At 46.0% G+C, this 144,179-nt stretch overlaps 3 protein-coding genes across 5 annotated transcripts; 2 read left to right on the top strand and 1 right to left on the bottom strand.

Moving 5' to 3' along the window:
- The first annotated feature begins 48,834 nt into the window (after positions 1 to 48,834).
- Positions 48,835 to 98,685, top strand: LOC126536572 (uncharacterized). Of its 2 annotated transcripts, none has more exons than XM_050183589.3 (12): positions 48,835 to 49,124; positions 57,697 to 58,140; positions 58,985 to 59,091; positions 59,869 to 60,192; positions 64,900 to 65,079; positions 68,242 to 68,571; positions 70,150 to 70,533; positions 72,261 to 72,739; positions 76,219 to 76,377; positions 87,599 to 87,991; positions 91,858 to 92,013; positions 92,661 to 98,685. In XM_050183589.3, the coding sequence occupies exons 2-12, from the start codon at positions 57,767 to 57,769 to the stop codon at positions 92,781 to 92,783; spliced, it is 3,009 nt and encodes a 1,002-aa protein (XP_050039546.2). In that variant the 5' UTR covers positions 48,835 to 49,124; positions 57,697 to 57,766; the 3' UTR covers positions 92,784 to 98,685. The 2 variants fall into 2 exon arrangements, with proteins under 2 accessions (XP_050039546.2, XP_050039547.2); XM_050183590.3 differs by having other exon boundaries at positions 48,836 to 49,124; positions 59,872 to 60,192.
- Positions 98,686 to 98,845: 160 nt separating this feature from the next.
- Positions 98,846 to 111,061, bottom strand: LOC126536575 (pyrroline-5-carboxylate reductase 3-like). Its single transcript, XM_050183597.3, has 6 exons — positions 110,789 to 111,061; positions 110,644 to 110,705; positions 109,003 to 109,182; positions 105,526 to 105,738; positions 104,434 to 104,526; positions 98,846 to 101,463 (listed from the first exon to the last, which is right to left on the bottom strand). The coding sequence occupies exons 1-6, from the start codon at positions 110,886 to 110,888 to the stop codon at positions 101,254 to 101,256; spliced, it is 858 nt and encodes a 285-aa protein (XP_050039554.1). The 5' UTR covers positions 110,889 to 111,061; the 3' UTR covers positions 98,846 to 101,253.
- Positions 111,062 to 111,196: 135 nt separating this feature from the next.
- LOC126536573 (proteasomal ubiquitin receptor ADRM1-like) lies at positions 111,197 to 142,407 on the top strand. 2 transcript variants are annotated; one of them, XM_050183593.3, is made up of 9 exons: positions 111,197 to 111,494; positions 114,887 to 115,003; positions 118,164 to 118,374; positions 120,452 to 120,524; positions 121,456 to 121,694; positions 127,033 to 127,086; positions 128,863 to 128,981; positions 137,671 to 137,773; positions 142,125 to 142,407. In XM_050183593.3, exons 1-9 carry the CDS (start codon positions 111,291 to 111,293, stop codon positions 142,226 to 142,228), a joined length of 1,224 nt encoding a protein of 407 aa, XP_050039550.1. In that variant the 5' UTR covers positions 111,197 to 111,290; the 3' UTR covers positions 142,229 to 142,407. The 2 variants fall into 2 exon arrangements, with proteins under 2 accessions (XP_050039550.1, XP_050039549.1); XM_050183592.3 differs by having other exon boundaries at positions 128,863 to 129,029.
- The last annotated feature ends 1,772 nt before the right edge of the window (positions 142,408 to 144,179 follow it).

The raw sequence follows: 144,179 nt of genomic DNA, 5'->3' as shown, positions 1-144,179 counted from the left end.
TGGAAAAAAAAACGAGATTCCGGAATGGAGTTGGAAGGGAATGGACACAAAGTCCTCGAGCGATAAATGTTGACATTAAGCCGGGCTACAAAGCCGGCATGTTTGCCATTAGGACTAACCTATATAGACGTGGCGATTTTGCTACATTTGTCAATTTTTATTCGATTCATGCATCTGCCAATTATTGGCGGATTCCTCCGCCGCGGTATATTATAAACAACGCGGTACCTCCGGACTTCCGAAGACCTGGAAACATTTCTGCTTCACAAGGTTGGAGAGCATTCAGACACACCTACTTTGAGTTGTTGAAGAGATTCACTTTATAGCAAGCGCATACTTGCTATAATAGAGGAGGCCAGAAACAGCTTTCGCTAACAGTTGTACCTTACGCGAGTACGCAGGGATTTTAAACGCACGCCGTTGTTTGTTGTTGTTTGCGCGCACTGCCTAGTATTTCTAAGAGGAGCGATAAATGGTGGTTGAGGAGGCCTGCTGGAAGAAACGGCGCCCGTTATTATTATGCCAGTAAGTGTGAAACAAAACAAAACAAAAGAGATCGTCCTGCAAAACATACATGAATGCGTTGCGTTTTATGTGAGTTACCAAAGTGACAGAATGAGCTGTACGCTGGATGCACGGTGTAAGGTTATTTAGTAGTTTGCTTTGCTCGAGTGAAAATAATTTCAAAGGAATTACGTTTCTTTTTTTAAAAAAATATGATGGTTCTTATTTATAAGGAAAGCCTTGCCTGTATCGCAGCGTGCGATGCGTAATCGTAAACTGCCTAACATTTGGGCAGGTAAAGTGATGCTAAATAACTTCAGCAGTCACAAGCGGGCAACTAAAGGCTAGTAGTAGTAGTAGTATAGTAGTAGTAGTACAGTAGCAGTAGTAGTAGTAGTAGTAGTAGTAGTAGTAGTAGTAGTAGTAGTAGTAGTAGTAGTAGTAGTTATTTCGGCCATATTGTACAATATGCCCCCGAGGAGAGGCTAAAGGAGGCAGATAAATCATGCCTCCTGACAAGGCCTTCTACCCGGTATTTGCATAATTCATAGCGCATGGTGGAAATAAGCGTCGTGTCTCACTGTGGAAAAAAATACTGATGATGATGACGATGCTGATGCTGATGATGATGATGCTACAGCCGGGGTTAGCCTGGCAGACTTGACGGGCAATTGCTGAGCGCTTAATCCTAAATTGAGAAAACGCATGTAAACATGACGATGCGAAATTTCGCCTAGGAAAGCCTCAATCATCACAGACCATTTCTTGTTTTAAATTATGGTTTTCAATGTGCTGTAGAGAATGAGCCTTTGCTTTGCCTCTTCGATTTTTTTCTATTTGTAGGAAATAGGGAGGGAGACAAGAACGACGGGCTGACAGCCTGTCATGAGGTCCCCTCTTCCGAAATTGACATGTTTTGGAGATATACTTGTATTTTGATCTCAAGAACATGATACTTTGCAATCACGTCATACAATTCGTAACTTCCAACCCACGCAGCTAACATAATGTCATTAATAATGATTAGGAAAAAGGAGTGGTCCTAATACTGATCCTTGAGGGACGCCGCTAGCTGCCATGTAAGAAGAAGACGTATGATCATTGACGTTAACATAATATGATCTATCAAGAAGATGATTGCGCAAGAGATTGACAATCGACGAGTCAACACCAAAAAGTGGGTAAGCTTGATCAGGAGCAGTGAGAGGCTGACTACATCAAAAGCTTTGCAGAGGTCACAGTAAATGGTGTCACTTTACCCCCTTTGAAGCACCGGCGTGGAGGCGTGTGTCATGAAACTTGCGAGATCTATGATGGTGGAGCGGCCGGTGAGAAATCCATGCGGATTCGGAATCAGTGCGTTCTCCACAGTATAACATAATATGCTGCGAAGAGCAAGCTCAAAGATCTTAGACGTGGCACAGAGAAGAGAAATCAGACGATAATTAGAGACACCGGTTTTGCAGCCACACTTAATTAAATACCGGAGAACCACGAGCAGTTTTCCACGTGTGAGGGAAAGTGGAAATATTCAATGAGTAATTAAATTATTGAAACGGTTGTGTGCCGCTGACTGACTCCAGCGTTGAGGCCTGCAGCTTTATATAGTGATGAGAAATGGGCAGCAAAACAATCCGCGACTGCTTGTACTTCTACTCGCCTAGAGTTGAGCAGGCGTAAACACTCTCCACGTATATTATAGAGCGCTTGCGGATGCACTTCCAAAACTCCACCGGCCGGTCGGAGGCGCTCTTTTCCAAGAATGCAATACAAGAGTCGGGATCCCGCTTATAGAGGCGCTTGCAGAGAGCTTGTAAAGTGATTATTATTATTATTATTATTATTATTATTATTATTATTATTATTATTATTATTATTATTATTATTATTATTATTATTATTATTATATCCCTCAAAATAAGTCACTTGACAAAATCAGAAAACTGTAGCACTCCTGACAGCCATAACAATCGTAAACTTAGACAGATTCACGGGTGAGACAGCATCTTGTTCTCCAAGTGCGAAATCTGCATAGCCGTGCTTTCCAAGCGCGCCTGTATCTACGGGCTACCCGCCGTGGCTGCTTAGAGGCTCTTTGGCGTTGCGCTGCCTAGCACGAGGTCGCGGGATCAAATTCGCGCCGCAACCTCATTTCGATTGGGGCCAAAATGCAGAAAACGCCCGTTTACCCAACCGTTCGATCATTGGGTGCGCGTTCAAGAATATCCCAGGCGGTCAAAATTAATCCGGAGACCCCCACTACGGCGCGGTTCATAATCAGATAGTGGTTTAGCAGGTGAAAACTCGGAATTCAATTAATTTTTTTTTTATCTTCGGGTTGTCGGCGAAGGACAGGGCGAATCGTCCGGGCTCCTTCACTGAGAGAGAGAGAGAGAGAGAGAGAGAGAGAGAGAGGGAGAGAGGGGGGGAGGGGCTTTAATTATTGAAAACTGGAGGGGTTTCCCTGGCGGAACGCCCAGCATGCTTCTCCAGGAGCATGCGATGATAAACAAAATGATACACGCAGACCTTGCCACACACTCAAAAAACGCATAACAAGCACGTGCAAGATTAAAGTACCTCGCTGAGGCCAGTGTCACTCTGCAGAAAAGCGCCTTCGTAGCGCGGACGAACAGGCCCCACTGTAGTCTATGGTTCAAGTACGTGTCGTAGCTCAAGGTGTGTGAACCCCGAGGTACATTTAGTGCAGTCGCATCCGGCTGAACGTCGCCTATATGCAAAATACGCTCTGCGTAGTGGGTAGGGTCGCCACCGCACCATGCGCATACGATGTACAAGACATGGCACACTTGCACTAGTTTCCCACGGCGCGCTCTGACAATGATCGAGCCCGATCCGGATCGAATTTTTTGGGAGGGAGCCAATCGCGATTAATCTGTGACTGTAGCCTTTTAGCAATTTGAAGGACCGTCCTGATGATTGCATGGGTTTCGTCACTGTTCCATGAATGCGATAAGTGGGCTTGGAATTCAATAAACTGAAGTAGTACCCCAGTATTCAAGAATTTAATTCGAGCCTGGTCATCGGGCTTCTCCCAGCAACGTGTTGGCTTGGGCTGGGCTGTTGGCTAAGTTCCAGCAGGTTCGGCTTGTTAGTTGTTTAGATTACGCTACCAAAATTACCTGGATTCAAGATCATTCTCGATGACGAAAGTGCTTGGACGGTGACCGCATGCCTCACATGAAAGCTTTCCGTGCATTAGTGCAGTTCCTGAAGTCGGCATACTTCGTTGAGCGAATGTATACTATAGCTTCGATGTGCACCACCACACGAAGTGACCACCTTCAATGTTTTCTTTCTTTCTTTCTTTCTTTCTTTCTTTCTTTCTTTCTTTCTTTCTTTCTTTCTTTCTTTCCTTCTTTCTTTCTTTCTTTCTTTCTTTTTTTCTTTCTTTCTTTCCATCCCCTAACACGCTTACCCCAGTGTAAGGTAGCAAATCGGACATGCGTCTGGTTGACCCCTCTGCCTTTCCATTTCTCGCTTTCTCTCTTGGTTAGTCCTATCGAAACAGCTCAGAATGACATCGACGATTGAGCAGACGACCTAGCGCTTATGTCTTCTGCTGACTAGTCCGTGTCTTCTGACAACCCGGCTGCCGGTGAGTACATATTTGACCTGCACGCCATTTCACCATGGCCCGCTGTACCTTTGTGCCTACAGACGTGCCTCCACAACGAGGCTCATATATCTAGTGGTCTCGTTTCGAGCCAGAAACACAGTGGCCATCATTTCAAGTGAGCGCACACGGGACACATGTGGCCGATCGATGACCCCATCGACCACCCTGCAGCCTCGAAAGTGTACATGCTCGGAACAGCGCACTCTCCCCCTCACTCCTTCCCCCGCTTGAATGTTTCTCTTTTTTTTTCTTTTTTTTTTATGTGTACGCACATTCCGACGAGCACCCGCCTGGTCACGCTCGAAATGCCCCGACACTTTGCCGGCGGTTGTTGCCGCTGCCGCCGCGTCAATGGAGCGTTTGAGAGCGGTGTTTACAAGGTGCGGCCCGAAGGGTGCGTAATCCTGATGTCGGTCATATCCTCGCGAGACACCTTGAACACAATAATTCGCATTGTCGTAAGTTGTTTTAAAAGATTTTAACTCCAATGCGATTACGTGAGATGTTAATATTGGATATAAGGTCGGATGCCTGGGGAACTCCACAAGAATGGTTTAAAAGAACCCTAAACAGAAAATACTAAATCAGCTTATACCAATGAAGGATTACTCAAAAACTCTACTTTCGTTAAGTTCGCTGTAAAAATCGAAGGCGAAAGCTTTCTATTTTCTCTCTCTCTCTCTCTCCTTCTCTCTCTCTCTCTCTCTTTGAATTTCGCGTCGAAACTCCAGAGTCAGTGCATCAGTCTGACGTCATCATATACAAATTGTTCTCTCGTGTTTGCGCCGCTGTGGCCCAATAAAGGTTCTCGAAGATTGCCAAATTCAGTCTTTGGCTATTTCAGAATACATTGCAGTCCATCTTTACCAATAAAAAGTAGACCAGACCCGAGTAGCAGCCTTCAAAAATCCATGACGTCATGGTACGTAAGCCAGTGCGGGAACTTCAAGGCGGCGTCGACACACGTTTTCAGTTCTTGCGCCTTTTCTGGCCTTGCAAGGATCATCTCACGCTAGAAGTGATTTTCTTTTCTATGTGCTGTGGAACATGTTAATGTAACAAGACAGTTCAATTTATTTTTCTCTTTAATGTCCTTTTATTCATTATTCTGCCATATAAGCCTTCGCGAAAATTAACACTAACTTGGCTTGAGCCTAGCGTCGTCACACGGACGTCGAGAAGCACCCCGCGAATGTCGCGTTCGAATGCCGTGAGTTGACATCAAAATCCAGGATACAGAACCAAAGTTCCAAGCTAACACACGATTTTAAACCTTCTCGATCGCTGTGCTTACGCCAAAAATAGCGGTCGGGAAACGAACCCTCGACGTCTAGCCCCGCAGCAATACGCCACAACCACTGAGTCACCACCACAGCAGCCTAAATAAAGGACGTTCAATCAATCAATCAGCTTCAACAGACAGACAGACAGACAGACAGACAGACAGACAGACAGACAGACAGACAGACAGACAGACAGACGGACAGACGGACAGACGGACGGACGGACGGACGGACGGACGGACGGACGGACGGACGGACGGACGGACGGACGGACGGACGGACGGACGGACAGACAGACAGACAGACAGACAGACAGACAGACAGACAGACAGACAGACAGACAGACAGACAGACAGACGGACGGACGGACGGACGGACGGACGGACGGACGGACGGACAGACAGACAGACAGACGGACAGACAGACAGACAGACAGACAGACAGACAGACGGACGGACAGACAGACAGACAGACAGACAGACAGACAGACAGACAGACAGACAGACAGACAGACAGACAGACAGACAGACAGACAGACAGACAGACAGACAGACAGACAGACAGACAGACAGACAGACAGACAGACAGACAGACAGACAGACAGACAGACAGACAGACAGACAGACAGACAGACAGACAGACAGACAGACAGACAGACAGACAGACAGACAGACAGACAGACAGACAGACAGACAGACAGACAGACAGACAGACAGACAGACAGACAGACAGACAGACAGACAGACAGACAGACAGACAGACAGACAGACAGACAGACAGACAGACAGACAGACAGACAGACAGACAGACAGACAGACAGACAGACAGACAGACAGACAGACAGACAGACAGACAGACAGACAGACAGACAGACAGACAGACAGACAGACAGACAGACAGACAGACAGACAGACAGACAGACAGACAGACAGACAGACAGACAGACAGACAGACAGACAGACAGACAGACAGACAGACAGACAGACAGACAGACAGACAGACAGACAGACAGACAGACAGACAGACAGACAGACAGACAGACAGACAGACAGACAGACAGACAGACAGACAGACAGACAGACAGACAGACAGACAGACAGACAGACAGACAGACAGACAGACAGACAGACAGACAGACAGACAGACAGACAGACAGACAGACAGACAGACAGACAGACAGACAGACAGACAGACAGACAGACAGACAGACAGACAGATGAACGAACGAACGAACGAACGAACGAAACAAACAAACAAACGAACAAGGAGCTGAACCCTCCTCGATTCTGATTTGCATTTGACTGATGATTAGATTGCCTGGCGTAGAATCAGCCTTGCGCATATACAAGCAAGACATCGTTTGCACATATATACCCAAGAAATAAGAAAGCTTTCGAGTAACTCTTGGCGTTGGAAATTTTCCGATGCCGTAAGTGTATTAGCTGCCTTGCGCCGTCGTGGCATGCCTCAAAGTCTCCTGCCAACGCAGAGGCGCGGGAGACCTCGCCTGGCGTGCATTTTTTAGAGTTCCTGCCCGAGCTATATAGACAGCTTTAGCTCGGGCATCCGGTGTATTTAATTAGGCTGGTAGGGCCGAGACGCTGTCCTTCTGCTATTCCGGGGATGGCAGAGTGTTGTCATCGGGAGTTTCGAAATGTTAGGTCGTATTGGTTTCTCGCTTCAGTGAGGAGTTACTTCTTCAATGAAAAGCTGGAGACATTAACCAGGCGGTCGTCTGTGCATGGTGAAAAATAAAATCACATCTACTCACTGGCGGATCTCCGGAGGGTGGAGGGGGGGGAGGGGAGAGAGAATGTTGCGCACGAACTGCTCCGTGAATCCCTGTTTAGCATTGAAAAGATAAAAAATGGAAACAGAAAAACTTCTTTATTACTCTCAGACTCGGAGGGACACCAAAGAAAATTATGTTACATCGGCATATGAAACTTTCGAAATTGCGAACAGACGAACTTTATCATGAGTTTCGGCTTGGTATTGCAGAAATGGGGTAAGGAGGCGGCCACGTAGCATTTATACTACCGTAGTAACCTTCCGTGACGTCATAGAACGCGAAGAGCGTGTTTAACCTCGGTTAAATTGAAATTGATCCGTGCTGTTACCGACCGATGAGGGTATCAGTCGGAATGCGTTCCGACTGATACGGCGACAGCCTGGTTATATAGCACTGTATGGAATGAACTCATCGACGCTGGAAGACTCCGTGTGGTTGCCTACTAATAGCGCACCAGATTCTTTCTTTGAGAAACAGCCGCGTCAATGAGCAACATACATACATACATACATACATACATACATACATACATACATACATACATACATACATACATACATACATACATACATACATACATACATACATACATACATACATACATGCATGCATGCATGCATGCATGCATGCATGCATGCATGCATGCATACATACATACATACATACATACATACATACATACATACATACATACATACATACATACATACATACATACATACATACATACATACATACATACATACATACATACATACATAGACAGGTAAAGGGATGCCTCTGTATCGTAGTGGCGACCGACGGGTGTCATCTTACAGAGTAGGTGACACCCGTCGCGCATGTGGGCGACTGTGAACACACCGGCAGATATCCCTGCGTTTGATTAGAGAGCTTTCTCAGGACGTCAGGAAGCTAAGTTGGTAGGACTGGGTTCATGGTATACGGAAATGCAGGCGTGCTACAAAGCACGGACGCATGATGTGTTGAGCTGTCCTTCTCGTACTTTTGCGTCCTCCTTTAGTACGCTTGCCTTTTCATATTATTTCGGTCCCACTAACGACCCTTGACTGATCCGAGGGCGAATTCACAAAGGTTTTCGTTTCTAAGCGGTATTTGCCTTTAATCGGTCGCATTTGCTAATTAGGTTATATGTCAAGCATTAGGATTGACAAAATTTTTCTCTTATGAACAATTTTAGCTGAAGACCTTTTTTTTGTAATACGCGCCCTGTTTACTAAGCACACGTACTGCCATGTGCCCTGGCGCTTTCTTACACGAGCTCTCACACCAGTCTAAGACCGTTGTGGTGATGAGCAGAGTGCACTCGTCGGAGAATTCTGTTCCCGAAAAATACAAGCACTATCGTGACAGAGCAACAGCATTTTGTAGTTCCTCTTTAACGTATTATAATTTCATGTTAGTTTCTGCGGGCATTATTTTTCTCGTCTTTGTTTGCGGTGCGGCTAATAATATGCACGTGTGTGTGCAATAAAAGCAAAGTTGATAGCGACTGCGTATGTATGTATGAATGTATGTATGTATGTATGTATGTATGTATGTATGTATGTATGTATGTATGTATGTATGTATGTATGTATGTATGTATGTATGTATGTATGTATGTATGTATGTATGTATGTATGTGTGCGTGCGTGGCGAATTTCATTCATGGATGTTTGTTTGTACGTGCGTTTTCTACCAAGTAGGTAGGCTTAATGCGGACGTTTCGTGCCCTGCTAATTATCCCGGCTGTCCGTTACGGGCAAGTGATGGGCGAGAGCTGTGCCTTTAAACACTCGAAGAAGCGCCGTTGCTGGACATCATAGCATGACTACCGCAGCTTTATGCCGCGCTGAAGGCCTTACTCATGCTATTAAGGTTACTGCGGTCTAAGAGGCTTCACGATAGACTTTAAGAACACCGCCCCCTACCGCTCTGTAGTGTTACGTGGTTTGTTCGTGCTCGTCCCTCTTTCTCTCTATCTCCCCCTTCCACTCTCTGTCTCTTTTTATCCCCCTTAATCCTTCCCCCCGTGGAGGGTAGCCAACCGGAAGTGCCTCTGGTTAAGCTCCCTGCCTTTCTATGCATCCTTTTCTCTCTCTCTTTTATGCCTGGCCCTCGGCATAAGGATAGCAAAGTGGATTTTTTCTTCTGGTTACCCTCCGTACCTTCTATCGTTTCTTTCGTCTCTCTCTCTCTCTCTCTCTCTCTCTCTCTCTCTCTCTCTCTCTCTCTCTCTCTCTCTCTCTCTCTCTCTCTCTCTCTCTCTCTCTCTCTCTCTCTCTCTCTCTCTCTCTCTCTCTCTCTCTCTCTCTCTCTCTCTCTCCCTTCTCTCTCTCTCTCTCTCTCTTTTTCTCTCTCTCTCTTTCTTTCTCTCTCTTTCTTTCTTTCTTTCTTTCTCTCTCTCTCGATACAAACATAACGTGTGTTCGTGTCAGTCGGCTGGGCGCTCTTGTCCGCGTGTTCTTGTGCTCAACTTATCCAGGATATGCAAGAGACACACAATGGATTTATTGCGCCGCCTCGTTGATGCGTGCGGACACTTGTGTACAACTTTCATATGTTTTCGGAGAAGCGTTTGTACCAGTTTGCTGTCGTGCCAACGGGATATGCACGTTTGTGCGTTTGCAAGGGGTTCGTTAAGCGACTAGGCCATCAATTGCAAGCGTGCGCCTAATCTCGTCATGATGGTTCAGAGTGCGATGAATCTTTATATCGATCGAAAAGAAAGCCCCCTCTGCTATACGCGCGAGAGGCACACAACCCTAACTCGCCAATATTGCGAGATATGTGCGAACGTTACAAATAAAATAAACGACGCTGCGCTGAAGCCTACAGCTGCATGCAAAGCGCTTTTCACTCTGCGTCTATTCAATACTATTACATTCGCTCTGCGTCTATATGAAAAGCTACCGGAAGTAATCAAATGGGGTTATAACGGGCTGAAAACGTTCCGTATGTACTTTCAACAATTCCACGCACTTTCCGTACTATTCATATGGACATTCCTATGGAAATCCATGTAGAGTCCGTAGGAATTGTACGGAAGGCCTACAGAATTTTTGGAAAGGCATACTGAACGTTTCGCTAGGGAACTGGTGAGCTTAGAGCTCTTATACAGCCTCTGACAGTGAAGATCGTTCAGCTTAGGATCCTAATTTAAGGTCTCGACGTGTATATATTGAGAGACTTGTTTCGCGGTCTTCCAGTGCAATAAGGACCGCTTCGTAAGATGACGCACGTTTCTGAAAGGGAGATTTCTCGGAACTTCTCAAAGGAGCCGTCTTTCACGATGTTGGTCAACGGCATGCTCAAGCGGAGTTAGACTTCACAGAAAGTCTTGATAATCTTTTCCATTTCTATTAGTGCAATTTTTTAGCGCAGAGGCGAACTATGTTTTCAATAGTGGCCTCCCTCGGTAACTATGTTTGGGACCCCGGAGGCACACGAGGCAGCTGCCCAGTGCAGTCTGGTTAACCTCCCAGCCTTTCCCCCCCCCCTCTCTCTCTCTCTCTCTCTCTCTCTCTCTCTCTCTCTCTCTCTCTGTTGGCGCACGAAGCTGCACTTCGTGCGCCAAGCATGTACATAAATTACATTTGAGCTGGGATATCAGTTGGAAAGGTTTGAAGCACGCGCTTTCTCCCACTCCATTTAATTTACATATGGGCTAAGGCGCTGAGTGATGAAGATCACTCGAAAAAAAAAACGAAAAAAAAAACCGTTAGCGCAAAAAATGAAGAAGGATCAAGTGATGGATCACGCGATGCCACACTTAAGCGCGAGTTTGAAAAAAAAAAAAAAAAGGAACTTCAGATGCATGCGCATTATCCTAGTTTGAAGCAAGGTTGCACAAAAAAAGAGAAAAAAAGGAGATAAAAGGAGCAAAAAGGAGAAGAAAAGGAAATAATGCGACACTTGAAATGCCCGGAAAAGATTACAACAGTCACATTATAGTCCCTAAATAAAGCGCAGGACCCCCTATTTTTCTAAACTTGAGACACAGTTCTCGCCTCTGCTGGTTATGAAGCGCAAAAGTTAATTGCACATGTGATATGTCCTCGTCTGGTCCATCGCAAGTCCACAACAATGATTCAGCGTGCCCCATTTTATGTATACGAGGCCACGACTTCGACGGAATCTTTGGGTTGTCACCGAGTATATAACTTTCTGGTAATCTATTTATTATCATTAAATTATTTCTGGGCATATACTGGCGCTGGCTGCACTATTTCTGCTTCGAGTGAAGGAAAACGTGTTTGGCAAATCAGTTTTGCGGAATCCCGCAAGGCGGAGGAAGGTTCATCAAAAAGGAAGAATTGACAACCACCCAAATGTAGCATCAGGCTATAGACGAAGGTAACCCATGCGGGTTTCTTCGAAAGAAAGCTTTGAATTTGAGAAAAAAAATCACAGAACAAGAAGGATATTTCCTCAACTGCGAGGTTTTCTTTTTGAGAAACCCACATGTGCTTCCTTTGTAGTCTCATGCTAAATTTGGGCGTATAACAATTTCTCCTCTTCTTTGTTTTGTTTCATGATAGGTGTGTGCCGGAACACCGTATAATTAAAACTTCAGTCGCCCTGATTTTTCTTGTTTGCTTTCAAAGCTAATATACGCTGTCATCGTACGCTTTCGATCTGTATTCTGAGGCCATCTTTGTTCTCTCCGTTAGTGTTCAGAAAGAAGCATTTGATGATCGACGACAACTTCGTTCTTGCATCGATCAAAACGTGTACGGCTTCCTTCTGTCATATTATTTTGACTCGGAAGTTAGCAGACGTATTTATATTTCTCGTTACTTAATTATTTTCCATCAGAACAAAACTTAGCTGTCAGCAGGGAAATATCAGCCTGCTCGAAGGATCAGCTTGCATATAGCAGGGCTGACATCTTCAGTTTTTTTCTAATCTCTCTCTCTCTCTCTATATATATATATATATATATATATATATATATATATATCGCAATGAAGAAGATAAAGAGGTTATACGTCGGCGCTTAGCCTTGCTGAATTATGGCACCGCACAGCGCATGAGAACGCAGTATTAGGCGACAAGCTATACATTCGATAGAAGTTCCGTCCACCAAACCGAGCCGCGGGGCGTAGGGGGGGGGGGGGGGGGGGGGACGAAATTACAGGTTCCGTCTTATTCGGGCATAGTGCTATACTTTTGCAGTGTATTTATTGTCATGCCCGTCCTCTCTACCATGGACGCTGCTTTGGATGCTAAGGCACGGAAGGCAACGTACTCCAATACCAAATTTACAGGCGCTATAGTGTAGTATACTATACAGCGTATTTAAGCGAGCAATTTCAAAACTTTTTTTTTAAACATTGCCTGTGGCAAATAGCCCAATTCTAGTCCATGATCTGGTCTATACTCGAAGAGGCGGACATTGCTTGCGCAAGAAAGCTGAAATGCATAATCGACTAATTAACAAGAAATGAACTACTCAAATGTTTAAATAATTACCTTATGGCTCATATTGCAACTTACCAATTCTAGCGGGTGAGTCTGGAATGCATATCCACTTGAAAAGAATTTTGTGGATGACACCAAATTTGCGGTAAAAGAGATGCACTGTCGTTCCACTTAGTTCCTCAACAAAACATCGCTTTATGCATTGATGTACAAAATTAACTGGAACGCCGGTGCATTTCTCCGCAAAGTTCGGGAATTAATATCTCGAAACTGGTGTAATCCTGAGAACTCTTTGAAAGTGGCAAATAGATTAAATTATGGGGTATTACGTGCCAAAACCACGACCTGATCATGAGGCACGCCGTAGTGGGGGACTCCGAAAATCTGGACCCCATGGGGTTCTTTAACGTGCACCTAAATCAAGTACACGAGTGTTTTCGCATTTCACCCTCATGGACCGAAATGCGGCCGCCGTGACTGGGATTCGATCCCGCGACCTCGTGCTTAGCAGCCCTACACCATATAGCCACTAAGCAACCGCGGCGGGTGTTCCAAGTGGATCCGCCTTGCGAACTCCGCGGCTAGAATTTGTGAATTGCAATATGTGCCACAAGGTGATTAGCTTGAAAATTGATTAGTGGTTGTTTGTTAATTAGTCAATTATGCATTTAAGTTTTCTTGTTTAAGTAATGTCTGCATCTTCAAGTACAGATCAGCCTATGTATATGTATTAGAATTGTGCTATCTGCCATATAAAATTTTAAAATATACATAAAAAAAATTAAACACCCGGTATGTACACGACCGGCTATGATAAAGGAAAAATTCGTGATTACAATGGTCAAGTTTAGAAGATTGAAAGCATCGAAACGTGGGTGTTCAAATGGACGTCTGGAACGACAAGGAAAATCATAGTTGGAGGGAACGGAATCGGGAGGCTGCCAGTATCGAGTTTTTATGAAACATTGTTATAAAAAATACAAAGATAGTGGTAGCCACTGTAACGATAGAATAACGCCCAAATTGGAAGGAAAACCGAAACAGGCACGATGTAATGAATCCATTTCAATACTTTTCCTTTTCGCCCATCGGCATTGATTCAGGCGATGCTCCGTCCGCATGCTTCAGTTCATGATTATTCATTCAAGATGCAGTTCGTTAGACACAGCTGACATACATACACACACACTTAAAGTCAGGGAGTGTAACGAGAACCAATAAAGAGCACAAAAAAGAAAGAAAAGAGAGCAGTTAACTGTAACAAATAGGATAAGTACTAATAACCAAACAGCATACTATAATATTAGGCCAACTCCAGAAATAATTACTTAAGCCAAAATACAACGTTGTGGATAACGTACAATAGCCAAGAATACATACACAGAAAGTAAGAAACAGGACGTTTTGGAATGTGAGAAGTTAGTTAGAGAGGAAAAATCTACGAGGTGAGATTCAAATGAATAAAAAGGGTGAGAATGATATAAAAGCACGGGGGATGCTGTTCCACAGTCATTGCGCACCAAGAGTGGATGTCATTGTTTCGAATTGCTATGGGATGCAAACTTGATGTTATCGGGATTGGTAAGCACATTAAAGCCTACGAATTCGGAAGAAATTTGCTCGGTATTCACCAGACACTGGCGGTAGTCAGCGGTGGACGGATAAGAAAGGGTTACAATGAAACAAAAAAATGAACGCACATCATACCAGCGCAACCATATTTCTTTTATCGACAGACAGAAGGCACCGCGTGACACTATTTCTGCAATCTACTTACCTCGCGAGTATGCGACTGCGTCTATCTCTATTTTTTTCCCTGTTTGTAATAAATACCGTGGCGGAGTTCGATCGCTCTTCATACGGGGCCGATGTTGCGAAACGTTTTACCGTTTCTCAATTTAACTGCCGACAGACATGCTCATAGCGACGCACGGCGCCTTCGTATTCAGCCTCCATAGTTGCTGCGCATTACGCAAGCGCACGACAAACGGCCCGGCAAGCAGGTGCACGAAAAAGGGAGTCTGCTTCTGACGTCACCGTCGCAAGGGGGCGAGTGGGAGGGGGAGGTGCTGGTGGCGAGGGGAGAGGGTGCGCTGATGAGTGACGGTTACGTGGCTTGACGTATAGGATTAGCAGTTTCAAACCCTAACCGCCTTAATGAGATCAGTTGCTTTCTCCAACGGATGCATGTTGTTGCAGATATTAAACGCGAGGTGGCAGCAAAACGCCGCTTCAAATGGTAATGATGACGACGATGATATGATGACGGCGACTTCAGGATTGTATTCATTTTGGCCCCCGATAAGCGGATAACTCTGTGTTATGGGTACGCAGCTAGCGCAAACACTCAAGAGCAAGAGCTTTGGTTGCGGCATTTCATTGTTTTGTTTCTGTTCCTTTCTGCTTGTATAGGAGAAGCTACGTACTGCACCTGTGTAAAACGTGTTGACAACGCAGCCACAGGTGGATCCAGAGATCCAAAGATTTGAATCACTGGATGCCGCCTCCCCACCCACTGTCTGGGCTTCCCCGTGGACAGCATTGAATGTGATGTACCGGAAAGATGCAAAATGTGTTGCGATAAGTGTGTATCAATTTTGTTTGCGTTAAAAAAAAAGGGGGGGCGGGGGGCGGAGGGAGATTGGAGAGGGGTGGAGGGGATATTAGGTTAGCGTTGACTGGTAGATTGCACCCTTGGAGTATCAAATAATGGAGTGGCTTGGCAAGCTATAGGTTGAGACAGAAAAAAAAAAAGAAAGAAAGCCGAGTGGTGTCGCCATTTGAAAGTGACGATGACGTTATTAGCTTTGACAGTTTCTATTCGGAGCTAATTAATCGTTTATAACTAAGGAATTATTTCATCGAGTTCGAAGAAAGCCAGGACCAAGCTTGAAGTCTTTTGGAAGCGTTTCCGACGCGAACACTTTAACGGTGTTCGTTTTGCTTTTGGAGAGCCGTTATCACATAGACTTAATTTGACACAGCGTAGCTTAGCATATTCCCCTTTAGTTGCTCCTTTTGGATGCGAGCCGGTGAATTTTAAACTTAAAAATAGCGGTGCGAATTTGCGCTTATGTGGCCTAATGCTGGAAGAAGCTTGCCTATATATAGTAAATCTGGATTCGGACTCGCAAATCCATTCCCACACTCACTTGGCTCGGAATACAGCAGCGACTACCGCGCCCGATCGTCAGTGACGACGAATGCACCCACCCACTCGATGGGACAGACTGTCTGTCACAGACACTCATCATAAACGAAAGGAACCGACCATTTCGGCGAATCTAACACTGCAGCGCGTTGCGTGCGATCTGTCTTGGCGAGACTCCATTTTCGCATGCATGAATGCTTAAAACGACTCTCGAGATAACATTTTATTACGCCGACGTGCTCCGCAACGTCTCCACTTGTCGACTTAAAGAAAAAGTAAGAAAGAAAGGTGTGAGATAAATGAAAAAAAAAAGTAATTACAGCCAAATTTCGTCCGAGCATACGCAAACGGTCTGTCCTGAGTTTTCTTTATCGTGCCTGCTGACGCATAGGCGGGTATGTAATGGACGAACGTCTACCTTCATGTCCACTTCGTGCTTGCTTGCTTGTTTTCGCTTTTCTACACGGTTTACGAAACCTCACAAAGGAAAAGAAGAAAAATTAGCGTATTTAGTTATCGCCGTCCTTGATTAGACGTGCAGGTTTCCGTGTTTACAGCTGTCGTTACACTCCATTAGAGCAGTAGAGTGCTGTCAACTGCATTACTTGATTCGATTTTCGAGAGTTACCTCACTCTCCAAAGGAGTATACGTTCACTCTGTCTGTGCCCAATCATATTTCCTCGTGCGTACGTCTCCTACATTGTGATGTACGCTGCAGTGGCGTCATCGGGATTTTTTTTTTTTTTTACGGTTACGGTTTATATGAGCGTATACGGGCATCGCACTTCAATGCATGCGGGGACTCTATTCTGCCAGCCACGATCGTCTATCGCTCGCGAAAGGAACGTTAGCAGGTGAAAGCGAAATGTATGCAAACAAACACAACATTTCAGCTGAGTCTCTCACGGACCGACAAGCTATGGCTTCTTTCGACTACGCGCCGCACTAGCTCAGTGGCTGCAGCGTTTGTACTGTTGAACTCGAAGTCGCGGGTTCGAACCCGGTAGCGGCTGCTGCTTTTCGATGGAGGTGTAATGCAAGAGCACTCTGGTACACTTGTAAATCCAGAATTTACAGAAGTACTGTGTTGCGGATGAATAGTTGGTTTATATGTGTATTTAACAAGTAACACAGCGTGCAAAATAAAGAAGAATTGGAAGAAATGCGCTAGTGCTGTATCTTTCCTTCCACCATTCTTCTGTTTTGCACAGAACGAGAGAGAGAGAGAGAGAGAGAGAGAGAGAGAGAGAGATGGGGGGGGGGGGGGGCGAGCAGGAGCAAATCCATAATGAGTGCGTCGCAATGTGTCTAGCGCGTGGCTGACACCAAAACATCGGTCAGCAGTGTTAGACTTAATTTTCGACGTTGTTGATTTGAACCACTACGTTGATTTGGTTTATTTCGGAACAACGACGTTGCTCTTTTGTGAATGCCCTGCGTTTATATCAGACGGTATAGGTCCCAAATCCCGTGTCGTGGCATGACTTGCATCCCTTGCGGTAGATAAACATAAATTGGATTGACTGTTATCTCAGATACCGATCTGCCCAGCAGCAGCCACGCCGATACCCGGGAATGTAGGGAAAGAGAACGCTTCAGTTTAAAGAGATTGATCGTTTCAGCTCATTCACAGGAAGAACACAGATATCAGGACGCCAGACCAGCGATGTAACGATAAGACTTGTCTTGCACCTCCCGTTTACTTAGTGATGGTCGTCATGTCGCTCTGCTCATATACGTCATTTACGTGGAAGTGGGGGCGGGTCATTTCGACCCCCCCCCCCCCCCGGGTCGCGACCCTTAGGCAGCTCCAATTATCGGCTGCATTTTGTTCTGGACACGTAGTAGGCTATACTGTTGTAATTTTATCACATATAGTACGATTCACGGCGGTTCCCCCGGGTATGTCACTATTACTTAACCTACATACATTCATAGTCTTTGGAAGCTTTGCAAGAGCCTCTTTAAGAAGCTTCAGTGCTCTTTTACATTCTTTTTTACCTGTTAGCTCTCTTCTTTCATGGTTGTGTGTTGCTACCGAACGTTACGAGGATATTCTTTTCTGTACAAATGAATGAACAACGCGTAAATAAACTTTCAAATTTTGATAACAAGAATGACTGATTTATTTTGTGTGCATCCCTCCATGCACAGTTAGTTAGACTTCCACAAGAAAAAAGGACACGTTCTGTCGCTACGGCTGTTTGATTCGCTGGATGAATGGGCACGACTTCCCTCAGTTCTTACACTTTATATCGGCTACTGTCCGCAGAAATTTATCTTTAACAACACGTTCAGAAATGTATGCACCACAATAGACAAAAAAGAAACCTTAGCAAGTTTTGCTGTCTACAGTATGGTCTACAGACGGTATACAGCCAATGATGATGATGATGATGATGATGTGTGTGGTGTTTTATGGCGCAAGGGCCAAGGTATACAGTCAAAAAAATAAAGTCGGGAAGGAGGGAAAGTGGTCCAAACAAGTTCATGGACCCTATGCATTTATCTCTGCATAGGCTAAACATTGCAAACGACGCCTCGTTTTGTGTAAACTAATCGGTCTGAAACACCGACTCTTCTGCCTTTCTCTTTTCATTTTAGTTAAACACACCACCGGTGAGTCGTTATATATATATATATATATATATATATATATATATATATATATATCCTTATCTCGTTTATTCATTGCGAGGGTCTCGAATCTTGCAACCTTGATGCCATTAGGTAGCATGCGAGGGTATATTAGCCACGGTATATTAGCTCTCCTAAGTTCAAGTGTTACATGACGCCATCGGGCAAAAGAAGGATGTGCCACATCCGCCCACCTTGGCTCTGAGTGGCGCTGGCTAACACTCCTAGCGCTTGATCTAGCAAACATAAATACGTAACGTACTGGACGGTTTGACGGTAGTGCAACGCACGCGTATGCGGAGGTTGTGGGTTCGGCTCCCGCCGGCGACACGTTAGCTTTTCGTCCGCTTTCGTTTCCCTTCCCCCTCTTTATTATTTTCTAGATTTCAATTTCAACTACAGCTAATTTGCCCGTTGCTTTCCTTGGCTTCAGTGTGTGTGTGGGTGGGGGGGGGGGGGGAGGCGTGCGTGCGTGTGTGTGTGTGTTTCAACGGATATGCGGATATGGGACTCGTGGGAGCAACATCACCGTTTACTTCGCCTGTCCCATTCTTGCGAGGATTACATAAAGAAAACGCGTTACAGAAAGAAAACGATCCCCGCACTGTGTACCCGTGGCTGCGTTCCTATACATTACGTATAGCTATACGGCTGATCGGGCTCGTTGCTCTCACGGGGAGACGTATTTGTCCTCTGTGTGCTCGAGCGCGGCCTTGACGCTCGCTTTAGTACACATGTACGTGCGCGCAGTGCATAAACGTTGATCATTACTCTGTCCTTGACTTCCGACGTTCGCGAGAGACCCGATTAAACTCAACGAGTTGCTTGTTTATTCCTAAGTTTACGATACGGTTTGCAACGATGTGGCATCGGCCTTCGGCACATAGTTGGGCACGAACTCTTAATAGGCGGATTTCACACCACGACTGCCGCAGATAATGTCGGTATAGTATTAGTCTTTGGTGAAAGGAAAGGCAATTATACGGTTCAACGCAACTGACTTTTGTTTTTATGTCCCCCCCCCAGCTTCTTTTTGACTGTTTGGACATAAAAATTCGACAATTAGGCAGGAAAGTGAGTATAAAGATCCTAAAGTGCGGACTATAGGGGTCGAGGGGACGACGCTTCAAAAGAATATTCAACATGATTATCGACCAAGTAGCCCGATTCGCCATATTGTTGCAAGAAAAAAGCGATATTTCGCGTTTCTCCCGCATTCTTAATTCGCTCTGTTGTTGTTCTCTTTAGTGCGAAATGTATTGCAAAACGTGAATCAACTATATAGTTCGGCAGTGCGCGTTGTTATATGTTTGGTTCGACAGAGGATTGGGGACTTTCTATCGAGAGAGAGAGAGAAAAAAAAAAAGGATGTTACCAGTTTGGTCGTTACTGCCAACTGCTCCTTCAGATATTGCGCTCACATGCAATTTAAAGCACGGGAGCATTCTCGCGGCAAGTTAGACTGTGCGGACTTAGTTGTCTAACCGCTGGTCAGCGCAATCGCGCATTAGAACTTGTCTATAATTTCGCAGGTTCTGCTGTGCGGACTGATCATGCGGCAAACGTTACGAGGGAAAAAAAAGCGTGAGCTCGAAACGCTGTCGTGGAGATGGGAGCCTTGCGCGTGTTTGCATAAGCACAAGGCGCCATGACGTCGCAACAGCACGCAGCTGCATGGGCAGAGCAAAGCCACCTGCCGCTGTTGCTGACAAATTCACTTCAATCGGTGGTCGCAGTACTCCGCGGCTTACAGGCAATTTCTTTCCGTTTCTTCTGCCTTTTCTTTCTTTCTTTCTTTATTTTCCTGTACCAATCAGTGGCGTAGACAAGAATGCTTTTTTTTGGGGGGGGGGGGGGGGGTGGAGGCGAAGGGAGCACGTGCATCGCCCCTGTCACTCTCGCCCCCCCCCCCCCCACCTCCGGGCCACGCCCCTGCCTATATATACCCAAAAAATTAAAAGAAAAATGATGGGGTTAGAGGGACACTAAAGAGAAAAAGACAATCAACTTTATTAGTGAATTGCGTTCTACAAGACCAAGAATAGCTACTGTTATCGCGAGAGGATCGAGTCTTCGTCAACCAGAAAAAAGTCGCAAGAACGAGAGGTGGGCGGCGACGCACCCTTGATGTTTTCGAGTCATGGGTTTTGAAGTGACGTCATGGATTTTGAGGGCATTTGCTCGGGCGGAATTAATTCCTCATCGGTAAAGATGGAACTATATACGACATATCCTTAAAGAAGCAATGACAGAACTTACAAAGTTTTCAAGGACATTTACTAAACCCGCGTGGGCCCACATACGATAAAATGCGCTGTGGTTAACGGCGCAGAATGAAAACAAGAAAGATTGAACGTTTACCTTTCGTTTTCTCTTTCTATATTCAACCGAGTACTACAAGAACGAATGAAAATAGAGGCTTCAAAGAATATTTTATGAGGCTGTAAACTGATTTATTGCTTCTCATTAAGTGTCCCCATAATGTTCCTAAACTGCACAGCGGACATCAACTGGGACGCTGCATACATTTACTGCAGCTCACTTTGACTTACGTGAGATCTGACTCACTGGGACTCACTCCATTCAGGCCCACACTTACGAGGACTCACCTCGACTCCATGGGGCTTCAGGATCGTGAACGCTTGGTCTCAGTGGAGCTCACGCGGACTCAGACTCACGGTTGGCCGCGAGTCTGCCTCAGTCAACTCACGGGTGAGCTCACCGGCGTAAGTGCCGACTCTCCACTCGTTTATTTACTATGTGTGGCTGTGAGCTTACTCAGTCTGCCTTCTTTATTTTCCTACTCCAGAGCAGGGTAGCCAACCGTGTTCAACACGGTTAACCTCCCCGCATTCCTCTCTATCTATCTATCTATCTATCTATCTATCTATCTATCTATCTATCTATCTATCTATCTATCTATCTATCTATCTATCTATCTATCTATCTATCTATCTATCTATCTATCTATCTATCTATATATCTATCTATCTATCTATCTATCTCTCTCTCTCTCTCTCTCTCTCTCTCTCTCTCTCTCTCTCAGCAGGAAAGTTTAGAACTTTGCCACGCCTCTTAGCTTTGTCTTCTGGCAAATGTCACGCCTGTATAGGCCTGCCCGAATAGCGCCGATTACTCGTCGACCAATCTCATTAGCTCGCGTCTCTGCACAGTATACGGGGGCAGCCATGCCCCGATCGCCAACATCGACGTCACCTCATCTTCCAGTAGCCGCATCGCCCAGCAACCATGCATCTAACGGGCCGTACCGATTGTGGGGCATGAAGAAAAAAAAATTACTTGCTGTCGTGATTAAGAACTCTACTGATATCTGTTTTGTCGAAAGGGAAGCTGAACAGTATACATTGAGAATGTTTATGGAATTTTTCTTACAGATGATATCATTCAGAACTTGCGGCAATGGCGAGGACGTGGGTAACCAATGCGCGCTTCGGCCCGTTTTGCCTACGGCCTAACTGCGCACCATGCCATGTTGAGCATGATGTCAATGATAAGTGCCAAAGCTTAATGATAAGAGGAAGAGCAAAAAGAGAAGGAAAGGGAGGGAGTTCGACCAGACGCACGCCCGGTTTGCTACCCTTCGCAGAAGGAAGGGGGTTTAAGTAAAAGAAAGAAAGAAAGAAAGAAAGAAAGAAAGAAAGGGGAGAAAACATTAAGTGTGCCGCTTCTTTCTGATGTGCGCGTCGAGTTCGGCGCTGCACAACCGCCCACTGAGGTCCGCCGACTTCAGGAACTGCACGCCGTATCGGACGGGTCGCTTTTCTGGGCTTGCGAGCCGCGTGACCGCATACAGTCCAAGCACTTCAACTGCTTCGAACGTCAAGAGAAAGGTCGGTACATAGGTGCGGCAGGCGCACGAGCCAGGCCCTGCATTCGACGCGTCCTATGGTACTCGGGGTCTCGGCAATGGGCATGCATTACTCTGGGCGCCTCATACGCGGTGAAAAGGATTAAAAAAAAAAAAAAAAAACAGCCTCCGACGCCTGCGGCGTGAGGCGCAGGTCCAGAGATATATATCGTCGCCGCTCCGCATGTGACACTGCCGCCACTCAAAGCATATCCATCCGTTGAGAACTTTCTGTCCGTTCCAGCTCTCAACCGTCGAATACTCACCAGCTGGCCAGCGCATTCGGAACGTGTACGGCGCCGCCCACTCCTTGGGCGATCCGATTTGCGCCGGCATGTGACCGCCACACCGCGGCGTCTAAGAAAAAAAAAAAGAAAGAGAAATAGTCGGTGGCGTGGCTGTATAGTGGTCGAACATTGTCTCGCTTCCCGCGCCCACAGGCGCGCTCTGCCACTGCGCGCATCGCTCTTGTCTTGGGTCTTTTGATTCTCTTGTCTCTGGAGCCCCCGCGCCCTGCCCTTTCCTGGTTCATTCATCGCCACGCATACACGTGGGCATCGGATAAACGAGCCCGCCCGTGCGACGAGGTGCGCTGCGCAGTGGCCGTTGTCTATCCGCTTCTCACGTGAACGCAGGTTTATTGCTTGACGCGATTAGCATTCCTAGCCTACTTCCCCTTGTACAGGTTGTAAACGAAGGTGTCTTCGGCAACAGGGTGCGTCTATAGATTGCCTGAATGCTAATCGCATTAACGTGGACATTCATCGCGGCATGGGTGCATGTCGCAGGAATACTTATTTATGTATTCATTAATTTATTTGTCAGAAACCGCGATCTTGTACAAGTTCAAAGCGGGGTGGGCACGTAAAGGGAATTTGGAAGAGAAAAAAGAAAATGAAGCAGGAACAAAATTTTACGTCAATGCGCGAAACACAAAATAAGAGACCAAGTGAGAAGGCTTTCCAACGACGACAATGTATATTGCGCTAGAAGATTATTAGTAAGTTATTCAAATCAATAATAATTCTAGGAAAAAATGAGTGCCTATAACAATTGATTCAGGAGGTTAATTGTGTTATCGTTTTACCGCGTCGTTTATGAGTGGAATAATCTGAGGAATACGCAAGAATGTCAGAGTGATCGTTATTAAGAGGGCCACGATGGAGGTGACGATGTGCAGTGGCAACGGTGCGATGAAAAATACAAACCTAGCCTACGTGAACTGATCAGGTTTTACATCTGATTAAGTCTAGCATTTTGCCTATCTGTACTTTATATTATGTCTGTTCATTAAAACATACTGATCTATGTTGTACAGTTGCCTATGTCTATAATGTCACCGACTTCATCTCTCCCCTGCCTTTCCTTCATTTTTTTTTTTTTTTTTTTTTGCCCCCGGTACTCTAAACGTCTCTTGCTTATCTCGACCGCTCACCAGTTAACGCTCCCATCAGCTTTGAACTCCAGTGCTTCTGGAAAGCGAACGTTCCCTACGGTCCTGGCTGAGTGAATATTTTCACAGTTCGAGCTTCTAATAGCAAGGCACTGCCATTTGTGTTATCGCACATATTATCCTTCCCCGCTTCTTGCTTGCCATCTTCGTAAATCTACGATGGTGTGCGTTTTTGTTTCCGTCATTTTGCGTCCAATTTACAGTGTCTTGTTTCTCTCACTTTTCTTTCTTTTTTCCGTGTGTGTTACTCCGGGTTGTCCACTTGCACTTCCACAATTATCCCCGCCAACTTTCACGATGTCTTCCTCCATTACGTGTAACACGCTTTTGAGCTACAATTACCTGCGCACTTCGGCCGCCCATTGCCGCGCGTCAGTATACGCGCCTTGTTTCATTCGGGCCGGGGCTGCGGACTCGAATTCGGAGGTGGACAGAAAAGGGGCGCCGTGCTTCCAGAACGAGGACTTTCTTTCGCGCACATTTCATTTCGGGAAAAAAAAAAAAAAAAGCGGTGCTGACTGCTTACTCGACCGCGAGATGCTCGGAGCTCCCACACCTCTGCACACGACCGACCCTTTCTCACCCTCCTCGCCGATCCTCCCCCACCTCCGTTCCCGCTCTCTTTACTCGCCTTCGCGATGTACAACAAACACCGCATCGACGACGAACGACTCGCGTCCGCGCCGTCTCGGTCGCCGCCAAGGGGTTGGCGACGAGCGGTCCATTTGTAACCGCGACCGTGCGAGTATAGTGCGATCGTGTTTGGGTAAGGCGAAGGGAGGGAAGGACGCGGCTGTCCGGGGTGTTGGATTCGAGAAGACGGAAAGGAGGAGGAGGAGGAGGGGAAGGGAGGGCGAGAGGCGTTGTTGTAGCACGCGGGGCAACCGCAGAAACGAACAAGCGCTGCGTGCGCGGCTCAAACGCCACCCCGCCAAAAGAGAGTTGTGTGACAAGTCCCGGAGCAGCAGGCGAGGAGCCGCAAGTGTATGCATTCCCCACGCTTCGCAGCCGTCTCGCTTCCCCCGCCTTTCGCGCATTCACTTGGGAATATAGGGGAGAAAGAAGGACGTGTTGGTGTTGTATCGCACCCTCTCTCCCTCCTGGCTCTGTTTAATTTTTCTTCTGAGAACATCTTTTGTGCTTCCCCGCCTTCGAAACGCGAAGCGAGCGTGGTTTGCCAGAGACGGTCAGACCACCACCTCAAACTCCTTATTACGTATTGCCTTCTGTTATGTGTCTTATATCTCGTTTGTTTTTTTGCTTGCTATTTCATGCCTGAGGAGGAAAGGTTTAGGGTAGGGAACGAGGAGGCTAGCGGTGAACAACAAGGAAGCGTGCGTTTTCTGTAAAGGGAGCCGCGTACCTTTAAACAGCATTCGTGAGGCGAGAAGGATATTCCCCCCGCTGCCCGAACACACCCGCGCCGCTTCCCGCTTCCAGCTCGCTTTGCGCCGTATCGCGTTGTTCCTTGTTCGTTATGCGGCGCATTCTCGATGGCGTTTGCGTTCTTTCACCGGTAACCTTCACTTCTATTATTCATTTCTTTCGGCTTCCCCTGGCAGCCCGAGAAGGCGAGTCCCACCAGAACCACTTCTCCAAATGAAAGTCGATTGATTCGAACACTCGCCGCACGACTTTTGAATACGACGGCCCGGTGTACTGAGCGAGCGCGATGCAGAATTTCTCCTTCCTTTCGTTCCTTCAAAATTAAGCAAATGTTAAGCAACGAAGCGCAGAGACGTCGGTCTCTGTGCCTCGCAACGAAGCACAGAGACCGAGCGAGGCACCTCGATGTGCTTGTGATTTTTGCTGTTGTCGTCGTTCCTTATTTTTAATTCCACAACGGCTAGGCGTATACTATGTGTTCAATCATGCTGCGAGGGTTGTACAAACAACAACAACGACGACGACGACGACAACAACAACTATATGTTGTGCATGAATTAGTATGCGGTCTGTTTATAGTGCAGTCAGCGATGGTGTGTGGACTGACTGACTGAAAAACTTTATTGGCCGAAGTATTTACAGAGAGGGTGTGGAGCGGTCCTTAAGGGGCCGCTCCTTATGAACACTAGGTGGGCTCCTCATTACAGGAGCCCATTGGCTGTAGCCGTCCGCGGCTCGGGCACGGCCGATCAGGACTTCCTGGCTCTCCAGGTTGGAGCAGCCGAGCAGGGCCAGTCCTCCCAGGTAGGGTTGGGTACAGGGGGTAGGAAGAGGAATTGATTGGTATGCCCACACCATATGGAAAATGTCCGAAGGCTTTTCCTTGCAGTGTGGGCATTTCCCTGTGCACGCAGGGTCGAAATGTTTTAGGACCGACTGCCGGGCACGGCAGTGTTTTCGTTTAGAGGCGAAGGAGTAAACGCTCCTCCACCTTCGTGAGGCCCTTACAGGGCTTAGGAAAGATTGCATGGCCGAATTGGTAATGGATGATTTCCTTAAAGGTGAAAGCCGTATTGGGGTCGGAGTCCGCATCGAGGGGAGGCGAGGGTGATGCCCTGGAGAGAGAGCGCGCGGGCAGCGGCGTCGGCCATTTCGTTGCCCTCGAGACCCGTGTGCGCGAGAGTCCATATTATCGTGCGGGACGCGGGGGCCCCGAGATAATTGCTGCCTTGGAGTACGCGGTACGTAAAATAGGGAATGAAGCCCCTTTCGATGTTCCTCCAGGCCCCTCGCGAGTCGGTAATAAAGACCCGCGAGTCCTGATCTGCGGCGGCCAGCGCGATGGACACCTCTTCCGCATGTGTTATGTGTTATGCTTTGAACCATAGGCCAATTTCGAAAAATTTGAACCAATTTTTCCGAGGGGGAGGGGGGGGAGCGGCTGGGGCCTAACCAGATTTCGGAACCCCATATATATATATATATATATATATATATATATACTTCAGAGATGCTACAAGGTAAACAGAACAAGTATTAATTTCAACAGTTTTGACTGGTGGACCAATATTGATGATCGGCCCACTGGCCGAAACTCTTGAAATTAAATACTTGTTCTGGTTACCTTGTAGCGTCGCTCAAGTTCTTTACGTTTGAAAAGTAGCCTGAAGAATTTCTCTGCACACACACACACACACACACACACACACACACACACACACACACACACACACACACACACACATATATATATATATATATATATATATATATATATATATATATATATATATATATATATATATATATATATATATATAGAGAGAGAGAGAGAGAGAGAGAGAGAGATTGAACGAGAAGAAAGGGGGTTATACCGAAGGGCCCGATTTTTATTAATCATATCATAAGAAGCCAACAAACAAAAACGCCAAGGACAACACAGGGGAGATTACCTGTACTTACTAATTGAAAATAAAGAAATTATAAGTTGATAGAATTGAAAGTGGATGAAAAAACAACTTGCCGCAGGTGGGGAACGATCCAACGTCTTCGCACTGCGCGTGCGATGCTCTACCTATAGATGGTAGAGCACCCTTAATAAATGTTGTAAATTACTAGAAGTGTTTTTTAAATGAGCCAACTTTGCTAACTGGAAAGAGAAGCGGTACTGAGACACATATCATTCACGTGCATTTCACACGCCTTGATAAAAGACTGGAGAAGGGGTCACTAAAGTCTACATTATTTTTTTTCAGTCAGAAAAGCATGCAAAGCATTTTGAAGCGAGTTGAACATACGGCGACATATTCATTCTGTAGGCATAAGCTGTCCATACCCTTGCAAACAATTGTTAATTGGCTACCTCCTTATCATTAAAAATATAATAAACCTTGTGCTGCGTATATATTTAAATATATTGTGTATGTTCATGGTGTTTGCAGTGGAAAATTTTTAAAAAATGTTGAAGTGAGAAAATACGGATGAGGCAGCCGCCGCTGGCACTTCTAATGCGCTTGTTCTCCTATTGTCAGGATTTGCAGACACAGAGCAAACTATTAATTAAAATCCGTGCGCACACACACACGCGCGCCAACAATGATTCAGTAAGCTATTAGCCACAATAAAATTTTATGTGAAAAGGTAAAGGCCAGTCAAAAGAAACCTCAAATGATGTGGGCGACAAAACTCTGGCTATGACACGTTAGGTGAGGGGAAGGGGGGGGGGGGGGACATATGCTCCGGCATCGCGGGGAGGGGGGCTCAGCCCCCCCCCCCCCCCCCCGCCCCGGAAAACTCTGGAGGGGGCTCGAGCCCCGGAGCCCCCCCGTTGTCGGCGCCTATGCTATGAACGTAAGGCCGTTCGCCGCGGTGTTTTGGTGGACGAGTGCGGCCGTATACGAACCCCCACGGTGTGGGCCGGAGGCGTCCACGTAGAGTGTTTGTTCTCATAGTGGCGTGCCAAGGCTCCCGCCCGTACTAGGCACCGGCCACTATGGTTTTTCTCGTGTCGTGTTAGTCAGAAGAGGGCGCACGTGCAGAACGTATATCCAGGTTTCGGGGATGCGCACGCGCTCTACCTTCAGTGTTGGTTGGTGGATGTGTAGTCGGGCAAGAAAGCGGCGACCCGACGGCGTCTTAATTTGAGAGTCTTGCGTAGTGGTTGGCATGTGGAAGTACCCCTGCAGCGAAGGCTGGCTTTCAGGAGACGGGAGCTTTCCGGTTGCAATGCTGGCCCAATCAAAGGGTACAAAAGGGACATTTTCTCTCTGACGTAGGCAGCAGGGACGCGTGTTGGCCTCCTGTTCAGGATTTTGGCCTCCTGGATTTCCCCCCATGTACTAAATGTATTACACGGCAGAGGGAGGTGGGGGCGCTCTTGCAAGGCCACAGCGCGTGGGCTTCACAAGGGGGTGTTTTGGGCAGCCACAAAAAATCGTAAAAAACACACACAAACATACATACATACATACATACATACACACCCAGCGAGAGATGTTTCCCTCCTTGAAGAACAATTGCATGTGTAGTAATTTCACTGCCATGCAAAAGTTACCAATGCGGTACCGATCCGTTCGCATGCATGCAATTAAATGCATACGCGGTGGTGGGGTATGGCAATGCGGAATAGGTAGTTCGGGGGTGTGGCATGATGTGGGATATCCAAACAGCCTTTAAACAGTGCACCGTACTAGATGCCTTGCGTGTAGCGCACCCCGCCCAGGACAAAACAAACACTTACAAGAGTGACATAAACAAATACGTACACGGCGTGTATGTGTGTGTCTGCACGTGTGTGTTGCACGTGTTTCATGTGTCAGGGTGTGCTACACCAAGGCCCTCTATAATATGACACAGCAACAAACCCAACGTGCGAACCTACAGTGCACCGTGCGGTTCAAGAATCGCGTAGCAAAACAGGGCAGTTTCAGACCTGAAAAAATACCATTGGATTCGACTACTGTTCCTCCGTGCTAAGCAAGTGTCCTAACTTCCAACAACGGCACATATGCATAAGTACGCAAGAACTGCCCGGCTTCGACAAAGAGGCTATTGCAGGTATTTATATCGTAGCAGACACTGGCTGCCGAACGGAGCAGCGCCCCCAACCACGAGCTCTAGATATGATCGGGAACAGCCGCACTATAGCTGGTTCTGGTACACGTAACATCGGTACGGGTTGCGGACACGGTGTGGTAGCCAGACGGCGCGGAGAGGCATAACGTGACCGCGTTACCTGGCGAAACGGTGACGAACGAGCGTAGGAACATGACCGAAAGCACCGGTATCAAAACAGGACACGTATATCTCATCAGTAATCACTCGATTTCCCGTTGTGTGCCGGGATACATACCGAGTTCACGTGCAGAAAATGCGGATGCGCGGACAACGGTCGATCCCTCAGTCGTCCGCTGTGCGTACAGCGTTTTACTACTCGGGTGCGTGATGACTTATTCATCAAGCTGTTGCATAATTCAATGCACGAATTACGCGCATAACTGCCACGGGCCAGCTTATTTGGCCCCTATATACCAGCTGCTGCAAATCGCTGCATCGACTCGACACTCAGTGGTGCAGTGAATAATAAATCCCAAAACCCGATGGCCTATATACGCTCTTTGTGCTGGCGCTGCTGGCACACTTCTTATTCAATTAAATATAAAAAGTGTCCTGTACAGACTGGATCTAACGCTTGATGTGGCAGTCCCCCCTCCCCTTTTTATTTTTTTTTACTTGACCCGCCATCGTTTCTCTGGCATTCTGGTGCTGAGTACCAGGCTGCGGGTTCGGCTCCCAGGCGCGGCAACCGCATTGCGAGAAAAAGAAAACGCCCGTCCGTAGAGCTTCGGATGCACCACGGGACTGAAGTCTCGTCTGTAACGGTGCTACTATGCATGTGACTGTGATGTATTGTTTTTTCCTACCTCTTTCTTCATCTTCCTTCGTCTCCTTCTCTTACACTTTTTTCCTCTCTGCAAGTGGGTGGTCGTTGCATTTCGTTTAAGAAACACACACACACACACACACACACACACACACACACACACACACACACACACACACACAAACACACACACACACGCACACACGCACACACACACACACGCACACACACACGAGCTAAATTTCTGAATGCAAACATGATTCCACGTAAGCATTCCACTCTGCAGTAGCTCGAGATGACTAAATTTTGAAGAACATGGATGCTCAAATTGGAGATAATGCGACATTCTATCTCGGGCTACGGTTCCTCATTTCGAAGGAGCAAATAACGAGCACGCGTTAGCAATTTCTTTATCTGCCCAGATTAGAGATTATATGTAAGCCTATGAAGCGGCATGCTGCGGTTTGTCAAGGCTAATGTTTAGATGCGCCGGCAGTCAGGTTACTGAGGCAACCTTTCACAATTATAGTATAGCCTTGGCCTACTCGCGTATCACGTACGACCTTCCCGCACGAATCTCCCTTAACCTCGCCACTACACTCAACACAGTCTCGTCACCTATAGTCATAGGCATGCGCAGCGTTTTCCATAAGGAAGGGAGGGGGAGAGCAAATTACCTTGCAGCGCCCCCCCTACCATTAGCTTTTCTTTGTTTAACAGACGTCCTTTGGCCTTTCATTACTATAACGAGCTTTTATTTTTCATTTTCGTTCTCAACTTCATCCTTTCGAAATCGTTCAGCAAGCGAGAGTTTTCATCAACCTTTCCCTGAAAGGCCGTCTCCGGCGGGGACGCCTCAGGTGTTAGTGACACGAAATGTCCTTTATTTTTTTTTTTTAGCCATGTCAGCCGCGACTCAGATTACGGTCTACCCAAGTCAGCTGTCAGTCAGGCAAGACGTGACCTTGCTTTAAAGAAAAAAAGTTTCGGGGCAGAGAAGCTGCTCATCTAGACCTTACCGAAATACCTGGCTACGCCTCTTCTCTTAGCGCAGGATTCCAACAATGCAAATGTTTTCAGGCGACAATTATTTCATAAATCAACTCGACAGAAGTAGAAATTAGAGTAACGACAGTGACCAAATGCGAGTCAGTGAACCAACTAGGCTTAAGAGATTAATTGAGCTCGCAGCGGGCTTTTCGTCGCAGCGAGAACGGCGACAAATGTAGCGATGAACACTATATGCCCCCCGATATTGAGAATAATCACGTGGGACGATATCGAAGGCGCTATACTTCATTGTTCCATCATCAATGAGAGAGAGAGTGAGAGAGAGGTTACATAAAAATAGCGCCTTTTTCCTCTACTCGATCTCTCTCAGATCTCTCTCATTGATGACGGAACAATGAAGAGCGCTTGGAAAGCCGGAGGGAAATAAATAAAGGAGAGATTAAGATGTTAACAGCGTTAGCTCCCCTACACTGCAAGAGGGGAACGGGCGAAAAAGATGAGGGAATGAGAGGAAAGGCGTAACATGGCAGGAACACTTTGTTGGGAAGGAAAAAGACGTCACGCAATAAAAAAAAAAAAAAGGAAGAAGAAAGAAACGCCAGAACTGGCTAATGCTGATCTGAGAAGAGCCTTGTGAGCAGAATAACCGAGAACTGGCGGCGCTTCACTTCCTTTCATTTTTTTTTTTTTTTAATACAGTGGCCAGTCGTTTAATTGTCCTAGCACGACGAGGAGCTCGACGATCGCTTCAGCACGTTGAATCGAGGAGGCACGAAACGTGATCGATGGTCTGGTCGCAACCGCAGACAACATATATGGCTGCCGTATTAATATGGAACGTCTACGAAACAGCCGGACTTCACATACGTTGTATAGATATCCTGCCGACGTAAAACGAGGACCGATCCCGAAGGCAACGTAGTCTGACACAGCGTCTCAAAGCGTTATAGCTGTTTCAATGAAACAATAATGGAAGCTGTCACGTGATGCAAGTGTCAGACGTTTAATTTTAAAGAGCGACTTTGGAACAAGAGAAGCATGCGTGCGATCGTGACGTATAATGGTCAGAGAACAGGGGTGCCGTGCTGGAAGACAGGTTCCAACTTCACCCGCTTTGGGAGGCATCTAACAGAAAACTTAAGCTGTGCTGAGCGTTCGTGATCTCGTGCACAGTGTTTGAGAAATCGCTAAAGAGATACGAGGCGCACAAGCGTCACTCTGCAGAAGCATGGGTGACGGCGACTAAACGGACAGCACATGAATGTTCCAAGCTGTACGTTTCGTGGCAGTCCATAGAGGAAGCGAGTGACTAGCGATAATACGTCTTTGCTACAAGCTATTTCAAAGTACAGAAGGTCTACGTTCAGTGTTTTATGCGCGGCAACAACAAATCTATTGAAACTAAGCACACCCGCGAGCGACTAGGCAGAAAATAAACAATCGGATAGTGACCGCACCGAGGAACTTTACTGAATCAGCAACATGACGAGCCGTTGCTGCAAAGTGTCCGCAAATAAAGAACGAATAGCAAAATAAACTGATCCTGATTTAATTAATAAGCGGAGAGCTAAGTGGACAGCTTGGAATACATTTATAGCGCCGCTTTTAGTACAAGCACACTAATACGCTGCTCGCGCCGTTTGGAACCAGGCGTAACGAGATCAGGAAAGCACTTACATGCACTCTGAAGTTGTGGCCAAAGTTTTGTGTCGTCCACCCAGTCATGCACCACCAACGATATCCACCGAAACAGGTTTCCTGCGCCCCATCGGCGTCATGCATATCCATTGTAAACACGGAGGCAGCTGAGGCAAGCATGGACGCATCACGTGATCAAACATGGCGGCGCCCACAGGATCTCCACGAAAAGGGTCTGTAGCTTGGGCCACTAGGTATTTGCTGCCTGCTGTCTGGCCGAGCAGACAGCATGGATCACTGGGTCACGTTTAAGTTGGAGGATTGTATCTTCCGGCAGCGGATGCGGTCATCGAACTTGATGAGCACAGCGGTGAGTGATCGTCTCCGTAAACCATACTGAATACACTGATTCTATAGACACAGTAAAAATGACCACAAGTACATATCGACCAGACGAACGCTGCTCGCGTGTGTTCCACGTTGTTTCTTACGTCGTTATTCGTTCAATTGCTCTTGTTTCTCTGTTCGCGCGTCGCTTTTAACGTTCCTTTGATTAGAGTGAGCCTCAACACAGGTGTTAAGTCAATACCCGCATTCAAATAACACAGCGAACCGCTTCACGTGCGGAAGTCGTTCATACGCCTGGCATTATTACGTGGCCTTCGAGCGCACTGACGATACAACCGCGTTCGTCGAAGCACACCGCACGCCTCTTGAACCCTGGACGCGACCGCCGGAAATGGTGAACCGACCGATCATTCCTAATCCGGGGTTCTGAAGAGAGGTGCGAACTTCGAAGAAAAAGAAGAAAAAAAAAACAAAAGAAAGGAGAAAAAGACCCAACGAAAACGACACCTGCGCGAGTTTAGGAGCTTCTTTCTTTCTTTCTTTCTTTCCTTCAAGCTCTACAGCCGCTGCTTTTTTGATCTCAAAGACGCAGGGGAGTGGCGGTTAAGCCGCATAGTCGCATCGTACGTCCTAAAGAGCCCATTCTTGACGTTTTCCGCCGACCAGTTCGGAAGACCGTCGGTCAAGGGGCTTTTGTGCGGCTGCGTGCTCGCGCCTGTCACGTGCCTGCGTGAAAGACGACGGCGCCACATTCGCATACGCCTCCTGCTACTTCACAAGTAGTGAAGACGTGTCACAGCAAACCACCAAACAAGGAAAAAGAATTAACGAACTTGAATAACATGTCATAGCGAGCGCATCTGTTACGGGGAAAAAAAAAATGGCGGCGCATACATCCTGTGGAGATGATTGACGACGTCGGTGCGATTATTGCAATCCTCCAACATAAACGTGACTCAACACCACGTCAGAAGACTGCGAAAAACATTGCTGAGCTCTCTACGATCCACCGCTCTCAGTGAACGCATATAGTAGTTACGAAGTTAGTAATTTGATAAGCCCCATCTCGAGCTAACCCCTCTCCGGTCGCATTAATGCGATTCGCCTTACATAGCGCATTGCCGCCGTGTACGCGGATCCGACGTGCAACTTGTCGCATTCATGTAAACGCCGCTTACAAATCGGTGTATACTTACTCTATTGTCATCACTTTCTTCTACCTCCCCAGCCACAGCGAAGGCAGACCGGATACCAAGATTCTCCAGCCAACCTCACCACCTCGCTCTCGTTAAAGTTTCCTTGCTCCCTCAAAGTCCCGACACTGAGGGGCCTATTCGCCTGTCTCAACAGCTGAGCCCATCGCGCTCGTATTTTTAAGGGGACACTCGGGACTAGCGAACTGCGCGACCGATTACGCGCCGCAACACAATGGGCGAAGGAAAATAAACAGCTGACGTCGTGAGCAGGAAAAAAAAAAGGATCTCTCGTTCGGCTTCCTGCAAACTCTTCTCACTGGGAGGCTTAATGTTTTCTTTTATTTCTCTCCCACCCTCGCTCTGCAAGGAGGATTATTTCGGTTTTGCAAGCGCGCTCTACCGCGCATGGCTTCGCTGAACAGTGTCTCTCTACAGGCAGGGCGTTCTTGTCTTCTTCGCTCCACCTTTTCTTTTCTTTTTTACTTTTTTTGCCTACGGTTTCATTCGTTTATGCGGGAAAAAAGGTTAACGCGCCAGAAGTCGTGTTTGAACACAAACACACACGCACACACACGCACACTTCAATTCTAATCAATAAGATGATAGGTAGCTCAATCAATACGTAGCTTGGCATCACGCCTTTCGTATTGATTAGAGAAAGCAAATCCGCCTAACTTTCTTGTCACTCTTTTTTATTCAATGCTGCAATTCGTTCGTTGAAATTCACGTAACCTTTCTCTGTTCGTGCAACAATTTATTCATTTTCCACCGCTTGGAAGAATGAGAATACGGATTAAGAAGCACAGACATCACGCCACTTCTAACTAAAGACTTAGAGTGATTCCAGGGAGAGCAATGTCTAAAAAAAAAAAGAATATATTTATTGTTTGCTACGCTTTGTTGCTCTTCTTTCCTTGCTTCATCTGTTGTACCTTTCAGTAAATTTTCAGGGAGAGACAGCGAAGTTCCAAGGCCGTATTCTCGATCGACCAATTTCAGGGTTATCTCTCTCCGCGTTGGTTGATATATGCTAAGCCAGGGACGAAGGTATACACCGGCACGGGTCCCATCAGCGTAATTTTCACGTCGCATTGTTCCAGGCTGCGTTGAAAGGACACGCGCTGCTCCATCGAGGCGTCGCGCCGTGCTACTTCCAGGCAAAGGTGAAAGCGACCTCGAATGTAATCGACAGAGAATGCAGCCTTAGTTTAGTGTCGCACATGTTTTTGTTTGCGTTCAAGGTTGTTCCTGCGCTTTGTGAAATAAGCGTATCATTTGTGCTTGTGTTGGTGGCGACTGAACTAATTAGTTGCTAACATTGCCAGTCGCCGCCGCCGCCGCCAAATCAATCAATCAATCAATCAATCAATCAATCAATCAATCAATCAATCAATCAATCAATCAATCAATCAATCAATCAATCAATCAATCAGTCATAAGTACATGATTTATAGAATTATTCGTGTGGCCAACAGCGCTTTTCTTGGCCTGTAGCTCGTACATAACTTGCGTTAAGCATGTAACGCGAAAAAACAAGAAAGAAATAAAGGAAGAAAGAAATGAAACGAAAGAATATGCATCCTTCTTTTATTTTGTTTTTTACCGCCCTGGATTCTAATTCATTGTAGGTATCAGCTGGGATCGTTGCAGATAACACGTGATAAGACGAATCCCGAAAAAGAAATAAAGCTGTTAACAGTACAACTTGTATTTGGGACTGCTTATTTTCGTGCCTCTGTATCAAAAAAAAAAAAAAGATATTCAGCAGCGATAGCCACGTGACAAATACCTCTACAGAGACGATGCTGAACCCGGCTTCTGGGAATATGGCTGCGTTTTCATGAACCCGACACCAGCGGGTCGAGTCAGAGGTCGGGATCGGTCAGCCCGACCTCCGACTCGATCCGCTTAGTCGTTACTCGCTTCGGACGAGACTGGATAACGACGGCGCGCAGCGTCGAGGCGAGGCATCAGCGCGTTCGAACTGGGCTTCCGGTTCTCCCTGCCGTCTGTACCGGCTCCATTTCATGGGTCTTATCGCTACGATGAGGTTGCACTGCACAGTTCTTGTCTTGTCCTGATACCATTCCCGTGCAAATCACGGCGCTGGCGGGCTCGACGCATCTGCGTTTGCATGCACGCTGCAAACGGGTTCGGGCTGGGGTCAACCTATATGCCCCCATGCAGTCGGGCTGACTCAGACCGACTCGAAGTTCGTTCAGCCCGACCGGCCAGTGCTTGCGTGAACTCGACAGCCACATTCCAGCCCGACAAGCCGACTCGACCCGCTTCTGTCGGGTTCTTGTAAACGCCCGGTATGTTCAGCCAACGGCACCCTCCGCAGCGAAATGGCCCGTGGATCCCGATTCCGCGGGGCTTCATCAGTATGTGGGCGGTGCTTTGATCACGCCAGAACTATAAGTTCTGATTCTGACTCATCGTCAGTAATAACCAGCCTTCGAGGTTTTCGTGCAGAGAATAGATAGATAGATAGATAGATAGATAGATAGATAGATAGATAGATAGATAGATAGATAGATAGATAGATAGATAGATAGACAGACAGACAGACAGACAGACAGACAGACAGACAGACAGACAGACAGACAGACAGACAGACAGACAGACAGACAGATAGATAGATAGATAGATAGATAGATAGATAGATAGATAGATAGATAGATAGATAGATAGATAGATAGATAGATAGATAGATAGATAGATAGATGAGGAACACCGAGTCTACTTACTTGGCAGTTGAGATGTCTGCCTTGAGCGAAACAAAAAAGACAAAAAAATGAAATTCCGCGACAGGGGACTCCCGCCGGCCTTAGAAACCACTGAAGCTGTGGAACGCCCCCGTCCCTGAATATCTCATTACAATGCGGAAGCCACACAAACGACTAACAACGTCGCGGAGTGTTCTCGAAATTTCCGTAGAGCCTGCGCAAATGCACAGACGTCCCGGCTAACACGGATTGAGCCCCGTTTAAAGGGATAAAAATTTAAAAAAAAGAAGAAGAATTCGATCTGTGTTTAGAAATTGCGCTTCCGCCACAAACAAACAAACAAACAAATAAATAAATACACCATTACCGTGAGAAGATGGCTTGCCACTCCAGAAAAAGACCCAAATACGAAATGCGGTTGGCGACGCCGCGTCGGCAGTTCGCCGTGACGTCATGGATTCTGACGACGTACGGTTGAGCCTGGGTAATTTTTTAACCGCTAAAGATGAACTGTCACTGAATTACAAATGAGCCAGCGACTACCATTTCGGAAGTATTGAAAACTTTTCCTGCGCTATAACGACCCGTATATGAGAGAAAAATACGTTGAAATTTGCGACGTCACAGTGACGTATACCGGCGTTGGGGTTTCGCAGCGAAATTCAAATAATCTAAATTCGGCCTTTATTTTCTACTCTATTAACCAAACGCTTTCCGCCAAATTAAGGAAAATAGAGTTTTAAAGGAATGTTTTGCCAATTTAAACTGTTTTATGCCAATTTAAACTGTTTTACTGTTTCCCTGTAATGCCAAAGCAAAGTCTGCTGGGCGGATTTATGAAACTAACTGTGCGTTGTACTAGCAACCTCCTGAAGAAGCCTCCAATATTTATCTGTTCTTATTGACTAAGTAATAAACAGATATAATTAACCAGCTTATCAGTTTTAACTTCCTCACCACAATGTCGATACAAGGTTTGCAGAACACATTTGAAAATATCGCTTTCAGTTGCTATCGGCACGCGGCCTCTTGCGTAACTCTTTTTCCCCGGCATTTAAAAGAAAGCCGCTTTGGCGCTCCAGCTGTGGGCCGGGGTTATTGTTTAAGTATTTTGCGGGCTCTCTCTTAGGAACACAAACAAAAAAAAAAGCTACTCATCCTGTGTCACATAGTACGAACAGCAGCCACGGTTAACTGAAAAAATAATAATAATAATAATAATAATAATAATAATAATAATAATAATAATAATAATAATAATAATAATAATAGGAAGAAGAAGAAGAAACATCGGACGCTTCACAGCCTTTTTGAAAACGTTTTCTTCGAGACCATTCATTTACGATGTATATATGCAAAAGTTCGCGCACTTAAAGCGCCAACTATTCATCGCTTAGCGTGACGCTGTAATTGCTCTATACGTGCATCCACGGTCACTTTTCGGTATCCTCATTGGTGTACACTTTCCCGAAATGTTTCTCAAGAACGTTCGCGTACACACACCGCAAGGAACAAACTCATCTAGGCCCATATTAAGGCGCGTACCGCTGCTGTGCACTTCGAAACACGTACACACCGGGCGTGAAGCAATCCGCATATAGCGTCAAACACAAAAAAAGGCTGCAAATATGCCAAATATGGCTGTTGTTACACACCGTTCCGCACCACAGCTTTGGTACACAACTCGCCGATCGAAGCTCGCGCGCGTACATCCCGAAAACTGCAGCCCACGTACCTCCGGCAGCGTCACCGTCACCGTATTTCTCGCCCTAATGCACGCAGGAGGCTTACGTACACGCGACTTTCCACGCGTTTGTCACCGTTGTGCGCTGACACACCTTAAAACTTATCAAGTGCAGATGAGCTCTCAGAGAGGGACAGTAAACATCTCTGTATACCACTTATTCCGTTGCCTTATAGCTCCAGGGCGGCCCTGATATGTGATACCAGGGTTTCCTGGAAGATTACAGAGTGGGCAAGACAGAGAGTCGGACATATCTGTAAGAAAGTGAGGCGGAGGCGGCAAGGTGTTCTATAACGTGAAGCTTTCTTAGCCTCTTCCTGCTGTTTGGAGGTGCCTATCTAACCGCTATCAACTGCGTAGGCTCGCAGTGACGTCACAATGCCGCGCTCCCACAAGTCGGGGAAATCATGCCACGGGACATGCTATATATAAACAAATTATATTTACAATGGTTGCCTTCGGACCGGTTCCCCCCAGTACTGTAGCCCGATGCTCTAACCATTTGACCACGGACGCCATGCCTGAAACGGAGGAATAAAAATTCGGCACAGACACTTAAGACTGCTTACGTAGTCGCTTTGGTGAATTTTTTTTTTCACGCGCTCCTTGTCCGCGCAAGCTCTCGCCAGCGTTCTAACTGCGTCTTGGTAATGCCAAATCAAAGCGCGCCAAGGAACTGAACGCGATCGCTTGCCCGCGAGTTCATATAACTCGAAGGACCCGCTCAGCGGAGTTAAAATGGACAGCAATGCTTTTTATTTGATACAATCATTTTATACGCTCATGACGTGGCACCACCTCCTCCCCATTGGCTGTGCTGTCACGTGCCCAACGACGCACGCACTATAGACATCTTTAGTCAGACGGAACTGGGGAGACGCCGTGACGTCACTCTGGTTCTGGACGCCGTGCGGTACGGACGCAGAATGGAGGGCTGCTCGAGAGCTGCGAAAGCGGCCGATGTTGGCCGTGGTGCCATGTGCTCTGCGTTACCCAAGCAATATCGTGTCATCTTGCCTCCGTTTCCAAAAGATGGACTAAGGCTCGCAGTTGTATTTACACTGCGACGTCACTGGACGCCCGTATAGAATCGACGATTTCCGGAAGCGCCTGAAGGATGCTGGAGTAATTCAGCAGGTAGGTGGAATTGACGCATACCAAATGTCGCACGTGTGGCTGCTGAACATGAAGACAGATGAGGCAACGGAGATGCTGCTATAGACGTCGGACCGCTATTGGTGAAGAACTGGCCATGCCCCGTCATTGATCCGGCGCGGCAAGAGCTCAGGATTAAGCTACACTGGGTCGCGTTCGACGTCACTTCTGAGACCGTACGACGTGCCATCTGAGTGTAAGGCGAGGTAAAGGAAGTCGTCAGTGGTCGGTGGAAGGCCGAGGACGTTGAGGGCGCCGAGTCAACGACTCGTCTTGTACGTCTCTTGCTGCGCGAGGGTGTCAGTGCACATCGCATTCCGCATCAGATGCGTCTTGGTAGCGGCACGGCGTTCGCGGTTGTGCCTGGAGGTGCCCCGTTATGCCTTCGTTGCCACAATACTGGACATATCCGACGTGAATGCCGAGTGTCCAGGTGCGCAGGTTGCCGAACGTTCGGGCACGAGGAGACTAGTTGTACTCGCTCGTACGCCAGAGCCGCAAGCGCAGGCGGAGAAGTGAACCGGCGCGAGGTGCTCATAGACGAAGAGGAAGCGGAGAGCGTGGCTGGCATGCTGGCGTCCATCAGCGACGCTGCCGCAGTGGCGGCGTCTACCAGCGATGCAGGCTGGCAAGAGAACAGGGCAGCAGACGCTCGGGCAGGAGACGCCACTGTGGCAGACGCTTCGACGAGAAAGCACGAAGAGAGAGAAGGTTCGGCAGGGCGCCCTCCTGAAGCACACTTTTTAGGAAGGCAGCTGCCAACAAGCATTTCCGGCACTGGTGAGAAAACAGTAGAACTCAAGACCGCAATAAGCGAGGTCGTCGCGACGCTCGAAGACAGTGATTCGACGGACGAGACTGCAATGAACGCCGAGGCAACACCTGCGAAGCGCCGACTCAACAAAGCAGGCATGGCGTCTCAAGACACGCGGTTACGAGCAACGGAGAGGCGTGGGAACGTGCCCGGAACCAAAAAGCCTCGTGTGATGATGATAGTGATCTAAAGAAAGGAAGGACGCTTGATTCTGCAACCTGTGAGGGAGCACGGCGAAGCGTCGTGTGGCCAGCGGTCGGCATCGCCTAGACGCGGCGGCGGCAAGTCGACTGGACTGTGGGATGCTGCAAGGCAAGGTCTGTGAGGGAAGCGCCGTAGGCTCGGTCTGGTGTCACTTGCCAATATGGAGTCCTCAGAGAGGTCGATAAATATTCCAACACTCAACGACCGGGGGCTTAGTGCTAAGACGCGGCAAAACCAACTTTACCGCCTCGTAACGGACCACGACTTGGATACTGCAGCCATTCAGGAGACCAAAGGAGAGAGAAAGGACCAGACAGAGCTTATGGTGCGTCCTTTCGTGAGACGCCATGACGTGTGTGATGCCCATGCGGTGGGGGTGTCTTCGGGGTGCATTTTGTTAGTTCGGCAGAGCCTTGGCGCTGCAGTGCAGTCGGTGACTACCTGTGAGTCAGGCCGTTTCATTGTATCTGATTTTTCCTTGTTATCAGAAAATTGGCGAGTAATTTGTCTTTATGCACCAACTAAGATTCAAGAGCGAAGGGAATCTTGTGAAGAAATTGATACGTACTTGAAATGCGGGCGTAGGCTAATCTTGGCGGGAGATTTCAATTGTGTCTGTGCGGAACGTGACAAAACCAGTGGGAAACAACACAACGATGCGAGTACTGGTGTTCTGCAAGATATTATTGCAGAATTTAATCTAGAAGACATGGGCGAATGTCTTTGCGGCGGAAAAGCGGTCATCTTCACCCACATTCGGGGTACGAGCCATGCCAGATTAGAGAGTGTGTACGTGTCGGCTGACCTAATTCATTCGTGTCGAGATTATAGAGTCACACCTGTTGCGTTTAGTGATCATTGTTTGCTTTCTTTCTGTGTTGGAAAAAAAAAGAAGGAATAACAAAGAATTTTCTTGGGATCTCTGGAAATTTAATGCAAACTTGCTGAAAGATGACGAGTTTTATAAGCAGTCTCTCAAGGCTATAGTTAAAACAACCACTCAAAACTTAGATAGCTGGGGAGATAAATGGGAAGTTTGTAAGCGAACAATTAAATTGAAAGCACTTGAAAGGGCCAGTGTTTTAAGTCACGCGAAAAAAGAACTCGAGTCCTGTCTTAGATGGAATCTGAAGCAATTATTGGAAACGGAAAGTACACCAACCCAGTTACTTCCTAGAAGAAATAAAAAGCATAAAACAAAAACTTGAGTTGATACACCAAGAGCGATACAAGGGAGCATTGGTTCGAGCTAGAGTTTAGAAATTGTGCACATGAGAAATGCCAACAAAACGTGCCTTGGGAGTCGAAAATAAGTATGCTTCCTAAAATGCAAAACAGAAACAACGTAATGGGTCACTGTCTACCAACAAAGAAACAATAGCAAGTTCTTCTTTTGAATATTACAAAGTATTGTTTTTTCGTAGCGAAGTTGACAGCTATAGATTTAAAAATGACTTCATTTCATTGATGCCAACATTAGATGATGGAACCAAGGAAATATTAGAAGTACCCATAGCAGTGGAGGAAGTTAAGAAGGTGATTGATCATTTAAATAATGACAAGTCACCAGGGCCGGATGGCTTAAGCGCTGCAGTGTACAAAGCGTTTAAACTTGTTGCGCCTGTTTGACTGAAGTAAACAACGAGGCTTACAGAACAAACCTCTACCGCTGTCCTTTTTGTCAGCACACACGGTCTTAATACCAAAAACTGAAGACCCAATCAAATTACGTAATGTTACATCGTACAGACGAATTAGTCTGACAAACATATACTATAAATTATTAATGAAAGTATTGGCTAACAGGTTACAGACAGTAATGAGATATTTAGACGGTCCACATCAAACGTGCGGAGTAAAAGGAAGGACAATTATGACAAATATACTCGTAGCACGATCAGTCCTTGAGTGTTGTGACGCAATGCAACCCAGTGTAGCCATGCTGCAAGTTGACCATGAGAATACATTCGACCGCGTGCCGCACAATTTGCATCTATCTATGCTCGAATATGTGAATGTCGGCAATGTGATCAGCGAAGGTGTGCGGATGGCTTACGCCGGATGTGCGACGAGGCTGATAATAAACAAATCACTATCGGTCACGGCGGAGAAATGCAAAAACACCCCTGTACTTAGATTTAGGTGCACGTTAAAGAAGCCCAGGTGGTCAAAATTTCCGGGCTCCCCCACTATACGGCGTGCCTCATAATGAGATCGTGGTTTTGATATGTAAAACCCAATGTAATAATAATAATAATAATAATAATAATAATAATAATAATAATAATAATATAATTCCTACTGCTGCTACTACTACTACTACTACTATAAGCGACTTGCCATTAGAAGGGTCTCTTGCTTATACCGTGGAAATATTTTTCTTGCTCTGCGTTTGTGTTTGCTAACGAGCGATAACTCCCGACTTGCTGACTAAGATCAGGGGATTTTTAGGCTTCCGCAGCCCACCTTTCTCTACTGGAAACGTTTAGACAAACAACAACGACGACGACGACGACAAGTGACAGAAAACGAAACAAAACAACAAACAATAACAACATGTTGAACCTCTGTGATGCTTGACGATGTCCGGTGCATTCAGCATGACGTAAATCCAGTTTTCTCGCTGATACCAGCGCCCAGTAAACATCAGACGCCGTTAGTACGTACGCCACAAGTTCGGTGCGACGTAAATAACAGCATGTCCGCACTCAATAGACCCTCTTCATGCTTACCAACAGACATCTCAGAAAATCTTCCGGCTAAACCCTCTGGAACGACACGTTACAATAGCCTATAAATTTATAGAACCCTCAAACTAGCACCAATATAGAGTTGGAGTGTTCGACTAGTGAATTTTATATTTAGAGAGAGAGAGAAATAAACTTTATTTTTAGACCAGGCTTCTTGAGCCCAAAGGTGGGTGGCCTCCTCAGTCCAGGTAACCATGGCTCGCTGCCGCCTGCCGAGTCCTGTTCACCAACCATAGCTGGCTGTCAGGGTCTTGCGTCACCAGCAGAGACTCCCACTGGTCTTCCAATTCTTCCTCTGAATCCGCTTCTTTCTGTATGTTATCGCCCGGTGGTTATGATGACGGTGGTACTTCTCGGTTATTCCTGCACCCCAGCACCATATGGCGCAAGGTGATGGGCGTGTCCGGCGGGCAGAACTTGCAGTCTCACCCGTAGGTGCCCGGATAGATGGCGTGCCACAGTGTTCCATGCGGGTAGGTTCCAGCCTGGAGTCTTCTCCAGGTTACCGCTTGTTCCCTGCTCATCGTCTTATGCGCGGGCGGGTAACAACGCCTCTGCTTCCTGCAGTGCGCCAAGATGTCCGAGTGCTTCTTGGATATCCGATCATCATCCTCGTTACAGTCGTTGGTCGGTGTTCTCGGCGTGTCGGAGATGGTTCGGCGTGCATGATCTCGAGCCGCGGCGTGCGCCACCTGGTTCCCCGCGAGAGACTCGTGTCCCGGCGTCCAGAGGATTTGTGCTACTTCTATCTCGGTGTTGTTCAAGACCTGAAGTGCTGCCTTTCCGATCCTTCCGTTCATATACCTTCTGCATGCTTCTTGCGAGTCCGTCACTACGGTAACCAGGGTCTTCTTGCACGTTGCGATGACCAGGGATATGCCCAGCTCTTCCGCTGTGCTCGCGTCCTTGGAACGTATGGATGTGGCTGTAAGTTGTTCGCCCTTCTCGTCGACCACGCTGATTGCAAATCGGACGTTTGTTCTGTACGCAGCTGCGTCCGTGTATCTCACATTTTCTTCGTTGCTGTTGGTGCGTTCGAGTATGTGCTTGAGCGCCTGTATTCTCGCCTGTCTCATTTCCTTGTCGTACTAGGGATGCATGTTTCTGGGAATGGTACTTATGTGTAGCTTGTCTCTGATCTCGTGTGGGATACGCTGAGGTAGGTGCCTCTCTTGCTCGACTTGGTAGCCCAGATCTTGGAGCAGGGCTCTTCCCGTCTTTGTCAGCTTTAGTCACTCCAGTTGGTTGACGTCGTGCACTTCCACGAGCTCTTCTTACGTGTTGTGGACTACAATATTGAGTAGTCTCGCTGTTTACGTAAGTGCAAAAATAAAAAAAGAAGCTCATACACGAGCTTGACGCATGGCGTACGTTCTTTATATACGAACACATCAAGAAGACGTGCCTATACAGTATACTATAAGCGACAAAATATACTTCATTTTTCTTGGCCAACTTGAGTGTCAGAAATGCATGACCAAAATTTTTCTGGGTTCATGAATGCACTGCTGCCACAGCCTGAGCAAAAGGGGTCTATAATAGTCGGTGCAAAAACATATTTTTGCCGATTGGAAATATTTTGTCGTTGGCGAAGAACCTTGGGCTTCTCGTGGTCTCTAAAGAAATATTTGTTGAAAGAGCTTTGCGCAGCGACGAAGGTATAGACAGCCTTTAGTTAACTGGCTGCTATTCAGCCGTATTCTCCTAGGACCTCCTGCAATAGGAAATTTGGCGTGGTTGAACGCGGTTAAGCCGAGTTTGTCGAGCGATAGCACGGTTTTGCTTGCTTCGAGAAAGGGCACAGACGCTGCCCAGCGCGGCAGCAGCAGCGAGCGAATCTACCTTCATGCTACGTCTCCCGCTCCAACACGAACTAAGCGTGGAAAGCACAGCGCATACGAAGCTACCAACACGCGGCGCGCTTCGTACACATCGCAGATCGCTTTCAAGATATGGGCGCCCACGCGGTGTACGCAGCAGCTGCCGGTAGTGGCAGGCTAAGTCCCAGTTTGACCTTGGCTGAGACTGAAGGCCAGATTTACTTACGGAACCAGGCGTTTTTTGGGTTTGCACCTGGAGTAGTAGAGCTATCGCTCAAGTGTATTGCACATTGCCTTCAGTATTTTTCAAAATGAAATTGGAAGCTATTCAGTTTCAGTTTCATTGCTCAAAATATTCATCCTGGATATAAAGTCCGGTGCATGGGGAACTGTACGGAAAGGGTTTGTTCATATTTTTGTCATCCGCTTGCGATAGTTTTAAAACTACATCGATCTGGATCTTTGCGTTGTCACCTATGGCGGAAAGCAACCTTGAAATGTGTTTCCACCTGTCGCGGTTGCTTAGTGGCTATGGTGTTGGGCTGCTAAGCACAAGGTCGCGGGATCGAATCCCGGCCACGGCCGCCGCATTTTCGATGTGGGGAGAAAATGCGGGAACACCCGTGTGCTTAGATTTAGGTGCACGTTAAAGAACCCCAGGTGATCCAAATTTCCGGAGTCCCCCACTACGGTGTACCTCATAATCGGATAGTGGTTTTTGGCACGTAAAATCTCATGACTTAAGTGTGTTTTCAATTTCTCGAGATTGCGTGAAAATGGAGGATGCAGCAGCATGGCGATGTATTGCACATAGTTCAATCTTCCTCTCTGTGTTGAGGCAAGTAAATGCATATTTTGTCATAACAAGCACGACGAGATGGTCGCTTCTTCGACGTACACGGGGATGCAGATTTCGTCATCTAACTATGGTATCTAAATTTAAAAAACTCAGTGTCCTTTTACGCTGTGAAGAAGGATGACCAGCGATGCTGTCTATGTGGGCCCCTTAATGGCGAACTGCACCTCCGCCGTGTGGTGGAATGTGCCACCACATTCTAGCATGTACTGCTTATGTTTGTATGCAACTTTTACCGTTGTTAGATACGTTTCAATCCTTCTCCTTGACGTTTAAACAATTAAATCTATGGTTACATCATTATGAGACTACACGTTAGTTTTTATTTGACATCACTATCGACGACATCGAAGAAGATATAAACATCTCCTGAAATAATGTTTAGCAATAAAGAAACAACTAATAAACGCTGTTCACGTTTCTGCTTCTCAGGGCCCAGTCTGCTACCGTCTTCGGTCCTTTCGCCTGAGCTTCACTCGAGTTTGAAAAAAAGTTTGAAAGCTGAGCCGGTCAACTTGAAATATTAATGTTTCAATTTACCCGGCTTGCCGAGCCGTTGTTGGAACGGGCTGTTGTCAGAGTCATTAACGTAAAAACAACGTTAAAGAAAAGAAAAAAAAGAGGAGAAAAGACGACCACTAGATTCTAAGTTTGACGTCAACCAACCAGGGAGAAGCTCACGAAAACAAACTTGAAGCAGATTGACGTTACAATATCCACAGCTGCAGCGTCGTCGTAGCACGTGATCTTAGTTTTTGTTTGCTATGTGTGAATCGGAAGGTTGACTGATCGATGGACGTTAACCTACCTCCCAAGGCAACACCTGGGTTATTACAATATAGGCTGAAGTGGAAGGCTCCCAATTAATTTAGACCACATGGGATGCTTGTAAGTACACTCAAATCTGCAAGTGCATGGGCTATTCTATAGATTCCACCCCCGTCCGATTAACCATGAATGTAAGCGAGCTAGCATCCAATTTACGATCAACCACGACTGCACCCCAGCTGCATGAGGAGCTGCGTTGTGTCAGTACTAATGTTGGTAGTACTGTCGAAATTGAGCTGTCATACTACGACACTTGGTAACAGCATTTCGTAACCAAATGTAAGTACATGACGGTATCTGAGAGGAGAAATGGTTACAACACAGGTTGCAATTTTTTACCCCCGTGTGTTCTCCTAGGTGTTAGTAAAAATAAGGGAAGTAAGCGTTCAATCTTTAATTACGTGCTAAGTATAGGAGATGCGGTTTTGGAGACCGCAGATTTAAATTCAGTAGATAGACTCATTTTGCTAGGTCATAGCATTGACCGTGAGGCGGCCGTCCCAATGTGGCACAGAACCTGCAAAATCAACTTAGTAAGGGAACGTAACCACCATAATAACTTTATATGAGTGAGATCAAGCTCCAGCCAATCATCCGGAGAAGCAGAACGACTTGCTTCCTTAACAACAACAAAAAGATAACTTTTTATAGGGTTGCACTTTTCAGCTGTGGGGAACTTGCATTCACTTCACAGACAATTCACTCGCTGCGTTGACACATGGCGACGAAAAAAAGAAAAAGAAGGTGCTCCCGAACAATGTAAATCTGCGCTTGCATTAGGTCAAGCTTACATGGCCAAAAGGCTACTTAATTCATTTTTTCAGAGCTGACGAAGGAAGGTTCGCGCTGCGTTCCGAAAATATATTGTCCACGGACGCGTGGCAGGAGATGCCGTGCGTTACAGCTTCGAAACATCATAGCCACGACGACCCCAAATCATAAAATACAACGACATAAACAAGACCGACTGCATAGCGCGCTCCCCTGAAGGCAGCATACAAGCTTCCTCCCCTCCCGCGCGCTTAAAATAGTAGCGACCGCCGGAAACTTGGCTGCGCTGACACGTAGGCGTCGGTATCGGATTTCGTCCCTTTGCTGGCTAGTAACCGGGTGTGGAATTACATTTACAATAATTGGAATTCCGCAGACGGCGTGGGCGAGCTAAGTTGCGTCTGATTCGTGTTTCCGCACTGCTTCAATACGCAACGTAAATACAGTACGCCGAGCAAACGCGATGCTTGAGCCAGCGATTTAACGACCGCACCTCCATGGCAGACCAGACGCGTACAGTGACGCGTAATGGCGGTTGGCAAAGAGCGCACCCGCCCGCACGCCGCACGCTACGGTTGAGGCAACAGCGCCGCGAAGGACAGAGGCGCTATCGCAAACTGGCTCCGGCCGGCGCAGAGGTCGTCGGCGCCGCGTTTCCCAGTCGCTCGGGCTTCGCAACGCAGCTGGCAGACCCTATTGCAAGGCGGCAGCCCCCCCACGCCCTACAAAGGAAGCAAATCAAGCAAACACGTAGAGAGAAACACGCAGGACACGCCGCGTCAGTTGCTCACGTGATTAGCCACGTGACACCGTTTGCCGCCTTGCGCCCTCTACTAAGGGACCCCGACACTACGTCGTCGCAGCGCTTCAATGAGAAAAAAATTAAACATTGTTTCAAACCTTTAAAATAAAATTTATTGGACACTTAAGATCTTGGATAGTAAATTGGTAATCTTGGAAAATGTGCAGAATCTACATGAAGCTCGCTATTGGCGGTAAACGCGACTGGGACTACTTTCTTGTGCGGATGTGCCCTGGTGCGCGCCGTCTGTTTTGAAACGGCAGAATCGGCGGGAAAACACCAGGACGCCATTTTGGATGTGAAAAAGTACGCGGCCCGATTTTCTCAGCGGTGCCGAGGACCGCTTTCCGGATGAATCCGTCGCCCAAATCCGGCTTACCGGACCACCTCTGATCGCCGGAGTGACCAGGGACCATCGTGGTACGCGAATAATCGAGGTGAGCGCGCCGTGGCGCCTCCAATTCGCTTCATTTCTCGGGGTCCAGTCGCCCGAGCGGCCAAGCCGCCGCGCTCCTCATGACATCTAGGGTGAAACGGAAGCACTACGGCGATAGCGCCTGTTCCCGCTGGGCAATATTGGGTACCGACGGCGCACATTAGAAAAAAAAATGGTCGCCGATCGCTCCCGGGCCTGTAGATTTTAAGCTCGCGTTTTTAGGATTCCTCATGGCTTTCTCCGTTGCATTCGTCGCAGTTCAGCAGTAGTACCGGCGACTTAACAGCGTCGCCGACGCGGTCGAAAACGCGGCCCCGAGCATCGCCCGGCGACTTGCAATGGCGGATTTATCGCTCTCCGGGCGCTCTCTCGTATCGCGCTGGCGTGGCTAGCCCCTCTTGGGCGATGCGTGTGGCCGTTCGCTACCGACAAGTGCAATCGCACGTCTGTCTCCATTTAATAATTGTCTCCACTGTGCGACCGGCGCTAAGCGCCGACCACCTTGCGTGCAGCCAAGGCTGGCGTAGTTCCCTCGGGGGCGGGCGCTGTTTTCTTTAAGTGTATTTTTTTTTACATCGCGCTGGCACTTCCGTATGACAGGAGGCCGCGGCATCGCAGCCGTTCGCTGCACGAAATATCTCGTATTACTAGCGCATTGTTGCGTTATTAGCGAGCGGTGGGGCACTGTCAACGTCGCGAGTACTGCTAATCGCAGTCACCTGTCCAGAAGGCGGGAAATTGCGCGCCCGTTTCGGGTAGTGCCCGCCAGATGTTTAGACCTGGCGATGGAAAGTTTTGGGATTTGCGAAATGCTCGTACACGTTTTGTAATACGTTGCCGAAACAGCACTGTGTAGCCTCTAATTTCGTACGAATTGCAAGTAGAAGAAAAAGAAATCCGCCTCGGCGATACGCGCGCTATCGTTTTTTTCCTGTCGTAGTTGGTAGTGAAAAGCGGAACAATTAAGCACCTCGCTTCCAATAAACGTGTTTTTAATCATCCAACCCTTAAATCATTAGTACATGTTGCGTGTCTCTTTCAAGCGCACCTTTGCAGCTCCTCGTTCCACATCGAAGGCGCTTGATGTACGATACATTTCGGCGTGTTTTCATCTTTCTGCATGAAACTGTTCCCACCGATAATCGCCGGCGACAAGATTGCACGCTGCGGTTGCATATAAAGGGACGATTATTTGCAGACGTGTGTGGGAATTCTGGAACAAACTATCGATACCTTCATCGCTTTCGAGCTGGAAGCCCGTAAGTGGCCGGGTCGTACGCGCTTGGTTGCTTGTATACATTAGACACGAATAAAAGCTCTAGGCAGCAACCGAGTAATACAGCAGTTTGTTCACCCGGCGTGGACTATTGCGTTCCCGGTAGTCGAGCGTGTTCACATTTCTCGCAGCACAGTACCCGGAACCGTCACGCAGTGACGGGTAGCAGGGTATCGCACCATTACGGGACAGCTAGTGCACTCTTTGGTGTACAAAAGTAAGGCAAATCGCAATATCTTACTTAACAGATCGCAGACGCGTTATTTATTAGGCTAGCTTTACCACTGCTCAGAGGAGTCTGTAGCCGGACTGCCTGATATGTGTGCACCTTGGCCTTCTTTTGTGGTCATCGTGGATACTTAATTGTCTGGCTGTCATATTAAAATTAGTACACACTTGTTGAATCCTTCAACTCCAGCATTCCTGCAATGCATGTGTCCGCGGGAATTCAGATAAGGCCAAATGAAGGCTATGGCACAAGTTGCAGCAGCATAACTTTTAAATTCTGGTTTGTAAAACACAACACACCAGTGTCGTGCCTACTGTTCATTGCACGTTTTTTTTCCCTACATATCGAATAAAAAATGTATTTTCTTGCAGCCTTTGAGAGCAGGCTAAAATATTGTATGCATACACATGGCACCTGTGCCAAATTAATGCTCCACTGATGTGCAAGTAACACGTCAAGTGGCTAATCTTTTAAACACATTTTCAGGCTAGCTTTCACACACAAACAACACTGTCTGGCAGTTTGATATGGAGAAAGCTTAGGACACTACATGGAGGTTTGGGATTCTCCGCGACCTTGCAGACTTGTGCATCCGTGGCGGGATGCAGAAATGCCTCAAAGACTTCCTCTTCGACCGTTCATTTAAAGTACACCTTGGTTCAACCTTTTTGGAGAGCTTCACTCGGGAGAATGGAGTGCCGCATGGTTGTATTTTAAGTTCTACACTCTTCGTAGTATAAGTCAACACAATTGCAAAAATAATCCCAAAATTTATTAGGCATTCAGTCTATGCTGATGACCTCCGAATTGCATGAATGTCCTCCAGCTTGCCAACATGTGAGAGAGATACAACTCACACTGAACAAACTCGCGATCTGGGCAAACAGAAATGGATTTAAGTTATCCCCACAAAAAATAGTTGCTGTTCTCTTCTCACTAAACAGGCCTACAGGTTTATCCTTCCCTGCACTTAAATGAAACAATACTCCCAGTAAACCAAGAACACAAATTTTTAGGCATTACATTTAATAAAACGCTCACATTCCTACCACACATACAGTTTGAAAGTCAAAGCTTCCAGAGCTCTGAACATCCTTAAAGTACTCTCAAAGAAGTGCTGGGGGTCTGATAGAACATGCCTTCCACACATTTATCGTTCTCTGGTACATTCTTGTCTAGATTACAGGAGCATAGTCTATGGTTCAGAAAGACCCTCATATTTAAAATGATTAGATCAGTTCATAATCTAGGTCTGCACCTTTCGTGCGCAGCAAACAGAACGTCACCTGTAGTAAGTCTGTGTAGAAGCAAATGAGCCCTCTCTAGACAATAGAAGAATAGCAGTCACATGCGCATATGTTCTTAGAATCAGAGCACGAACGCAACATCTGTGTTGTCCGATTATCACAACTTGTCCTTTTCGAATGTTGTTCAACAATAGACCACAAGCAACAAAGCCATTGCTGCTAAGCTTTGAAGAGATATGCAGCAAGCTGCATTTATTGGGTACATTACCTGACACTGCACAAAACTACATCGCACTGCCCCCATGGTAGTCTTCTGTTGGATCTGACTCTTACACAGTTGAACAAAAGACAAACCCCAAGAGAACACATCGTACAAGAATATCTCGGGCTTAAAGAAAGACGCACGAAAACTTTCGCAGATGGTTCCAAAGATGCAGATTACGTCGGAAGTGCAGTAGTGGAGGGGAACTAGAGAAAAATGGCAAAACTTCCTCAGTGTGCGTCAATATTAACTCCTGAGTGTTATGCTCTGTTGCTAGCTGTAAAGACAATATGTGAGAACAGCCTCATCAACACTGATTCCCTCAGTGTAATCGGAGCACTACACTCCAGAAATGTGGCCATGCTGTTACTTGGAGAAGTAATACCTAATATAGCGAGGACATTACATAAAACTCTGTTGGGTTCCAAGTCACGTAGGAATTGCTGGCAATGAGAGAGCAGATGAATGCGCTGCACAAACTCGCAGCAGTGGTATAGAAAAAGTAAGCATGCCCCCTAAAGATTGTATGAAGTTAGTACACGGCAAACTGAGGGACAAATGGCAACCTACATGGAGTAATCGACTAAAAAACAAGCTGCAAATGCTAAAACCCATCTTAAGAATGGAAGTCATGTACACATCAGGAATGGTTTTTTGAAGTTTTATTATGTCATTTGTGCATTGGACATACCTACCTCACACACAACTTAATTCTGGCAAAAGAAAACAAGCCTGGTTGTGAAAAATGTGGACATGAACTGACAATAAATCACATCTTATTTTCGTGCGCAGAACTCGAAACACTGACGGAAAAAACATTTTACCCCATTTTACAACAGACACATTCATTTCCATCCAGCGTTGATTTTAGGAGAAAACGCATTTGTTGATATGACAAATGTTTTAAGCTTTCTAAAGGAAGCCGGGGTTCTTGAAAAACTCTAAATGCTGACTGTACGCTTCATTACATACTACGGAAAACCTTCTCCACCTTCGCATGTCTGAGATGAGGGCTTAGGCCTTTAACTTCTTGGGTTCTTCAGTGCCCTTAACCAGAGAAGGACTTGCTGAGGGGAACCAACCCCTTTAAAGAAACTACACCTTGTGTCTGGCACGTGATAGCCTCAGTTGCTTATGCGCCAGTGAACCCAACACAACACAACATTTTCTGGCTAGGCAGGCTGGAAAGTGCCTTTGGGTAATATAGTGCTAGTACAGACCATGAGAAGGGTACCCAGGTACTGTAGCTGACCTCTTTATAAATGCTGATGTGGCCCAGTCAGGCATGCCAAATGTCAGTTTTGCAGTTTCTCTTAGACTTTTCTGTATCTTGTTTCATACTTTCCCATTAAAATTTGTAGTAAGCAGAGAAATTTATAAAATGGACAGCTTGGCCTTATGTCAATACTGCAATCCTTGCCGTGTGGGAGCCTGCCTGATAGGCACTTCCTGTCTATCTCGCTGACCAGTAGTATTTGATCGAAGGTGGTTAATGGTTAGTAGAAAACTTAGGCCATAGTTCAAATAATAAGGTGCTTATATGTATCCAGCACATGTTATAACATGCTTGGATAAGCCCACTTAAAACTGTGGTTAGGAAAGGTTGAAGGGACACTAAAAAGAAAACCTATTTCGAGTGCATTAGTATGTTTTTTACAATGCTGGAAAACCACTCTTATAGTTATAGAAGGTCTTGTAACTCATAAAACAGATGTAAAAAAATGAATAATGGGTGGCACTGCCAACTTGAAGTTACTGCACCAGCTCTCTTTGACATCAAGGATTTTGATGATTGTCTTCGCGAGCCCATTCGATTGTTTGTTGGTAAGTATTAACTGCATTCTATTCTAAAGAAGCTGGAGAGTGAACTTAGCAAGTATCAAGAAAGTTTACAACGGCACAACTGTTTGAACGCGAAGAAAATACTTCGAAATCCGTGACTTTGCACAGATGTACCGGCATGAGGTTTCAGGACAAAATTGAACTTTTTTCTTCATTTTTGCTTCATATGGTCAACCTATTGCAACATAATTTACGAAAATGGAGTTTTGAAAGAAGGTTTTATCAGCCTAAACTTGATTATTGTTTCTCTTTAGTGCCACTTAAAAAGAAGACAGTAGACTTCAGCTATTCCGTTGCCTCTGAACTTGTTTGCTGCGACAGCAGCATTCCCCTACAGTGGCAAGACTGCCATCTTCTTTGCTTTTGTTTTGGGTGGCTACTTCTTCCTCAAGTAATTGAGGCCGGCAGTGCTGTTACACAATGTAACAGCATCATGCCTACCACCACCATCTTATTAATGGCCACTGGAGGTTCTGCAGCTGCAAGGCATCTCTCAACGATCTCCAATTATCCCGTCTTGTGCTAGCTGACCCCATTTTATACCTAGGAACTTTCCGACTTCATCGCACCGTGTAATTTTTTGCTGTCCTCGACTGTGCTTACCTTCCCTTGGCAGCCATTCCCTAACTAATAGACCGCCGGTTGTCTGTCCTACACATTACATGGCCTGCCCAACTTCATTTCTTCCTCCTAATGTGAAAATCAAGTTTTGTCAAGTCAATGGGAAGTTTTGCTGTTTATTGCGAGTGCTAATGTTCCCATTTTGTTTCTTCCCTTTCCCTTGTTTTTAGTTCCATTGCTATTGTTGAAATATCTATAACACCTTTAACAATGTCAATGATGTCGGCTTATACCAGGTGCATTTCTTTAACTGTACAAAATTTAAAAAAAGATTGCTTGTAGCAGATAGCACAAATGTAATCCCTGAACTGGATTGCTGAAGAGGTGGACATTACTTGCACAATTAAAATGCATAATTGACAGATTAGCAAAACTTCACTGATTAAGTTTATAACTAATTACTCTACAGCACATATTTCAGTTTACAAATTGTAGCTGGGAAGATTACAAAGCACTTGGAACAAATTCTGAAGGCGGTTCGGATTTTGAAATATGTGCCATCAAACTTGCGGTAAAAATGCACTGTTGATCCACTAACTTTTTTAACGAGACACTGTTTTATGCATTGATGCAGAAAAATAATCGAAACATCAGTGTATTTCGTCGTACATTTTGGAAAGGCATTTTTCAAAACTGGCGTCAGAATTAGTTCCCAGTGCGTATGTCTTATGATCTCACTGGCAACATTCATAATTGCAATGTGTAATTAGTTGTCAACCTAATTTATGAAATTTTACTGATCAGTATGCATTTCTGATTCTCCCGCAATTAATGTGTACCTCTTGAAGTAATTGGGCTCAATACCTTGTATTAAGCTGTCACAGGTGAAAAAAAATTTTTTAAGTGAGTGTAAAAAGAAAGAACAGTATGTAATTGTATAAGGCCGGCTCAGGAAAGCAACACAACTTTAAGCTCTAACACATGTTTGATGACATTATTCTGCCACCCACTATAGGATGTTTATGTTGAAATATTGTAGGTAATAGTCTTGCCTTTCAGAGCAGATTTATTGCTCATTCCAGGTGTGCTACTTACGGCTCGTGCAACACTATCCTCTGTTTCACCTGCAATAATATATGAGCAGAGGCGGAACATGTTACATCTTGCCCCCAGTTGTAAGGACAAAGCATCTAGCAAGGTGCACCTCAGTTTTTGTCCTGTATTAGAGTTGGGCAGCATGGTCAAGGTGCGGGATAATACCAGTTGCTGTAAATGTCCAAGTGGGCCATGTTACTTTTGTACAGCGGCGCGTGTCAAATGTAGCCGCATGGCAATTAGAATCTTCAGTGCCTAGGTATTATTAGAAGGCTCATTTTGAACCAGCACTTGGATTGCTGTCTCAGTTTCGTGCACTAGCTCTCAAGCTGACAACTTGCAAGGTACCACGCTTTCAGGGTTTTATGGCTTTGTATGCCTGCCTCTATAGCTTATCTAAATCAGGATCTCGTACTACCTTGAAGTACCTCAAAGGCAAATTTTCGCCTTCAGCGGCTGCAGGTAGCTTACAGCAAAAAAGTAAGAACAGAAACCTTGTAGCGGATGTTGTAATGCATGTCTTCCAAGCATGTATGCTAAGTCTTTTTCTTCGCATGCTGTATATCATGAAGTGTTCCATTTACCATATGCAGTAAAGCATTGTTGCGAAGGATAAGGCTCAGCAAGCACATAGTTGATGTGAGAGCGCTGCAGCAGCCTTTGATAACTGACCAGCGCTAATGTTGGTATTTATAGCGAAAGAAATTCCAAATCTACTTAATTTCAGTACTTTCATTTGCATGCTCTTAATTTATTGGCAATGAGCATGTGTTCTCTGGCATTATTCATTGAAGGAAGAAAAAAGTGGCACAGTTAGTCTGTAAGCGGATGCCCTTCTTTGTCACAATACTGGTAGCGAATAAAGAGGCAGGCATATGCTTCACAAGCACTATATGTGGAGTGCGACAACTGCGAAAAGTCTATGGACAGTGTTGTCCGAGAAAACATTTAATTCCTGCCCAGTTTGTTAGCATAGTAAGTAAAACCGTACAACACTATGTCGTTTGCACGCACATGCTTGTACAGGCTAGAATATGGAATACCAGGGTGTGATCTGAGGTTGTGGAGAGCTCTGCTTTTGTCTCGGATAATCCGGTGTGTAAACTTTCAAGGTTGTCTGTATGAAAAAAAAAAGGGGCAGTGGCTAGGTGTTGTATGCAAGGGGAGAAGTTTTCCTTCTTATGCAAAAAAAAAAGTGGTGGAGGACTACTTACACGCTTAAGCAAAATTATGCCCTTTGGGTCGCATCTTGCCACACAATAGTCGTCATCTGTCTTGTCCGCATTTCCTTTCTTTAGCGCTGTGAGCTCGGTACTTCCAAGTCACGAATGGCATGCGTGTCATCAGCATGACAGAGAATTCTCGACAGGAAAGTAGCGAGCACACTGTTTTCAAGAAAAGAAACGCAAGGAAGGCAGATGACGATTATTGTTGTGTGGCAAATATATACCCCAAAGGGTATACATTTGTTCAAGAGTGTATAGGTAATGTCCGAGGCCAAACTTGCCCTTTTCAGTTTCCCATACATGTCACAGCGGTGATGACACCATATTGAGACACTGGACTTCATGGTCTTTTTTGTTGGGTGGGTCTATTTGGCCTAGCATGGGTCTGTGACATCCCTTACGTTATAAATTGCAGCTCATGTGCAAGGGCAGTAGTAGTTACCTTTCTTCTGAAGTTATTTGCTTCAATTGGTGACTGCAAAGTCTATAACCTTGGCAGTTTTCTTATTGCATTGGGATGCTGTGTACTAGGGCTGCTGCTGTCAGAAGCTTAGGAGTGGAGAGGAGGCTGAAAAAATAGGCGTGTTGAAGTATTTTAATAAGGAGGGACACCTGTGGCTGTTTCTCGCTTAGCTTTGCTGTTGAAACAATTTGCCATTGCCATATTTTCTGTACCGCTTGTAGATTCCTTGACTACATGTTATACAAGATTGTTGTAGCCAGGGTAATTTGGGCTTACATTCAAGAAGTTATTTCTACTTGTGATGTGAGGTTGGAGCAGCTTATGTCTGTGCACTTGTTGACAGGGCTGTCTGTCTGGAATGTGATCTCGCAGGAGTGGACGTCGTGAGTGGAGGGCAAGTGTCGGGGGGCAGCGTTCCCCCTGACGGGGAGAGGCCGCAGCAATGTTCTACGCACACTTTGTGCTGGCCAAGAAGGGCCCGCTGGCACGCATCTGGCTGGCGGCCCACTGGGACAAGAAGCTGACGAAGGCGCACGTCTTTGAGACCAATATTGAGAGCAGCGTCGAGGGCATCCTGCAGCCCAAGGTGAAGATGGCACTGCGCACCTCCGGCCATTTGCTGCTGGGCATCGTGCGCATCTACTCACGCAAGGCCAAGTACCTGCTCGCCGACTGCAATGAAGCATTCATCAAGATCAAGATGGCCTTCCGGCCGGGAGCAGTCGACCTGCCTGAGGAGGGCAGGCAGGCTGCTCTCAGCACCATCACGTTGCCTGAGGTGTTCCACGACTTTGAGGCCACCATGCCCGACCTCAGGTGAGGAAGGGGTTGGGATGGGCACAAGGGGGTAGGGCTGGGGGTTGTCAACTTCATCATTATAGGATGTTGCTCTCACAGCCTGGCTACATATAGCTACCGTCACTTTAACTCGAAAGCCATAAGGAGCAGACACAAAAGTCTTTAGAAGGAAAGCACATTTAGCTAGCAATTTCAAGGAAACCAAAGCAGAAGTCTTCAGCACCATACTCGGGAGAAATGAAAAGGCACCTAATGCGTGTTAACTGTGATGGAGGCTGGGCTGAGCAGCTGTGCCCGGAACATTTCCATAACATGTAGTCTTGCTTCTGCGACATAAACCTCATGTGAGCTACTGGGCTTTCAGCTTTATGACCTGTAGCACAGAGAAACAGGTTACAGTGCATTCTATAGCTCATTCTTTCCTTTTTTGTAAGACCAGAGGTGCGGGCTCATCATTACCAACTTTTTGTCAGCCAGATTGGGCCCAGAATACTGCTGAAAGAAGTACAGGCCTTTTGAATCTCTCAAATAAATGAAAGCCATCCCAGACCCAGTTTTTCAGTCAAAGCAGTACTGAAGCTGTGTATCTTAATCGTTTCAGTTCTCTAGTAACTCTAGCTCTCAAGCAACTTAACTAGAGAATCTGCTTAATGTAAGACGTAGTGTGTGGGCAGGCATGTGAAATACTACTGTTGCCATTGAAAAGGCACCCTTGTCACATATGAAAATGAGTTTGATTTTTGTTGAGATTGCAGTACAGAACTTTTGCAATAGCTTAGCGGTAACAGGAACAGTGCTCTTGCACCTGGAACCGTGAAGCATTTCGAACTGAATTCTTCATGACCATATTATGCATCTGCAGCAACATTGACATGGAAGCGGCAGTTACGCTGAACCAAAGCCGTGCGGAAGACATCACACTCAAGGAGGACTATGGCTCGCTCAGCCTCATCAATGATGACAATTTTGGTGAGTAAATTTTTCATTGTATGTGCATGTACGTGGGTGAGCAAGTAGCTTCTGCGTCCTCAGATGTGCAGAACTAAGCTGTTGTACCTGTAAATAAACAGAGCCTTGTGTGCTAATGTTTTCCCTGAACAAGGTTCTCCTGCATTAAAGTAGGAGCAATTACACAGTGTGTGACATCTGCAGTGTTATAGCTGTTTGTTGGCTTAGTGCTGGTGCGGTTGCTGTAGCTTCTTTTTATCAGTTGTGCATAAGCTTTTAGCTTGTGAGGGAACAGTTGTGAAGATGGCAGGGGAATTGTATACATTATACTTGAAACACACACTGCATTGAAATTTAATTCCACCTAACAGGGCAAGAAGCACAGAGGAGGACAAACCTGACATTGATGTCATTGAGAGAAAAGCAAATATTGTCACATAAAAAAAAAAAATTCATAGGTAGGTACAGCAAAAGAAATGGCCAGAAATGCAAGCATGCACTCTTGTCGTAGCAACCTTGGTTGTGGACAGCAAGTGGTCTGTCATATCACAATTTTGGCACAAAATTACCACAGTGTGATAACCATCGACTCACTTGGAGCATTTGTGACACTGTGTGGAAGTGTGTGGGCAGACTTGTCTTAAGAAGTGCTTCTTGCTGCGAATTTTCAGTGCACAACCGTGCGAAATAGTGTATTCATTCGACTGTGCGCTGCAACGCAAAGGTACAACTGCTAGGACCAGCGGCTGTTCCCAACAATGTCAGCAGTGACTCAGGAGTATCCCCCCTTGCTTACAGGAGACATGGGTTTTGACGACCCCGAGATGGCTCGTGAGGCTACCAACATAGATGAGGCATTTGACCAGGCCAGCCTTCTGCTGGGAGGGTCCATGCTTGGGCGCCCCTCCGAGGTCCCCCGAGGTCCCTCTGCCTCCGCCGACATTGAGGTTGGCGCGTCGTCTACTGCTGCCGAGAACTCGGCTCTGGGGGCAATGCCGGTGCCCGGCGAGTCCATCGAGGCCGGAAGGAATGCTCGGGAAGGAGAAGCCGACCCTTTTGGAGCAGCGGCTGCTTCAACCGAGACTGAAGTGGCCGAGGATGCCAGGGAAGGGACGCTACTCGGTAAATGCAAAATCATTCTTCTTGCCACTTCCTTTTTCTAACTGTTCCGTTGACCAATCTTGACTGGCTGTTTTCAGTAACAGGTTATAATGGCTGCTTGCTTTGGAGCTTGTTAGTGAATAATCGTCGCAACACAGTGTAGCATCACTTCAGAATTTTCAGAGCTGTGTGCTTTGTTAAAGGTGCTCCAGGCTGGGCCAGTGTGGGCACTTGACTTTGGAGGGCTGCAAGCCATTCCGCGTTTTCATTTTATTATGCATGTAATTATAACGCTCTTACAATTTTTATGTTTAGGAAACGGGATAGTATGACTCCTTTAAAACTCCAGAATGCTCAAACGCTATTCCAAATGAATGAAAATTAAAACATTGTGGCGATAGAGTAAATTCATACTAAAAAGGTATATTGGTAGTATATTGGTAAAAATGAAAAATGGTATTCGAGTTAAAAATGAATTAACTTGTAGTTGAGCGTGCTTATAATGACCCTAGTTATCACGAATGTTCGGTTACTGTATAGACTCATGTAAGGGTCGCTCTTTTTTTTTTGGTACTAATGTTGATGAAGTGTGGCCTTCACACAGCACCGAACCTTTTGGTCAAACTGGTCGAGTGCTGTAGATGTCGGTTGGGATTACTTTGTTAATGCGGCCGATAAAGCCAATATCGCAGAGTCAGGCCCTGATGAGTTCGTAGTCCGTGAGGGGAAAGGCTCTGTCAGCAATCAGTTGGGCTAAGAAAGGAAACTGTGGAACCAATACCACCAACCCGTAAGTGCATCAACCATCAACCAAGTTCATCCTGTCACTGAAACAGCTATACAACAGCAAAGGTCTAGGTTATCACTAGTCTGCTTTGAACATTCTGGAAACCATAATTGTTGGGCCAGCATTGAATATGCGAAGGTGTATGAGTTACTTCAGGAAGCAATATTTTTGCCATTTGATTGGCTTGTTTTACATGTCTACTTATGAACATCAGCTATAACAAATGCATCCCACATGACTGTAATGTTTGTTCTCATTGGGCTCATTTGTAACAATTGTGTTCGTGAGCTATCCACAGCTGAACTTCACTTTAGAATGTCAAAAGCACTACTGTGGCTTTTCTATCAAGTTCCCAATGCTTACCGTATTTACTCGTGTAAGGCCCAGCCTCATGTAAGGTCTGCAACGCCACTTTGGAGTGCAAGAATGTACAAAAAAACGTTTCAGTACGTGTCTTGTGCATGCCACTGTGCTGGTTAATTTTCGCAAGCTGCTACCACATGACACTAGTTACGCCAATGATGACATTGTCATAGTTATTATCATCATATTTCACACTTAGTGCCAAACCAACTATGGACACCAACTTCAATGAGGTGATGCTGGTTAAGCCTAGCTAATGGGTGCTGACGGCGACACGATGTTGTGGGAAGTTTGGCCTTAAGATGTAGGTACGTACTACAGTAAAAGCTCATTAATTCGAACCGCAAGGGGAAGCCTCTTCAGTTCGAATTAACGAAAGTTAGTACTAACGAAAGTGAAGAAGAACAACAGTAGACTGATTTGGAAGCAGTAGGGCATGTCAGAAAGTGATGGCGTGTGCCGCGGGCACACGCCATCTTCAAATCGAAGCTCTGGGTCCGACTGTGCCACACCACCGATGTCCACTGAAAGGAACGTTAGCCGAGGCTTAACACCATCACAAAGATCCGCGACGGCCGATACCTCCTAAGCTGAAAACAGACGTGCACAAACGATGAAGATTGCCGAGACAAAGACGCTGAACATGTGAAGGTGGCGAAGGCCCCGATTCGTCGGTTCTTGCTTGCAAGCGCAGCTGCGACACACTCGATTCACTGTGTTTTGGTGCTTGCCGCGCCATCTGCCGCACAACATTAGCAGCTGCACAAGATTTCTAAAGCCTCCAAGATTCGCAACAGGCAAGAAGTCTCGGAGGTTACGTCGAACGAAGAGGTGGCAGCCGCCGCTGCCTTCTGGCTGACTCCGCGCCGGTTAGATTTTTCCCGATTTCGCCTTCTCTCGCCGTTCTCTCCGTTCCGGAGGCGACGCAGCCTTGTGAGTAGGCAGTAGGCGCGTTTCTCTGGCCGTGTGCCAGGCGGTGCGTAGTTCGAATTATCCATGGTGGAACCTTCTCGCGTTCGAAATAATGGGCTTTTTATATATAGACTTCTGTGGAGCTTGGCTGGACCTAATCGTACAGTTCGAATTATCCATAAATTTGAATTATTGAAGTTCGAATTAACAAGCTTTCACTGTAGTAGACCACGTTGGCAATCAGTGTGGGATCACGTGCATGAGCTGGACTGATGGCCACATGCTTAAAGTGGAGTTTGTATCTGTGGGCAATAAGCTGACTGCTGCATTTGCCTACCAAGTTTATTTGTGTGCTTACTGATCGGAACAGCGTAAGCTCGTGTGTGGGCATAAAAGTAATAAAACTTCAAAACAGTGTTGCGGAATCAAGGTTGCGTGCACGGTACTTGCATTTGTGAAAATCGGCGACGCATATCGAGCTGCGTGACGGGTGAATGTTAAACGTGCCCTCGGCCTCTGCTTTATAAGTGTTTAAGTAAACTGTATTTCAGTTGAGCGCAACACTGAGAAAACTCTGTAAATGAATTTCCCTCTGTGCTGGCACTCTAAAAGATAGTGAAATCAATTTTGTTGTTGCAGTTTTCATTTTTTTAGACTGCCAAATTATTTGTAAATTGTTTGTCCGTGTCCGAAAAACTGGTCTGTGGCTGTAAATGTGTTCGTGGTTAACTACCAGCATTTGCTGTTTTTCATCGCAGTTTGAGTTCACTTTGAGGCTTCGGTGAGTAGCAACAAGGCTGCCTCGTGTAATGCCCGCACCCAGTAAGGTAACAGAAAGAGGAAAATGTGCAGGAGTTACACACGAGTCAATAAGGGTGTGCTTATACTTGAATATCACCAAACTGAATAGCGAACATTTGAATAAATCAATTCACAAATCAAATATCTAATATTAGATTTCTCAACTATTAGATTTATTCGTTGTCGAGACCCACGTGGTGCTGCATGGCATCTGCGCTGTGGAACCCCTCGTGCTTGATGCCGCACAAGCGAGCTCCTCACTTTGTTTTCAGCGCAGAAGTAGCATTGAGCATGCTGCGGACAGGCTGCCTCCGCTGACACTGTCGGTACAAGGTCTGTCCAGGCCAACAGGACCAATTGAAACAATAATGCGATGTTGAACAGGCGGAGTGGCAAGAAAAGGAGCATGTATTTTGGAGAGTGTGAATCAGGCCGATTAGATGCCAAAAGGCATGCGGGGACCGTGTCGTACACGCGGTGACGAAATAAATGCTGCTTCAACAGCTGCCCAGCTAACTTGTATGTGTGATTTTCAGACCAATCAATGATGAGCCATCCGTACGAACATATTAGCAGCAAGCATTCCGGGATGGCTTACGACCCGTTACCACATCGGCCAGCCGCGAATTTTCATCACTGCCCCTACTGCAGGCATAATTGGCGCTGCTTCGTCGGGTGTTGGCAACTAAAATTAAGGTTTGGTGCCGAACCAACTTGGATCTATTCTCAGCAGCGCACGATGCTTGGAAAGCCGACAAACCGCCACACAAACAAAAGTGGGCTTAAGGAACGGCAACAAAGTAGGCCATGGAATGCCACCATCTTTTCTACACACCATACGGTGGCCTCTTGTTCCTGGCGGGGTTGCATGCGCATGTTGGTCTCTTTCTGTAGCTTCGACCAACTCGTCACAAGACTCGTTTTGGATTTACATGGCAGGCGTGAAATTGTCATGTGACTACTGTGCTGACCATACACCTGTGTACATTTGCATGGACAGTGGATGGATGAAGAGGGTGAGGGGGGAGGGAGTGTCGTGCGAACTTGCTGCAACCCTCCCGATTTAGAAATATTTGACAGGTGGTAAATCATGCCGAACCTGACAATGAAAAGGCACCTGCTCTCTACCGTCAGCGCCAACTGCACTTGACCTACACAGCACCAACGATGGCTGCGTGCGGAACAGTGATGGACTCGTGTGATGCACAGTCCGTGTGTTTGTCAGTCCCACAGATTGGCCTTACGAAAACGCACCTGCCGTAAACATGGCAAAGCCGTTCTGTATCTTGGAGGAAATTTGGAAAGCAGAACTTTCTATGGAATATAAAACATTGCTGTAAAACACAGGTTCACTATTAAACTGAGAACCTCCTTGATGTTCGGTACAACATAGCATTACTAATTCTTTAGCTTCGGAGGGAAAAAGAGAACTTGATTCTATTCAACAAACAATCTATTGATGAAAATATATTTTCCAGACCGTATGCTAGAACTGAGCTGTAATCAAGGCTGGCATGCAAATTCGAAATTCCGTTTTGTAAGAGTAGGCTGAACTGTACATCATTATTTCTGTGTGCCTAAGTTCCTCCTAACTTGCTACATTTTTGCTATGCAATGCCAGGAGACTCCCAAGCATGGGCAGCACCGTGTTTTTTTGTCCAAGGTATTAAGCTTTGTGATAAATTTTCTGATATTCATTCAGCACAAAGTCTGCTACTCGCTAATTGTACACCCATAGTAACTGTGGTAAATCAGCATTTTGAGGTATCAAGCTCAGCGTGTCAAATATGATAAATTGGGTGCTGTTGCGTAGAACTGTGTGAATGTTGGCTTGTCTCGAATGTTGTGTGTGTGTGTATGTGCAGAGGGTGAACCGAGTGGCTTGTTTGAGCCAGCGGGCCTCTTCGACGATGCGCCACTGGGCCACGTGCCCTTAGACACCAGTGGGTCAGACCGGGATGGGCCCTTGGGTGCTCCGGGACCCGCACCAGCAGTCCCCGACGCCCGGCCCGTTGACGAGAGTGACGATGATGACGACATGTATGGTAAGTGTATTTGCTCTGTTAGGGCAACCTGGCGAAGTAGTGCAGTGGGTCATGAACAACCTCAGATTTGGTGCCTTGAAAGAAAAAGGAGGTTTTCCAAATTTTTTGTCTTTGTACAACTGTGCAAGAGGATGCTCGAAATGGTCCGTGTGGTGAACGCGCACCAGAAGGAGAACAAGAAGACCTAGGCATTGAGGAATGAACGGGAAAGGAAGTGTGCCGCCACTTCTTTGAAGGAACTTGAGCTCAAAAAGAATGTTTTGGCTGACGCCGAAGTGTGGGAGCCCCTCACCTAAACCAAAATAAACTCTTTAAAGCGGTGGCGCGCAACACTGAGGCGTCGTGCGCGGGCTGAGACTGTGTCAAGACAGTCGAGGTTGATGTAACAGCTGTTGAGAAAGAATCTTTCACTTGTGACGAAGTTCGGCCCTCATACCAATGAGCTTGCTATCTGTTGATAGAAATAGCTCATATTCGAAAATATTTGCTTCTGTATGCATCTCCTTTTCGGTCGTATTTGAGTATGTTCGACTCTATTCACAATGGGCTTTATAATTTTTTTCGAATGAGTTTTCTGTGCATTGCACTAACACCTCCCTTCTGTTTTCTTTTTGAATAAAATAAACACTACTCCTTACTATAAAAACTAGATTAAGTCGGTTTTTATTTTTTTTACATGCTTACTAGAGAGTGACAGCATCGGGCGACATGGTGTCAGCCTGTCTTGACAAGACAAAGTTCTGTCACTTAGGGAATTTTGCAAAGCTACTCAGGAAAAGGACCTTAGCGTTGAAGCAATGAACGACAATCTTATGGGCATCATTAAGGAGTGTGCAATAGAAGTCTGTGGTAACTTCGTTAGACAGGATACCAGTAAGCTATCGCAAGTGACGAAAGATCTGATAAAGAAACGCCAATGTATGAACGCCTCTAACCCTGAAGCTAGAATAGAACTGGCAGAACTTTCCAAGTTAATCAACAAGCGTAAGACAGATGACATAAGGAAGTATAATATGGATAGAATTGAACATGCTCTCAGGAATGGAGGAAGCCTAAAAGCAGTGAAGGAACTAGGAATAGGCAAGAATCAGATGTGTGTGTTAAGAGACAAAGCCGGCAATGTCATTACTAATATGGATAAGATAGTTCAAGTGGCAGAGGAGTTCTATAGAGATTTATACAGTACCAGTGGCACCCACGACAATAATGGAAGAGGGAATAATCCAGAGGAATTTGACATCCCACAAGTAACGCCGGAAGAAGTAAAGAACGCCTTGGGAGCTATGCAAAGGGGGAAGGCAGCTGGGGAGGATCAGGTAACAGCAGATTTGTTGAAGGATGGTGGGCAGATTGTTCTAGAAAAATTGGCCCCCCTGTATGCGCAATGCCTCATGACCTCGAGTGTACCGGAATCTTGAAAGAACGCCAACATAATCTTAATCCACAAGAAAGGGGATGCCAAGGACTTACTGTCTGTTGCCTACAAAGTATTTAGTAAGGTAATCACAAATAGAATCAGGAACACCTCAGACTTCTGTCAACCAAAGGACCAGGCGGGATTTCGTAAAGGCTACTCAACAACAGACCATATTCACACTATCAAACAGGTGATAGAAAAATGTGCGGAATATAACCAACCCTTATATATAGCTTTCATTGATTACGAGAAAGTGTTTGATTCAGTCGAAACCTCAGCAGTCATGCAGGCATTACGGAATCAGGGTGTAGACGAGCCGTATGTAAATATACTGACAGATATCTATAGTGGCTCCAAAACCACCATAGTCCTCCATAAAGAAAGCAACAAAATCCCAATAAAGAAGGGCGTCAGGCAGGGAGGTACTATTTCTCCAATGCTATTCACAGCATGTTTACAGGAGGTATTCAGAGTCCTGGATTGGGAAGAATTGGGGATGAGAGTTAAGGGAGAATACCTTAGTAACTTGCGATTCGCTGATGATATTGCCTTGCTTAGTAACTCAGGGGACCAATTCCAATGCATGCTTACTGACCTGGAGAGGCAAAGCAGAAGGGTGTGTCTAAAAATTAAACTGCAGAAAACTAAAGTAATGTTTAACCGTCTCGGAAGAGAACAGCAGTTTACGATAGGTAGCGAGGCACTGGGAGTGACCGCGGATCCGGATCATGAGACTGAAATAATCAGAAGAATAAGAATTAGCTGGGGTGCATTTGGCAGGCATTCTCAGATTATGAGCAGCAGGTTACCATTATATCCCTCAAGAGAAAAGTGTATAACAGCTGTGTCTTACCAGTACTCACGTACGGGGCAGAAACCTGGAGGTTTACAAAAAGGTTCAACTTAAATTGAGGACGACGCAACAAGTTATGGAAAGAAGAATCGGTGTAACGTTAAGGGATAAGAAGAGAGCAGATTGGGTGAGGGAACAAACCCTAGTTAATGACATCTTAGTTGAAATCATGTAAAAGAAATGGGCATGGGCAGGGCATGTAATGAGGAGGGAAGATAACCGATGGTCATTAAGGGTTACGGACTGGATTCGAAGGGAAGGGAAGCATAGCAGGGGGCGGCAGAAAGTTAGGTGGACGGATGAGATTAAGAAGTTTGCAGGAACAACATGGCCACAATTAGCACATGACCGGGGTAGTTGGAGAAGTATGGGAGAGGCCTTTGCCCTGCAGTGGGCGTAGCCAGGCTGATGATGATGATGATGACTCAGGGAAAACCTTGAAAACTCAGGGAATTTGGGAATGTCAACTTGGTAGACAACCTGTGTCTACTTCTTCAAGAGCAACATCATCTTACTTAGCCTTATTACTACATGACATCAGCAATTTTTGTTCTGTGTCATGATGTTATGGTAATGGCATTGATGCCAACTACAGCATTTAACGATGACTTTAGCATCAAATTAAAATATAAGTGCTTCTAAACCTTCATATGAACTGGATAAGTGCGATCCTTTTATGTGCAAGAAGAATGTTGTAAAATATAATACAATAATATAACGTTTCGATGGGGGTGAAATGCAAAAACGCTCTTGTACTTGATTTGGGTGCACAGTAAAAAACCACAGGTGGTTAAAATTAATTTGGAATCCCCCACTACAGCGTGCCTCATAATCAGGTTGTGGTTCTGGCACTTGAAATTCCAGAATTAAAATAATGAACACTGTCCTGCAGATATGGGCCCTCCGTCAATGGGTGCTCCGTCAGGGCCGTCCAGTCCTGGGAGCTCTGTCGGTGATGCCAGGGACCTCGATGGGGGTGCGACGACGTCGGCGGCTGCCGGAGCAGCCGGTCCGTCCTCCTCTTCGGCGATGCCTGGTGTGGACGAAGGCCTGCTCGATCAGCAACAGCAGGACGAAGCTGCAATGCCCCCACCTCCACAGCCGCCCTCTGTGGATTCGGCTCAGATGGGTGGCGTGGATGCTGGACCTGGAGAGCAGACGACGCTTCTCAACAACGAGGATGAGAGCTTTGCCCTGGCGCCGTTAGACACCATTGTCCAAGGTAGGGAGAGCTGTCACACATAGAAGTTTGTTTCTGGGAGAAAAGTGAGAATTACTGAAAAGAGAAAAGGTAAGCCAGACTGACAAAACACTGTTGAAAAAGAGCAAGTAACAAGTAATACAGTGAAACCTCGTTACTACGAACACTACATTGACAAACTTTTCAGAAATCGACTGCTGAGTTGTGGTTTTGTGTAAAAATATTTCAGTACTACGAACTTCAAAATACCAAACTTTTCAGCATAACGATTGTTATTCAGTTTCCCTGTGATGTTAACGTCCCAGTACTATGAACTAATATTACGAAATCTGGGGATTCTTAGATTTCGGTGTATCCTTTATGGCAGCAGAAACAGTAGGCTAGCAGAAGACAAGACGCATAGAGTGGACGTCACGGCACATGGGTTCCGCATGGGTTTGCAAAACCTGAGACAGTGCCTGAGAAAAAAATAAAGCGAGCGAGCGGAGGCAACGTCACATCAGGTTTTGCAAATGCATGCTCTGCCCAGAAAAGTGTTGCCTAGCAACGGAGGCACGTCTTTTCCTTCTTTCACCCTTCTTTTTGCGCACGTCTCTTTCTTTTGTGCTTCTTTCTGCGACCGTACTAGCTGCGACTGCGGTGAAACGTAACCTCCAAACTCGCAGGCATGCCACACAGTCGCACTTTGCATTTTGCAGACGGTGTCGTCTAGGCGCGCTTGCGCTTCGACGTAGTTCAGGCGTCCGCTTCGAGCAAGACAGTTGCGGTGTCCATGGCAAGAAATGTGAAAACAAACAAAAAACAAGGAACATTACGCTTTGGAGGCGATATGGAGCTACCTTTTTGTCGGCAGTTTTCTCGGTGTCAGTGTCTGTATTGTGCGTGTCACTCACATTATATGGTGCTTCGATGGTGCATGGTGGCGGAATCTATGGAAAACAACAATAGCACGTGCTGAGAGCTAACAGAGGTGTTTTCGTGGATAGCTCATATGGCGACAGCTTATGAACTGATAGGTTGGTGAACGGAATGGTTCATTTTGGGGCTTTCACTATAACGATCGTTCAGAATAACGAACAATATTACGCAGTCCCCTGAAGTTAGTTATATCGAGATTTCACTGTAGCAAGTAGACACAACTTCCACACTGAATTGGTCCCTTTAATTTCCTGGGAAGCTCTGCAATGCACAGACGGCAACATTCCATATTCTGTGCTTTAATGCTGCTCTTGGTGATAATATAGCACAGTCTTAGAGAAGCACTCTGGAATGGGACCTCTTGTTGTGCTGTAGAAATAGCAAATGTACATGTTGACAGTCCCTCACAAGACTTCACTATGTGCACCATACTTCAGAAGTGTATTGTTGTGCCTTCAGATACTATAGCTGTATGTCTTGTTTGTACATTCTATCTACATTGCGATCTAATGGCTTGATGTGCAGAACTTTTCAGGTTATTGGTGTCAGTTTTGTATTCATGTATGCACGCACATTGTTCTTCCCCCGTGCATTGCTTTCAAATGTTTTAACTCCCCAATTAGATTTGATTTCTCGAACCCCTGCCACCCTGTGAGCTCGAATGTGTCCATCCCGCTGCAGGTGTGGAGAAAGCCCGCGCCAAGCGGAAGCGCAAGCTGATCGTCGACGAGGTGAAGAACATCTCGGGAGAGGAGATGAAGTCCCAGCTGTCGGACACGAGTGACATTGTGACCACGCTGGACCTGGCGCCGCCCACGAAGCGCCTCATGCACTGGAAGGAGACCGGAGGCGTCGAGAAGCTGTTCGCGCTGCCTGGCCGGCCGATCTTGTCCAAGGCCCTCTCCCGCCTCTACCAGCGGCACCTGACGACGCGCTCCGTCGAAAACGAGCTGGCCGCTGGGGAGGAGCATTTGCTGCAGCAGCTTGAAGATGAGCAGGACACCATTGTCGAGCAGCCGCAGCAGATGCCGCAGCACGAGGACCACATGCAGGAGAACAGCCTGGGTGAGGATGCTTGTCTCTTGCCGCAGCCGAGCTCAGTCATTTCTCGGGCCGTTTACCATCAGAGAAAGGATGGAGTTTTCAAGGCACTTGCCAGTATATGTAAAATTTAGGGGAAAACAAAAAGGTGAATTTTCACTTCGGTTGCCTTGTAGTAGGGACGTTGGTACTGTCACGTTCAGTATGAGCTGCAATGCACGAGTAGTCTCCAAACTGACGCTCTCAAGAAAAGAGTGGAGAGAGTTTTGCCCTTCCAGCAATGCTCATACCCCCGTGCCCTTGGAGCAGTATGCTTCAACATGGCACAAAGCCAAATTGTGTGACACCTTCACCCTGTGTGAACAGGCATTCCTGAAGTTACCCGTGTTCATCTTGCCTGTACTCTCGAGGAACATGGCAGTTATGCAATATTCAAGTGGTAATGAAAAGTGTGCCTGCCAACAAGCATTTGCATCGTCGGCCTCTACTGGCTTAGCCAGCTGTCGTGCACTGAAACTTGATTAACTGAAGGCATGCAACAGTGTAAGCTCGGGCCATTTAATCAATAGTTTGCAGCCCTTGTGGAGTAGAGTAGTTTTTCAGCTTTCCAGCCTTATTGTCAGCTGTTGTGCACAATAGACTCCCTGAGATGGAAGCACTGTTGAAATGGATTATACGATAAGCCGGAAGATACGAGCATATTTGTTTGGGTACCCATAGATTCAGTGAGTTTGTGCTAGGCTGAGTTAGTGGCGAGACGAATTTACAAGGGCCTTTCACTTTCCTTGTAAATGGAGCCCACACAGCCTACTGCACTGGTTTGTCGTGGGGGTGAGGAGAAGGTGAGCTGCAGTGAATTGCAACACTGGAGTCTTGCATTCGTTTGCGGTAATGTAGGGGAGTAGTGTTGTTTGGCGCGTGTCTCCTGTTCTAGCGTGGCCATGGCTAAGCGCATATGCAGCCTGCATGTACTGTTTTAGAAGTAACCTGCCGCACGTGCCAAGAGTAGGCGTGCAGAGATGTCGTGGCATTGTGTGTGTGTGCGGTTCTCCCGCATGTTTAGTACTGGAGGTTGCATATTGTCGAGTCTCGGAGACTCGTATAAGTGAGAGGCAGACAAAGCATTCGCTCCCCACTGCTGGCACATTTCACGATAGCGTCGTCCCACTGTGGGCGACACCATCAGCTGCGGGGGCGGAGTGGACGCGAAAGCGGGGCTGGCTTCGCTTCGTGCAGCCGATATGAAGATATCGTCAACACAGCATGAAACCAGGCCTTTTGTAGCCAATTCTAAGATTCCACAAAGGGAATTGTTTTTTTTTTTTTCAAATGTGCTTTTTCCTATTGCCAATCATAAGAAAATTTTGCGGTCTCTCCATGTCAGAAAAATCCATTGGCAACCGTACTTGGATAAAAGGTGGAATTCTAATAACAAAATTTCAACATAACGACCCAAATTGCCGATTTTATCAACTTCATTATATTGAGGCTTAACCATGTAAGTACACAAACATTCTTGTATTCTACTGCCTTCAAAATGCAAATTGAATCCACAACCTTGAGCTCAGCGCAGTGCAATGCCATAGCCACAAGCTACCGTGGTGGGCGAGACATGCCTGGTGCCACGCCATGTGACATAGTACCTCCAAAAGAGAATCGCATTCACAGTCAGTCACTGATTGACCGTGAATAACATCTCCGGCCTTCTTCAGAATGGGCTTGTGATGCTGCTCCTTTCTCCTGGCATTCAGGGCACCACACGAAGCGACGACGCTTGGAAGATGACCTTGTGGGTCCGCATGCGGCGGGCAACGAGCAGCCGGCCCACCACTACGATCTCGGCGCACCCGACTTTCCCCACGGTGGCCCTCCCAGCCACTTAGGCCCGCCTTCCGTCGACCCCTATGCCTCCGTTGCCGTGGCAAGCATGGTCCCACCACACCAGCAGGAGTACCAGCAGCCACAGCCGCAGACACCCCTGCAGGACGGCTGGCCCACACCTGCCGACTACACCTATGCCCAGCCGCCTCCTCCACCGCACACGCCGGTGCCTGACTATGCAGCGGCATACCAGATGCAGCAGCAGCAGCAGCAGGTGGCCATGATGGGTCACCATCCGATGACACCCCTGCACCACCCTCACCTCCAGCAGCAGCTCACGCCTGCCCCCCACCTGGAGGAAGAACACCACCAGCACCACCCGGGACACCACCAGGCAGCAGCGGCACTCGTAAGTCAAGCAGTGCTAGTGTTTGTCTCATGCGTTTTGAGTTGTGCGTTAGGAGTCCAGCAATGGAGTATTACCACCAACTAGCCCAATCTTAAACTGTCTTTAGCAGCAGCTCGTGCTCTGAAATGCAAGCTTGAGTGGCTATATACTATAAAAGCTGGCCTGTTTTGTTGCAGACAGCACAGAATGGATGTAATAAGAGCTAAGGTGCCACAGTGACACACTAGAACTCTCCCTTGGCAGAGTTGGTTTAAAAGGACACTAAAGGCAAGTACTAAGCCGACGTGGACTGTTTAAATACCATTCCAGAAACCTCGCAACGCCCTTTTCGTGCCAAGGGAGGACTTAATTTACGAAAAATTGCATCTGAAGGGTTCAAATACCTTTTTCGAAATTCAAATCTCCCCCCACCCAACCGGGGGTGTGGTGACGTTGCATACGCCATCACCACCTTTTGCTGCCTTCGGTTAGTAAAACAGCCAAGACAGAGTGGTGGATTCGCCGCTGCAGCTGCTTTTTGGTCAAGTGGCGTAGACCGTTCGGGCATCCCGCGACATAACATGGAAGTTGAGTTCTCTGCTACTTGCAGTTTGAGCTAGTTTTGCGAGCCGGCAAAACTATCGCAGCAGTACGCGATAACAAAACTACTCAAACGTGAAAGCATGAGCGGCGCAGAGTGGAACGAAAACGAATCCTTTTGACCGTCCGCGCCATTGTCAAGGGTAATTTCAATTAGTTCCTCTTTCTAAAAACGAAATAGAACTGTACAAGTGGCATTTTATTTCGTCTTATAATACAATACAATGATGTTTTTTGCAATGAGTGGTAGTGTACTAGTAATAGAATTTAACAGGAGTGCTTTCGTCATCGGGCAAGTACTTGAATGTCCCGGGGGAATCTCTAATCTTGTCCTCCATTTATCTCAGTTTCTTGATTATTAAGGCTCTGTTCTCATCAATATTGACGACTCAGAGATTCTCAAGCACTAATCTATCACTTTAGCTTGACTTAATATTAACCTTTAGTGTCCCTTTAATGTACTGTTGTGAGGAAAGTCTGCGCACCAGGAGAGTGCCAAGTGAGGTGCTCGTGTTGGATTGCTCCTCGTTGTTTGACCTGTTCACCATGTGGCGTTTCCTTGCCCCAGTACAATTGGTGCTCGTTACAGTGGACTGTAATAATTCAGCGAGAAATGTCTATTACATCCGAAGGTCGTTCTGTCCAAAATTAGAGCCGAGGTATGTTGTGAAAGGCTGGAAGTTTGCCTATTTGCCACTGTCTAAACGGAAGCCAATTGCAAAAACAGTGAGAACATTGGAATTAAAAGAAATGATAGATAAATGAGTTTATGCAGTAATCGTTAGCGCTGTGGCAATACCAAATAGATTTCTATTTGAATATTGAATATCAAAAAATGTTTCACAAAATTTAATGATTACTAATTTTGGGCAAGAAAGCACAGTGCTGCACATGCTTAGGAGTCTCTTAACATTACAAAACAAGAATGTAGCAAGCTATCAGTAACTTAAGCACATAGGAATCAAGATGCACAGTAGGGTCTACTCTTATTAAAGGGGCCCCCAAACACTTTCCAAGCCGCCATTTTTCACTCACAGGTTGGACAGATAAATGGTTGGAGAGATGGATCCAACAAGAATGGCGGTGATAGGTGTATGCAGTCCGAAGTCATTTGGCCGAGAAATTTCAATATAGTGCATGAAAAAAGTGTACATGCCCTTGGCTCAACTTTAGCGCAGTCTTCTGTCTCCATTTCTCTCACCCGTTGATGTGACCCCTCGCTGCCAGTGGCAAGAGTCTAATGTGCCTATGTAGCAAGAGGTCACGCTCCATGCTTGCCATCCTACATGTTCTGTGTTCATGGACTCCAGTTACTCCGATATGCCGATGACACTGCTACCACTGTAAAAAATTACCTATGTGCATTCTATCAAATTTAATGTTTGCACTACTTGTCGAGCAACCTGAGACTGCATCTTTTCTTCAGTTCAGGTATGATAGTCCAGCTATAGTTCATTGCAGTGCCACGAACAACAAAAAGGGGGTGGCAACAATGATGCTCATAAGCAAAAAGAGAAGCTTTTGTGCTCAGAGGCAACAGGTATGCTGCCATAGCAAAGGTGAAAGACCAGCCAGCACCCCTACCGTGTATTGTGGTTGTAGTGTTTCTTTTCTTTTTTTTATGACTGTGTCTGTTTGCGTTAATATAAACAGCCCAACAAACAAAAATAAGATGATAAATTATCATGTTTTTGCTGCAGTTTGCTCATGTTTATCATGTTTTGCTGCAGCTTTATTCTTAACCAATCGCGAAAGAGCGAATGGTGGCATCGCTGACGCTACTAGTGAGCAGGACTGGGTGATCATGCGATCTGCAGCATTGTAGTGATTTGTTTGCGTGATTAAACTATTAAATATCTTCATATTGGTGCTTTGACCTACACTAAAAGCATCTCTAACCGATAGTCTACGCAACCTGCAAACTGCGGTGGCTTCAAAAGGTGTTCGAGAGCCCCTTTAAAGGGAACATCAAATTACTATGCCAGCACTGATTACAGCACAGTTCCAGTGTATGAAGGTCTGGAAAACATATACGTATTCTTTGCGATAGCCATTATACGGACTCTCCAGGTGCACTTTTTCCATCGGCTTCGCCGTGGTGTTCCGTACAAAGTCCAAGGGCGATAACACCTTCGCTACACACCGTATGCTGTACGAGCTAGTGAAAGCGCTCAAGGGAAGCCGACAACCGCGGCTCAATGTGGCACACGCAAGGGCGGAACGCTGAGAGGAAATGCGCCGTCTTCCACTGCACAAAAGGTCATTGGGGCATGGATGGGAGGGATGGGGGGGGTGGAGCTGTTCTCCGACAGCAACCGCGTATTTTGTGGAACACTCACCATGGGACATGAAGCAGCTCTCTGAAGGCTGTCACGTCAGTTGCTAAGCTGCGTGTTGCAGAAGCCAAAGAGTCTTTTGTTTTATTCAAGTTTCATCGCATGCATGGCCGTTTAGCACTTTCATGAGCCGTAAAGCCATCTTCTTATTTCCATGTTAACAATTGTGCACCTCATTAGGCGTATACTGCCGTAAATGGCAGTAAAGTATGTAATGAAGTAATGGATAGAAAAGAGTAATTTCAGCTCTCCTTTCAACTTCGTTTTATAAAGAGAGGTTCAAGTATATATATGCTATATCCACAGATATATCCGCCGAGACATCGACTGACCCAGCAGCAGCCAGGCAGCCACGCGAAACCGAGGAAAGCAGGCAAAGAAAGCTTCGCTTTAACACAGTGTTGCAAAGATACAGCAAAATTATGTGGGCTCTAAATTGGGTAACTGAAAGCCTCTTTGAACACAAGATGAACATAAAAGGTTATGGTTCGTTATTTGTTGCTGTTTCCCTATTCATAGTCACTTGCACATTCCGTGAGAAATGGGTGGTGTTATTCGGTGCAGTTTCCAACGCTCCAGCCAGACCAACTGCAGTCTGAATACCCAGTTCATCCAGCCACACCTGTGCCAACACCTCAGTCACCTCCGGCAGCCATGATGCCTCCCACAGCCCAGATGGGACCACCTCCGACACCACAGATGATGCACCCACCCACGCCGCAGGTGTGTTACGTCATTGTATGTTAATTGTGCTGAAATTGTGACTAACACCTACTGTGTGTGAATACCCCTTATTATGTCATTGTGGTGACTGAAATAGGTTATGCAGTCACTTATAACCACATTCAAGTGCCACGAAAATTCCATTGTTATAACCGAGTTGCATGAAAAAAAGCAATATAGGGGAATGGCAGAGCTGTTGTGAGAAAACTATAATGGCCGGGAGATCAGTGCCTCTCCCCACCACTTTCCTCAGTCCGGCTGCTGATTGGGTTGATTCGTGTAACTTCGTTTCCTGTGTGCTCCGATTGCGAGTAACAAGCCAAGGCTGCCTGTGCTCAAGAATGGCACTGCTATAACTGCAAGAGGGGTCATGGGTGGCAGGTGACATGCGAGCTTCGCCGGGGAATCACTTTCGTGGCTCTAAAAGGAGCCTTTTAAGAAATCCGAGAAGGTTGCCGCGGCAGCCTTTGAGCTTGAGAAATCGAGAAGAAACACTGGGGCGAGATCACCGCAAGCATGTCCCCACATACTTCTCACTGGCTTGCACGAGAAAACCCCACGTCTGTCAGCCTTGCTTGCTTTACACGAAGCTTGCCAACATCTGCGCCAAGGCATCCATGTGCTCCACGTAGTGCAGCGGAAGGCCTCTTGCGAAAGGAAAGTTCAGGCATCATTTCGGCGGTGGGAGATTCGCAGGATTCATATAAGTCACTGCTGCCTCGGAGAAAGCATGCTTTCCTAAAGCAGTTTTGCGCTATACAAGCACTTACTTCGGACCACGCACCAAAGGTAAGCTGCACGGCCATCAGTAGATTGGTCTTCAGGTCTGGTTGCTCCCTGCTTGTCCGTGTGGCCATGTCCACCAAGACAACTAGCTTGTTCAGGATGTGCCGATGATACATGACCTTAAAATTGGCGATCACGGTGGCATCCATTGGCGGCAAGCCTGCCGTCGTGTTGGGTGGCAGGAAAAAAACTACTTCCACGCTTGAGAGCTTAGGCAGGGATTGGTGGGTATTACAATTATCTAGGATGAGCGCCACCTTCCTCTTAATTTGCTCGGTACGTTGATCACGAAAAAGTTCTTGCGTCATCCATGCCTTGCGGATGTGACAATCTTACTGGTATCCTGGCAGCATTGTGGAAGCAGCAGGGACATTTTGATTTCCCAATGACAAATGAGGGGCACTCTCTCTCCCATCCATGTTGGCGCACAATAACACAGTGACGCACAGCTGGCTGTTTTTGCCGCCCTTACGCGTCTCCTCTTTGAGTGCATGCGTCTTGGACGGCAACATCTCGAAGAAGAGTCCTGTTTTGTCGCCATTATATACGTCGGTGTAAACATAGTTGTTGAGGATGCGGGGCAGCGTTTCGTCCACCCACTTCTGCTTCGCCTCCACGTCACATGAAGCTCCCTCGCCAGTGATGGCTTTGTAAACAATGCCATGCGTCTCTTTGAAGCACTGTACCCAGCTGCCACCTGGCTTGAAGTCCACATTGTTGATGAGTAGGGCAAACTGGTTTACCTTTGTGGCCAGAATTGACCCACTGAAAGGCAAGTTCATGGCATGGGCACTGAGCAACCACTCGTAGAGGGACTCTTCCACCTCCTTGTAGGTGCTTTGTCGAACTTTTCTGCTGAGCGGTTGATTGTCTACACTGTTGGTTGCGATAGTCCGTACTTCTTCACGAAATCATACACTTCCTAACCGTCTTTGTAGTCCTTCATGATACTGCACTTTGTTTTCAAATCTGTAGCAGTGTGCTTTCTTCTCACCGACAACGTCGCGCATTGTCGATGATCAGCGGGTGGATCAGCCATCTTACATTTCGGCGGTGAGTCAAACGATATGCAGGAACCACTTGGCCAGGAATGACTTCGATGCAACCAACAAAGACGAGCACGAGCTACCTAATTCGTTGGCAGAACTGCACACAGGGAGAGGCCATCGAGCAGTCTGGGAGCAGCACTGTCAGAACAGTTGGCGCGGTCCATTCGTGTTTCAGAGTGTGGCACTGCTTAAAGGGACCCTGGAACGGTTTTGACGATTTTCTACAAACGTACTGAGTCGTTAGAGTAGGTCCTTCTGATCATTAATTGACGCATATAAGTGCTCCGCGTATAGAATGTAATTTATTATAAGGTTTTAAAAATGCACATCGCTGCTGATCGCAGCACACTGCTCGGCGGAATTTTCAGCCGCCCCTACCCATATGACGGAAATCACCCATATGACGTCAGTGGGGCGAGCTATCCGATTGGCTGACCAGGGCGCGTGATGGATAATTTTTCCAACTTTACAGTAAACAAATGATGTTCGTAATAGTTGGAATGTTAGTTAACTTGTTTCTGTAAAAAGAAAGTAACATAAAGAGAATGCACAAGAACAATTTTTCAGTACACTTAAGCACTTCCGGCACACAGCAAGTGTCGTCTGCTTGCGTTACAACGTGCTCCGTCTTCGACGAGAGCTCTGCCATCAGTGAAGGTCTGTCTTTTCGCGAGTGCTTTGATTCAACTTTGTTGCGTTGTGGACTGCAAACGCAGCAACTGGCAATATATCAAGCTGCGACATCGTGTCCCTCTGCAAGCCAGTAGACGAGCGGACTGGCTGCAGCGCACTGGACAGCCGCTATTCGATGGGCGCCGCAATTTGCGCGATTGCGACCGTCACTTTACACCGGAAGATTACTAACGCAATAGCGTTTCGCGAGTCCGGCATTAGGGTAAACGCAAGCGCAAAGGGACAGGGCCTGGCCGTGTACCCTTGGGTGTCGTTTCATGGGATGAAAAGAAGCACAAATGTGAATGGTCTGCACGGTGCAGCCACCTGGTGGCATAGAGCTCAACCAGACACAGTAGCAGTAACAAAATGTATTCTTCTTTGCTGCTGGTGTAAATTTTTCGCAGGAATGTAGTCGTTAAAACGTTGTTTTTGTAAGTGTTTTACACTTGGTTAGAGCAATATTAGCTCTTTCTTTCGCTGGTTAAGCTCTGCGCCAACGGGTGGCTGGACCGTGGAGACCGATCAGGCAGCTCACGTACGTCTACGCTAAAGTTCCTTCATCAGCTTGAGTTTATGCCTCCACCGTTCCATCGAAATGCCCAGTTCTCCTGTGGTTACCGGAATACCAGACACATCTGGCGCTGCAACAACATGCTCGCAGCGCACGCTGCTTCGATAGCTCTCGCTTGGGGTCGACGGTCAAGTGGCTAGCGGAGCGGTTTCGTGCGGGCGGGCTCCAAAACAACCGGAAATGGACGATGTGACGTCGCATCGTGACGCAGAACCAGTGAAGGCGGAGCTTAGCCGCGATCGCTCAGCAAACGAGTTGAGGAGGAAAAGCATGGCTAGGGAGGAGGGTAACTTGTAATCGCTTGTAGCTCCATTAATATGTGAAGCTTCATTTAAATTGTGGTGCGAATGTTCTACTTGAGCTGTACCCTACGCGTCTACAAAATTTGTCCGAACCGTCTCAGGGGCCCTTTAAAGAGAAGCTGAAGAGTCTGTCGAATTCAATAAGACGCTCATATACGGATGTGGGAACCTTATAAACCATGCAGGTAAAATTTTAGGGGGGATTTTACACTTCGGAGTGACGCAATCGTCTGTTAAAATTGCACTGTAGCTCCGCCCCCCGTCGAGTGCCGCGCGCTGCTGCTAACGCTGGCGATGCGAGTGGAGACCGGAAACCGCGGCGTAGTGACGTCAGCACTGGTGTTCTGTTCCTTCGCAGTCTCCGCGACCGTGCCTGACCGGGCTTATTTCTGCGGGCGTGCCATCCTAATCTGCTTCGCTCGACCCTACATTCCTTTGTTTGTGTGTATATAGGAGTGGTAGTTGATGTGCGCAGCATCAATTGAACTTGTAGGCCGATCATGCCGGCGTTAGTTCTGTGCAGCCTATGCTTGCACGAACACCAGCGGCGGCGACAATGTTCTGATGTTCCATTAGTTCCTGCAAAACAAGAAGCTTTCAGCTAAGTGGGAGGCTGCTGTTAAGCGAAACAACTTCAAGCGCTCAAGAATAACAGTGTTGTGCTCTGACCACTTCCATTACGATTACTACCAGAGTTCATCAATAATGCGTGCTTTGGGTTCTCCTTCGTGTTAGCATGCTGAACGGAAGGTGCATGTTTATCTCCCACCCTTGACGCAGGTTCCATCGCCAAGCGCCGCAAATTTTTTATTCGCACGTGTGTTGTGAAACAGCCTGCATGCAGCTACCACAACGCAGTGCAAGCGTAAAGTTTGCATGTGTTGGAAAGCCTGCTCACGCCAGGACTCTGTGCTACCCCTCCTCTCGCACACATAGAGAAACCGACCATCTCGCATAGCTGACGGAATTCGCCGGTTACGAGTAGTGTGCGGATGGAGCGCTGATGAAGGTTCTATACTACACGTGCTACAACAGCCGGTAAAGTTTTCCCGCATTTAAACCGTCTGTGTAGATTGCCGACAGCTTTGGGGCAGCGCACAAATGCTGAAGATCGCATCACCGCTTACGTTCTACGAGGAGGCATGCAGGAACATAGTGCTACAGTTGCTTGCCCGGAAACGTACTCACTGGAACGCTGAATGCAGCTTAGCAAAAAACATACTCGCAAAAGACTATTTCCAACACAAGGAGATGCTAACACTTCGCCTTCGCGTGGGAAGCAGTGCTTGCAGCAGCATCTTTTGCTTCTTGGAGAGGCCGGCTCTTCGCAATCGGCTCATACATGTAGGGAGTAAAGTATAAACCTCTTACAAGTGATCTTGCACGTGACAGCGACAGCGTGACGAGCGAGGCGATGGCTGTCGCGTTCACTCGTCGCCTGCAAGCCGAACTCCACGCGAGCGACGGCTTTGAGCGACGACTTCCCGGTATGAAGGCAGCAATATACGCGCCGAAACTAGCGTGACGCATGCTTTATCAATTTAAGTTGATGTATTTTACTGAAAAAGGAGCATAAAATATTTCTGAAGGTCTTGCACTAGGTTCTTGTTCTTGCACATGTAAAATTCGATAGTTTGCTCGTTCCGTGCGACAAACAGTAGTATTTGAGTTATGTACATCCAGTTCCGGCTTCGCACTATTGGCTAGTCGCTCATAGCACTTCCGGGTGACGAGCTACGAGTTCTAGATTTCTAGAAACGAGCAATGGAGCGACAACACCGAGCGATCTGTTCAAGCGACGGCCCGTTCTGTCGCTCGAAGCCGTCGCCCGTCACCGTCACGCGCAAAATCGCTCTCGTGGAGTTTGGACTTAATGCCGAACTCCTCAGAGAAACGCAAGCTCTCGAAATTTTCCATGACCGTCTCAGCAAAACAGCACCAAACTACCTTGCACCGTGCTTCGTGTGTAGCGGCAGCAGTCGGTCCGGACGAACACCATTGTTGATGTCACGAGGCGCCCGACCAATCACAGGCGGAAACGAGGCGCGCGAGCTGGGCGCGTCTGCTGCTGCACTTTTCGTTGAAATAAAATATGTTTGCGCTTTCTTTCGCTCAATTTCCATGCGATATCCGAATTCATGGGGTTGAAAACCACGACGTACTGCTCTTTACTCATTTTTTCTGGAAAAGCTTTCAGCTTCCCTTTAAAGCTATGGGCGCAGCCAATTCGTGTTCATAGGGCTAGAAGGGTGAAGGGAGAGAGGTATGCGAGTCTGGCGATGCGGAGAAGGCTGGAAAACAGGTTCTATTGTATGACTGCGCGGCGGCCGTTGGGGCGGCTGGCGAGGGCGGAGCAGCTTGAATGTTTTTTTCTTTTATTTATTTATTTATTTATTTACAGTACCCTCAGGGCCCAGAAGGCCGTTACAGAGGGAGCGGGTACAATAATAAAAAAAAAATACATGTTCAAACAATTATTAGTAATTAGGTGATAAACTCAAAACAAAATCAGTATTGCAGTCTTGAAAGATGATGCCTCCTCGATGCAGGCGATGGAGGGGGGAAGGCGGTTCCACTCGGCACTGGTTTTCGGCAGAAATGAGTCGGAGAAAACATTTGTGCGACAGAAAGGAATGAACACTTTAAACCGATGATCAAGACGCGACGACATGTACGAAGGCTCTGAAATGAAGTCTTGTTTAAGCGAGCTGTTTTGGTAAGATTTTTTGAAAAAGGCAGACGGGAAATCTTTCTTTGAATGTGCAAGTTAATAAGGCCAAGGTTTGACTTCATTAAAGTAACGCTAGATGTGCGGGAATAATTAGAAAGGATGAAACGTGCTGACCTATTCTGAACTGACTCAATGGTATCTGCTAGTGTTTTTTGACCAGGGTCCCAGACAGATGACGCGTACTCTAGCTTCGGTCTAATTAGTGTTTTGTAGAGCAGTAACTTCAAATGAGGATTCAAGGATTTTGCATTCCATTACCTTTTGGCATGGACCCAGCAGCCAGACTTCATTGTTATAAGCGATAGTGTGGCATTGGGACATTGTGGTAAACGGGTTATTTCACCATAGAGAACATACCAAAGTTGACCCTATAGCAGCTTCTCATTGTTATAACCGACATATAGTTAAAACCTGTATCATAATAATGGTTCTGACTGTACTGCAGTGAAACCTGGTTAAACTGTACCCGCTTAAACAGTAGTTTCGTTTTAAAAGCAGTAAAGTCAAATATGCAACTCGGCACCCATTTTTGTATCCGCATAAACCATACCAGTTTATTGCATACGTATCGGTTAGCACGTAGTGTTTTCACTTTTTGTCGCACAATCACGGCTGTGCGTTGTCCCCATTGGGTGGCCTGGCAGAACAACAAGCCTCAGAGGTCGGAACAGCGGCCTCCAAGTGCCCTATGCGTTTGTGCATGAAGCCACATCAACATCATCTCGGTGCCGCACCAGAGAGTTCTGTGGCCGTGGCTGTGGCGTCGCGCAAGCTAGGACTCGCGTCATGCCGAAGCTCTGATAAAAACATCGGGTGCTGAGCATAGAAGAAAAATTGGACATTGCTTGTGCTATCGAACGTGGCACGAATAAATCGGCACTGGTACGCGACGGGGATCTACGATTGACTACGGTGTGTGGCTTTTGGAATGTGAAGAAGTTACTCAGCAGCGCTGCTGTGACCGCAAAGAGATATCGGCTCTGAGGTTCGACTTTTCCCCATCATTGCCTCTGTTGTTGCCTAAGTGTCACCTAACAACAGTGATAAGGACGACACTGAAAGCGACAGCATGGTTGATTCAGGCCTGACAGTGGCAGAAGCTGCGCGTTACGTCAGCCTCACAAATGCAATCGTCGCGACAAGAACAGCACCCGGCAATTAAAAAAGTGCCCCGTGACTTGAGCACTACCACGCCTGTGCACAGAGAATATGCAGCGCAAATGAGGAGTCTGCCAGGCAAGTGTTTGCCTAGAAGAGGGGACTGGCTGAAAAGCTGCGAGCCAGCTTTGAGTTTGAGGCTGCTGTCGTCGCTGCTAGGGCGCCGTGGCATGAAATGAAAATAAGGCTTTTGTCGCGCGAAGTGAATACATGTAAATACTGTACGTTTTTGACCTCTCATCGCACTCTGAGTTCCGTTCTTGACAGGTAAGCGGGCGATCTCATGCTATTTCGTTTAAGCAGTACTACCATACTTTTTCTGAGCTCCGGCCAACTACGGTTTGACAAGGTTTCACTTTACATACAAAATGTTCCTGGGTTTGACAATCGCTGTGCATGTTTTAGAGTTTGTAATATTGATGAGCAATTAATTGATTAATAGTATCCTGCAACACGATTAATCTTCATCGATGTTAACCTTTAATCTAATCAACTTAATCGATTTGATGTGTTCAATTAATTGTTTTCTAGAGTTTGACCAGAGGGGCGCAGAAATTTTAAAATTTTACTAGAATGGCGGAGCACGAGCAGTGAGGGTGCGGCTGTGGCAGAGTGACTGTCGACTGCTTTTACGAGTTCCAAGTGATGCCAAGCCAAGGCGTTCCAATCTCTTCTCCCACACCACTCATGCCACCATGCTGCCCGAAGCCGGAGGCTTGAAATGTCCTCGCACTTTAAGGCATAGTATTGGAAACTCCAGTATCCATTACTTGTGCTGGCAACACTGTCGTAATAGACACAGAAGGCTACAACATCCAGGCTCACGGTGGCTCTTTCACTTAGTGCTGCGCTCACGCATTTATCCTTCATGGCGTTGAATCGAGGTGTTTCATTGAAGCCAAAAGGGCCCTTGCTGCCGATTGCCTTATTTTGATTGGTCTCAGGGATTCTAGCGACTAAACCGTGAAAATCGTTCTGCTGTGCGTACCAATGTCCAGCCTGCCCAGCGAGCTGTATCAGATTATTTTTTTTTAAGTGCGAAGAGTCTTTCGAGTGATACGGAGATTTAAAAAAGGGAGAAGGCGTTTGTGTGTAGCAGGCCTCCGAAAGGTGCAAGCACTTGTTCGCGGCATGGCTCCACTGGTACAGGTATAATACTCTACTATTTTCGACCTTCATAGGCAAATTCGCACTGCGACTCGTGTTGTAGTATATCACACATGGCATCTTGCAAAATATAGGCAGTAACGTCTGTCTTGCTTTCAGAAGCCAAATACGGATATTCTGCACTGAGGCTAAAAACTGTTACGTTACCTGATCAGTGTGTCTTGGGATAAAAACAAATGAAAGTTCCGTTTGCGAGTCGGGGCTGCACCTTTCTTTTTATATTTAGCTTACACGGCTGATAAGGTTATCTGTGTCCGATGACTGGTGCTTGTTTAGGCTTGCAGTATGCAGTGTTCGAGCTTGCAAACACAGCAGACACCCACTGCCCGTAGGAATTCTCAGACTAGTGAAACGCGAGAATCAATAACAACCAATCGGACCAAGTTGTGCTTCTTCCAACAGGTTTCCAAAATTTAGTGAGAGTTCTCTTTTGGGCAAAGTCACTTGTATTAGTGTGAATGCATGACTTCGAAATGAACTGAACCATTTGTAATGGAATTTAGGTGTGTGTACAGTGTCGGAAGGCAAACTAACAGCGTTATATGCGCAGGTCGAACACTCAAAAGCTGGAACCTGTTTGCTGTTGCTTCTAAATTTCTTGCGAGCAAATAAACTGACAACTCAACACGTTGAATGAGAAAACAGCACCTTCTGCTTGCACCGCTAAACTAACACATGCTATGAAAACAATATGTTGCCTCACGGCATAACAAGTGTCGTGATCAACTTCAGATTATCATTTTCTGGTGGTAAATGGCTGCAGCAGCCATGTTTCGATGGGGTCGAAATGCGTCAAAAATGCCTGTGTACCATGCGTTGGGTGCATGTTAAAGAACCCCAGGTGGTCAAAATAAATCTGCAGTCACCCACTATGGCATGCCTCATAATCCTATCGTGGTTTTGATGAGTAAAACCTCAGAATTTAATTTTAACGGCTGTAAATGTAGTACAATGTACTTCCATTAATTCGACCCTAATGAGACCGAGGAAAACGATAGAATAATCCGGTGCGGCGAAATAAACAGGATGCAGAAGAAATGTGTGAACATATTGCTGATTCATTTGGCAGTATTTGGCGATTTCTAACATGCCCCTGAATCAAATGCACGCCAACTTTCTATGTATCCAAAGTAGAAAACTAGCGTAGAGATTGCATTAAAGCTCATAAACAAATTAGAAATGTAATGCGCTTCTGGTTTTTTCCAAAAAAAAAAGGAAAAAATGGGCACGGGTGTAATAAGTGTTGCACGGTAGAGGTCGATTGCCTAAAGTCAGCTTCGCCGCACGGTATGCTAAAGTCAGCTTTGTCGCAGTACACATGTGTTATGCAGCAAAGCATACGAACGCCGCGAACACGGGTTGTGGCCCAGTTAAAAAAAAGATGCCATGCATTACAATGGGGTAAATGCCCTAATTGGACATTGTGAGCTACCATTACTCCTTGAAACTCTTTCCCAGGGCAAAGTGAAAACGGGCGTTTTCGACGGTATACTTTTTTTTTTAATGTGTGTTCAACATATTCACTGTCTCCTATGATCTGCCAAGACAACCGCTGCCAGTAACGGGGTCGTTATTGGAGTCGTCACCATAGGGGTCAGGCTTGTGCGTGCTGACTGGCAAATGCCAATTTTAGGATTGAAATAATGAAAGTTTGCACCTATAGAAATTCATCAGCGATGGCCAGGACCTTCAGTCAAGATCATGTTAACCGAAAAATTGAATAGACCAGAATCGGATCACAGAAGTCTATTTATTAGTGTTTCAGCACAGATTATTCAAAGAATCACACGGAGACATGAACGGAACAGTCTAGCGTAACAAAAAGGCGCAAAGCGTTCTCGTGTTGTTCCTCTACGGCTCCCGGTAATGACTGTGGCGATGTGAATTCTGTTGCTTTGTTTCAGTTGGACACTAGTGCCGTTTTCGCTCATTTGCTTTGCGTAATTATAGAGCTTCATGCACTTAGATAACCCGCCGTGGTTGCTCAGTGGCTATGGTGTTGGGCTGCTGAGCACGAGGTCGCGGGATCGAATCCCGGCCATGGCGGCCGCATTTCGATGGGGGCGAAATGCGAAAACACCCGTGTGCTTAGATTTAGGTGCACGTTAAAGAACCCCAGGTGGTCAAAATTTCCGGAGTCCTCCACTACGGCGTGCCTCATAATCAGAAAGTGGTTTTGGCACGTAAAACCCCAAATATTATTATTATTATCATGCACTTAGATAGTTTGAATGAAAGGCCAACTGCAAGGAAATTTTACTATTTCCAAGTTGATCATAGGATATTCTATTGAAGCAATCTCAGCAGCCACTAAGCAGACAATGCAAGCATCTGGTGATTAGCAGCTATGATGCAAGTCCCAGCACGTCGCCTTCGAGCTATTTCAGCCTGCTGCAGGCAGCCGTGGGCGCCACAAAATCTCGGAAGTCTTGCCGAGGAGCTGTGCATTCTAGGTTATGCGCGACTTCCAGTGAGTGGTAATGTAGCCATTTAAAAAGAAGTCTTTATCAAGAATGCCTTTTTTTGCAAGCTTTTCGTGATGCTTCTACTCCTATTTCGAAAGTAAAATTTTGCATGGAGACTCCTTTATATCTAGACTGTCTCAAACTAGGCTTCCTACGTGGTCCCAAATTTCATTTCAGTTCCCCATTTAACTGATGCGTAGCCAGATATGGCCAAAATGACGAGACTTTGATGTCACTAAATCATGCATACGGCTTGCCAGAAACAAGGCACAAGCACGAATTAACAAGTTCTTACTGTATTTTTCCCACTATTCCAGATGCAGCATCAACAGGAGGAGACTCCGAGCATGGAACCCTTGGCGCCACCATCCGAGTTTGACGCCCTGGTGGCCTCGGGTCCAGCGCTGCATGGCTTTGGGGGACCCATGGAGTCAACATCAGCTGAGCAGCATCACTTAGAGGAGCCAGAGCCCGAGTCAGAGCCACAGATGGAGCCACATGCGTCGACGGAAGACCAGCAGCAGCAGCAGCAACAGGAGCAGCAGCAGCAGCAGCAGCAGGACCGGTTGATGGAGCAGGAGCAACAGCAGCAGGACCAGTTGACAGAGCAGCAGCAGCAGGACCAGTTGACAGAGCAGCAGCAGCAGGACCAGTTGGCCCAGCTGGACGACGACGATGAGGACTATGGGCCTCCCGCGTCTGTCGGACCAGTGAGTACAGTGCGGGGAGCACGATTTGTGACGAGTCACTTTCTGGGTGACTTTCAGTGTGCACTGGTTAGTTAAATCGGTGAAAGCAGATGTGATGAAACCGATGACGCGCTGCCCATCCGCATAGCCCGGAATGCTTCAGTATGCTGAAATGAAAGTAATCCGCAAGCGCTATCGTTCCATAATATGGCCACGATCTGGCTACTGGGCGAGCATCTTACTGCAACGATATTGCTGCAGCGGTAGGCTGTGGTATTAGTCAGTCAGCATGGACAATGCTCTGCAGCTTTTTTCTACTGTACTAGTAAGAATGCACCTTCTTTCTGCCAATTTAGTGCAATTGTGGCAAAATATGCCACATTTGCAGCGGGTGTATTTCAATCTTGTTGCTTTTGTTTCACCAGCAAGGCATGTGCTCCTGCAATCCATAGACAGAAGGGAGGGATACAGTGAAGTCTAGATAATTTAATCTTTGTTTATTTGAAAATTCAATCAATTCGTAAATTTTTTGCAGTCCTGTAATATTCAATGCGAATAAGACTTGATAATTCGTCATTTCCAGTTGTGCTTTTCTTTTTCTGGTTTTTCCCTAGCAGCACTTGTGTTGTCACGTTTTCTCCACTGCTGGGGGGTATTCTGCAAGTATCCACCTAGCGGACATCTCCACTTCGTCTGCTGCCAAAGCGTGGATTGGCTGGGAGCGCTTGTCTCCTTCTGTTGCGCACCCAAGCCCAGCCAATGAGAACTTCAGCAGCAGACGAAATGGACATGTCCACTAGGTGGACATTTACAGAATGCCCGCTCTAGTGTGTTGTGTGCACCCATGGTATGATTGCTACGCTTTCAGACCACATGAAAAATCTTGGCCACATCCATGTTTCTGCTAATCTACAAAGATCGTGGTGAGAGTGACGGACTAGGCCGACTAGGCTTCGCCAACTAGAACGTAGAAGTAGATGTGTAGACACTGTTTGGCAGCATAGTTACCGACATAGTAGGCAGTGGTGGAGGCATCCTAGTCCACTTGATCACGCGCTTTAGCGATAATCATTGTATCCATAATGTCATCTGCAGCTTTGTTGAGTGTAGTGGTGGCAACTGAGATTACTGGGCATGGTTAGCATGCTGGAGATTACAGTGAACTACCCTACCAAGCAATCCTGCATGGATTGCTTCTAGTAGTCCTGCCACACGCATAATAAACGTCGCATACTTGTGTCGCACAGTTCTGGCCTTATTTTTCTGAATTTTTAAATTCTTTTCGGGTAATTACAAAATCTGCTTAACTTGAAGATTTTTTTGTGGTCTGGCAGACTTCGAATTAACAAGGTTTCACTGTGTGTTTTAGAACTACAGAATGTTGTCTGGCATCATTCTCGCAACTTCTCCATTGGTCAACATCATGACATGTCAGCATTGCTTCCTCTTGGCCAGCTATTATTACAACTGCTGCAGTTTGTACAAGTTTTTACCTGTAGTTGGAGTTATTTGGTAGTGGAGGTATTTGAATTAAACTTCAGAGTAATAGGCTTTGACGGTCTCTCAACTGGCTTAGATTTGTCGAGACTCTGCAATAGCAGTGTCCGGTGTTGCAAGTTGCACACTAGACACTGCTGTAATGCAATGCTGTAATGTTGCACAAGTTTTCTTAAGTGCAGTGGTACTGCCGTGGAATTGTGCTCCAATGCAATCACATTTGTCTTAATCTTATGTACAGTACAGCCTCGATAATTTGAAATTTTTTAACCCAAATTGATGAATAGTTTGAACTTCTTTGTTGGTCCTGGAAAAGTGCTATGCATTAAAATATAGGAAAGCTTCTGCAAATCCGAACTCCAAAAACCACGCAACGGTTACTCGAAAAAAATTCTCATTCCCACGGCCCGTTTTTCAGACAAACCCGAGCAAGAGATGAAGGTTTGATGCGTTGCTAGCTACCGCAATGTTGCGTGCGTAACAAATGACAGGGAAATGACAGGTGGGATCGCATTGGAGCAAGCAGACTGGCCTGTGCTCTCCTTTCCCATCTGGCTTATGTAGCAGGAAGGAGCCCTCAGTGTGCATTATGACATTACGCCATGCTCTCTGACGCCGTCTCAGTCCCTTCTCCAAGTGTGTGCTCGATCGCGTTACTGCACACCACGTGCTCACCCAAGCCTGCCTCCCCTTCCTAGCACGCCCTCGGTCAGGTCACCTCAACATTGGGCACGCGGGAAGATGGTGCGCACCAAGCCACCATCCTTCTCGATTCACCCCTGCACGTTTTTCCTTGCATCCACAGCAAACGGCATGCTGGGCGTGATCTTATTGCGCTTGGAGTTCATAGAGGAACCTAGACTTTTGGTGCATGTTGCCCGCTGATGGAGGAAAGATAAGGCTCTTTCACTGTGAGCCCAGTGATGGTTTTGGTTTTGGGCACTGAACCGCACAATTGATCGAGCGCTAAATTTAAAAGGGTTCTCCCTAGTTTGAGCTCTTTATTCTTTATTTATTCTTTATTCAGACATATCCCCACTTTGCCCGAAAGCATTACAGCAGGGTGGTTACAAACATGAAAAGAATACATCTTGATTCACACTGCACACCTGTCCACATGACAGTCGATTCCACTGAGCGATAGTTTTATTAGCTCAGTTTAGCTCAGCTCAGTAGTAGATAGTTTATAGCTCCATTTTATTCGAATGGATTTCAGGTCCCCTGGGAGTTAAAACTAACAAGATTCGACTGTATTAGTGCGTCTACTGCCAATGCACCAATGTTGGAGGGGCTATGTGCGCTGCACCGAGTTGCTTAAACTGAAGAACTTCACCTTTACGTGCGCATTATGTGACATTAAGATCAAATCATTCCAGAATGATTAGAGAGCATGCGCAAGAGTTGCGTGCATCAATAAAGCAAGTAATCTTGCCTGTGTGAGCTATCCATCAATGTCACTTGTTTGCTGCACTCATCCAGACGGGTGGCCAATGTCTGCGCGTGCATTGTGAGGTAGGCGCAAGACCGGGAAAGTTTTGTGTGGCATGGGGTGTACTGCAGCAGCCGTCTTCAGATGCAGACACTGTAACCTGCATTTCCCAAGCCGATACTATGTCGTGACATCACGACACAGTATGTGGTCACATGGGACTGGACGTTGTAACGAGTCTGGTAGTGTGCTGTGATGTCACAAATCAAAATCTTGGAAACAAAACCGAAACTGGCTGCAGAAAACCTATTAGTATAATAAATTATTATTGGCACTTTGAGGTTTGTCAAAATTTTTTTTCTTTTTGAGAATTTAGAAGTGCTGGACTCATTTAATGCAAGAAATCAATATAGTAAAAAATATTCTGTCAGTATCTCCTTAATGTGGCTGCCATTTGTGAGGGTTAAATGTGAGCCTTGTTGCCAGTGATGATTAATTTCCAAATCCATTCCTTTTGCTGTTTATCACTTGCTCTTATGCCAGTGTGGCACATCTTATTTTCAAGACTGGCCTATTCTGCCTGATTGATAAAAAATGCAGAATTGGAGGAACTAACAAAATTTGTTGCTGTGCTAGTAAATGAATACTGGTAAGCGCAGTTTCAAGACTGGACCGTCCCATCTTGAAACTGCGCTTACCAGTATTCATTTATTGGACTTGTTACTATACAGCCACTGGTTTGTCTGTTAGGTATGCCCATTTATGCCACTGCCATGTTGAGTAACAGCATCAACACATTCTATGCATTAAGCAATCTGATTTATTTCCACCAAGAAACACAATGTTAAATTAGGGGGCTGTTGGCATCTTGCTGGCATCAGTGCAGGTTGTGCCGTCCAGCCCATGCCGTGCTTGTCAAGATATCCCAAGGCTGACACGTCTTGCCCCCCTTTTCTTGCAGGCCGAGGAGCAGCTGGCTGACGAGACGTACGAACAGTTTGAGGAGCGGATACTGAACAAGCGCACAGTACACATGCTGCACATGATCCGGACGCCCCTCGAAGCGGGCCGCCAAGTGCGCTTCAGCGACATTGCACGAGGCAGCAATCGCAAACAGGTAAGTGCGAGCCGCCTCCTTTTAAGTTTTGCCACCCCATGGGCCGCACCTGGGAGATGCACGCATTGGCCAGATGTGTACAAGCAGGTGCATTAGAAGTGTGGTTGTACCCAGTTAACCTAAAATTGGCTTATTCAGACCTATTCTCTGTTCCCATTACAGAAGCACATAAGTCAGTGGAAAAAAAAACTGCAGTTTGGACACACAGAGACCTGTGATTATTAATTTTGTTGTTTTCTGAATCGTCGATCTTCTGTTTACTTAAAATGCGCATTTAAACTTGCTTTGTAGCCTTATAATCAAATGTACTCCTGGCCATGTGTGATATGCAAGGTATGCCCAAAAGTGCAACTGATGAAACTGTTGTCATTCACAGAAAAACTATTGACACTGTATGACTGGGTAATGGCAGAAGCTGTTTGTTGTCTTGGCACTCGCACACTGAATGAATCCTCTCTTTTTCTTCATTATTGTATCATTTCTGAGAGTTTCTCTTGTGGAAAAGGAGCTGTGTAGTTTGAGCGCACGTGGAGCCTGGGATGGGATTGTGGATTGGGAGGCTATTGGATGCTGTAGTACATTCCCGTTGTTTTCGCCCGTTCAGGGTGCTGAATTGGAGCCGCTATGCCTGTTATTATTTGTTGCAGGTTGCGCAGAAGTTCTACACCTTCCTTGTGCTGAAGAAGCAGCAGGCTGTCGAGCTTCGGCAAGAGAGCGCCTTCGCCGAGCTCTACATTGAGAAAGGACCCAAGTTTGAGCAGTCGCTCTAGCCCACCTCCACGACCATCTCTTCTCACTCCCTTCCCCTCAGCCATCGAGGCAGCACCTCCTCCTCTCCCATGAACACCACTGTTATCACCGTTGCACCCTTTTTGTAAACGAGCATGCACGGACACACAGACTCTGCCTTGTGCAAGACGCTCCACCCTCATTCGCCTCGTTCGTGGTTCTCAAGTAGCCGCCGCCACTCGCGACCCCCAGCAAGTCACCACCGTCATGTGCGCGAAACGACGCCAGTGCAACCCCCGATGTGGACTCCTCCTCCCGCCGTCTCCAGCCCCCTCGGGGAGGAAAAACGCACCGAGAATTCGCGCACGGTCTGCCGCAGTGTCCCGGAGTGCGCGTGCCAGCTTTGGTTTAGACCAAGAGCTCTTGACTCGGCCCTCCTTCAAGGTCGACGATGGCCGTCGGCACTGTGAGAGCACGCGCGACATGCAACCTGGCAGAAACAAACAAACACCCAGGCGGGAAACTTTTGGTTGGTGCACGTGTCTTTTCCTTCCTTCTTTTCATCTCGTCTTCGTGTTTGCCACCGCTAAAATTTTCTACTTGCCGAACTTTTGCGCTCGTTTTGCTAAATGGTGCAAGTGGGGATGAAAAAAGAAAGAGAGAGAGGGCCTGTAACAAATAATGTGTGGTTTGTGTGAAAAAATGCCTGCCACCTGCTTTCTGCTGTGAGGGAAAAGCTGGAATCCACGGAGTCCACCATTTTTTTCAGCGGTGTTGGTTCTTGGATTCTCGATGATGGTATTGCGTTATTGTGGGAGAAGTAAGATTGGGTTTGCCCTCTCCACCTTCCGTTGCCTCACAACAATGCAAGCGTGTCATTGTCTGAGTGCTCATATCTGGTAATTGGCTTTCGCTGCAACCTCTCTTGCTAACGTTTAAAAATGCAGTCTTTGCTGGTAGACACCGGTGTGTGCATTCGGAAAATCTTTGAACAGACGAGTCGTTGAAGAAAAGAAAGTGACATTTTCTGTGATTGCATGCCGCACGGCTTTTGCTTGCCCAAGGCTTTGAGAAATAATGCCGGGCTTGTGTGGGCGTTCTGGCGCACACGGCAGGGTTCAAGGGAAGAAAAACGAAAAAAACAAACAAACGAAGATGGATGTGGGACCACTTGTCAATCAAAGCATTTCTGCTTCCACATCTCTCTGCACCAGGCCTATCCACCAGATCATTGCTTGTCTATACCCTCACTTTTTGCTGTACATGACTTGCAAATTCTTAATTGGGGAGCGTGGGGTCTTCTTTTGGAAGGTCGGACATTTGCATCAACCTTTTTGTTTGTTTCGTTGTGCTTGGTTCATGCTGTTGCACATGCCTGTTTTTTTTATTGCATGTCGTTGCTGCTTCATCGTGGAATTTGTATACTGTCCTGCCTTGGCTATGACCTGCTGCAAGGCGGATGGCTTGATTTTCAGACCTTCTCACGCAGCCAGTGTGCCCTCTGTTGTCCTGTGCCTATTTTGTACAGTCTGCATTTGGGAGAGTAGATTTTTGGGCTAGTCATAGCACTGGATTGACATGAACAAGAAAGATGACAGGAGGAGCACACGTGCTCTCGTCTTTCTTGTTCGTGTCAATCCAGCGCTATGACTTCACTTGCTGCATTTGGGGTTTTCTTAGTCACTTTCAGTGATTGGGCAGTACAGACGTGCCGTACATCTTAGCTTGACAGCTTATCACTAATATGCCACGCCCGCTTACAGTTACCATAGCTGCCATTGCCAAGCCAGCCCTGCTGCTTGCAATGTAGGTTTTAATGCGCGAGTTATACTGGGGAAAAAAAAAATAAGATACAAAAAGAGGGTAATAAAAAAGCTTGTGTAGTGCAACCTTAACTTTGAAATGAAAGACCAAGCAATACAATCCTCATTAAAGCGTGCCAGTTAATTAGCACCGTGGTTGAACCTTGCATCAGCAGTACTGATTAGCTTGAGCGCCCATATAGGCTGGCTGATGACTGGGATGGTAGACATAACAATAAGCGGTAGTGCTGTGCTAAAACAGTTCATTATCAGTGGTGGTCCGATTGTGCCAGTGCGATGGATTCCCATCTGCCCAAGCCAAACAACTATGGCTTGTGCGTGGGCTTTTTTTTTTTTTGAGCACAACAAAAGTGCACAAATGTTGTCCGATTATCATCTTTGCTTTCTTTCCAATTCATAATTCTAGGAGTTTTATCTAGCATTCTAGGTTCACTTAAGGTTTATTTTTAGTAAATGTTTATTGTATGTGAACTGGGCCCAATGGGGTGAACTGCATTGCTGTTAGAGTAAGCCACAGTGTCCGAGAACACTGGCAGCCTGTTAAAGCAGACTTCGAATAACTTTCGTGGCCGCAAGTTATGTTTTTGGACATTTTCTTTTTTTTCGTACCTGGTGTTCATATTTTGCTGTCTGAAAGCTATGTCAAATTCTGTTGTTGCATTCTTTTCTTTGCGAGGAATTGTACCTCACAGTGTATTAGAGCCTTTGGACTATCACTGATGTGCAACTAATCTGTCATTAGCTACAACTTGTCTGCTGTCAGCATTCTATTTTGTGTGTCCACTGTCGACATTTTACTTTACTGCGTTTGTGGAGCATATCATTCTGCCCATTCTTTTTGTTTGAATTTTTCTAAGGCACTCGGGATCGTTCTCAGTGAAGTAGGTCTTACTATTTGACCTTGGAATCGTGAAAAGTTCTCATTGTTTAGGGCTACTTTTGTTTTTGTGAAGAGTTTTGCAGCAAGCAGCTGTTTTAAATCAAAATGAAAATGTTTTTGCACCAGCATTCAAAGTGCTTCGCAATGGCACCTCTGTCAACAAAGCAACTATATTTGGTCTAGTCGCACACATGCTTTGTTTATCTCTTTATATGCATACATACTTTTGTTCCATGTTTTGGTGTAAGAAGTCAACACAAATGGTGGCCCGTGTCGAGGGTGCAGAGTTGTGTCTTGCGTTTGGCTTTTTGAGAATTCTTTTGCACGAGACTATGCAAGCTGAATGTAAACTACATCTTTTCCATTGTAACTTCAGCATCGCTAAGGTGAGCTCCCACATCGTTCTTACGACTCGCCCCCCCGACTTTGCAGAAGTGCAAGGATTCTCATAATCATGTGGCATGTGGAAATTGGGAGAAGTCGCGAAGGGCTCTTCGTTGTGCTTTGCACAGGTCTGCATCGTCTTTAAAACCTTGTGTCGGGGTATACTTTGTACGCCCATGCTTTTTCACCCATGCCTCTTGTATATTGCAAGCATCTACTACGCATGTATATTTGCAGGTTGATAATGCAAGGATGTTATTGTCTTAACTCACGCGACACCTCATTGTGCAGAGCTTGCCAGGATAAAATGTTAAGGCGTGAATGTAGTGAGTGAGGGTGGTACATTCTCGAAAGAATTTGAGAGGGCATGTCTTTGCAGGGTATTGTGCGATGGCGCTGTTGGCTGTGTAGTGTGTGATACTTGATTGAGTGTTGGTTGCCTCTGTTTACGAATCATTCTCTTGAAGAGGCATAGGACCTTCAGTTGTGTTGGAGAGGCTTCTAATAACTTTTGTTCGTTAAACAAATTGTATGAGACATCAGAATCTCTTCTTAAATTAGAGGTGCAAGAGAGCAAGCAGGCATCTCCAGCAGCGCCCAGTAACCATACCGAGTATCCAAAATGTCATCTTTGTCCGTTAAGAGCTTACTGGAATGTTTATCACTAGTGCACGCTGCATCGAACCATTGGCTCAGTGTATCTGTGGTTCTGATTGAATTGAATTGAGTGCTGCTGACTGAAGTGATGTCATCAGCAAGACGTTGTATTGGAGCTGAAATGGGGAGCACCACCATTGCAATTGTTCGCAGTGGACAGACTGGTCTATGACTGTTGAAAAGCGTTGATGTTTTTTTCTCGCACGCTTTGTAATCGTGTGCATCTTGGCACTGGAGCGCTGTCATTTGTCCTGGTGGGGGCATTACGACAACTCTGGTTTTATTGTAGCCTTCTCTCGTGTTGTTTACGATTGGTGGCACGATTTATTTTCGGGTGTGTGTGTCTTTTGAACGAGCACCAGTGTGTGGTCAGCCTGTGCTGATCTGATCTGTGACGGGTTTACACTTGTGATGTACAATATCGAGATCATAGTTGTAAGAAGGCCGTATATGTGTGTGCGTCTGGATTTTCATTGAGCGTTGCATCTCAATTTGGCGAGATCTTTTCAAAGACTCCACTGTTGCAAACTTCTATTCCAGAGCAACTGTGCTCTTTTTTGTAATTGCATGGGCGATTCAGTGGAGAATGGACCTGTCAGGTTTAGGGTTTGCTTATCGATGTCTTTTTTTAAAGGAACTGTTGAAACCATTTGTCTTGTAGTGCTGATGTGCTCCGAGATTGAACACTGCATCGATTGAAATGTTTTTTCATATGACAGCATGTTGAGCATAAACATTGTAGAGGAAGCAGGAGAGATCATTTCAGTGTGGTTGATGCACTTGTAGACTGACGCAAGTTACCAGTGCAATGTCTACAATTTCCATTGTTAAGCTTAAAGAAAAATTCCTGTTGTTGCCATATGCATTGCAGTCAATGCTTCATGTCAGGCTCTTCCATTTGCATTAGAACATGTAAGTTGGGGTGCCTAGATGCGAAGGCTTTCCTCGCTTTATGTTGGAGTATGCAGATAATGGAACTTTCGTGCGACGTTGAGGCAGCCAAAATTTGTAAAGGGAAAAAGACGACTAATGGCTAAGGGATTACAGGTATAAAATATTAATGATGGCTACCAAAATGGCTTAGTGGTAGCAGAAATCTGGTTTTCACTGCAATCTGCATGTTTGTGTATGCTGGCAGATTCTCTTACTCTGTCGTCATACAGGCCGTTGAACAAGAGTGGACTGATAATTGCTACAAGTGTGGGGGGATGTAGTTGGACAAACCTGTAAACTGTTCAGGACGAAGTGACGCAAAAATATTTTTTTTCTCATGAGTAACTGTTTCTAGTTGGAAAATATCAGTTCTTAATTTTTTATAAAATTATTTTAAGTTGTAGCACAAGATGTGCATGGTGCTTCATTCTTCAGTTCATTTAATTGTGTGATGCTGTGAAAGTATTGTCATCTCTGCTCCCCAAGAAGGAGGGTGTTTTTGTCGCCCTGCGGAGCACTTCGCTCGTGGTGAAACATTTTCGGTACTCTGTAGATGTGTGCTTGCTTCTGTATCGTTTCATTTTTTTTCAAAATCAAAATGATGTTACGCTTCTGTGTTAACATGTCGCCAAAACTGTCGAGAGTAGGCGGACCTTGATGTGTTGAGGCTCGAAGCAGCGAGAAGGGAAGTCTCATCATTGAGGCGTACAGGTGAGAGGGTCATTTCCAGACAGACCAGGCACTCTTCGTTACTCATCGTGGCAGCGGTCATGGGCTGTCAATTGTACATTTGAGAAAGTGGCGGCACGGTTTATGTGTGCCTGCCACCTCCGTCATGATTGAAGGCAGGATGAGTCCAGTGTAAATAATTCATAAAAAGCACACACACCAGATATCAAGAAGGGCTTGGTCACGGCAACGTGCAACTCTCAGCAGCCAACTCTTATTGTGATGAGTCTGATTGTTAGGACAAGCTTACTTCTGAGAGGTGGGTTTAAGAAAAAAATTAATAGAAAAAAAGATGGTGCTCGTGCTGTTACTTTACAATACCCTCGCTCTTCCCGCAGCTGAGACTTGCACGTTGCCCCCCCAAAAATGTACATGCGCCTTTCTTTTTGTTGTTGAAAAGCATAGTTGTGTTGCCAACTTCAGCGAAAAAATCCTTGCATTCATTGTCTAAAAGAAAACAAAGCAGATTAGTGTAATCATATTGTTTTCTTCTTTTTGTATGAAATAAAGAAATATATTGTGAATATGCCATCCACACTTCTTGTACTGGTTGTGCTTTATTTGTGTGGTCTGTTGTTAAACTACAACATTGACCACACTAGAGTAAATGTCTGCTGTCACGAGGAAGTGAGTCGTATTGCAAGTAGTGTGACATATGGGAACACGCAGGAAATGATGAAGCAACAGGCAAGACGAAAAAGTTTAAACCAAAGCAAGTCTTTAATGCACTTTGAAATCTAATCTTGTCAAACATGCGGTGGTTACAAGACGCTGCCATGGTATCATTGACCGTGTGGTCAGATTTCTCTCAACCATATTGGAACTCTGTACAGCCTGCTTCTCCAGTGCAGCATGACAGGGAAAGAAAATCTGGAGAGTGGTACCTGTGTCTGCGAATAAGGGCACTGTTAAGAGGAATCTTTAGCTCGGGAGTTCCTATCTAAATACATGGAAATGGAGAAATAGTTTTTCTCGGCAACCACTGCACCGAATTTGATGAGGTTTGTTGCATCTGAAAGAAAATGTTGAAATCTAGCGACTGTGGCAAGCAGACTTATGCCGTCAATCTTTTGAAGAAAAAAATACTTCAACTTGCAAAATTTCAGAACGCTCAACCGTCAAGTCTACAACTGTGTAACTCGGCAATGAAAAACTTTATCACAATTCTGTTAACTGCGCATAATGCATCTAAAGTGAACAAAAGTGAATATATGTTGCACTGAAATACTATACGACCAATGTGAGAGGATTTTCGCAAGTCCCCCATTAACATTGTAACCATTTCACAAGGTCGTAAATTCATATATAAAATTTGTTCGCTTTAGATGCTCTAACAGATGCCATTTACAGAACTGCAATATCTGTTTATGACGAAGAGTTGTGGAATTGTAAACGTGCTGCAAGTTTTCGGAAACTTTCAGAAGTTTTCAAGAAAAATTTTAGCCCCTAACTCAAAATTCCGCTTCCTAGATTCACGAGACTTTACCATTTTCTCAACTGCAGCAACTTTCACTCAAATCGGTTAGTATTTCTGTATTTTACATGTATTTGAATAGGGAAATCGGAATCGGCTCTGTGCTAAAGCTTCCTTTTTAAGTAGACAACAGGAAGAAATCGATTGCGATTTTTTTTCATTTTTTACTATACAACACACAAAACGGCACAAATACATTGTACTGCAATGTTGAAACAAGGCTGGTATACTCTGCAGAATGCTTTGCCAAACAGTCATGCGCATCAAAAAAACCTCGCAGTATGCACTCAGTGCTATAGTTTAAACTTGCAATATACCTTTTTCAATATCCTGTGACGAAATGTTAAGCACTGCATCAAAGCAAATTACGATGTACATTTGTTGCACTTGACAAAGAGTATATGAGTGCATTAAAGTTGGTAACAAATACCGAGGCACATGCTCGGGTAGATCTAAACGCATCATAACAATTGACCAATGATGTGCACCATCTGATTTCCTGGCTCAAATTAACACAATTGGATTTACTGTATCTGTAATGCAACATTTTTAAAACATCCTTATCTGCTTGAGTACTGTGTAAATGGTGATTGTAGTAACATAGCAGCACCAATGGTGAATGATGTTCTTTCATCTCAAGATTGTGTGCCTTCTCTTTTTGACCACGAACACAACTACAGTGATTGATTGGCATGACTGATGGCGAGAGTGGAACTCAGGGGGACATTTTCCTCGGCACATTTCCCCGCTAACCTAAAACTTTGGAAAGATGGGCTACACTTAGTTCTGACCTTGCTTTAATAACCTACAAACAGAAAAATTTACCTAACAGATGCAATATACTGTGACATTGATTTTGGCCCATGCAGAAACTTGGGAGTCATATTAGCAGGATGAAGTTTTACCACGTAGGTACTTACATACACACTCTAATGCAACTCTTTTGCAACTGTCCATAACCGCAGCACACACACTGTAGACTCATTTGCTGTTTCCGTGTTTTTGGTCTTGCACTCTGCCTACATTGGGAAGCATGGGCTACTACAGGTTGCGTAGTTGATAACCAGCCTAAAGTACAGACATGGGCAGGTCTGTGCAGTAAGTTTATGTTTTGGCACGTATTCCGCACGTATAACTTCTTAGTCTGTCCTTCAGCAAGCGTAAAAACTTCGAAAAAAAAAATTTGTGCACTTCTTGAATTGCCTGGTTCCCCTCCTTTGCGTGACAATCTGTGCATCAATGAATCTACACGCCTTTATTCGTCATCTGTGCTATACATTTAGGAACGAATACATTACAAGAGGACTGAACACTGTGCAAACCCTGTAATCACAATTGTGAAGTAAACGCTTTCATCAGTTTCTACCCCTAACTTTCCAGTTCAACGAGATGTGTGCAGGCCGTTAATATTTCACATTGTATCCAGGCGCAGGTTAAATGAGTATTTCACAGTGCATCATGGTGCAGGTTAAATGTCCAGCAGGTACTGCGCTATAGCCAGTATTTTCGAACTGCAAAAGGAGATAGCTCGGTGCAATTGGCTGAAACGGTAGTAGAATCTTTGCGGTGGCCTTGGGCATGCTTGAAGAGGAACTTGTTGACGCTGCACCCAAAAGCGAATCCAAATGGAGTCAGTTTGAGGCAGTGCCCTTGCTTTCGACCTTGTGCCCCAGCTCCTGAGCACGGCGTGTGGCGGCCTCGACGGCTTCGGCGAAGGCAGCACGCACACAGCGGCTCTCGAGGGCCGACAGCCCGTAGGCCGTGGTTCCCCCCGGTGAGCAGACGTTGTCCTTGAGCTCCTCCGGGTGGTAGCCGCTGTCTAGGGCCATCTTGCCAGCACCCTGTCATCCACGAGGGAACACAAAGTGAGCTCACAAAGTGAGGAACACAAAGCTCACAAAGGGAGCACAAAGTTTATCTGCTGTGGCGTCGCCATCAGTCGAGCCCACGACGAAAAGGAAGACAGCCGCACGAACGGCCACTGTGAGGGGTCGTTCAATCTTCATCTAGGCTGGCCGCAGCTCTTGGTACTCTGCGCATGTGTGCTGCTTAATAAATATGGCTGCGGTCACCTTCTCGGCGACATCCGACATTTGTGGAATTGTGGGTCGAGCTAGATAGCCGTGGTAGCCATGTGTCATCGTACAAAAGGCTGCAGCTCCTTCGGGTCACCACAAATGTGGAGGTTGCCTAGAATGGGGCTACAGTCATATTGTTATTAGAGAGCACAGATGCAAAAACGCGCGGAGCACTGACAGCTGCAGCCAATCCAGGCAAAGATTGAACGTCCACGGACAGCGGCCATTCGTGTGGCTGTCTTCCTCTTCAGAATGGCTGATGGCGACGCTACAACTGTACATGCCAAGTTTATGGTCTTGAATCAAAGCCAGAAAGATAAAATAAGAGAACACTGACATGGGCAACCCAGGAGACTGTTGAATTGGCTGCCTGTGCTAGTGAGAACAATGCATCACAGTTTGTGCAAGGCAGTAAATAAATATTAAGAAGGACCACGAAAATGATTCAATAGGAAACCTGGCTCCTGTGCCATGTGGTGGTTAAGGTATATGATGAAGGAAGGTAAAAAAGAAAAGGTTATGTGCAACCTAAACAGGAAAGAGATAAAAGAAGAAAACCTGCTGGAAGACTGACATTTCTGTAGTATATGACAATGCAGGTGGAGGCATAAACGTGGGGTGAATTTTGACACCTCCACTCCTCCATTGCAAATATATATAAAAGAAAAAAGAACCTTGTTGAAACATCGCAATCTGTTCCTGACTGCACTGAAGCTGCAAGGAAACATGTTATTTTCACTAGATGGAAACGAATAGTGCCTGAAAAGAAGATATTGCTGTAAGAAAACAAATTGGGTGTGTATTGGCTTGATAAGCAAGGTAATATGAAAAAAATGGAGGCTGAGACTAGCTCAAGTGCAGGAAAGTGGCATCACCTCAACTTTACTAATGCTTTCATTGTCACAGCCAAATTGCTATTCATATCATCATTTCCCAGACACAGCAGGTACACCACTCTGGTGTCTTGCAATTTGTAGTTGGCGACAGACCGATAGCACAGAACAAGGCAATGCTGCAGGTGACTTAGTCAGCACATTCGTGAAAATACGGTAACTTGGAGATTGCTAGAGTCGGGCAGACTCTACCAAGAAAAGGATTGTTAAAGGGGCCCTGAAACACTTTTTGAGTCTAGTAAGAAAATGTTGCGGATCTGTAGAAGAGGCTCTGTCTTTCTTTTATTACGCGTTCTTGATTACAACACATTAAAATAGGCAAAATAGGCAGAACCCATAGCCAAAGGCTAGTAGGGGGTATAAACTAAAGTATGTAAGTACAAGCATTAAATTTGACAAAGCAAGCAATGAATGATAAATCCATTTATACTGAGAAAGGAAATAAATGCAGAAAACAACATGTTAACTCTGAAACAGTATAGGGTAATACGTACATAACAAAAAAAATTAACATACAACACGGTACTACATACACGCAGCTACAGTATATAATATAATGCTAATGCATGATAATAAAAATAAGTTATGCATGCCAATTACACTTATGGTGGATAAAAAAAAAATAGTTCAATACTTGGAAAGAAAAGTAATCTAGAACCAAAAGTGCACGCAAATAGGTTTAGCTGGCTTCCTGGAGCAGGTATTCTTTAAGTGCACTTGAAGATCCTGTGAACATGTGAGCCAATTATTAAACTGCATCCAGCAATGAATTCACAATCTCGTGGCAAAAACTGATAAATTGCTCGCTCTTGCCTCCGCAATGTCATCATGCAGTGCCATCGCAAATAGCTGGACCCACCAATGCTATTGGCCGATTTCGTGATTGCGAGAGCATTTTCAGTAATACACAATTTGCTAATTTTGAGTTAAATAAAGGAAACATACAGATGTCTGTGATGTCAAAAAGACAGAAAACTCATTTCAGCTTTGCACTGCTGGTCTGTGAGGGGTCTCCAAGCGGTGTGCTGCGTAGCGTACTCTGCTGTGATGGCCACGAGATGCAACAATGAGCCCTTTTGCCACCACAACGTTAAATATTTAAGCAGGGCTTTGCCCTCTTGGCTTCTCCAGTGTGTAGCTTTCAGTGAGCTAGCGGAGACGAAAAGAGAGAGAAAGCTGGGTACCGGTGCGATAACTCTACCTATAAGTTGAAGGAGTCGAAAAATTTTTCCACCACGAGATTCGTGAGATGACATCCTTTAATAGTCAGGCCATACTATGATTAGTTAGATAAGAGTTTCAGGGTCCCTTTAGGACCAAACTTTTGAGTTTATGGACTGGCCTTCAGATTTTTCTCGTATTCCCCCTACAGCCCAACCAAAGTTTGGCCAAGAGAATATTTTTCACCCTGACGTACAAAATGAGGCAGTATTGTCAGTTTCCAATTCAATTTAATGCACATTTACAGCACTTACTGCTTTGCCAGAGCGTAAAAAATAAAAGAGGGAAAAAGCAACTAACACTCAAAGTGACTTTTAAACGCCTTATATGTGAAAGATAAAGAGGACAAAAAAAAATAAAAAATGGAAGACTCACGGCGAGAGCCAAAACAAAAGTACATTAATCTTCACAAGATGCATCGAAGACTGCATAGGATAGTACATATGGACATAATGAACACAGAAATTTTCTCACTGGTGTCAGCATGTAAATGCTTATAACGAGTAATCAGATATAATGAAGGTATGTATTTTTGTGTCAGATGCAAGTTTGTTATAATGAGGTATGACTGCACTAGAATTTGGGAAGGAAATGGCAGACGCCAGTGCACGGAGCTTACCATGATGGTCTGTGCAGCAAATCTGAGCGCTAGCTGCCTCGGCATGCCCATCTTGACTGCTCCATCTGCCATTCCCTGGATAGCCAGGCACACCTGTAGGAAGCAGGTAAAGAGCAACAAGACGTCTGCTCAACCTACCTCTGTGTAGAAAACTCAAGCTTTTTGACAGCTGGGTGTCCACTGGTTACACTCTAACCAGTCTCGGGACCGTCGTGATTAGCGGCTACTTACTATGTTCCACAACAAATTTGCCGAAAATTGGCTGGCCACATCACCAAAATCTGCCATCTGCTCAGATTTAAAAGAAACTCCACATCTCTGCAACTACAAGATGGGTTGCATTTACAAAAGAAGAAGGTGAGTGACAAAGCAGGAAACCGGTAATCTGTGTGGCAAACGACTGAGGTTCCCGCACTTGAGGGACAACTGGTGATGAAGATTCTTGAATGCTGATGATCCTTGTCCTTACAAATATTTACCAGCTAGTCACGAGAAGAGCTAGGCAAACCATTTCTAGGAGGAATAAAGTGACCTGCACATGCATGAGAGGGAGAAGGAAAAGCAGGGAGGGTAACAAGGTCGCACGTTTTGCTGTCCTACACTGGGGAAGGGGATACTAGCGTATAAACATTACATCCACGTACATCAGGAAACCATGTCAAAAGAAAGAAAAGGATGGCAACTAAAAGGGTGTGGTCAGTAAGTACGTATTGCAAATTTTGGCTTGTTTACAAACATAAACTGCTTGAAACGGCGAGCTTAGGTAGGTATGTTTTAGTACTCGACCTAGGCATCTTGCATATGCAGGCAAAAGATTGACGTTTTTACGATTTAATGTTTTTCTCAGAGTCTGAACAGCCAGGGACTTGAGATACTGTCATGAAATACAGTTTCTTTCCTTGGCAAGTATGGAAGCCGGAATGTACAATACTTATTAACCGTAACTTTTTTTTGTTGGCATCCTCCTCTTTCACTTGACATGAATTTACTGCGCGACCAGACGAGATGCCGTCAAAACATTGATTTCGCGTTTGGCAATGAAATCTGGTCCCTGTAAGTATGGGAAGTGTGAGACACGCGCCAGTAACTCACATAGGCCGGCCCTGAACCGCTCAGTCCACAGACGGCATCCATGATGCTTTCCGAGACCTCCTCGCAGAGACCAATGCTGCCCAGCAAACTGATGACCAGTGCAATATCATCCGCATCTACACCAGGGCCGCGGCTGATGGCGCACACACCTGCACCCACTGTCACACAGGTGTTGGGCATGCACCGGACCACTCGACATGGCACGCGAAGCATCTGCAATGAAGGAAACCAGGAATGGAAGAAATATGCTAATTCTCTCAGGTGTTCACTTTGACGTAGTTCGATCAAGGTTTCAACAAACACATTCGCCATTCATACCAGCCATGAAATTGGTTAGGTGAGATTTAATGAACAGGCTTGAGAAGAAAGCACCACTAGGATTTGTAATTGTGGTTAGAACCTCCACAAGCCACAAAAATCCGAATGCTCTCAGTGCGTCACTCTTGTTGCCCGAGAAGTATGAAATGGAGTGTGGTTGGTGACAACTCGAGAATGCAGTGGCAAATACGTACATAAAATCAAGTGAAAAATCTATTCGAACTACTTAAATATTCAACATGAACTTTCAAATATAAGATATAGTGACAAAAAGACTGTGTGCAGTGACAAGCTCTTCTACATATGTAAACCTGCTGTATTTAAAATTATTTATCACAGGAGCATCTGGCAGATGTTAATTTACAAAAGGAGACACTGTGACACAATGTACACATATTACTGAAAATGACATCCTGATGCTCCTCACTGCAAATGAACTTGGCATGACCTGCCATAGAATTCACCGTCTCACTTCCCTGTTACAAGTTTGTTTAGAACTCAAAATAATTTCTGAATGTGTGTTGCAAGATGCTTTTCCACAACTGGGCAGGTCCACTTTAACATTGACAAGAATAATTAGAGTATGCTGGTACATGATGAAATAAATACGAACAGCACTAAAGTGGACAAACACAAGGAAGGAGTGTGCACAACACAAACATACATAGCGTGTTTACACACGCTATGTATATAGCCGATGTTGTTTTCAAGTGAATGTTAAGAGAAAGTTAGCGCTGATGTATGATGTTTGATGTACGATGTTTTTTTATCGACTTTCTGAGAGATTACTTGTCGTGGACAGTAAAATAAAACTGGTTACTACTTAAAAACGCACTCACTAATCTCATAGATAAATACATCCCGGTCATTTCCATAAAATCCGATAACACTGCTCCTTGGTTTTCGCTGAACCTTCGTCGCCTAAATAACAAGAAAAAAAGATTATTCAGGCAAGCTGACAGAAATAGATCATATGAATCCTGGGGTCGGTACAAAGCATGTGACGAAGAATACCAAAGTTTACTCAAAGCCACGCGCAGACAATTCTATAAACGGGACCTGTCATCGATGTTAACAACTAACCCTCGGTGCTTTTGGCGTGTCATTAATCCCAAGCATAATCCTGACATCGTCCTTACTGATCAAGACGGCGCAGCGATAGCTGACACTGATTGTTCCCAACTACTGAACGAAACATTTTCATCAACATTCGCGCGCGAATGTTTAGAACCGTTAGCCACCATGACTCGCACTGATTTGTTTATGCCGGAAATAATAATTACCGATTCTGGAATTTATTTTCTCCTTACTAATCTTAACATTTCATCTTCCGCTGATAATACTGGCTTAAATAAAACAATTCTAAAAAATATTGCCCCAAGCATCTTCCCAATACTGTCCGCCTTATTTTCACAATCACTATCGACAGGCGTTATCCCTCACGATTGGAAGGTGGCTAAGGTAGCGCCATTCTTCAAGTCTGGGGATCGTTCTTCACCACTTAACTATCGACCAATTTCTTTAACAAGTAACATTTGTAAATTAGTCGAACATATTATACATTCCCAGGTCATTAACTACCTTGAAGAACATAACCTCATATTTAAGCAACAGCACGGTTTTTGCAGAGGCTATTCATGTGACACTCAGCTCGCTGGCTTTATTCACGACATACATTCATCAATAGACACCGGAATTAAAGTACATGCCGTATTCCTAGGTTATTCAAAAGCATTCGACCGTGTCCCTCATCGCCGACTTATTCACAAACTTACACAGCTGAACACTGACTCTACTGTTGTCACATGGATAAAAGACTTTCTTTCTAACAGGATGCAATTTACATCGGTTAACAATCACAACTCATCTCTAGTCCCCGTAACATCTGGTGTACCACATGGAAGTGTGCTTGGGCCCCTACTTTTTCTAATTTATATTAATGATCTACCAGACGGCATCAAATCCAATATCAGACTACTTGCTGATGATTGCGTCATATATCGTAATATTCACTCTAACTGTGATCATGACATTCTTCAATCTGACCTAAATGCAATAAACGTATGGTATTCAACTTGGCTAATGCCTCTAAATCTTACTAAAACTAAATTCATGTCTTTTACTAATCAGGCGCCCCGAACATCAACATCTTACATCTTAAGCGACAGCCTTGTTGAACAAGTTTCCAGCTACAAATATCTTGGCGTACACATAAGCCCTAACTTGACATGGAATAATCACATTAACCATATCCTCGCTTCTGCAAACCGTTCGCTTGGTTTCCTTAAACATAACCTCAAACATGCTCCCGTACACTTACGCGAATTGGCATACACAACACTAATATGCCCTAAAATAGAGTACGCATCAGCCATATGAAATCCCCATCAGGCATACCTAATAACTGACTTAGAAGCCCTGCAGAACCGTGCTGTACGCTTCATCTTTTCCAGTGTAACAGCATTAAAAAATTGCGCTGAGCTTGAAGCCTTGTCACTTCGCCGTAATATATCTCGGTTAACACTATTCCATAAGCTCTACTATTACATATCTCTTCATAACAAGTTCATGTGTGAACCCTCAGCCATTTTTCCGCGTCGGAATCATTCTTGCAAAGTCAAATGCACAATGTGTCATTCCCTCGCATTTGGTCAGTCATTTATACCTCGCACCGCAAATGAATGGAATAATCTGCCATCGTACATTGTCACCGAAACAAATGCCTCGAAATTTACAGACGCTCTACGCAGTACCATGCATACCTAATATATCATGTTTCACTCTCTGATTTGTAAACAGATTTTTTTTAATGCGCCGATAACCAAAGCCTCCACGACAGTGTCATAGTTTGTACAAATCATTTAGAGTTGCTGTACTGATAACTATCATTATATTTTCTTATTTTTTTGTGTTTGTACATTGATGCACTGTAGTTAATTTTGTCCCAGTGTTGTTTTTCCATTGTATTTACATTTACGCACTGTTCACCTCACCGATGTATTGTTTACCCTATGTAATACCCTCCCTAGAGGGCCTTTAGGGTTATTGTGAAATAAATAAATAAATATGTTCTTTTCCTTGCCTTTGCCAATTTTGCCATTCAGTACTGATTGCACTTATTTCGAAAATTTTTATGTAGGTTAATTGGTGAGTACATACAGCGACTAGGTGAGAAATCTTGACAGCAGCTGCGACGCTGATGACAAGGTGGTTCGTTGTCAACTGCGGCTGTATCTCGGCACCCACGACGTCCATCAGGTGTGGTTTTACGCACAGGAACACTATGCTGCACTTCTTGGTCACCTCTCCATTTCGCTGCGTTGTGTTGTATCCTTCCTCCTGAGAAACCAGGCGGCATCAGCAACATGTATACAGTACCCATCGACATCACTGGCATGTATATACATACAGTAAAACCTTGCTATAACGTACTTGAACGTAGAGGTGAAATTAATTTTTCATATCCATAACTTCGTTATGGCTGTTGTTCTTGCTCACAGTTATCATTGCCCTCTGGCGGCAGGGAGTTGGGGGAAGGAGATTCTTGGAGAATAGTTACCATGGTGTAAGTTTGGGCCGATGCAAAAGCCCGCAGTGCAGTGCTGAAGGACCGCCGATTGTTTTCTTCAGCACCATCGTTAGTGAGAAGACTTTCTCGAATGCCACTCACAATGCTTATCTATTATCACAGTCATCTCACACACAGAAATAACGGAGCAACAGGTTTTATCAGCATTTCCTTAGCACGCTAACGCAAGTGCTTTGGACTGCTTTATCAGACAAGTTAATAGCAGTGTAATGTGACATGAAATTTCGGCCTCGTCAACACGTTACGATGAGCAAGTCTGCTATATATATATAAACTATAGAAATGTTATTTATTCACTTATGGGAGGTATTTATTCACTTATGGGAGGCTTTTCGCTTTTTTAATTTTAAATGCCTCATTCGCCATGAAAATTTCAACGGCAATTACGATTACATCGCGTTATCAATTGGTTCGTTATAACCAGTATCATTACAACAAACTTCAACGGTACAACACTTTATACTTAACGCACAACACCATCAAGGCTAGGGATGGTGCTCCCACTCGCCACTGCAAAGTGGTATTTAGATATTTAAATGCCAAGAAAGAATATTGATAAACTTTATGGCGCCATGCAACGCTTCTGCACCAAGGCATGCAACCGCCTTCATGTGATCAATAAGCATTTGACGCGCGTGTATGTAATTCACATATAAAAAAAATATACTAAAATTCGAATAGACAGGTACGAGGGAGCGAGTAATATTTTTGGCTCCATTTGCGATTAAAGTGTCCTGAGGCGCACTGCGCACGCTGAGCGAACCCGGCCAGCTATGTAAACGAAAAGTCGAAGCCATTCATTTCCCATCTTCCGTCTCTCCCAATTACTCTACTCCCAATCTACTGTCGGCGAGAAATGCAAGGACGTATGGCAGAAGAAAGACCTGCAAGGAAATCGGTGCAGAACCAGACGAGGTAGTACGGCTTAGCTCAGTTTCAGTTTATTATTCTTTAAATACAGTAAACGGGTAAGAGACAATATACAGGGTAACCATGCAAGGCAGTGGCACCCACAAACGGAGGCAAATCGTGCACGGCGTCGAATTCACATTTTAATGTTCGAAGTTCCCGCCTAAACGCGCGCTGCGATAGGTGATGCCCAGGTGATGGACGTAGCGCGAGCACGGCACGGGCCATGCATGTGCGTGACGCGACGAAATCGGCCATGGTTAGCGCATCCGTTTACATTATTTGAAATGTCAGGAACCAACCTTTAGTGTCTCCAGATTCTTCATGGATGGAGCGCTAACCCAAATGTTCTTGGCCGCTATACCTGCGTGAAAAACAATCGGAGATGGGGGACGAGCCGCTTGCTCTCTCGGTGACGGCGCGACTGACGTCCATTCACGTGCTTACCTGCGCTCTTGATGCCTTTTATGATGCACTGAGCCATGTTTCCCGCGCCTATAAAGCCCACATTTTCGACCTTTTTGAGGACTTTTCCGTTTGTCGCCATGGGAAACAAGACAGTCGGTGATTACCGCTCCGAGAAACAGAAACTAACGGCGAGTACGAAAGTGGCGACGTGCTCGACGTGATTGCGTCTTACAAGAACAGGTGTTGTCGTATCTGTCTTTATCCCCGAAGTTATTTTTACAATTGTGAAATGTTAAACAAACTTTCCGATATTCCGCTATTTAGATACATTTAGACACTAACAGATATGTTGCAGCTCTAAAAGCCGCATGGTTAATTTACGTTTGACGGTTATACGAAACGTGAGCAACAGTCTACACGCTCAGGCCGGAACTGCCGGAACTGTAAGCACACATCTTACCGTGCTCACTCCTCGAGCCAGTCGCTGAGTCATTTTGGTTGCCGGTTTCGAAGCTGTAGGGTTGTAGGAACAAAGTTCAACATGACTAGGGGACTTCTCTTCGGTTCGACCTCGGGCAATCAGAACCACAGCAAGTACCTTGTTGAGTTCCGGGCCGGCAGAATGACGCGCAAGGGCAATATGGTCCATCCCGACAAGCGCAAGGGAACCGTCTACGTTCACCAGAGCGAGGACTCGCTGATGCACTTTTGCTGGAAAGACCGCACTACGGGATCTGTGGAAGACGTGAGCTTTCTTTTTTATTAACATTATCGTACCTATAGTACTGCTGAGCCACGTTGCCCGCTGTACGTACGGCGCAAGATTCGTGCCGGCCAACTGCTTCTTGCTGGTTGTTGTTTATCTGGCGGCTACTACCGAAATTGGTCCCCGTGCTCCAAGCGGAACGTTTCCGCCGAATCATGCCCAATCACAATGTCTGCAAGTAACTCGAGTACGGAGAAGCTGACGCTGACAACATTTTGTTTGGTTGCACCTCGTAGGTGACAAAAATTCGAGCGACATTGTAGCATTGGTGTTATGAATGTGATCCAAGTATACTTCCGCCGCCTTTGTTGTTTCAGGTTCATTTCAGACAATAGGGAAGTGCAAATTTGGGCACATGCCACACAGCGAAATTAATTTCGATTCCGCATCGCGTAGTTGCAGCACTAAACAGACACAGGAAAGCGGCATTGTGTATTGAGAAAAACGTTTTATTGTTTTCACAACAAAAGTGCAGGATTCCATGATTCGAACAAACGTCGAATGTACAATATGTCTCGTAGTAGTTTTGCAATAACGGGAGCAAGCACAGTATTGCTTAGCGAAACCGTTGTGGCATGTATTCATGATATCACTCGTATTAACTTGCGCCTCGTGAAACTAGTCGCTGTACAGGGCAATGCTACATACCCACTTGTTGCGATAAATGTGAGAAGAAAAGATGTGTTTCCTCAATCTGATTGGGTCTGTTTCATTATAGAAGCGAGTTATATTTTCGCCTGGTGCAGCTAAACGCCAGAAAGGCATATGCGGATTTTGCACTTCTGCTCTGCAGTATAGCGATTACAGTATCAGAAGAAAATAGTTTTGTTTTGTGACAAATTTGATCACTGGCATTGCGTTAGTTCACCCTGTTCGAGCTGTGTGAGGAAATGATTGCATTCAGTGCTTCTGCTTCCTGTGAAAATGAAAGATGCTTGTTTGAAACCCAGTGCAACTGAAGACAAGGCATAGAAGAACACTGGACAAGCGCTTGTCCTGTGTTTTCATTTTCGCTCCAGTCATGCTGCATTTTAACCTTATAGAGGAGTTAATCAAAAACAAAGCTAGCAAATTCCATGTGGCCTTTATTTTTTCTTTATTTTTTCTTTTTCGCTCTGGTGAGTGCGAGCTAACCTTGTTGCCCAACTGCTGAACTTTAGCTGTATAAAAATGTAGCAGATAATGGACTATTTGCCAGATTTAGAAAATTGGCTGCCCTGCAAAGCTTTGTGCCAGCAAGAAACTCTTGTCCACAGACTACAATTTATCTCGAACTTTATGCTCGAAGTAAAAATGTTGCGTGATCAAGATTTAGTAATTGGGGGTCAAGGTCGGAGGTCACTAGGAAAGTGCGAGTGGAAAGGTGTCCATTTTCCTTAGTTTTTATTTTTAATATGAAAATTGCATGTCGCAAACCAATATTTTGTGCATCTGTGTTTCAGAATAAGGTGAAACCCTTTCCTCTCATCGTTTAGGGATCAATCAGCTCAAACCTTTGATTCGGGCAACCCACTTATCGAGGTCAGATAGTGTTCTTCAAGAGAAATGTGGGATTGGGACTGCAGATAAATTTTTGTTTGGAAGAAAGTTTTCAAGAATAACAAACTCTACACTTTGAACAGTATTCTGAAATTATTTTCAGCTTTAACCTTGTATTTTGATAATTGAAAAGATGTTCTTAACAGGGTGTTGCATGTTAGCCCCAACATCTGCACAGCATACCTGTGCCGTGCTAGTGGCATATCTGCAAAACTCGCCTCTTGCTTTCACAAAATGTGTCATATGTGTGCAATGTCATGTTTTGGAGAAAGAAGGGAATTCATGTATTTCTGAAATGAAGCTTCTCAAATCCTACTGACAACAACATTTTCATTATCAAATTTTGATACATGGTGTATACTATCCGCCTATGTAGTAAAATAAAATGGTGAGGACAGCTTGGCCTTAGTCTTTATGCAGTAACCTTGACACTTGAGATATTTACAGATACCTTTCATGATTCATCTGTGCTTAGAAAAGGAGCCCAAAGATTTCTAGAGCACAAGCAAAATGGGAAAGTGTTAATCAGTGACTGTTAGTTAGGCCATTTGTCATATTTTTCCAGTATTTCAGATGTTCATAACATTGCAGAAAAATACGACATGTGTTACGTGCCAGTGCTACACCACTGGCCAGTACTTAGCATCAGTACTTCAGGTCATTGGATGTCTCAACCATTAGCTGTTTGTATGTGACGCTGTGCAGAGTGCTGATGGCACATCACTTTTGCTTTTGGAGGCCAACACTGCTACTGGAGCGCAAGCAGTGCCTTCTGCTGTGCGTTGTATATTCTAATTCACTATGCTCCGCCACAACAGAATGTTACCTGTCATGATAGCTCAGTGGCCACGGCAGTCTGCTGCCCAGCACAAGGTCACGGTTATGATTTCCGGCTTAACTGGCCATGTTCCAGTGGGCTTGAAATGCAAAAACGCCCATGTATCATACTTTGGGTGCACATTAAGAAGCCCCAGGTGGTCAAAATTAACCCAGGGCCCTTTACTGTGGCATCTCTGATAGCCCATCTGTTGCTTTGAGGCGTTGAACATTGAACATCAATTCATTTCAGGCCACGGGGGGGCCACATTTTCATGGGGGCGAAATACAAGAATGTTTGTGTATGTAGATTTACATGCTCAAAGAACCCCAGGTGGTCAAAACTATAGGGAGCGCTCCACTACGACATCCCTCATAATTCACTGTGCAGTTTCAAGACATTCAAGGACTCGATTAAATTTTCAAAGCTCCACTTTCTTTGCCTCTTCTCCATGGTTTGCCATTCATAGTTGTTTCCTAGCTGAATATATCTGTGCGTATACATAGATAACTTGGGCTATTTGGCACGTGCTGGTGGCTAAAGCTTTACTGGTGGCTGTCTTGCTGAGTAGACAACTTGGGCCGCTGGGCATGTGTTACTAGGTATGTGCCCTGCTGACAATTTCTGCACTGTGTATGTGCAAGTCAGTAGGTGCCTCTTGGTGTGTGCCTATTTGGCCAATCCCCCAGAATGGCTGTGTGCCACTGTGACACGAGGGGTTATGAAGTCTTAAATGTATTTAGGTGCACATCATACTTCTCTGTGCCATTAACCTTTAGTCAACATTCTTCCCTCAGCAAGCATCATACGTGACCTACGTTCTCATGACACAGGCAGCTAATGGCTACCGGCAACAAGGCTGGGCTCGTGTATTTTGCTGTACTGCTACTACCTTGCTAACTCAAACTTCGCATAATATAGTTACAAATTGTGTTGTATCTGTGTTTCTTGGTCGACAATGCCTGCCTGCCTTTGTGTGTGTATATTTTCCATAATGTGGAAATGTGTTCCGCAGGACCTGATCATCTTCCCCGACGATGCAGAATTCAAGAAAGTGACCCAGTGCACTACAGGCCGCGTGTACGTCCTGAAGTTCAAGTCGTCCAGTCGGAGATGCTTTTATTGGATGCAGGTGAGGCAGGCTGGCTTTTCCCAAGTGCAGTTGATCAGTGTGCTACTAATTGAATGCACAAGTTCTTTCTGAACTGTTGTGACTGCTGTACTTGAGAGAGCTGGATTGTCATTAACGTTTATTTATTATTTCTACACTTAAATTAAAACAATTTACCCTATGCTTTCCTTGGTGTCATTGACTGTTGGCTTCAATTGTGACTAACAAAAATCAGGCCCCTCTGTTCTCCTCCTTCTTGTTTGTCAACTCGGAGGCATTTGGCCCTCTGCCAGTTGTGACTCGGTGCATTCGTTGTGAAGCAATCAGCTCAGAGATGTGGGTAGTGCTGCAAAAATGAGCAAGGCTTCAGCTGCGCTAGCACCAAACCAAAATTAAGGGTGGATTTACTGTTTGCTACGGCTCTTGCTTAGAAAAGAACCACAAGAACACAGCATCGTGTCTTTTCTGCATATGTTGTGCCACATGTAAGTAAGAGCAAAGCTTTTGTGGCAAGCCCCTTTCTATTGTTTTCCTTCAGTGTGAGACATCCGACCAACTCACTGTTGACCAAGTACTGCATTTACAAGAACATAATGCAACTGCAAATATAATGCAGGGTGCGAAGGGGACAGGCACATTTGATTGCATGAAAAAAATAATAATGTTTAGTTTATAGCCCCAGGTAAGCCTGTGTAATGTGTCTGCACTGTTTTAGAATAGCACCTTTTATTATACTACAATGCGTGCAGGCATTGTGGTAATGCCCATCGCCTGCGAGATCTTGTCAGGCCTTGGGTCCAGCTTGGGTCCAGATTGCAGTAGTGGATTGTCCATCGCTCAGTCTTTAAATGTTATAACAGTAGTGTGATGAGCAAAACGTGAACAAGGTGAATGCAGGAGCCAACGTTTCGACAAGTGGACTTGTCTTCTTCAAGGCGTAGTGTGTAGTAGTGTGTTACACCACGCTGAGGTACTACAGGTGCAGCTGGCATGTCTGCAAAGTGAAGCCATGGGGACGGGCATAGCTCTTGTGGATCAGCTTATTAGGTCTATATAGTGGAAAGAGCATTCTTATTTTAGCTGGACTTCTTTGCACAATTGCCCCCATTGCCCTTTCGACGAGCTCCCCCTCGCTGTTCACAAACCAGTGCCCCTTGCAACTGGGGTCGGTGCTTCCACAAAGCTTAGTCATCCGGCAGCCTGGCTTACTTTGTGCTGAATTCTGCCAGTGACACAAAACCAGTAAAATATCAGACACATGTTCATAGATTAGATATAAACAAATGCAGAGAACCATGTCTGCTCCTGCACTGCGAGCAATATATTAAATTTGTTTTGAATAATCATATCCTAATTAACATATGAAAGAATTTTGAATACCTAGTTCTCGAATCGAACACAAATATTCAGAATATAATATTCAATGGTATTCAGCATTTTTGATTATTTGCACACCACTACTTCTTTATCATTGCTCTTTCTTCGTGACCCATTATGTAATGCCCTTTAAATTGCCCTTAGAGAAGTACTGATGTAACATTTTCGGTTTACTTGTTATGCTAAATGAAGGTCAAAACCTCCTACACTCTAGAAAAATGCTGGCAAGTATCAGAGTGCCTTTAATAATTTACTGTAATACTCGTTCCTATGAACTAGTTGGAATGCCAAGGAAAGGGGATCATGACAGTGTGATACATTGACTAGCTCTTGTGCCATGCTACCACATGCGAGCTGCACTAGCCCAGTGGCTATGACATTACGCCGATCAGCTTGAAGTCACGAGTTCGATGCTGGCTTCAGTGGCTGAATTTCGTGAAATGCAAAAAATGTTCATGTACTTGGGTTTAGGTGAACGTCAGGGAACCCTACATGGCCAAAACTAATTCGGAGTCCCCTCTAAGGTGTGCTTCATAATCAGATCGTGGTTTCCTTATTGTAATACCCCGTAATCAAAATTTTAAATTATAGTTACCTCATGAGCCAGCACCTCAGCAGCCAGCACTCTTGTTTTTCTTCTTGACGAGCAATGTCATCATGCCTAGAATTATTACTGCACAATACCATCAAATTTTGCTCTGTATCATTACATCATGTAAATGTCGACGATACGAAGTCCGGTGTTGTGAGTAACTTGGCATCGTATTGAAATCCTTCATAAGTGTTTTCAAACCTTGAAACTTGCCAAATGTCACCCTTCTATGTGCACAGTAGAGCATGGTACAAGTGGTCTCGGGAGGATATCCTCCTGAAATTCCTTGTACATTATCTTGCCTTCAATCCTTTTCAGAGTTAATCCAGGAGCTATCGCGTAACCTATTCACACTGTACATGAAGTCAAGAGGCCTGCGGAAGTGTGTGGAAGGGGTTTATTCATGCTGCCAGCTATTGAGAAAAATGACACCAATTTGACATAGGCCTTTGCGTCGTCGCAGACAGTGAAGAGCAATCGTGAAGTGTGTTTTTAATACCATGAAATGACATGAAAATCCCAGATGCAACGCAAGCATAGCAACCCACCACATGATCTTGCATCTTCATCCCTCTGTTTATGCAAATAAAAGTAGTTTTTAGCCGCTTCTGGCATTCGATCTTCATCTCTGTGTTTAGGCAAATAAAAGCAGTTTTTACCCACTTCTGGCATTCAGCTGGGATATTTCAACGAAAATTTTTTTTTTCACGTAGTGAGTAATAAGAACTGACTTGCAAAGCAGTTGTGCCCTTCCGTGGCCTATGAGTCTTAGGAAGATATTGTTATGCGAACGAAGGAATAAGAACTGGAGACTATTTACAAAATGTATTTACAAAGGCTAATGCAGCGCTAGCCAGTTCAGCCGACTGCTCGAGAGCCAGAGTCCGTTCGTCATCTTCGTCGGGGCGCCCGCGTGCATCGGCCACAAGAAACACGCAATATGCATGTATCAATATGATGATGGTGATTACAATCACACAATGTCCACATTGCATTGTTTGTGTAATGAATCTTGATTCATGTTGCCAGCGCAAAGAAATGGGACACAAAGTGGAGACGTAGTGCTTTGCAGTTACATCTCCTCTTTGTCCCGTTTCTATCGCTCTAGTAACAGGAATCGAGAATCTTGCAACTAACTAGCCTGTTTAAAGGCAGTACTGGTGCAACAGCAACATGATCTTATTTGTGAAAGGTGTCCTGATGCACCTGCAGGAACCGAAGGAGGACAAAGATGACGAGCTGGTGCGCAAGGTGAATGAGTACCTCAACAATCCGCCTGTGCCAGGCTCTAGCCGTGGGGCTGGATCCAGTGGTGCTGGCGGTTCGGGCTCGCACCTGCACTCAGAGCTGCCCAACATTGGGGATGACGACCTCCAGAACCTGCTGAACAACATGAGTCAGACCCAGCTTGTCCAGCTGCTTGGTGCGTTGGGGTGCATTACGTGAAAAACATGAGTTTCAGCACACTGTTGCTGTGCCGTCTGCACTTGCACACTTAGCAGCGATGCGGCCAAGTGGGTTGGTTGGCACACCTTTTAAGGGCAGACAATGCAGAAAGTTGACAGAAAAAAAAAGGACACGGGACAAGGTGTCGATTGTGAACTATACAGTCGTGGATAAATTTTTCAGTTGACTGATTTTTCGTACTTGCTCGGTTATTCAGACTTCCTTGCGGCGCCATCGCACTTTTCATAAACCCAATGAATAGAGGTGTTTGAAAATTTTTACACCTGTATGGTGTCTTGCTCGATTTTTTCAGACATGATTTGCTTGCACTAGATCACCAAGATGGCTGTGAACCAAGTTTGTACCATTGCTTTCATTGGCAGTTCCTTTTTAGGCTTTTAAGATGTTGTTTGGTTGCAATAGATTTGTATCGACTTGGAACCTAAATTTAGCTTCAGTGGCAGACAACCAACAGGCCAGTGCTGGTTAGGCCTAAGGCCTCGCCAGTGTTGGGCACTGTGAACATGATGAAAATTTGCCACAGGCTGGTGGGAAGATTGTGACTAATTTGTTTGCATGAGTGGCTCATTGGTGATTGGGCCTGACATGCACGGGCAACTGCTGTGAGAACACCTACCGAGATAATTTGTGCACTTTGACAGGAATAGGTGAGCTTGCGTGTAGGCAGAAAGGTCTGAGCTGAATTCGCACGAAACGGCCTAAACTGTCAGCACCACACTGTAAAGGTTGCATCCGGCGTCTGTACAGGGTGACATGCAATGCACATTAGGTTGTGTGATGGCAAATACAAGATGCACCTCGACATTGACCATCATGAAATTGTAAGTGAATATTACATCACAGAAGCACAATACCGAGAAAAAGTCTGCTGATCAATTTTCCGTGCCACTTGTCCCGTAAGAAAATTTAAAAAAAATTTATTTTGAAGTTCATTTTATCCGGATGCCCCATTTTTCGGACATTTTTGTGATCTCGTCAGTGGCTGAAGAATCAGTCGGCGATTGTACCAAATGACTACCATCTAGATGCACACACATAGAAAGTTGGCAAAAAACAACCTGAAGGCAGCACACAGTAGAAATGCAACAACTAAGTTCTAACCATAAAAATGTCAGATTTTCTTTTTCTTTCACATACTCTGATGATGTGCTTACAAAAGAAGGCCTGCTAAGATGTGCAGGTTAAGCATTAAACACTTCATGTTTATATTGCTCTTGCCATGCCCTGAGCATGCACACACACTCTCAAAACTCGCACAAGCTCGCATGTGCTGCAGTGAGCGGCCATAATGTCGTGTGCTCTTAAAGTGAAGCTTTCTTAACGATCCTACCTGTGCTTTGCTGACCGTGGCTGCTCTGCTGTTTGCTGAATAACTCTCATGTGTCAAATAAAATTAAACAATTGCATTTCTGATGGTGGGATCGAATGTCAGTTTCTCAGCACAATAACCCAACGCTCTAACCATTAGGCTACACTCGCATGCATAATTTCGCACGCCAATGCCAAGTAGCTCTTTGAGACAATTGGTGCCCGTGTCTTGTCACGTAGTGGCATGTGCGAGACAGCCCACGTGCACAAAAGCACTTGCATGTGCCAGTTTCCATTAGGCGACATACGCAGGAATGAAATGGCCGACTATTTCTCAGCCTTACCACTGTCTGTCTCATCGTACTTCTCTTATCAAGTACCTCTCCTCGCCATTCTTCCCTCGACAAACATCAAACATTGCTTTTGGCATCTCTGCCATGACGTCTCGCAGCGTGCACTCACCTGGACTGCTGTTTGCGTTTCGGCACATCTTGTGACCAGCATTAACAGAAACATTTCATGACACTAAAATTGTATCTCCTAAGGTGCGGGAACATAAACATTACATAACATTACACATTGCTTAGGATGACAATAAGGACACTTGTATGCATTGCACTTACTTTTATGACATTTAATTTGCTGCTTCACGAAAGAAGCTTCGCTTCATGTCCAACATGCTGTTGGATCAGCGCGTGCTTATTCTCAATACGTTTTGTCTTCAGGTGGTATTGGGGGTGTTGGAGGAGTGGCCAACCTGACTTCTCTGCTGGGTGGAGGGCGATCAGGAAGCCAGAGGTGTGTACAGGTGGTGTAGGATACTGCATGCCACTTTATTTTGACATCTGCCTTGGGTGCTTGGGGATCTGAGGAACTCTGCTGCTGTGCACGAGGTTGTGGGTTTGATTCCCTGCTGCCACTGCTGCGTTATTAATGGTTCAGAATGCAAAAAGTGCTTGTTTACTGTGCTCCGGGTGCACATTAAGGATCGAAATTGGTCCCGGATCACCCCCACCTCGGTGTCCTTTGTAACACACTGTGCAGTTTCGGGATTTTGAGTCCCATATTTAAATCTTTATAATTAATTAATTGTCTGCATAATTAATTTGTCTACTGTGATGTCAGAAAAGACAGCCCCCCCAAGAAAGGCAGAACTTTGTGATGAAGACGGCACAAAAGTTTGCATAAATGTAGATGACTTGGTTCAGGAAACTGCAGTGAAGTGACAACTGATTTGCCAGATATACCCTCACATTCAAGACTCACTGGCACACCTGGGGCATGCGAGCACCATTTGGCCGGAGTCACCGGTATTGAAAAACCAAGTGCATTATGCTGGTTTAGAAAAGCAGGCTTGCGAGCCTTCCAGCTGCAGTAACCTGCTCCTCATAGCATGCCGTAACTGCAAGAAGATACATAGCTCAAAATAAATAGCACTGCAAAGAAACAACTTTCAACTTGTGCACCGAAAGATCTTGGAGCTGATGTGCCAGGGCTAACGTCGTATCCTCTAACTGCCAGGTGCAGGCGTCATCTGCTTAGGTGCTATTTAAAGGCTATTCATAAGAAAATTAGACCTTTATCAGCACTGGGGATTTGCAAAGGTTGCTTCAGTGGTATATGCTACTCATTTATAGCCAATTTAGCTGAACTGAAAGTTTGCTGTGGTTGGCGCTTAAGGTAACTTGCAAAGGTATTAGCTTGCCTCATTCTCATTTCTCGCTCCTAGTGGCACACCGGCCAGTGCAGGTGCAGCTGCCTCCGAGGCCGTCTCGGCAACCACAGTCTCGCCTCCATCCCAGAGCACGGCAGCAAGCTCGACGGCCGCGGCCACGGCCACCACTGACACCACTGCTGCAGCAGCTTCCACTCCTACGACGACGGCTGGCAGCTCGAGCGGTGGTGCTGCCGCATCTGGCCCCGCCATTCAGCTGAGCGACCTCCAAAGCATCCTCTCTGGCATCAAGGGTGAGTGGCAAGCATAGTCTTTTTATTATCACTGTATACACTCGTGTAAGGGTCGCATCCTGTATGGGACCTTGATGAGGTGCAACCCTTGCAGAGGAGTGGGTAATTTCGGTTCAATTTTCCCAGCCACGCGTAACAAAAGAGCCTATGCTATTATTTTCACAATGCATTTATTTGTTCATGCTTGCACATTATGTACGTGGTGGGTAGCTAGTCATCTCAGCTTCTGCTGCTCAGGCATGACTTAGCAGCACACTCATGGATGCAGTCGTCCTCTATGCTGTCCATGGTTTTGAAATGCCTGTGACATTTATCAGGGTGTCTACCAACCGGGAAAACTGGGAATTCTCAGGGAATTTGAATAGTCTGGAAATACTCGGGGAAAACTCGGGGAATTTGTGCTTCTATCAGGGAAAATTAGCTGTAACTTTATTGAAAGGGAACAAAAGTCGTGTTAATGCTGGCTCCAGTAGCAGAGGAATCGCAACGAATCGTCATTGACACCGTGTCATCGGCACGAGGTATTGCCAGAGCAGTCAACGACCGATTTTTCAGACGCCCGATTTTTCAGACATGCCCGATAATTTGCACGGCTTTTGCAGCACCACCACGTACTCCATATAGTCAATGTATATTGCCCTGACTGCAGGTCTGAAATGGCATTAATCAAAGCCACCACCGCTGCCATTTTGATTATCTCGCCTCCTCGAACCGGCACTCTCGCACGCAGATCCGCTGGATCCGTTGGCAGAAGATGTCACACATCTGAACCTAATTGCCATGGAAAGAGTGGAGTAACATGTTTGTACGACCACACTTGGCAGATAGCGTAATACCAGTGCATCACATATTGGAAGCCACAAAGAGTTTATGAACAATGCATGACTTGACAGCATTAGCTCCATGTGTTTTAAATTTGTAATACATATAGGGAGAAGCTATTTGGTAGATATCGTAGGTCAAAAGCCACTTCTACAAAACATGCAGAGTGATAAATTTGTAATACAAATATTGAATGAAATATGGAGTATTTTCTGTGTAATACAAAACATGTTAAAGGGACCCTGAAACGATTTTGACGATTTTCTACAAACGTACTGAGTCGTTAGAGTAGGTCCTTCTGATCATTAATTGAAACATCTAAGTGCTCCGCGTAAAGCGTGTAATTTATTATAAGGTTTTAAAAATGCACATCGCTGCCGATCTTACACGCGTAAAGCGTGTAATTTATTATAAGGTTTTAAAAATGCACATCGCTGCCGATCGCAGCACACTGCTCGGCGAAATTTTAAGCCGCCCCTACCCATATGACGGAAATCGCCCATGTGACGTCAGTGGGGCGAGCTATCCGATTGGCTGACCAGGGCGCGTGATGGATAATTTTTCCAACTTTATGGTTAACAAATTATGTTTGTAATAGTTGGAATGGTAGTTAATTTGTTTTTATCAAAAGAAAGTAACAAAGAGAATGCACAAGAACAATCTTTCAGTACACTTGAGCATTTCCGGCACACAGTAAGTGTCGTCTGCTTGTGTTACAACGTGCGCAGTCTTTGACGAGAGCACCGCAGTCAGTGTCGGTCTGTCTTTTCGCGAGCGCTATGATTCGACTTTGTTGCGTTGTGGGCTGCAAACGTAGTGACTGGCAATCTGTCAAGCTGTGACATCGTGTCCTTCTGCAAGCCAATAGACGTGCGAACTGGCTGCAGTGCATTGGACAGCCGCTATCCGATGGGCGGCAGGATTTGCGCGATTGTGGCCGTCACTTTACACCGGAAGATTACTAACGCAATAGCGTTTCGCGAGTCCGGTATTAGGGTAAACGCAAGCGCAAGGGGACAGGGCCTGGCCGTGTCCTCTTGCGTGTCGGTTCAGGGGATGAACAGAAGTGCAAATGTAAATGGTCTGCACGGTGCAGCCACCTGGTGGCATAGAGCTCAACCACACACGGTAGCAGTAACAAAATGTATTCTTTTTTGCTGCTGGTGTAAATTTTTTGCAGGAGTGTAATCGTTAACACGTTTTTGTAAATGTTTAAAATGTTTTACACCTGGTTAGAGCAATATTAGCTCTTTCTTTGGCTGGTTAAGCTCTGCGCCAATGGGTGGCTGGACCGTGGAGACCGAGGAGGTAGCTGATGTAGGTCTGCGCTAAAGTTCCTCCATCAGCTCGAGTTTATGCCTTCACCGTTCCGTCGAAACGTTCTGATAGTGTGTGATTACAGGACTACCAGACACGTTCGGCGCTACGACAAAATGCTCGCAACGCACGCTGCTTCGATAGCTCTCGCTTGGGGTTGACGGCCAGGCCGCTAGCAGAGACGTCTCGTGCGGGCGAGGGCGGGCTCCAAAACAACCGGAAGTGGACGATGTGACGTCGCATCGTGACGCAGAACCAGTGAAGGCGGAGCTTAGCCCCGATCGCTCGGTGAACGAGTTGAGGAGGAAAAGCATGGCTAGGGAGGAGGGTAACTTGTAATCGCTTGTAGCTCCATTAATACATAACGCTTCACTTAAATTGTGGTGCGAATGTTCTACTTAAGCTGTACCCTACGTGTCTACAAAATTTGTCCGAACCGTTTCAGGGGCCCTTCAAGCAAAAGGGTTAAAAAGAAAAATGACTCATTTCCTTTACGCGCGAGACTATGTCGAAGTTCGTTCAACTGGCAAGAAAAAATATTAGCAAGAAATGAAAGGGGAAGTGAAAGATCACCCACGGTGACAGTACAGTTAAACCTCGATATAACAAAGGCGGTAAAATCGGCAGTTTGCTTTGTTATACCGAAATTTTGTTCTATTGAATTTCAGAAAGAGGCTGCGGAATTTTCCTGAATTATCGGGCAATCGAAAAGCAAATTTGAATGAGAAAACAATTCATTTTGATAAATTTGGGAGCAGGCAACATATGATGTGGTTTCGTGTTACGTACGTTGACAATATCTTCTCGGCGGTACGGATTAAGTGAAGCCAGCCACGCTTTCACGTGCACTTCGCCCCTGCGGCTGATAGTGGCGCCCGCACTGGGACAATGCTACCGGTAAAAGTGCCGGCAGCGGGGAGCGAATACTTTGTCTGCCTCTTGCTCGAATGGGTCAGCAAAACTTGAGATTACACAACCTCCAATACTAAATGCGCGGTAAGACAGCTTACATGGTTCTACGCTGTTTTGGCACCTCCACTCTTTGCGTACGCGGCAGATTACCTTTAAAGCAGGGTGCGCGGCTGCGTATGCGCTCAGCCATGCTTACAGCCATGTGCAGCCGCGGTCGAGACGTGCGCCAACTTACCCCCCCTCCACCCCCTAGTCCCCTTGCGCGTGCTTGATTGCATTAACGTGAACTCGTTACCCTCCTCCTCTTTCCCTTTGGTCGCCCGGAAGGGCACCACTCGTGAAGCCACCAACTTTCTTCTCTCACCCTCGCACTCTTTCACTCGCACCTAAAGCACCCAGGGCGCGGGTCGCGATAGGATTTTATGGCAACTTAGACTTTATACGGAACATGATGTGTCTCAACTTCAGCAGTCGCTCTTGTTGCACGGTGAGCGACTTGAGAGGTGCGTTTGCAAGCAGCCACTTGTGATTCATCCATTTGACCCTCTGCGTCCGCAAAAGTTTCATCTATTGTCTCGGCATACCATTCCGGTGGCAGTGAAATTTCGTTATGTTGAAATGCCATACAAACACACTTCGTTAAATTGAGGTTCTAAATACATGGTGTTCTATGGACAAAAGGTTCATCATCATCAGCCTGGTTACGCCCACTGCAGGGCAAAGGCCTCTCCCATACTTCTCCAACTAACCCGGTCATGTACTAATTGTGGCCATGTTGTCCCTCCAAACTTCTTAATCTCATCCGCCCACCTAACTTTCTGCCACCCTCTGCTACGCTTCCCTTCCCTTGGAATTCATTCCGTAACTCTTAATGACCATGGGTTATCTTCCCTCCTCATTACGTGTCCTGCCCATGCCCATTTCTTTTTCTTGATTTCAACTAAGATATCATTAACTCGCGTTTGTTCCCTCACCCAATCAGCTCTTGGGTGAGGGAACAAGAGGTTACAAGAGGGACAAGAGGTTATGAACAGGTAAATACTTTGTTATATAGAGAATTTCATTATATTGAAGTTTGTTATATTGAGGTTTAACTGTATTTGATTGTATTGCCTGAGGCCACATCAACAATATTACGCTGCAATTGTGGCGAACCAGCAGCTTTGTACCGTAAAAACCGGACTATAGGTCGGACCGGAATATAGGTCGATTCCCCAACTAATGAATTCTAAAAATGAAAAAAATCTTTTTCAATGGCAAAAGTACCGAAAGACACCCTTACCTTGAAACAAATGCGACTCATGCACAATAGTGACAGTATTTATTCAAATGCTGCTCGCATGTGCACCCGGTCAATTTTTAACAGTATCGCGCGACCATCGACCCGCGTGCTTGTCAGCACCTTATTACTGGCACTGAGCGGCGAAACAAACGAGATACGCGCATGTGTACACGTGCGCTTAATTTCGTTATTTTGTCGCTCTGTGCCGTGATGATAAGGTGCTGACAAACACGCGGGTCGACGGTCGCGCGATACTGTTAAAACTTGGCCGGGTGTACAGTACACAGAAGGGCACGAAGTGCGCAAGCGCTATTTCGAATCAGAGCAGCGCCTTTGATCAGAGTCGTCCGAACTAGAGTCGGATGACGAGTGCTTCTCACTGCCCAGTCCAGAGGCGCGTGCGCGATCTCTACCGCTTTCAAACGGATGCATTCGGCAGTCGCAGGCAGCGATCTTACACGTAGCTCCCGGATGAGCTCCGCAACCTTGTCTTCAAGTTCTGCGGTCCGCCCACGAAATGACGTTTTCTGTTGGTTTGCTGCTTCTGCCTCCGCCAGTACTGAATGCTCTTTTCGGATACTCCAAATTCGCGCTGTGCCGCGAGGTTGCCGTGGGCTTCCGCACACTCAATTGCCTTTTTCTTGAAGGCGACAGTGAATTTCCAGCGGCTTCCGCTCATTCTGAAACAAAATGTGAAAGAGCAGCCTTTAACTAATATAACTTTGTGACATGTAAACGCAGATTGGCGGTGCCACAATGTCGGCATGCCGCGCTGCTGCTGATGGCGATGGCGAAGGCGGCTCTTTACTTCATCCGCCCATTGTTGCAAGACTTCCGTAGTTTTTCCGCCAATGTCCGGGATATAAGACGAGGGTCGACTTTTCGCAATAGTTTTTTGAAAAAAAGTTCAACTTATATTCCGGTTTTTACGGTATTTGTTTAGGATTTCCTTACCACAAAAAAAAAGAAAGGTTTTTTTAATTATCATGGTTCACTGTGTTGCAGTCCCGCCATCTGAGTCAACTGGAGCAGAAGCCAGCAAGGAACAATCTGTCAATGGTGAGTGCCATAAATTATATTGGTGTTCAGAGCTTTGAAGGATGAAGGGTATGGGTTGTATAAGATCCTGTGCTGAAATGTGACCATTGCAAGCTGTCGCAAGCATCATAACATCTTTTTTTTAAATCTGTCATCGTGCCATTGGAATGGAGCCCCATCAGTTTTACTTTGGTGTGTATGAATACTGGAATTTCCGATTTTAAATCGAATAGTGAACATTCAAATTCAGTTTGTGAATCGAATATCTAATGTCCAATTTTTCGAATATTGATACCTTCGTGAATGACCTGGCCGTGGTTGGTGCCCTGATGCACGCATCGTTCCCACAGCATGCGATCTCTTTCAGTACGAGGCTCATCCAGGTTGACGATACTGATAGAAACGATTAATGCAACGCTTACAGAAGGAACTACAACAGCAGCATGTATGAAAAGCATGAGAGCATGCACGAAAACCAGCCTGATTAGCCACCGAACAGCATGCTGATTGCATCGAATGTACGAGTTCAGTGTTCATGCACGCATATTTGTGCAATTGGGAGCTTTCTACCCACATGTGAGCACACATGCTTGCTGTAGTTGCCGGCTGGTCGACTGCAGGCCCAAACACCGCTTCAGTGGCTGTCACTCTAACCAGTACGTGCGATTTCATGACTGCTCACCGATGAGCCACCTGTAGGAATATATTAGCGGCAAGCTTTCTGTGACGGTTTGCGGCCTGTTAACACATTGTCCAGCGACAAATTTTCGTCGTGGTCAGATCATTAGCCATACTGTCTAGCCCGTATGGCCTCATCGGAGCTGCGTCATCGGGTGTCAATGACTAAAGTTACACAACTAAAGTTGCGGTTCGGTGCCGAATCGATGCAGATCAATTTGGAGCACCTGCATGACACTCCGAAAGCCGACAAACCGTCTAGCAAACGAAAGCAAGCGTACAGGATGGCAACAAAGTTGTTTGCAGCCTCTACCTTCATCAAGCACCATACATAAACTTGCCATGACCCTTCTGATTTCAGAATCTTCGACAGGTGGCAAATCATGCCAGACCTGATGATAAAATGGTGCCTGCTTTTTACTGTCGGAACCGGCTGCAGTCGACCTGTACAGCCCCAATGATGGCTATGTGTGGAGCGGTGATAGAGTAATGTGATGCACAGTCTTTTGTATGTCGTGCATATTGGCCTTACAGTAACCCACCTGCCATGAAGATGAAGAACTTCTGTATTTTGGAGAAAAACTGAAAAACAAAACTTTCTATGCAATAAAGGTGAAATGGGGTGTTTCTATTTGTTTCTATGCATAATTTGTTCTATTGTTTCTATGCATAAAGCTGAAATTGGGTGTTTTCGACAAGCGATGACGTGCGTTCAATGCACTCACTGCCCTCTAAGCTTCGCTGAGGCAGACACTGCCACCAAAGGGGTTGTCATCAGGGTCACCATAGGGGTCAGGCAAAATTATCCGGTGAAGGTTAATTTTAGGATTTAAATAACGAAAGTTTGGGCACATAGAAACGTAAGGTCAATTGGGTGTTATTCTTGCTGTCAACAAAAGCCACTAGCCACTGGTCATAGCCACAACACATAAAATTGAATGCACTTTGATGACGAAGGTGGTAAGCCTTCATGCTTTTTGCGATGAATGTACCTGTTCTTTGCAGTGGGCCTAAAAGATACATTGTGTGGCCCTCAGCTGATTCTTTTAACCTTGAGCATTTCGTGTGTGGGTGTGACGTCTGTGCTGGCGCTTACATATTCATTTGCTTTTGGTGCAGTGGACCTGTCGACGGCCATTAACATGGAGGTGCTGCAGCCTCTGCTGGACAACAAGGAGCTGATGTCGCGCGTGGAGAAGCTGCTGCCTGCGACCATAGAGTCTGGCAAGCAACCCGACGTAAGCGAACTCCTCCAGGACACCATCAAATCCCCACAGTTTCAGCAGGTACTACAGCCGAGTACCCCCTCCCCATGACCCCTACCCTCCCCAAGCATCCCCCTCTCCACCCCATCATTGGAGATAGTTGAACAGCGCCCCAAAGATGGAACATAGTGTAGACGACGGTCTGCTCTCTGTAGGCAGCCTTTGTCTGCCTGTCCGTCTGTTGTGCTGTTTGATTACCCTCAAAACATGCACCAGCCAGCCCTGTTGAGCACACACCTGCAACACATCTTTCCTTATCGTCAGTTGGAAGATCTCATGCAGACTTACTAGGAAGAAGTATGGTGAAGCCATCATTCACTTACCACAGGGGCCATGGGAAGTATAGGCCTTGGAAAGACATTTGTTGACTTGCACACCTTCATATGCAGTATTGCCAGGTTTGGTTACTTGGTGCCATGCTTCCTACTTTGAGGCTTGTGTTTCGGCTCCTCTATTCTCGGCCCTTTTTAGAAATGATACAGCGAAACCTTGTTACAGTGACGTCACATCTGGCATGAGAATACCGTAAATACTCTTTAACTAGAACTCTGATATCTTGAGATATAAGGTTAAGTTGAAACTTTTTTCCGTCCGTTGTGTCAACTTCATGTCCCTATTCTCGAAGGTGCTGGACTTCGGATATCCTGAAATCTTCACTAAAGATACCGTATCGGACTGGTACTTATTGGGCACCGAACGTGCCCATTCTCACTTGGAGTTGAACACACCTGAGCACTTAGCACCACACTGACCAAGGTCATCTCAGAGATAAAGTTGGAGAGTGCAACTAGTGCCCAAATATGGTGTCTAAATCCACGCCCAGCAACGACTCCCTCTGTGTAACAGAGGCCAACCTCTTGCTACCCCGAACCTCGTGATAACCCGAACGCGCCACCTTTCCTTGCTGCAGGCAACACAAAGTGAGCACCTCATGTTTTGCTCTGGTGGCATCCTATTTCGGAGGTACCCACCAGCTTGAGTTTGTTTCGCTTTCCTATTGCAGTTTTAACCTTTTCAGGTTCGATTTTTTTCACCATATGCGACGGCCAGGGTCGATTTTTTTATTGCAGATTCCAATTTTCTGAGGGACCTATTTCGAAAAAAATTTATTTCATTTTTTTATGGTGACCGTAAAGTGAGAAAAGAATATTTCGCGTTGGTATATATGTACTGCTCATTCATGAATAACATCAATAAAAAAGAAAATAAACTCGTAAGAATTTAAAATTTGATGCGTTGTTATACACATAGTTCAAGGCTTAGAAATTGTGCATACGAGAATGTTTCGCGACTCTCAGATGTTCCTGCTCTTACACTAATATTTACGTCCGCAGCGTAATCAAACTGTGTAGGTGAGCACACTCAAGAAAACTGTGTGGTTGTGTGCCCGTCAAAAAAGCAAAATGTGTGACAAACTTCCGCTAATCTTCATCTTATTGCCAACCAGAGGCAATTAGTTTTCGTGCATCCCCAAAAAACAAAAAAGAAAAGAAAAGGAAACACATGCATGGCAGCATCCTACCTATGCCCACCCCTGTGAGCACTAAACAAGCGAGAAACAGGCGGTCGCCCTTTGAGCTATTAGTAATGAGATAGCCATCAGTTTACATATAGGAGGTAATGATGTAATGAGGAGGGAAGATAAGCGATGGTCATTAAGGGTTACGGATTGGATTCCAAGGGAAGGGAAGCGTAGCAGGGGGCGGCAAAAAGTTAGGTGGGCGGTTGAGATTAAGAAGTTTGCAGGGACCACATGGCCACAATTAGTACATGACCGGGGTTGTTGGAGAAGTATGGGAGAGGCCTTTGCCCTGCAGTGGGCGTAACCAGGCTGATGATGATGATGATGATGAGCCATCAGTTTTGCGAGCACAAGAAGCCTAAACTGCCTTCGGGACAATACCCAAACCACCGCCCACGCGCGCCCCCACGTGCGAGCGGTAGTATGTAGAAGTGCTGGAGCAAACTAGCTCTGAAACGAACCATGCAACGAAAACAGAGAGAGGGAGGCATGAGAAAAAAATTTCCTGTATTCCCGCATAGTGGCAGCACATGCCAGAAAAGAAAAAGGAAATAGGCGTGCTTTTTAAACATACCGATGGCGCCACAAATATACGGCATATGGGGACGCGTGACTCTCACGCGTCCCCTGATATGTTGTTTACTTGCATACATCCCATTTCCTGTAATCCGGCTTCGCCGCGTGGCTTTACTGCGGCGGTCGGTATGCTTGCAGGGTAGTACGAGAGATGGCGCGAGTGTTGCTCTGCTTACGCCACCTAACGGCGGAGTTACTTGGGTGCAAAAAGGAGAAGGCTCTTCCTCTTTGGCTCAGGATCGGCAAGGCCTATCCGGAATGGATGAACACGATCGTTTGAACGCGCCACCATTTGCATGACCATACGCGCGAACGACCAGGAATGTCCAGCATGGGGCGAACATATTCACTCGCTATCCGGTCGTGGTGAGTCGGACTTCTGCGATTTGTTGCGAACCCATCGCCATGTTTTGTGGATAGCAACTCGGCTAGCAAACATTAGTCTATGAAAGGTGCAATAAATGCCCTTGTGATTGTTTGCACTACCGTGTCGTTCCTTTGTCCCAAGAGCACGGGTGAGAGCCCCACAGGCATCGACCATTTTGGGCTTGTTCGCAGCGCCGTATATTTGTTACTGACCCTATATTTACGTTGTTGACGCTAAAAGGGTTAAAACATTATGCAATAGAAAAACGACAATGTCTCAGGTCGCTCGGGCCCCATGAATTAACGTGCATCCTCATCATGTCTTGTGCCGCAACAATTCGTGTCAAATGGGCATGTCAAAACTTCCTGCCAAAAATGCTCCGCTCGAAGTAGCTGCTAGCCCAGGCCGAATTTGAGGAGCGCAAACCTAAGCTTTCTGAAGCCGCAGAAATGACAATGCGCGTGTCGGGCTGCTCAAGTCTCACCAGCTTGGCGTGTGCATACCTGCCAACCGTCCCCATTCACCCGAGAGACTCCCGATTTTAACGTGACATCATCAAGGAGCTCGTGTCGCAGAAGAGCCAGTGTTGTCGGCGTGGGTGTTGGCGGCGTTGGCCGTGAGCAAAAAATGGTGGAAGGCAATTCATAAATAAAAACAACTTGCAAGATGGGCTGGGTAGGAATCAAACCAGGGTCTCCGGAGTGTGAGACGGAGATGCTACCACTCAGCCATGAGTTCGACGGTTCAAAGCGGGACAAAAGCGCCTCTAGTGGATACGGTGTTGCCTTAGAAACGTGCCGTAGAAAGTTATACTGCGGTGTATATCGGTAATTATGAGCATGCAAATTACAGAAGTCGCAATTAAACGAGTAGCGAAGTACGTTTCTGCTACATTTCTTCTGAGCTTGGCGCACACGCAGAGCCATCTTGCGGCAAACACAGAAGACCCCCTCCTCGCAATGTATGGCGCTGCCCCGACAGGTGGCGCGCCACCTGCCCGCGTCTCGTTTGAGCGCATTGGGGCCGTGCGGGGACCGTTGCGAGGATGCCCCAATACCCTTGCGTTTAATAAGTTTTCTCGCTCTCTCCCCTTCCAACTTCCAGCTTGCATCACTCGAACCCTTGTGTTTAAGCGACGCGGCTCCTCTCTCCGCTCACAGCGCGATTCCTAGGTGCAGTGTCCGATGCGGGACGCCTCTGACATGATCGCTGCGCCGTAGCGCATCTGGTGGGAAAGCTTCCCCTGCGATGTGTGCCATGCTGCTGGCGAGGCGTCGTGCATCTGTGTGGTGCTCCCAAGCGAGATAGAGGACGATCCCATCGAGGTGTCAGCCCCATGATCGCGTCCGCCTTCATGGCGCGTCGCGGCCCGGCTTTCCGTGACGATCACGACGTTTGGCTCGCGTAGATCGTTTCTCCCTCCAAGACACTAAGTTCTTTGGTTCGTTCCGCTTGCTCAGGCGCACGTTTCGTCTTTGTGTGACTCACTAGCATGCCGAGCGAATGAGTGGGCGGTGCAAACGAGGTGCGATAATGCTGTCGCGTTGCGCTCTTGAAGGCGAAGCTTAAGCGTCCTCCAATTTTTTTTACTTAACTTTCAGATTGTACGATCACTGTCTTATATCTCCCAAAAAGTGGTTTCTGTTCGCGTAATAATGGTTTTTGCAAAACCAGCATCGCGGAATCTACAGCCACATTGTAATCGTCAGCATCACAAACAATGGCCGCACTAGCACCATCGGTATTATCGACTAAGCAGCTGACTACGGTGCCTAGTAAACCGACCAAAGCCAGAGCCAATGTAGCTCTTGCATTTCATGCATGCCTTCCTCCATAGTGCATCTTGTTGCCGCTGGTTGTGTGTATGATTAGTGTCGGCTAGGCCGTGTGTGTGCGGCGCACCGTGTAAAGTTACAATCCTCGTGTGCTTGGTGCCATGGCGCTATCAAAGCCCAAGAAAAGGTGCTTGCAGAAGTTTTTGCGATTTTATACTTCTGTATTTCCGTGCTTTTTGACATCAAGAAAAGAACATTTTGCATTTTGTACAATGTGTGGATGCGACGTCAGTGTGTCCCATGGTGGCAAAGGCGACTTGAAACTGCATGTTTCCATGGCGAAGCATCAAAGCTATGTTCGCACCGCTGAGCAGCAAGAAAACATAGTGAACTTTCTCCGGAACAACTGTGACGACAGTGTCATACGTGTGGAGTGCCTGTTTACGGGATTCCTCGTCGAACCCAACCTACCCCTTAGTGTCATCGACCACGTTGGGTCTCTTCTACGGAAAATGTTTCTGAAATGCGACGAGGCGAAGCGTTATGGATGTGGACGCAACTCTGAAGAATGCGGAGGTGGCCAACCTGAAATTTATTTCACAGGCATCGCTGTCGAATCTTCGTTTCTTTATTCAGAGTTTCCCCTCAGCTGCTCCCCTGATATTCCAATCAATCTGCTGAAGACTCTTTAGATGCTCTTGAAGCTGAGTTTGCTACACTACAGGCATAGTACAGTCTTCAAGAGGACATTCTGAATGAAGAAAGGTGGGTCGTGCAGTGGTCTATGGTTGGAAAAATAAACCCTGATGGAAAACATGTTGCACCGAATTGCTGAGGTGACGCTCGATTTACTCATGATACTGCGTAGCAAGGCAGAGTCTGAGAGGATTTTTAGCACGGCGTGAAATACTAGGACTGAATTCCGCTCATCAATGTGCAACACAACCCTCCAACACCTGCTGCTAGTGAAGGGCCGCCAGTCTGGACCATATTTTGAGCAAAGCTACTCGGACAAATTTTTGAAGTGAGCGAAGTCTGCTACTGCAAGGTCCCTGCAAAAGGACTTGTTGAACACTGCCCGAGAGTTTGAACGAAGAAGTTGAAACAGTGAATGCATGCCCCCCACCCCCCGTTGGCGCGAATAAGACGTCTCCCGATTTTGGTCTCGCCAGGTTGGCAGGTATGCGTGTGTCGGCGTCTCCTGCTGCAACGATTTGCGTAATGCTTTGCATAACGTAGTGTGAACTACAGTTGAGTTGACCAGATTTTTTGGTGACTTTTCACAGTTAGTATGTTTTTTTTTTTTTTTTTCGAAATGTATGAGTGAGGTTCTACTGTACATGTGCAAAAGCTTTGCGTGTGTAGCTTCCCCTTTATTGCTACAAAAAGTTGTTCACGAGTGTTACTGGTAAGCTTGTGACTGGCGTACTGGCTGGTATGCCAGGTGACTGCTATACAAGTGGCTTGGTGGCTGCGCACACCACCAACAACTGATACGCAGAAAAAAATGCATGGCGCCTTCCTTTTTATCCAGGGGGTATTCTGTGCAATAGCATTTGAACATGTCACCTCTATCTCTGCCTGCGATGCTGATCTCAGTCTCGGTTCTAATTTCATCCTTGTCACTTGCTGATGGTTTCACTTTCCTGCCCTTTATGTTCTCTCTTTGCCCTTACCTCCAGCTTCACTTTTTAATATGTAAGACAAGCGGCTTGCGAGAGTTTACCACTGTTTAGGCTTTCACACTCATACAAAGAAACTGTCCAACTTGCTCACATGGCAAGCCTTGAAGTACCGTATTTATTCGCGTATAACCCGCACCAAAATGTGAAAAAACGCGTTTAAAAAGTGGGGGTGCGGGTTATCTGCGAATTTTTTCCTTGGGAGGGGGGGGGGGGGGTCGGCTTCACCGCAATGTGCGGCGGCCTCCCCGTGTAGTCCGCCATCCCCATCGTCATCGACGCTTGTCAAGCCGATGAAGGGCCAACGAAAGGCCAGCATTGTTGAGCCTCGCGTTAGGCGCTGTTTAGTGTACTTACCCCAGTTTGCACTGTTTGCCTGCTTTGTTTTGGCATCATGAGTGCGACTCGACGGCAGTGTTTCACAGCGAAAGAGAAGCTAAAGATTATAGCCGCTGCCGAAGAAATCGGCAACAGAGCTGCTGCAAGACAGCATGACGTCGACGAGTCGTGCATTCGCGACTGGAGGAAGAAAAAAGAGAGTCTCGAAGCAACGAACCGGGACAGGCGAGCGTTTCGGGGTCCGAAGACTGGCGCGTACCCCCACCTCGAGACGCAGCTTGCGAAGTTCATTGAGGAGCAGAGAAGTCGTGGCCACGCTGTTTCGACTGAGATGGCGCAAATGGAAGCCCTGAAGTTGGCCCGGGAATTGAACATTCCACGTGAGTTTCGTGCAAGCCGTGGATGGCTTCAGCGCTTCATGCGAAGACATGGATTTTCTATGCGGCGGCGAACAACCATGTGCCAGCGGCTTCCTGAAGCCTACGAGGAAAAGTTGTTGAACTTTCAACGATATGTGATCGCACTTCGGAAGGAGCACAGCTATTTGCTGTCTCAGGTGGGAAATGCTGATCAAACACCTGTGTACTTTGAGATGCCGATGGACACGACCATGGAAAAAAAGGGCTCCAAATCAGTCAGCGTGCTGACCGGCGGAAATGCCAAGCTGCGCTGCACAGTCATGCTATGCGCTTTGGCTGACGGCACGAAACTGCGCCCGTATGTCATTTTCAAACGCAAGACGCTACCTAGCATTCCACTGCCCCCAGGAATCGTTGTGCGTGCGGAAGAAAATTCGTGGATGAACAGTGGCCTAGTCGGTGACTGGCTTCGAGTAATCTGGGAGCGAAGACCAGGTGCCTTGCTGGCACGCCGGTCGATGCTCGTACTAGATTCCTTCAGAGGCCACTGCACTGATGCGGTGAAGGCTCGCCTTGCCGAGACCAGCACCGACCTCGTCATAATACCTGGCGGCATGACGTCCATGCTACAGCCACTCGACGTGTGCCTGAACAAGCCGTTCAAGGCACACGTGAAGCGGCTGTATGCCCAGTGGATGGCCGACGGCATTTACGCCCTCACACCGACGGGACGCGTGCGAAGGCCTGATATTCCATTGCTGTGCCAGTGGATCGTGGATGCGTGGAAAGCGATACCGGCCGATTTGGTGCGGAAAAGCTTTAAAAAATGTGCGATCAGTAATAGTTTGGATGGTTCCGAGGACGACTACGTCTTTGAGAGTGGCGATGAAGCCTCGGATGGCAGTAGTGAGAGCGGCGACGATTAAGAATCGGATAACCAGTGACGTGGTGGCGGTCGTTTGAATAAATGTTCTGAAAACGAAATGATCACTGAGTGTGAGTTGCATCTTTCTAGCGCTCATTTTTTTTTTCAGGTAAACGTGCGGGTTATACGCGAGTTTTTTTTTTTTTTTTCCGCCGAGTTCAAAGTTAGGGGTGCGGGTTATACGCAGGGGCGGGTTATACGCGGGTAAATACGGTAATTCTTGCTGCAGGAGATCTGTGTTGTGCTTACTTGTTTCCTTGCACAATATTTTATTTTTTTCAAAAGTGGTGTGGGATTTGCTTAGTGTAGGTGCTGCTTTTGTAACAGCTGTGTCGTTAGTTGCTCCTAGGGAACTGCTATGTCTGAAACATTGAACAACATAAAGCTGAGCAAGTTTAAAACAGAAAGCTTAGTATTCACCACCCTTGGCTTATCACTCTCGTAGCCGTATTCTGTACACTCTTTGTCAATCAGTGAGCCCACTGCTTCAACTTTGCATCATCTTTGGGCCAATGCAGCTTATTTCCTCTAATTCGACCCTGGCGGGACCGATGGAATTGATAGAATCATCCCGTGGGTCAAATTAAACAAGGTGCAGAAAAAAAAAAAGCCACGACACAGCACCCAGATTAACCGGAGTCGAATTAACGGAAGTACTGCAGTTACCTTCTCCGACTGATATGAAGATCACTGTAAAGCATCTTGCAGTGAAACCAGGGTGCACTTAAAGATGCAGTACAGTTTGAGATACTGGTATGCATCATTCATGCAAACGTTACCTACCACCTGTGTTTAGAAGTCCTGCAATTTTTCTTGCCGCCATTTGTAATTTTGGAGTAAATCTGAGCAAGGCCCCCTTACTTCCTGCAAGTGCCCTCTAAGCGTGGGGTAAGGTTTGAGTGCTTCTCTGAACTTTTTACAATGTTGCCAGCTGTGGCTCTTGTTTCATCGTAGCAGCTGGAGCCCTCTTTTGTGTGCAAAGGCATGAGCAGTCTTGTCACACATGAGCAAATGGCATTTGTTGTACTACGGTGCTTGTGTCTGTGTGCTATTGCCTCATCATGCTCGGTCAAATACTGCTCCCAGCTGAAGCTGAATCTTCTTGCTTTCCACCCAGGCACTGAGCATGTTCAGCACAGCACTGCAGTCTGGGCAGCTGGGACCCCTGATGCAGCAGTTTGGTATGGATGACAGTGTTGTTGCAGCTGCAAACTCTGGAGGTGAGCTTGCCACTGTCATGTGTGTTTTCAGTCGCAGAGATGTTGGGGTGCACATTGCTAGTGTGTTTTTCTGCCACGCTGTCACCTGTGTCCCATTGTGTTTCATAACCCAATGTAGAAGGTGTGTGTAACAGCTGCTGGAAGGGTTGGCTGCATTATTTATTTCAGTTACCCTGTTGGCTCCGAGGGCATCATAGAGAGAGGGTGTCTAGCAACCGGGAAAACCGGGATTTCTTAGGGATCATGAATAGTTTGGAAATACTCAGGGAAAATGCAGGGAATTCTTGCTTCAATCAGGGAAAATTAGCTGCCATTTTATTGAAAGGGAACAAAAGTCGCCCTACTGCTGGCTCGAGTAAAAGAGAGGATTCATAACGAATTCTTTTTGATGCCATGTCGTCGGCTGGAGGAGTTGCCAGTGTACAGTCAGTGACTGATTTGCCTGACGCCCGATTTTTGGGAAATGCCTGGACGGCTACGCGGCACTACCACATGCCTTATAGAGTTAATGTATAAGAACGTATGTAATTTCAGATGCAAGAACCCTTCGCTGTCCGATTTTCCGGACTTTCCGCCGCGACTGCAGGTCCGAAATGGCATTAATCAAAGCCAACGCCGCCAATTTGATTATCTCGCTGCCTTGAACCAGCGCTCTCGCATGCAGATCCACTGGCAGTCGTAGCCACCACTGCAGCAACGCGAGGCCTAGCTGCTTCGACGTTCGATATTAAGGTTCTTGCCGTCCGGTGCCGTGTTTTTCATTGAAAGAATTCGTCGCTCGCGATTGGCTTCGAAGCTTAGCATGGCACGTTGCATAATACCGGTTCCCGAAAGGCAGCTTCGCCTCAGCACAGCGATGTTACGCGGTGAAGCGTACGTGAAGTACTGCGGTGAAGCTTCACAAGCGTGGGAAGGGACAATTGTCATGTGACACAGTACACATTCCATATTTATACACTTGTGCACCCGCTGTCCCCTGTCACAGTACGAGCACCTATATACCTAGTAAGTGTACTGCAGCCCTTCATAGCTTTTTCGGACATGCCTGTGACGATTTGAGCCCTTAGGGGCAGTAAAAGACATGCATTCATTTTTTCGGAGTGCCTGATTTGATTTTGTGGACGTTTTGGTGGCCCCTAGGAAGTCCGAAAAATTGGACGTTGACTGTACAACTGACCAAGAGGATGCGTCAGATGGTCCGTGGGGTAAACGTGCGCCGGAACGAGGACAAGAACAGAAATGACTGTCGCATTGAGCTTGAGCTAAAAAAGCAAAGTGTTGGCTGAAGCCAAGATGCAGGTGTCCCTTAGCCAAATAAAAATAAACTCTTTAAAGCAGTGAAAGGCAACACTGAGTCATTGTGCGCGGGCTGAGAGTATGCGACGACAGTTGAGGTTGACTTTCCAGCTGCTGAGGAAATCTCACTTGCGACAAAGTTTGGGCCTAATACCAATGATCTTGCGATCACTTCATAGAAATAGCTCATTTTCGAAAATATTTGCTTCTGTATGCATCTCCTTTGAAAATGTTCGACTCGATTTGCGATGGGCTTTGATTTTTTTTGAAGATATTCGCTGTGCATTTTACTATGTATCTCCTCCCTTCAGTTTTCTATTTTGAATAAAATATACACTACTCCTTACTATTCAAACTGGATTAAGTTTTTTTTTATTTCTTAAAATGCTTACTTGAGAGTGACAGCATCGGGCGACGTGGTGTCAGACTGTCTTGACATAAAATAAAGTTCTGTGTTGCTTAGGGAAAACCTGGAAACCTTGGGGGGTGTCTACCAAGGGTGTCTACCCTTGGTAGACACCCTGTAGAGAGGAGTGGATTGTACAGAAGAAATGTGACCGACTGAGATAGGTGACCTTGTACACTGTTGTTGCCACACTTTACTTTCTGTGCTCCTGCGAGTGGTCCAATGCCTGCTTTGGGCATTTATACATTCAAACCTCAATGTATCAAACACAGATATATTGAATTACAATGAAATATTGATATAACATACATCTGGGGACTGCAGTAAATAGTTTTCTTATTCTGAAAGATTGTTATAGTGAAAGCCCCAAATTTAACCATTCCGCCCATCAGCTCGTCAGTTCATAAGTTGTCACCTTATGCGCTATCCACTAAAACATCGCTGTTGGCTCTTGGCACACGCTGTTGCTATTTTGCATAGATTCCGCCGCCATACACCACTGAAGCACCGTATAGTAAGAGTGATGCGCGCAGAACAGACACTGATGCCGAAAAAACTACCGACAAAAAGGTAGCTCCGTGTCGCCTTCAAAGCGCAATGTTTCTTGCTTTTTGTTTGTTTTCAAATTTTTTGCTGTGGACACCGCCACCATCTTGCTCAAGGCAGACACTTGAACTATGTATGTGAAAGCACAAGCGCACGCAAATGACACCGTCTGAAAAATGCAAAGTGCAACCTTGTGGCTTCCCCGCAAGTACAGAGGTCACGTTTCAACAAAGGTGTAGCTAGTATGGCTGCAGAAAGAAGTGCGAAAGAAAGAGACGTGCACAGAAAGAAGGGCGAAAGAAGGAAGAGATGTGCATCCGTTGCTAGGCGACATTTTTCTGGGTGGAGCATGCGCTCACAAAACCTGATGCGTCATTGCCTCTGCTCACCCGCATTCTTTTTTTTTTTGCAGACGCCCTCTCAAGTTTTCTAACCTCATGCACCGTGATGTCCGCTCTGCACCTTGTCATCTGGCTGCCGTGAAGGCTACAGTGAAATCTAAAAATCCCCAGATCTCGGAATATTAGTTCGTAGTACTGAGGCGTTAACATCACAGGGAAACTGAATAACGATCATTATTTTGACAAGTTCGGTATTCTGAAGTTGGTAGAACTGAAATATTTTTACATTGCAACTATAAGAAGCCAGCAGGGGATTTCTGAAAAGTTCGTTAATCTGAAAGGTTTGTTAATGTGGTGTTCATAGTAACGCTGTTTCACTGTATTGCATATATTGAACACTTTCTATATTGCCTGGAAAATCACATGCATTTAAATTTTTTTATTTAGAATGGGATCGGACATGGGGGGGGGGGGGGGATGGACATATCGAACTCCACCACCCCAGACCACGTACGCTCTGTTGGCAGGTGGTGAGCTTTCCTGCAACATCCTCGAAGATAGTGGTGGTGCGTTGTGCGTTCCCGACTGCGGCGCACTATAGCTGCACACATCGATCACGCTGAGGGCGGCATTTGAACGTAGCGGTGTACGTACGTGGCAGCTTGGCTAGTTCGACAACGTCAATGATGCATTGCATTTGCCGCACTGACTCCACCTCTGTGCCGTGTTCTGCGTCTGCCGCACCTCGCGGGGACTGGCGGTTTGCATCCATAATGACGCATCCATAATGAGCCCAGTGTGCGCTCACTGGGCTCACTCATAGACGCCTTGGCAGACGCCACTTAATACTTTGTTATTGACAGTATTTCAAATGCTTCGGTTGACGGACGTGGAGATCGCAGCAGAAGTAGTGGTCAAACGAAGATGCTGCCGAGGTTGATCCCATAAGCGCTGATGTTGCCTCGCTCCTGACCCAAACTGAGGCTGTAGCTGCTTTGGCCCTTCTATGCCGCTACCGCTGCGCAATAGAAGGCACCGGCCTATCACTAGTGGATTGTTTAGACTATGTTGAGGACGCCATGATTAAGCACGCGGCTTTCAGCCAATGAAATAAATACTATGAGTGAAGTTTCAAGTGAGTATTTACTGCACCACGATTGGTTCATTGATTGATTTGTACTGGTTTTTTACCCATTTTTACGTGATTTTATATGTAGAATTCTGGCTATATAGAACTACTTCGCGATCACTGCACTGTTCGATATATGAAGGTTCGACTGTAGTTTCTCTAACAAATGGGCATCCGGTACACCTTGGTTATAATATTCATTAGATTTACTTTGTTATGTGCGGTAATTGCTTTATATCTGTGTTTGTCAAGGTTCAACTTTTTGTTGTTTTGCTCTTAGAAGGCATGCTATGAATGGCAGGTGCATCATCTGCTGCTGTACTTGAATTTAACTAAGAGTTTTGGATAAACTGATATTTCCCAAGGCTTTCCCAAGGAACGGGAAGTGGACAATGTAAGAGGGTTGATAACTCATATTTTTAGGCAAGATCTGAAAATAGTTGCCCTGTGCATAAAAGCAACGACGCAGGACAAAATTTGGGTACTGGAGATATGGCATCTGCGAGTGCTTTTTTTTTTTTTGCCTAATGTCTGAAGTGCCTTTATTCTTATGAGCTTCATTGACCTTGCTTGTGAATGTTAGTGTGAATGCAAGCTCCTGTGCTCAGGTACAATATTCCATGTGCGTTTCAGACATGGCTCAATTCGTCAAAGCCCTACAGGCGTCGAAGGCTGCAAAGGATGCGAAGTCCCCAAAGAAGGACGAGAACGTCGACGAAGACATGGGACTAGACTGAACAGGCCCTCTCTGCGAATTATTTGCTCATGGCGAAGTTTCAGGTCACCACTGATGGGAGACACTAACCAACCTTTTCAAAACATCACTCCTTTCCCTTCGAGCTGTTTTTCCATCAGACATTTGTGTAAAAGTGCTTTACAAATAAAGCAAAAAAGAAAAAAATTATGGTGACATTCACTTCTGTATTGAAACTTTCTCTGTTGACTGTTCAGGAGCAAATCTCCATGAGAATTACTGAAGCAGTCAAACTCCCCATATTTTCAACATATAAGCAAGCTTAAAGGGACACTAAAGCGAAACAATAAGTCAATATAGACTAATAAAGCATTGTTTGAGAACCCTGCAGGCAGTCATTTCAAAATAATAGTGATATTAAAATAATAATAAAAGTGATAAATAATAATAAAATGAAGGCTGAAGTATCGGTATTTGAATTTCGCGCCGAAACCCTGACCCCGGCAAATCAGTATGACGTCGGGGATTCCAAAGTGTTTTTGCATTTGGGCCGCGTTGGCTGAGTAAAGGTTCCCAAAACTTGCCACGTTTAATATTTGGTTCCTTTAGAACACAAAGTAGTCACTCTGTACCGCTATATAATTAAGTTGGCCCTAGAAGATGTCGTCAAAATCTATGACATCACAGCGACCATGTGCGGGAACTTCATGGAGGTGTCGCCACCCGTCTTTCCTTCTTGCAGTTTTTCTGGCTTACCAAGAGCCTTATGGTAGGAGTGGTGTTTTTAGTGTTGTCGAAAGGTAACTTACTGATGCAGAAGAAATCATTTTTCTGTTTAGTGTCCCTTTGCAGACACACAAAGAACTTTATTTAGAAGGTCCTGAGAAGCTTTGCCCTAGGGCAGAGCTGCGGGCCGCGCCCACGTGGGGACTGGTAGGCCGAGCCTAAGTGCCGCATCGTGGGCTCTCTGGACAGCCCAAGTTTGATGAGAAAGTTCTGAGCTCTGGGTGGCAGAGCTCCATTCTTCTGGGATGCGAGTGGGTCCCTGTAACGTCCCTTTAAAGGGATTGAAAACAGATCTTCAAACTCCCCCCCCCCCTTTTTTTTTAGCACAATGAAAAGCCTACTATCTAATGTATTAATACTCATAGCAGTTCAATTGGGAAATGTCTGAAAATGTCTAAAACAATTTTTTGATCTGCAATACCGTTTCTACTTGCTTTGTGAATGAGGAAAATAGGGCCAGGAATGGGCCAGAATGTAACACATGAAAGCTAGTTTTCTGCAGACAGCATTTATTTGTTCTCTGCAACAACCTCTAAATATTTAAATGTGTCAACGCAATCCAGATTTAGGTTTGCGGGTGTCGTACTAGAGGCACCGTAATATTGTATATTCCTGTTGGAGTGAAATATGACTGTCTGCGTGATGCAGCAAATAACTACTCCATTGCACATCAGCTAATGAAAGGTCTCAAAGAGGTGCCAAGTTACGTGCCACTCTTGACTGCATATACCCTTCGTTTGACACCCAATCAGTTATACCACCAGTTACATGTTGTATGATATACATGGCCTACCAAACTCAACGATATGCGTGGCTTACCAAATTTCTATGATACACATGGCCATGACATGGCCAACTCCACTTTCAGGTATGTACCACATCAAGTTCCTGTACTTAAGGTGCTAGGTTCGAATCTCCCTCATGCCACTACATTTAGTCATTGAGTGGCGCCTGATTCCGAAACAGGCCTGGGAAGGTCTGGTGTTGCTATACTACACTCAATTAGCAAAGGGAGGTCCTTCTGTGGGAGTAACGTTACTGCTGCTGCTCGAAAAGAAGCTGCCAGCAGCGCTCCCTTTGTCTATTCGCCAAGAGATCGAACTACAGGTGGCAGCACCCTGGCCGCGTTAGTTTGGATTGGCAGTCAACGGCGCTCATTGATATGTATACACAGCGGTGTTCGGCTGTGATCGAGTTAGCCTTTTTCT

Source organism: Dermacentor andersoni, chromosome 4 (genome assembly GCF_023375885.2).
Source record: "Dermacentor andersoni chromosome 4, qqDerAnde1_hic_scaffold, whole genome shotgun sequence".
In the NCBI taxonomy this organism is placed as follows: domain Eukaryota; kingdom Metazoa; phylum Arthropoda; class Arachnida; order Ixodida; family Ixodidae; genus Dermacentor; species Dermacentor andersoni.
The sequence above is the reverse complement of the archived record's forward strand: the minus strand, read 5'-3'. Positions and strand labels throughout refer to the sequence as shown.

Excerpts from the sequence above, each read along its gene's own strand:
- LOC126536572 (XM_050183589.3), top strand. The coding sequence starts at position 57,767 with ATGTTCTACGCACACTTTGTGCTGGCCAAGAAGGGCCCGCTGGCACGC. Across the intron at positions 58,141-58,984 it reads GCCACCATGCCCGACCTCAG|CAACATTGACATGGAAGCGG; the intron begins GTGAGGAAGGGG and ends ATGCATCTGCAG. Across the intron at positions 65,080-68,241 it reads CGATGATGACGACATGTATG|ATATGGGCCCTCCGTCAATG; the intron begins GTAAGTGTATTT and ends ACTGTCCTGCAG.
- LOC126536575 (XM_050183597.3), bottom strand. The coding sequence starts at position 110,888 with ATGGCGACAAACGGAAAAGTCCTCAAAAAGGTCGAAAATGTGGGCTTT. Across the intron at positions 110,706-110,788 it reads AAAAGGCATCAAGAGCGCAG|GTATAGCGGCCAAGAACATT; the intron begins GTAAGCACGTGA and ends TTTTTCACGCAG. Across the intron at positions 104,527-105,525 it reads GCGGTTCAGGGCCGGCCTAT|GTGTGCCTGGCTATCCAGGG; the intron begins GTGAGTTACTGG and ends TGCTTCCTACAG.
- LOC126536573 (XM_050183592.3), top strand. The coding sequence starts at position 111,291 with ATGACTAGGGGACTTCTCTTCGGTTCGACCTCGGGCAATCAGAACCAC. Across the intron at positions 118,375-120,451 it reads CCAGCTTGTCCAGCTGCTTG|GTGGTATTGGGGGTGTTGGA; the intron begins GTGCGTTGGGGT and ends TTTTGTCTTCAG. Across the intron at positions 127,087-128,862 it reads CAAGGAACAATCTGTCAATG|TGGACCTGTCGACGGCCATT; the intron begins GTGAGTGCCATA and ends CTTTTGGTGCAG.